The 141,373-nt window shown below is 37.5% G+C and overlaps 11 protein-coding genes and 2 long non-coding RNA genes across 28 annotated transcripts; 10 read left to right on the top strand and 3 right to left on the bottom strand.

Moving 5' to 3' along the window:
* The first annotated feature begins 210 nt into the window (after positions 1–210).
* Positions 211–5,125, top strand: LOC130733142 (probable disease resistance protein At1g61310). Of its 7 annotated transcripts, none has more exons than XM_057585239.1 (6): positions 211–348; positions 564–2,106; positions 2,471–2,587; positions 2,821–2,861; positions 2,987–3,050; positions 4,535–5,125. In XM_057585239.1, exons 2-5 carry the CDS (start codon positions 599–601, stop codon positions 3,031–3,033), a joined length of 1,713 nt encoding a protein of 570 aa, XP_057441222.1. In that variant the 5' UTR covers positions 211–348; positions 564–598; the 3' UTR covers positions 3,034–3,050; positions 4,535–5,125. The 7 variants fall into 7 exon arrangements, 6 of the variants coding, with proteins under 6 accessions (XP_057441222.1, XP_057441223.1, XP_057441226.1 ...); XM_057585240.1 differs by having other exon boundaries at positions 2,987–3,055; XR_009017388.1 differs by lacking the exon at positions 2,821–2,861 and having other exon boundaries at positions 2,987–3,055.
* Positions 5,126–38,661: 33,536 nt separating this feature from the next.
* LOC130733141 (probable disease resistance protein At5g66900) lies at positions 38,662–53,703 on the top strand. 3 transcript variants are annotated; one of them, XM_057585235.1, is made up of 7 exons: positions 38,662–38,782; positions 38,900–39,465; positions 39,867–39,929; positions 40,715–41,121; positions 51,512–51,867; positions 52,363–52,553; positions 52,640–53,703. In XM_057585235.1, exons 2-7 carry the CDS (start codon positions 38,907–38,909, stop codon positions 53,473–53,475), a joined length of 2,412 nt encoding a protein of 803 aa, XP_057441218.1. In that variant the 5' UTR covers positions 38,662–38,782; positions 38,900–38,906; the 3' UTR covers positions 53,476–53,703. The 3 variants fall into 3 exon arrangements, with proteins under 3 accessions (XP_057441218.1, XP_057441217.1, XP_057441219.1); XM_057585234.1 differs by having other exon boundaries at positions 38,878–39,465; XM_057585236.1 differs by having other exon boundaries at positions 38,708–38,782; positions 38,904–39,465.
* A 708-nt stretch (positions 53,704–54,411) lies between these two features.
* LOC130731531 (uncharacterized) lies at positions 54,412–56,331 on the top strand. Its single transcript, XR_009016717.1, has 3 exons — positions 54,412–54,735; positions 54,908–54,977; positions 56,026–56,331. It is a non-coding gene; the product is annotated as an uncharacterized LOC130731531 (long non-coding RNA).
* A 2,158-nt stretch (positions 56,332–58,489) lies between these two features.
* Positions 58,490–60,640, top strand: LOC130733005 (uncharacterized). The gene is made up of 5 exons (XM_057585040.1): positions 58,490–58,895; positions 59,001–59,098; positions 59,196–59,477; positions 60,004–60,108; positions 60,197–60,640. The coding sequence occupies exons 1-5, from the start codon at positions 58,490–58,492 to the stop codon at positions 60,638–60,640; spliced, it is 1,335 nt and encodes a 444-aa protein (XP_057441023.1).
* A 1,073-nt stretch (positions 60,641–61,713) lies between these two features.
* Positions 61,714–63,333, top strand: LOC130732944 (disease resistance protein RPV1-like). Its single transcript, XM_057584968.1, has 2 exons — positions 61,714–62,672; positions 63,013–63,333. The coding sequence occupies exons 1-2, from the start codon at positions 61,714–61,716 to the stop codon at positions 63,074–63,076; spliced, it is 1,023 nt and encodes a 340-aa protein (XP_057440951.1). The 3' UTR covers positions 63,077–63,333.
* A 743-nt stretch (positions 63,334–64,076) lies between these two features.
* On the top strand, positions 64,077–66,739 carry LOC130733140 (uncharacterized). 4 transcript variants are annotated; one of them, XM_057585233.1, is made up of 4 exons: positions 64,077–64,197; positions 64,393–64,464; positions 64,889–66,352; positions 66,490–66,739. In XM_057585233.1, exons 3-4 carry the CDS (start codon positions 64,929–64,931, stop codon positions 66,575–66,577), a joined length of 1,512 nt encoding a protein of 503 aa, XP_057441216.1. In that variant the 5' UTR covers positions 64,077–64,197; positions 64,393–64,464; positions 64,889–64,928; the 3' UTR covers positions 66,578–66,739. The 4 variants fall into 4 exon arrangements, with proteins under 4 accessions (XP_057441216.1, XP_057441214.1, XP_057441213.1 ...); XM_057585231.1 differs by having other exon boundaries at positions 64,079–64,197; positions 64,393–64,438; XM_057585230.1 differs by lacking the exon at positions 64,077–64,197 and having other exon boundaries at positions 64,217–64,438.
* A 939-nt stretch (positions 66,740–67,678) lies between these two features.
* LOC130733139 (probable disease resistance protein At1g52660) lies at positions 67,679–70,436 on the top strand. The gene is made up of 3 exons (XM_057585229.1): positions 67,679–67,848; positions 68,217–69,778; positions 70,102–70,436. Exons 2-3 carry the CDS (start codon positions 68,232–68,234, stop codon positions 70,190–70,192), a joined length of 1,638 nt encoding a protein of 545 aa, XP_057441212.1. The 5' UTR covers positions 67,679–67,848; positions 68,217–68,231; the 3' UTR covers positions 70,193–70,436.
* A 10,416-nt stretch (positions 70,437–80,852) lies between these two features.
* Positions 80,853–85,136, top strand: LOC130733138 (uncharacterized). 2 transcript variants are annotated; one of them, XM_057585225.1, is made up of 9 exons: positions 80,853–81,038; positions 81,116–81,461; positions 82,309–82,803; positions 82,906–83,058; positions 83,174–83,287; positions 83,499–83,546; positions 83,635–83,694; positions 83,786–84,231; positions 84,424–85,136. In XM_057585225.1, the coding sequence occupies exons 2-9, from the start codon at positions 81,128–81,130 to the stop codon at positions 85,036–85,038; spliced, it is 2,265 nt and encodes a 754-aa protein (XP_057441208.1). In that variant the 5' UTR covers positions 80,853–81,038; positions 81,116–81,127; the 3' UTR covers positions 85,039–85,136. The 2 variants fall into 2 exon arrangements, with proteins under 2 accessions (XP_057441208.1, XP_057441209.1); XM_057585226.1 differs by lacking the exon at positions 83,499–83,546.
* A 6,956-nt stretch (positions 85,137–92,092) lies between these two features.
* LOC130733137 (uncharacterized) lies at positions 92,093–93,992 on the top strand. The gene has a single exon (XM_057585224.1). The coding sequence runs from the start codon at positions 92,151–92,153 to the stop codon at positions 93,402–93,404; it is 1,254 nt and encodes a 417-aa protein (XP_057441207.1). The 5' UTR covers positions 92,093–92,150; the 3' UTR covers positions 93,405–93,992.
* Positions 93,993–94,164: 172 nt separating this feature from the next.
* LOC130733136 (purple acid phosphatase 18-like) lies at positions 94,165–96,756 on the bottom strand. The gene is made up of 5 exons (XM_057585223.1): positions 96,538–96,756; positions 95,624–96,295; positions 95,065–95,253; positions 94,888–94,976; positions 94,165–94,721 (listed from the first exon to the last, which is right to left on the bottom strand). Exons 1-5 carry the CDS (start codon positions 96,676–96,678, stop codon positions 94,502–94,504), a joined length of 1,311 nt encoding a protein of 436 aa, XP_057441206.1. The 5' UTR covers positions 96,679–96,756; the 3' UTR covers positions 94,165–94,501.
* A 3,478-nt stretch (positions 96,757–100,234) lies between these two features.
* LOC130733135 (uncharacterized protein At3g06530) lies at positions 100,235–121,442 on the top strand. Of its 2 annotated transcripts, XM_057585221.1 has the most exons (39): positions 100,235–100,521; positions 100,665–100,878; positions 100,998–101,093; positions 101,187–101,304; positions 101,390–101,563; positions 102,837–103,007; positions 103,156–103,211; positions 103,315–103,404; positions 103,498–103,646; positions 104,376–104,458; positions 104,545–104,673; positions 104,798–104,872; positions 106,474–106,642; positions 107,354–107,493; positions 107,570–107,662; positions 107,918–108,098; positions 108,516–108,610; positions 108,698–108,850; positions 108,983–109,139; positions 109,973–110,106; positions 110,306–110,387; positions 110,474–110,636; positions 112,125–112,200; positions 112,380–112,541; positions 112,620–112,685; positions 112,776–112,880; positions 113,074–113,163; positions 115,429–115,646; positions 115,780–115,990; positions 116,108–116,290; positions 116,688–116,783; positions 116,890–116,957; positions 117,044–117,386; positions 117,894–118,109; positions 118,348–119,010; positions 119,099–119,502; positions 119,908–120,163; positions 120,451–120,621; positions 121,067–121,442. In XM_057585221.1, exons 1-39 carry the CDS (start codon positions 100,362–100,364, stop codon positions 121,295–121,297), a joined length of 6,441 nt encoding a protein of 2,146 aa, XP_057441204.1. In that variant the 5' UTR covers positions 100,235–100,361; the 3' UTR covers positions 121,298–121,442. The 2 variants fall into 2 exon arrangements, with proteins under 2 accessions (XP_057441204.1, XP_057441205.1); XM_057585222.1 differs by lacking the exons at positions 100,235–100,521; positions 100,665–100,878; positions 100,998–101,093; positions 101,187–101,304; positions 101,390–101,563 and adding an exon at positions 102,360–102,377.
* A 1,997-nt stretch (positions 121,443–123,439) lies between these two features.
* On the bottom strand, positions 123,440–125,531 carry LOC130733134 (disease resistance protein RPV1-like). 2 transcript variants are annotated; one of them, XM_057585220.1, is made up of 3 exons: positions 124,968–125,531; positions 124,067–124,574; positions 123,440–123,848 (listed from the first exon to the last, which is right to left on the bottom strand). In XM_057585220.1, the coding sequence occupies exons 1-2, from the start codon at positions 125,489–125,491 to the stop codon at positions 124,067–124,069; spliced, it is 1,032 nt and encodes a 343-aa protein (XP_057441203.1). In that variant the 5' UTR covers positions 125,492–125,531; the 3' UTR covers positions 123,440–123,848. The 2 variants fall into 2 exon arrangements, with proteins under 2 accessions (XP_057441203.1, XP_057441201.1); XM_057585218.1 differs by having other exon boundaries at positions 124,071–124,574; positions 124,968–125,528.
* Positions 125,532–128,090: 2,559 nt separating this feature from the next.
* Positions 128,091–134,452, bottom strand: LOC130733133 (uncharacterized). 2 transcript variants are annotated; one of them, XR_009017387.1, is made up of 4 exons: positions 133,842–134,452; positions 132,379–133,677; positions 129,230–130,217; positions 128,091–128,503 (listed from the first exon to the last, which is right to left on the bottom strand). It is a non-coding gene; the product is annotated as an uncharacterized LOC130733133 (long non-coding RNA). The 2 variants fall into 2 exon arrangements; XR_009017386.1 differs by having other exon boundaries at positions 132,379–134,452.
* Positions 134,453–141,373: the final 6,921 nt, after the last annotated feature.

The following is a 141,373-nucleotide window of genomic DNA, read 5'->3' as shown; positions in this document are numbered from 1 at the left end:
TTTTCATTAAAAACCAAAATGCCATCGTGCCACATCATCACTCAAATGGATAGAGGGACTAAAACCTCACATGCCAACAAGTTAAGGGGTGAATTTTAATGAAAACTTAATTCAGGGACCAATACCAACAATTCGCTATAATTCAAGGACAAAAACATATTTATTCCTATATATATTTAGCTATTAAGTTAAGGCAAACTCTTCTGTTGTGCAGTTAGTTCCCACCTACATCATCTATTATTTTCTATCTGTGCAAGTTTGGTTCAAAGCTTTTGACATTCAGGTCCGTCTCACAAAGAGAAGAGGACTATCCGTCGTTTAGTTTGACCCTGCAACATTAATTTTTCAGTGAGTTAAAATTCCATTCACTTCACTGCTTTTCTAAATCAAATATCTATGCCATCCTTTTTTATTGTCACTGCTACTGGATCGGATCTGTGAATTAATGAAGACATAGTTGCATTTTCCTTTTCAATTTAAATTTACGTTTTTACCTGCCTCACCTTATATTGATTAGCTAGTAGTTATTAAAGTGATTATGTATGTATGTATGTATTTTCCAGGTTAGGAGGAAAACTGTTGTGTTGGCAGTGGAAAAATGTTAATGTTTTTTGTTGGCAGAATCACTAATGAAATCGACAGTGAAATGGAGAAACTGATTTCAAATCGAGATCTCGTGCTTGAAAAATTTGAAGCAACTAGTAAAACAGGAGGAGGAGCAGTTAATTATGTTGTCAGGTGGCTCAGTGATGCGGAGGAACACATGATTAAGGTGGAGGGGATGTTAAGAAGAGAAGAAATGATATCAGTTTTAGGAATTCCTATCTATTATTGTTTGCCGAGGTTTTTGTTTAATGAGCAGAACACGTATAGGTTCTTTTGTGGAATTCTAGAGAGAATCAAGACGCTGAATGCCAAATGTGAAATTGAGCTGTTTTTCAACTCAGTTCCTGATTCAGACTACTCTTCACCTCCATATAATTTTGTATGTTTTGAGTCTCAAAAAGTGGCCTCAGATCAAATTTTGGAGACACTAAAATATTCTACAACCCGTGTTATTGGATTACATGGGAACCGAGGCTCAGGTAAGACACAATTGGTGAAAGCTGTGGCCGCGAAAGCCAAGTATTTAAAGATTTTTCGTAAAGTTGTATTTGCCACTGTGTCCCAAAATCCAAATGTTCAGAGGATTCAGAATGAAATTTCTCTCTCATGCTTTGGTTATGATTGCTACGGGGATAAAAATGAAGAAGAAAGGGCAAAATATTTGTCTGGCAGGTTAAGTTACGGCCCAACTCTTATAATCTTGGATGATGTTCCGGAAAAGTTTGACTACCAGTCTATAGGTTTTCCTACTACCGGTGAGAGTAAGATCCTTTTCACTACATGGAGCCAACGAGAATTTATCTGGGTGAATCATGAAAGGAAGATTCCTCTGCATCCCATTTCTGAAGAGGAAGGTTGGATGTTTTTCAAAAAACATTCAGGCATAAATGAGGAGGAGTCCCCATCTGACTTACTAAACGTGGCACGAGAAGTTTTTTCTGAATGTGAAGGGTTGCCTGGTAAAATTATAAAGGTGGGATCTTCCTTGAAAAGTCAACCCATTCAAGAGTGGAAAGCATCCTTATATAGTTTGAGACATTCAACGGCCCGCTACCATATTTTCCTCAGTTTTAGAGGAGAGGATACGCGTCATTCTTTTACGGGTTTTCTCTATCGTGCCTTGTGTCGGGAGGGATTTAAGACCTTCATGGATGATGGGATAGAGGGGCTACATGGTGGGGACCTAATTTCACCTGCTCTTATTGAAGCAATAGAAGCATCAAGGCTTTCAATTGTTGTTTTATCTGAAAATTATGCACATTCCTCTTGGTGTCTTAGTGAACTGGTCAAGATTCTAGAGTGTATGAAAGTGAAGAATCAACTTGTTTTGCCAATCTTTTACAAGGTTGAGCCATCAGATGTAAGGTATCAAAATAACAGTTATGGCAATGCCATGGCTAAGCATGAAAAAAGATTTGGAACTGATCCTGAGGAGGTACAAAAGTGGAAGTCAGCTTTGTTTGAAGTTTCCAACTTACCTGGGAAGACTTACAAAACTGGGTATGTAGTTTACTTTGAAATGCTTTTTAGTTAAACTCCATAGCTAAGATCTAGTCTGATATATGCTGCCTGTAGTTTATTATGTCATTAACTAACTTGTTTTGAAGGTCTATGAAATGTTAAAAAGGAAATCTAATCTTCTAAGTATCATTTCAAATGTGATTTTGTGAACAATGAATGTCTTCAAATATGCGATACTAGTCTAGATTTATTTAATGTAACAGTGACATTATGCTTTTGTGAAGATTTATTAACTAGTAAACTAGGCAACTTATTCTTATATGTCTCATGTGAAAAATACAGTAATAGAACCAAAATGAAAATTATATGCATAAATGAATTGACAAGCCATGTACTTTTGCAGGTATGAATATGAATATATCAAGAAGACTGTGGATGATGTCAATAGTATTAAAAGGGGCTTGCATTTACAGAGCATGGATACAGACGAGAAGGAAGTCTTCAGTTTCTCTTACAATAAGTACTTTCTCTTACAATAAGAACTGCACCAAACAAAACACATTCCATACTATTATTAGCTCTAGAATTGTTTAGTGTTGAGATGTGCATATTCAGTTGCTGGAAGTTGTTTTGGAAGAGTGGGCGTTTTTACTTTTGTACTTTAATCTAAATGCAAATTACCAATTCTGTGCAAGTTTCAAAAACTTTTACTAATACATTTGCAAGTGAACTGAATTGTCATTTTGATCTCAGGAAGATTTGGAATCACCCCGACTATAGAAAATTAGAAATAGGTGAACGTCTCTTACTAATGTCAGTCACATTAGTCTCTCTATTCCCTACCGATACCATTGGTTAGTTAATTAACTTGCTTATGTGATTGTTAACTAACTTGCTTATGTGATTGTTAACTGCGTAGTATGCATCTTGGATGACATTGTTAAGGGTCCAGCTCCTCTAAAGTGAGAGATTTACTTTAGAAGGTAAAGTAAGTCATCACAACCATTGACTGAATTGTTTAAGAGTTTTATAAATTCAAGCAGATTCACAATATAAGCACAAAAGAACGAATAAGTCTGATATGAAAAGTGCATATGTGGAGGTTTTTTTTTTTGGAAGGCTGCTGAACAGTTACTGTGAATCAATGAGAAAATCAAGAACACTGAGGAAGAAGATGAACTCTGTAGAATCTGTGTATTGAAACTGAGAAGAAGAACAGTTACAAGATAGAAAACGGTTACAGAGATGCCAACTGAATTGCCCTATAACCAATCAATACTCTATAACTGCCTAACTAGTGAAGACTAAGCTTCACTTATTTATACTAGGAATTACAGCTGGCACACTAGGAATTACATCCGGCACACTCTAGCAAAACATAATTAACTATCAAGAGCTAAGTAGCTCGGTTCCTTCTCTCATAAACTTTCCTAACAAGAGGCCTAACTTGACTAGCAATCCTATCAATACTCCCCCCTAACAGAACCACTTTGTCCTCAAGGGGAAAAGAAGGAAAAACCTCCAACATCTTTGAAGCGCGCTCCCAAGAATTGTTGTTGGATGGAAAATCAACCCATTTCACCAAAACTTCCATGTCGCCTCCAACATCAGTCCTCCACTGCAGAATATCCTTTGGTTGGACAACCAATTCTAACTCCTCAGTCAGCATAGGAGGCAAGGTCTGAGGGGAAAGCTGAGGAGTCACAACCTTCTTAAGCAAAGAAACGTTAAACGCCGGGTGAACCTTAGATTCAAGAGGCAGATCCAACTTGTAAGCCACCTCCCCAACTCAACTCAAAATCTGATAAGGGCCATAATACTTAGGAGCCAATTTAGCATATGGTCTATCAGCCAGAGACTTCAGCTTATAAGGCTGAAGTTTCAAGAAAACTCATTCCCCCATTTAAAATAGCACCAACCGTCTGTGCTTATTTGCTTGTACCCGCATCTGATCTTTAGCTTTCAAAAGATTCTGTCTCAGGTTAGCAAGTAAAGCATCACTTTGTTCGGTCAATTGGTTGACATCTTCCAGCTTGGATGGAATAGTGCATCCCTTAATCAACAAGGGTGGATCTCTACCATATAAGGCTTTAAAAGGAGTCATACCCGCAGACACATTATAATTGCTATTAAATCAAAACTTAGCCCAATGCAACCAATAACCATGTCTTAGGTTTAGGGCCAACGAAACAGTGAAGATAGGTCTCCAAGCACCTATTGGTCACTTCGGGTTTACCATCTGTTTGAGGATGATAAGTTGTGCTATGCTGTAATTTAGTGCCAGCCAATTGATAAGTGCTCATTTTACGTATGTTTGGATATCATTTTAAGCACTTATTTGACTTGTATGCTTGCATTTTTTATCATTATACTCCCCAAACAAGTTAACTTAGTACGTATTTAGCTTTAACATAAATATAGTGAAAATATCATTAATTTCATGTTCTAACTTGGAGTTTTGATGTAGGGAAGAAATTCAAGGAAGAGCCAAGTTGGAATTAAGAAAATGAAGATTTGAAGGCTTGATGCTTAGCGCCATTCTGGCAAAAAGACCATGGCGCTTAGCGCCAGAAAGTGGCGCTTAGCACCAAAGGCGGTGGAGAAAACCCAAGGGGGAGGTAACAGGGGTGCTTAGCACCAGAAAATGGCGCTTAGCACCATTCTGACTAATTCAACTTTTATTTAAGGGCCAGAACACGTTTTTGTGGGTATCTCTCCTATTCTCTTCGAAATTCTCTCAATTTTGGCACCATAACAGAGCAAGGGAGCTGGGCTTCATGGAGGAGGGGTCCTTGGGCTAGGATTGGAGCTTCAAGATAGTGATGGCAGCCATGGGTGGACGGGGACAACCTCCCGAAAGCCATGGAAAGCTTGGGAAAGCTTCCATGGTCGTGGTTACGTCGTCTTCTCTTGGGTTTCGGTTCTTTCTTCCCTTTCTCTTGTAGTTTTTGTTTCTATTTTTGTATTCAGGATGTTATAACTTGATGCTTTGATTGTTGTAAGCTCTTTCATCAATGTAAATGATAATCTTTCATGTATTGTGTTTCTCTTTGCACTTCATGCTTCTAACCAATCAATTGATAATCAAAAGAGCTTCACTAATTCATAGATAGATCGGGAGATTATTGTGAGTTTGTGTATGCCTAGTTCAATGAAAGTGGACACCTATGTCTTAGGTTTTCGCTTTCTGTGCTTCAAGTATCGATTGATCCATGTAAGATTTCAGGGGACTAGCATTAGATCGAGAGATTGGTGTGGGTCCGGTCAAAGAGAGAAACTGCTTAGTGCATCAATTTTCTTAGGGTGAGAATATCTTGGGTAGGAACAATAGTGAATTTCTACGTGACAGGTGGAGTTCTGAGTTCTAACAGGAGTTTCCGGAGTGACAACGGAGACTTGCAAGCCTAGGGTACCTTGTCTTAGGATGAACTGGCCATTGGGAATGTCTTTGAGAGAGAACTTGAGCTATATTATTCCTTTTGGGTTTTCTAGATGGTAAGGGATTACGTCTAGGAATTTTAATTGATAGATTCACCTAGGCTAGGGATAGTTAGGTGGATAACTCTCGGCATCATAAATGAAATGAACCATTACAAAAGTGTTTGAGTTGAAAGCAATTAGAGGAATAGGTGAAAATGCATTTTAAATATGTTTTCTTCTTTGTTACCTCAGTAAATATTCTTTTACTGTTTTCTTTTATATTCAAAAACCACAAAAACAATTTATCAAACATATTTTTATCCGCTCAGATCAATATTTAACTGGTGGAACTGATGTTCACACAATCCCTGAGGATGATAAACCCGTATCTACTTTACTATGATTGAATCTTAAAGGTTTAAGCCAAAAGCAGTACAAATAACGAGGAAAAAACCTTTATCAAATTTGGTGCTGTTGAGTTTTGAAGAATATAGGATTGAGCACGACAAATCCTCATGAGGGAGTATTTTTTTTCCTTTCTTTCTTTTCATTTGTTTTTAGTTTCTTTAGTATAGTAGTTTGTGAGTAATTAACACTTTGTGATGAATTTCATGGAGAATATAACTGATTTCATTGGGCATGGTTGATGAAGCATTAATATAATTGCATGATATGTTTTTAAATGAGATTTGAATTGTTTGAGCCCATGATTTAACTGGTGTCAGCACTCAAAGATTGCATAACATGATATGATTGTATGATTCACATCGAATTGATATGCATAACATGAAATTTTTGAAAATCAGGGAATGCTTTGAACCTAAGCCATGTGAGGGAGTGTGCCTATACAATTGTGAGCTGAGAGAATCATCACTGTTTTGCATCATTGGTTTTGTTTGAGTCTCCGATTGTCATTGTTGTATAGAACTTCTTGGAAATGATCAAGGTATGTTCTTTCTTTAGTGCTTACACACTCACTTTGCCAAATGACCATATACCCTTTTATTAGGAAATCCATTGGTCAACCCCATTGAGCTTGAAAAGGAAAGAATTTGTGATTTATTTCTTGTTTATAACCTTGATCCTAAAAGGAAAACAATGATCTCACCTAAGCTGAATAGGTTAAGAGAGCATTTGCAAGATATGGTTGTATTCAAGTCGGGGGGAGCTATTGTTGTGTTCAAGTTGGGGTGAAAGGCATGTTGGTTAAAAAAAAAAGTTGAATTCTCAATCTCTTGTGTATATGTATATAGTGTGAATAGTTGTAAAAAATGTTGTCTCTTCTTAAAGAAAAAGACCAAAAAAAGAATGGAAGAGAGATTGAGAAAGAAAGAAAGAAAGAAATAAAAAGTAAAGAAAAGAATGGTGAATGAGATAGTTCGTAAAAGCATGAGAGTGATTTATCATTTATGATTGGTTTAAAGTGTGATTGCTCTCTTAGCTTGTTGAGTTTCTTTGCATATCTAGAAAAATCAACTTTCTTTGAAACCCGACCTCATTACAACCCTCAAAGACCTTAGAGATCCTTGATTGAACATGCAAATTTGACAATTGTAAAGACAGGTAACAAAATTGATTTTTGTGATTCAGTGTGTGAATGGAGTGAAACACTTACCTTACTTTATACATAATGAGATACTGATATGTTAAGCGAATAAGTATTTCCTGGTTGGAAAGGAATATATTGTATGCTTATTGATTTTAATGATGAATATGCATTTGTGTTACTGTTGTGTTATCTTTTGTGGTCTTCACATTTTGATTTTGGATCATTCAGTTTGAGATTTTGAGAAATCATGCAATTTAAGCTTTATAGAATTCAGATTACATGCCTCTTGAATGAAAGCCAATACCTTTTGTTTGAGGACAAACAAAGTGTTAAGTTGAGGGGAGTTGATAAGTGCTCATTTTACGTATGTTTGGATATCATTTTAAGCATTTATTTGACTTGTATGCTTGCATTTTTTATCATTATACTCCCCAAACGAGTTAACTTAGTACGTATTTAGCTTTAACATAAATATAGTGAAAATATCATTAATTTCATGTTCTAACTTGGAGTTTTGATGTAGGGATGAAATTCAAGGAAGAGCCAAGTTGGAATTAAGAAAAGGAAGATTTGAAGGCTTGATGCTTAGCACCATTCTGGCAAAAAGACCATGGCGCTTAGCGCCAGAAAGTGGCGCTTAGCACCAAAGGCGGTGGAGAAAACCCAAGGGGGAGGTAACAGGGGCGCTTAGAACCAGAAAATGGCGCTTAGCACCATTCTGACTGATTCAACTTTTATTTAAGGGCCAGAACACGTTTTTGTGGGTATCTCTCCTATTCTCTTCGAAATTCTCTCAATTTTGGCACCATAACAGAGCAAGGGAGCTGGGCTTCATGGAGGAGGGGTCCTTGGGCTAGGATTGGAGCTTCAAGATAGTGATGGCAGCCATGGGAGGACGAGGACAACCTCCCGGAAGCCATGGAAAGCTTCCATGGTCGTGGTTACGTCGTCTTTTCTTGGGTTTCGGTTCTTTCTTCCCTTTCCCTTGTAGTTTTTGTTTCTATTTTTGTATTTAGGATGTTATAACTTGATGCTTTGATTGCTGTAAGCTATTTCATCAATGTAAATGATAATCTTTCATGTATTGTGTTTCTCTTTGCACTTCATGCTTCTAACCAATCAATTGATAATCAAAAGAGCTTCACTAATTCATAGATAGATCAGGAGATTATTGTGAGTTTGTGTATGCTTAGTTCAATGAAAGTAGACACCTATGTCTTAGGTTTTCGCTTTCTGTGCTTCAAGTATCGATTGATCCATGTAAGATTTCAGGGGACTAGCATTAGATCGAGAGATTGGTGTGGGTCCGGTTAAAGAGAGAAACTGCTTGGTACATCAATTTTCTTAGGGTGAGAATATCTTGGGAAGGAACAATAGTGAATTTCTACGTGACAAGTGGAGTTCTGAGTTCTGACAGGAGTTTTCGGAGTAACAACGGAGACTTGCAAGCCTAGGGTACCTTGTCTTAGGATGAACTGGCCATTGGGAATGTCTTTGAGAGAGAACTTGAGCTATATTATTCTTTTTGGGTTTTCTAGATGGTAAGGGATTACGTCTAGGAATTCTAATTGATAGATTCAACTAGGCTAGGGATAGTTAGGTGGATAACTCTCGGCATCATAAATGAAATGAACCATTACAAAAGTATTTGAGTTGAAAGCAATTAGAGGATTAGGTGAAAATGCATTTTAAATATGTTTTCTTCTTTGTTACCTCAGTAAATATTCTTTTACTGTTTTCTTTTATATTCAAAAACCAGAAAAACAATTTATCAAACATATTTTTATCCGCTCAGATCAATATTTAACTGGTGGAACTGATGTTCACACAATCCCTGAGGACGATAAACCCGTATCTGCTTTACTATGATTGAATCTTAAAGGTTTAAGCCAAAAGCAGTACAAATAACGAGGAAAAAACCTTTATCACCAATTTAAACATCTCTTTCCAGAAACTACTGAGAAAAATTGCATCTCTATCTGATACAATTGTTGAAGGGAAGCCATGGATCTTCACCACCTCTTTCACAATCAAGGCTGCCACCTCCTTAGCTGTGTAAGGATGCCCAAGCGCAAAAGAATGAGCATACTTTGTGAGTCTATCAATGACGGCAAAGATTGTGTCCTTACTTCTAACCCGACGAAGCCCTCCCACAAAATCCATAGCAATATCTTGCCACACTTGGCAAGCAATATGCAAAGGCTGAAGTAGTCCAGCCGGAGAGAATCTGGAATATTTATTCCGTTGACGCACATCACGCTCTTCAATAAATTTCTTAATATCACCCCACATTCCTTCCCAAAACAAAAAGCTTGAAATCCGCTTTAAACTTCTGAACACACCTGAATGCCCACCCCAAGGAGAATCATGACATTCAGCCAAGATGAGAGGTATCTTATTAGATCTCTTAGGCAAAACCAGCGTGCCTTTATACAAAAGCCTCCCCTTTGTGAACTCATAACCAGCATGAGAAGTAGAAGAAAGAATTAAATCCTGCACCAATTGTTGTAGTTTAGGATCGTGCTGCAATTCCTCAACCCAAGAACCATCATCTTCTACATTTATAACTGAGAGGGCAGCATACATGGACAAGATGTCAGCGGACGTGTTCTCCCGTCACGGCTTATATTAGATCTCAAAATCCAATCCAATGAGCTTAAATTGCTCAACACTGAACAAACGCTGGTCGGTCAAAAACTTGAGGCTTCGCTGATCAGTTTTCACCACAAAATGGTTTCCCAAAAGGTACTGTCGCCACTTGGTCACGGCCTGAACCAACGCTCATAGGAAGACCTTTGTTAAGCTCTAAGAGATAAGCCTTGACTCCAAAAAGCAAGAGGCTTACCATCTTGCATCAAGACAGCCCCCAAACCCTTACTAGAGGCATTCGTTTCCATCACAAACACCTTATTAAAATCTGGAACAGCCAATAAAGGAAGATCCACCATGGCAGATTTCAAAGACTGAAATGCAGTTGTAGCTTCCTTAGTCCAACAAAACTTGTCTTTCTTCAAAAGTTCAGTCAATGGTTTTGCCAATTTGTCATATCCTTTGACAAAGTGTCTATAATACCCTGTTAATCCAAGGAAACCTCTAAGGCCCTTCACATCCGTAGGGACAAGCCAAGATGTAATAGCTGCAGTTTTAGAGGACAAGCTGCCACCCGGCCTGCTCCATAAATTACATGCCCCAAATATTCAAGACTAGACTGCCCAAAGCTGCACTTCTTCTTATTTGTCCTTAACCCATTCTTTGACAACTCAACTAGCACTTGTTGAACATGAACAATGTGATCATCCAAATCCTTGCTAAACACCAAAATGTCATCGAAAAATACAAGGAAAAACTTCCGGAGAAAAGGTTTCAAAACCTCATTCATGAGGGCTTGAAATGTGGATAGAGCATTGGTGAGGCCAAAAGGCATCACTAAGAACTCATAATGCCCCTCATGAGTTCGGAAATCTCCTTCATCCGAATTTGATGATAGCCCGACTTCAAATCAAGTTTAGTGAATATAGTTGCACCATCAAGTTCATCATGTAGCTCCTCTATGATAGGAATGAGGAAATTGTTAGGAATAGTGATTTTGTTGAGGGCCCTATAATCTACGTAAAACGCCAACCACCATCTTTCTTCTTGACCAAAATAATAGGACTAGAGTAAGGACTAATGCTTGGTCTTATGATTCTAGCCTCAAGCATTTCAGAAACTAGCCTCTCTATCTCTGTTTATTGGTAGTATGGATACTTATAGGGTCGAAGGTTAGGTATCTCAGCCCCCTCCTTCAAATGAATAGCATGGTCTAACCTCCTATTAGGTGGAAGACCTTGACTCCTTGAGGATCCTCAAAAACCACAGAGTAGTGCTGCAACACCTCTGAAATAGCTTCCGGAATGACTGAAATCTCATAGTAGGCCAAATAATTGATATTAATAAAAAAGGGCACAATGGGTGCCCCAAACCAGTACAATAAAACTGAAAGATAGAAAAAGAAACAAAACAAGCCAGAGGAAGCCCCAATGGCAAGAAAAGGAAAAGAAAACAGGAACACGCAGCTAACTCTAGCAAAACCACAAGGGGAAATCATTACGCTGCATCTGCTAATTAAAAGGCTGCAACTTAACTAAGCATAAAATAGACACAACACCTAACAGATGCGCACTATCAAACCAAAAAAACAGAGAAGACACACAGCTAGCAGGTCTCAAACGGTGCCCCCCAAAACTATCAGCAAAACTACAGTAGTAACAGATCTCTCCCCTTTCTAATCTAGAGAAACACCAGTCCAAGAGAAACGCCACCTACTGATACCAAGCGCTACCCTCCTCTAAGCAAATAGCAGGGTTGCAAGACCAATCATAGAAATTAGAAATGAAATCCTTCTTCTTGCATCTAAGCCATTTTCACAATCTGAATTTAAATAGATCTAAAGTATTTTCACCGCAAGCTGACCCTGAATTGAACATAACTTCATTCCTTTGGATCCAAATGAACCATATAGTAGTGATCTAAACTGACCACCAAGCTTTGAGCCAAAAGACAGATTATGCACATGTTGTAAGAAGTGGGATCTAGGTTCCTCTTGGAATGTAGAGCTCACTCCTAACCATTTATAAACCTTTCCCCTAATACCCCAAGCGAACTTGCATGAGAACAAAAGGTGGTTCAAGTTTTCCTCCTGTTCTTGAAAGGGAGCTCACATACATTGTGTCCCCGACTGAATGATGCTTCTTTTTTTAAGATTTCCCCTAGTTTGAATCCTATCTAGCATTACCCTCCATGAGAAAGAATGGACATTCGAAGGTGCTGGTATTGACCATAACTGTTTAAACACTTCAGAATTAACCTGGTGCTCTAACTTGTTTTGAGCCTCATAAGCAGATTTTGTTAGAGTCTCACATTGGCTAGAGATGTGGTCAATTCAACACTTACAAATGATAGTGCAAACCTCAACTCTTGAGCTAGCTTTTTGGTTGAGTTGGGTCTCCCTAATTCTAATATGATATCAGAGTCTATCCTAGATCCATTTGTTGACTCCTCATATTTGGGTCACCCGTTTCATTCCACGCTCTAAATGTCCAACCCTAGGCATGAGGGGGTGTGTTAGAGTCCCACATTGGTTAGAGATGTGACCAATCAAGAACTTATAAATGGTATTGCAAACCTCAACTCTTGAGCTAGTTTTTGAGTTGAGTTAGGTCTCCCTTATTCTAATAATTTAACACTAAAAGTTCCATCTGTAGAAGCCTTCCAAGTTCCAGATCCAGAAATCCTTTGCTCCCCTGCTTTAGTTGCACCTGACTGAGGTCTTGCATAATATGATTGAGATTTGTTCTTGTCATTCTTACTCTTCTATTTATAACTAGGTGGAGTGTATCACTTGAGAGCTTCCTTTTCTTCTCTTCTCTTGCGAATCCTCTCTTTCGGCTAGATTTTGAGTAGACATTAAATGAAGATAACCGTTCAGACTTCTCACAAAGGAGTTGGTGTGACACTTTGCTAAAGGTGATGGTACCATAAATAATAAACAATTTTGCTAAGTGTATCGTTCCTTCCAAGAACTTGAAAATATATCGCTGCGCGCTCTTTTCCTTCAATCGTCTGCTAGCATAGATCTGAGTCATTGATAGGTTCACTGTAGTTTTAGACTCTTGTGCTTGTGTTTCTTTCTTTAATTAGACGATATCTTCCTTTATCATATGAAAGCTTGTAGCTTGAATGTTCGATCACATTTGAAAAAAAATGAGATTTAAGATATGTTCATAATATCATTTGAATGGTTTCAAGCCATTAAGCCATTAAGATTCCATTTAACCATAGCTTACACTATTCAAAGTATATATATCATGTGATTTTTAATATCCATTGGTCACAAGATGAATATTTGGGAAAATATTAAGATACTACTCAACCAATGTTAATAAATCAATAGAAAATAAAAGTTGTAAAACAAAACTTTCTCACATTACAATTGTTGGGGGAGACAGGGGAGCCCAAAGGCTGAGACGCAAGACATCAAGAGATATCGATGTCACATCTCAACCCAAAACCTTAAGATATTAGGTTTATGAGTCATATCTCGTATAAAGGCTTCTCTTTACCCATACATAACCAATGTGGGACTCCAACTCACACTTGAATTCTCAACAATCTCCCCCTCAAGTGCGAGTCACCACCATATTATCATGACCCCCTCCACAGAAGCTATCTACCCTTGTACCGCCGTTGCAGGGTCAACGAAATCCACCGCCTAGACACACTACTAGGAAGACTTTCGACACAATGAGTCGTTAGTCCGTTACCATGGTCCCACGAACCATCGGCTCTGATTCCCCTTGTTTGATATCTGAAAAAAAAAGTAACACAAGAAATGGGGGTTTGAATTGTGTTCAGTGAAAGCTTGAGTTTTCAAACGATTATAATTTTCTAAATATTTTCGCAATCGTTTGATGCAACGTATATAAAAGCAGTAAAGAAACATACGATAATCACACAACGATATATCCTAGTTCACCCACAAACGATGGGGCTAAGTCCAGTCCTTGGCTTAACCAAGATTTTAACTAACAAGTATCAAGGACTTCTCCGATAACAAGTATTCGACACGACTTATCCCACAACAAGTATTAGACAAGACTTCTCCCACAAGTATTTTTCAGGACTTCCCCTAACAAGTATTCCACAGGACTTCTCCCAACAACAAGTATTATGCAGGACTTATCCTAGGATCTTTTGCAAGATTGGTTGGTTCTACTGGGTTCTATTCTTATAAGAGGGATTGTAGACTTTTACAGTGCAATGAACTACGAAGTGTTTGAAAGGATTTGACTCTTAGAGAATCTTGAGAACTAATTGTTGGATCAAACAGTCTTCTTGTCTTGTGAATTTAATGTCTTGTACTTTTTTATGGAGACTTGTTGCTACAATGTGTATCTTTGTCAGCGGTTGATAGCATTTGGAGCCTCGATCCAGTCCTTGTGTGCGAGAAAGAGGAAAGTGATTTTGACAACGTTGTAGTTGTTTCCTTGGACAAAGTGCTTTGTGAGATATCACGTGATTGCTTGCACTTGCTTTCTCTTCTTGAATGTCTGAGGGTTCAAATTGAATGTGCCGCTCCTACGCTTATCCTGACGCTTTGACTCTTCTCATCTTTGTGATCTTCTAGTCTGATCTTGATCAGACAGTGTAGCATGTTATACTTCCTTTTTCTTAGGTAGTCTTCATTGAAGCTTTAATCTTTTCTCTTTCTTTGCTTGGTCAGACGATCCACATATTTGTCTTTTCTCAGCTTGTGTAGTCTTCTGTATCGCTTTGCCTTCTTCGTACGTTGATTGGATTGATCTTTGATTGTAGTCTTATACTTTGTCATTGGACGAAATGAGTGTGATTCAGGAAAGATATTTCCTGAAAAGACGATGTATGCAGCGTTTGAACTTAACATTGTTGGGGGAGACAAGAGAGTCCACGGGACGAGGAGCAAGACACCAAGAAGTATCGACGCCACATCTCAACCCAAAACCTTAAGACATTAGGTTTATGAGTCATATCTTGTTCCGTACTAGGGTCTATGAGGCAAGAAGAAATCTCAAGGTAAATCCTAGCAGAGCACTAAACAAGGAAATATCATGTAAGAAAAATATTATTTCATTAAGTGAGTAAAAAGATCCTTAGTACAATGGAGGACTCCCATTTTATAGTGGGTGGAACTCCTTCAAGAAGGCTTAAGGGAATCGGGCCTTACAACCAAGACCCAATTCCCAATATAAAAGAGTATGCTAGGCCCTAATCCAGATTCCGGGACAGCTCACCGGGCGCTTGTCTTGCTCGCCTAACCATGTGTGGCGGGTCCCAGGGCTTGTGCAGGACCCGCTCAGCCCACTAGCTAAAGATGCAGATGGTCGCCCTTGGAAAGCCTCGCCAAGCTCTAACTCTGGGCGGGTCCTATCATGGGCAGGTCCCGTCTAGTCCATATCTCTTATAAAGTCTTCTCTTCAACCATACTTAACCAATGTGGGACTCCAACTCACACTTGAATTCTGAACAATAATCATACAGGTTTCAATTACGTTTTACAGTATCATCACCTTGCTTCCTTAATGTAACCGAATTCAACAAGTTTAGCAATTTTCTTCCCAATTATGGAAGCTAGGGATCTTCCCTGAATTTTGTAATACTATTATACAGCCTACACCAACAAGACAGCAGTGGTTAACCTTAGTATGTTAACCTTACTTTCAATTTTGGAGTTAATATTTTAAAAATCTTAGTTTTATTTCATTTTTTTTCATCCTTAATATAATGCATGTTAACCTTAGTATGTTTTATTTTGGCCTTAATTTAGGTGTTTATTCAAAGTGTTGTAGTCGTTTTTGTTTTTTTCTTTTAGCAGCTCTGTACCAAAAAAAAATGGTAGACATATATGAAGGATCAAAACAAGACAACTATCTTGAGATTAAATAGGGTTATGAATGAGGACTTGACTTGAGAAGGATAGCTAAAGTCTCCGTAGAATTATATTATTTCGTGACATAAACATTTGTTAAAAGAATGCAAACCATGTTACCAACTAAGGTTTAGTTATAGAATAAGGGAATAACGCCTTCCATGCATGTTTTCATAATTTTCTAAGTTTTGGTCAAGTCATCATCCTTTTGTTTAAAAAGGATTAATTAATAATTGAAAGAGTGGCTTCCTATAAAACAAAGGCTTCAATAATATTGTTTTTTTTTAATTATATAAACGCATATTTGTTTGTTCCAAAACAATGATCCGTTAATTAATACCAACTAGGTAGTTGCAATCAGTTCATACTTCATACTGTTTATGAAGTGAACCGAGAGGACCTAAAACTGAGGTCAAGAACTGTTGAAAGAATCCTTATCCAAGAAAGAGTAGAGAGGGACTTCCATTGTTCCTACCTAGCTACAACATCTTCGAGTGAGTTAAAATTCCATTTATTTCTCTTCTTTGCCCATCCTTTTTACTTCCCTTATCTCCCTTTCATTGTGTTATAAAGTGAACTTAATTTAACAATGAAGTATCATACAATATCCACTATAGTAATTAAATGATTGATTTTGATATAAATTTTAGTTTTATAACCCTTTCAAATATATGTGTGTTTTTTGGTTTTATGATCTAATTAGTCTTGTGACGTATTGACTATATATAATAATATTCTGGTTTATGAAAATATTGAACGCAGTATTATGAATGATGATTGAAGTTATTTATTTTTTATTTTTTGAAAAGCTATATGATTGAAGTTATTTTTAATCCAAAAGATAGGCGCGCAGGCAGTTTGTTATTGTGAAGATTAATTAGTTAAACTAATTAATTTTATATAATATTATGTTGTTTAAATTCTAGCTCAGAAATAAAATGAAAATAGTGTCCGTAAATGAATCAAAAGACCTCGTACTTCTGCAAAATATAAATCTAACCAAATGATTGTGTAAAAAGCTGATAATATTAAAATTTGCTAAGTATGAATGGATATATGAATTATGAAGATGGTCTTCAATAGTTTCCATCAAGTTCATCTAAAACATGTTTTCAGAGAGGCAAACTCGGCAGCGGATACCTTTACAAAGAATGACATGGTTTATTATTACTTTTTAGGGTTTATGATTTTGTCCCTGACTTTATCTCTATTCATTTGCTTTTTAACTCTTATAATACCATTCATATAAAGGGGATATTCCTTAGTTTTGGGCATTAGCCGTAATGAATAAAAAAAAATGAATTATGAAATAAGAAAGAGACTTTATTAATTTATATCATCATCTTTCTCCCATATAATCCAGCTCATCATCTTCTTCCAAAATCGCTAACATTTCTACTTGTTTGTATTTCCCTTTATTTTATTATTAAGTCCCATGTGAACGTACCCCATAAATTGTACGAATTTAATTTCCCTCAGTGTGAACATCCAAAAACATGTGAATTTTAAGTTGTGTCATCACTCTACAATCACAACCAATCTCTTTCTAGACAGTAATTTTTAAACAATTCATCGTTGACTGTCGTTGTCGTCGATCACACCCAGGAAGCAAATTAAATGAAAGATGCTTTTATTAAATCAAATTAAAGGAAATTCCTATTTTACTTAGCCAGTTTTGCACAAGTGCACCTAGAAAAAACACTAGTCAAACAAAAAAATGTCAGTTCTCTGATCGAAGAAAATACTCATTTTCCAGAGAAGCAGGCAGCTCTATGTAGTTTCTACGTCATTCGTGTGTTGCCTCATGGTGTCATCAAATACACTTGGAACTGGATTTACTTTGTCGAAAGGAATCTTTACAGCATATTTAAAAGGTCCTCTACTATTTATAATTTATTAGAAAAATGTATTACATTTTTGTTCGTATATACCCTTGCATTTTTTTTATGCTTCGAAAAACTAAAGAACCGTAAGAAATCTTTCAACAAGAAGGTGTCCAGCTCAACACTAGATTTTTAAATTTAATTATCACTAGTAATTATCTCTCTCTTCAACATTATATTACGTACTCAATACATTAATTAAAGTAGTGTTTGGTAGACAAATATGAAGGGATCAAAACAAGACAACATATATAACATGATATTAGTCTCCTAGAACAGAACACTTTGATTCCATGAAAATGGTGGAATGAAAAAAAATGAAACATAACACTCTTTTAAAACTTTTACAATGTAAAAAATTGCCCTATTTTATATTTGAAACTTTTACACTCTTTAAAAAAAAAATCACTTCTTAGAGTGAAAACACTTATTATATTTTTAGAAAAACATAAGTAAATTTTTCCTTTTCAAAAAATCACTTAAAATAAAATCAATAATTTTTTAAAAAGTAAAATGATTTTTTTAAGTAATGACAAACGAGCTCATTAGAGTGTGCTTGTTTCAGCTTATTTTTAGAAAAAACTTTTTTTTTATTAATAATCTTTTTTATGTTTGTTTCAGCTGTTTAAAAAATCTTTATTTTAAAAAATCTGAAAACATATTATTTGGAGAAGCAACTTCAGGCTGTGTTTGTTTCAGCTTAATTTAAAAAAAAAAATCACTTTTTTAATTAAAAACTATTTTTTCTAAATTTTAAGATGTTAGTTTTAGCATTTTAAAAATTATTACTAAAAAAAGCTAAAAAATAGATTATTTAGAAAATATATTTTTATTAGCTTATCCGGAAAATTTATTCCGATTGAGGAGAGGTTCGTTGAGGTTAAATATTGTCTTTGTGATATGGAGCCAAGGGTTTCAATGGAGGCTCTCTTCCCGGAGTTAGCTTTTTGGGACCGTAGAGATCTTGTGCAAGTGGACGTAGGTTATTCTGAAGACGCCAACTTGGCAGAGGTGGAGCCTGATTCACACGTCAGTGGTGGTGGAGAGAAGCTCACATGACTTTGGGTTTTTTTGCACATTCTTTGGGTAATTTTGAGAGTAGTCATTCATTTCAGTTTGGTTCGTCCTCTAGTGCGGTAGAAGCGTCTGATCTTGAGGGATGTTTGACTATCCTATCTTAGAGAAGACTCATGGTGGTTGTTTGGTGGTCGGTTGGGCCTTTGGAGGCGTTGATCACCAGAGAGAAGGAGAAGAAGTGAGGGAGATGCAAGTGAGGGGGAGAGCCCGACGAAGGCTTTTAAGATGCAGGTGAGGGAGAGAGGCCGCGTGAGTGAGGGAGATGCGGGTGGGGGAGAGAGGCCGACGAAGAAGAAGGTTAGGGAGATGCAGGTGAAGAATTGAGATGCAGGTGAGGGAGAAGAGAGGAAGAAGAAGAGAGAAGAGTGAAGGTGTTCTGGGAATGAACATTGAAGAGAGGTATAGTACCTAGAGGTAGAGGGATTGTGCTAAGAGAGAATGAGAATGAGAGAGAGTGCTGAATTTCGAGTGTTATTTCATCAAATGAGCCAAAAGTCCTCTACACTTGATAACTACCTCCTATTTATAGAGCTTGGGTACTACCTATTGGGCCAATTGGGCCTCCGAGGTCAAGGCCCATCTGAAGGCCAGGGCCCCGCCTCAGGGCGGGATACATGCTGGGCGTTGCCCCTCTAGGGGCTCGCCCAGTCCACTAGTCCACAAGACACCGAGCTCGAGGTACGAGAGCTAAGTGTGTCTTTTAAATGCTTTTACATATGTCTTACAGTACACCGGAATCTGCACTGCCAACATGGCTTGAGAAAAGAGAAGTAAACTATATCGCCAACATGGCGTGAGCAAAAGGAAACTAGCATTTTCAGTTACCCAGTCCACTGACTTGACGAGCAACCCGAGCTGGCAAGTCCACAAGTCCACAAGCGGCGAGAACGATTACTTCGTATTGGCGATAAGTTGGAGCAGGTGTATGATCGTTCGCCGGCGGGAAAGGTGGCAGGCATGGGTCATGTGCTGATCATTCAATCATTGACTGGCGGTAACCCCGGCGAGCGACTGAACTTTGTTGTTGGTGTCACCTGTCAGGCGATGGTGTTTGATCTTTATTGTGGCGAGGCTTTTCGCGCTTTCCCTTATTTTAAAACCCTTTCAAATCCCTATCTGCCCCACGTGACTGCCCCACGTGATGCGTCGGTTACATCAATTTCCCTCTTTCTCCGGAACCGTCACTTCACCTTTCATAACCGTCCCATCGTGCGCAGTAACTCCCCATTGCACGCGACCCACCTCCCCAAAACCATCATAACTTCCAACCTTCCACACGCGTCCAACACGCGTCACCCTTCCAACTTCCCCCCTTCTCCTATAAAAACCCTTCTTCCCCACAGTCATCCCTTTCCGAGACCCCTCTTTACTTCCCTAATCGCTTACCAAACTCCCTCTGCCCACTTCCGCTCCGGAGCCGTCGCTTATCACCCTTTCCGTTACCCACTCTTCACATCCTACTCCGGTGAGTCCCACTGTCCTTATCTTTGCATTTGTTCTGTACTAGGGCAAGCTTATGTAAAAGAATGACAGAAAGTAAACCCTAGCAGAGCACTAAAATAGCAAAACTACCATAAAAGGAATATTCTCATTAATGCTGAAAAAGTTGGTTTCGTACAAGTGGATGACCTCCCCTTTTATAGAGGGGGTGATCATGATATGGATCTTTCCTATATTTGGGTCTGACAATCAGGGCCCAAATCCCCGTACATATAAGACAAATCCAAAGGAATCTTCCAGCTGGCTTGTGGGTCCATCACCTAAGGGAGGGCAATGAAGCTCGTCATGTTGCCTTTCCCGCCATGGCTATCTTCATTGGTTTATTGTTCATTTTGGGCGGGACATAATCTTCTTTATGTCCCGCCCAGTCCACATGCCCCCAAGACATGAGACTCGAGTAATTGAGTCGAAATGTCTTTATCATGTTACCCAGTAGTTCGCCTCTATTGTTTATTCGTTCATCGCCATTTTACTTTCGTTGTTACATCGCCATTTTCACGCCTCGCCACCTTTGTTGTCGTTTCAAAGATATGTCGCCATTAGTTATAACCGTCAATCACGTCTTTTCAACTGACGCACGTATCCTTATTTTCCGGGATTTCGTCATCATTTGTTATAAATGCAATTTTCAGTTGTGCGTCTCGAGGAGTAACGTCTTTTCGCTTCCTACCTTTTCGAATTTCAAATCCCAAAATCCCACGATCTTCCCCCATTCATTCTCTCTCCTCCTTTCTCTCTATAAAAACCCCTTTTCACTTTTCATTTTTCACTTTCTAAAAACTTTTGTCCTGAAAACCTTTTCACCGCAGCTTTCATTCTCTTCTTTGAACTCCGGTGAACCTTTTCTTCCTCCGGCCGTCGTCATTGCGCGGTGCTCCCCTATCGCCGACGTTCTCCTTTCTCAAATCCACAGCTCTTCCCCTGGTTAGTTTTTCTCTTTCCTGAGATTCTTCGTTTACTTCTTTTTTCTCTGACTGTTCATCTTCTTTCTTCTTGACTCTGTTCATCTTCTTTTTACTTTTAGTTTGTTCATCTTCTTTCTTCTTTTTATGAAACTGCCTCGCATGTCTTTACCAAACGCTAGCCTTTCTTCCCTAGAACTTTCTTCGCCCTCTACGGAGGAGGAAGTTGTCGCCCCCTCTATAATTGAAATTCACTCCTCGCCTTCTACCCATGATGATTCCGGTCCCGCCGGCTCTGTAGACTCAATTCTCTCCTCTAATGGAGATTTGTCTTCACCTGAATGGCGCTCTGACGTGCATTTAGTTGAAGATAAATGTCTGTTGCATTCTATCTGGGGCAGCGTTGGGAGCATTAATTCGCTTCGAATATCTGCTCAAGGGTTTACGAAGATAAGTCCCGCCACCTCGAATAATGAAGATCATCTCTTGAATGTCCTCCCATGTGGCGAAGATGACTGTGTTCTGTTGCGTAAAGAACCAGCCGATGAATCGCCCGATTTCTTCTTTGTTTATGGCTATTTCTTCTTAGACTTGAACATCAAACTTCCTTTCTCGCCGTTTATATGTCACGTTCTTTCTTTTCTGAATGTGGCGCCCTGCCAACTCCAGCCCAACGCCTGGGGTTTTCTCCGCTGCTTTGAAATTCTTTGTGAACACTTGAGTTTCACTCCGACCTATCCTTTGTTCTTCCTGTTCTATAAATCAGTCACCACTAAACCTACTTCTGTGAAATGGGTTCCACTATTAGCCCGTAAGAACATGAGTCGGTTCACCGCCCTTAAAAGCCATTACAAAGTATGGCAGAAGAAATATTTTAAAGTTATGGAGTCGCCCGAAATAAAGAACCTGTTCCGAGATTCCGACAATAACCCTCTCTTCCCTTTTTACTGGACAAAGAACCCTCGCCGAAAAATATCCGTTTCATACGACGCCTTGGATGAATCTGAACAAGGCGTCGCCGATTACCTCCGCACACTACCAGTAATTTCTGGTCACGACTTAATTGAGGCGTCGAAATCCGGCACTTTAAATCAATTTTTTAGTAAGTTTATAATCTTTGTACGTAACTTCTTTTTCTTTTTGTTCATGTATCTCGTCTAATTGGTGTTTTCCATACAGCTACAATGGGAAAAGGCAAGGTTGATGCGAACCCAATCAAGATGAAGGAATACCTCGCCCAGTCTGCTGCGGCGGCGAAGAAGAGGGCCGCCGAAACTGAGCAGAAGAAGAAGAATGAAGGTACTTCGGGTTCTGACAACGTCAGGGACCCTAAACGTCAAAAAACTTCAGGTGCTGCTGGTGGTAAGCCTCTCCACCAATCGACTCTTGATTCAAAAAGTCGTCCAGCTGAGAAAAAGAAGGGACATGACAATGTCCCGCCCCCTCAACAAGATTCAAGCACGCTGATCAACCGCCCATCAACTCCATTTGGCCAGGCTGGCCCTAGTTCAGCCATTGGTGGCGAAGCTCCTCCCCCCTTGCTGAACTTGTCGGATCCTCACTTCAATGGGCTGGAATTCATGACCCGTACTTTTGACAACCGGATTCACAAGGACATTTCCGGTCAGGGTCCCCCCAACATTGCTTCCATGGCGATCCATCACGCGCTTTCTGCCGCCAGTACTGTGGCGGGAATGGCTCAGTGCGTGAAAGAGTTGATCTCAGCCAAGAACCGTTTTGAGAAGAAGGCAGCTGATTACAAGACAGCCTATGAGCGGGCTAAAACTGATGCTGAGACGGCCAACAACAAGCTGAAATCTGCTGAGGAGAAGTGTGCTAAGTTAACTGAAGACTTGGCTGCTTCGGACCTGCTTCTTCAAAAGACCAAGTCTCTTAAAGAAGCCATAAATGACAAGCACACTGCCGTTCAAGCCAAATATCAGAAGTTGGAAAAGAAATATGATCGCCTGAATGCTTCCATCCTAGGGCGTGCTTCTCTCCAATATGCTCAAGGCTTTCTGGCGGCCAAAGAGCAGATCAGTGTAGTTGAGCCGGGCTTTGATCTTTCCCGCATTGGGTGGCTGAAGGAGATCAAGGATGGTCAAGTAGTTGGTGATGATGACATTAGCCTCGACCTCCTTCCCCAATTCAATGATGAGAGTGAGCCTGAAGAAGATGGCGAGGATGGGAATGAGCAGCACAGGAATGAGGATCAAGGGAAGGAAGATCCTCAAGCTGGGACAAGCCAGGGCAACAACGCCAACAACGAGAACCTGGCTTGAATTTGTTTTTATTTTATGAAGTTGAAATTTTTCTTTGGGCATTGCCCTGTCTTTTATTTTCATTCCAAATCATGTATGGGCATCGCCCCCTTTTCTCTACTTTAAATGGATATCATCTTAAGTTCATTCGTTTTTTTAGTTGTTTCCAACTTTCGTTGTTACATACCTTAGCCGATTTTTCGACGAGGCTTGGTTTCTAGTGGCCACTAGAATTGCCAAGGCTTTTAACTTTTGAAGGCGATACTCTCTTATTCCGAAAGGTTTACTCGCGGTATTGCATACCTTGATACGATTTGCATTGCATGAACTCGTAATATAAATTAAAAAATATACGCGATTCTGTTGAAATGATCTTTTCATTAATTTTCTTTCGTATGGGAACAATTGTCCCTTCCTTACAAATGTCGCCTCATTAAAAACCTTTCCAAAGAAAGGGAAAAAGAGTGCGACTTCATTTACATTTGTTGTTTCTACTAACTAAAATACTGCTTCAGATGAGAGGCGTTCCATGTTCGTGGAACCTTTTGACCGCTTAGTTGTTCCAACTTATAAGCTCCTCCTCCAACGTCGCCTATAATCCTGTAATGCCCGCCCCAGTTGGGTGAAAGTTTGTTGTGTTTATCAGGTATTGTATTTTTTCGGAGCACTAAGTCTCCTACCCTCATTTTTCTTGGCACTACTTTCGTTGAGAACTTTCTTGCCACCTTTACTTTTCCCGCCTCATTTCTTATGTGAGCCTCTCGTTGTTCCTCGGGCAGCATGATTAGATTTGCTATTAAGTTTTCTCCGTTGTCATTTTCATTAAACCGAGCCACTCGCCAACTTTGGTTTTCAATTTCCACTGGGAGCATGGCGTCAGCTCCATAAGTTAGACGATACGGGGTTTCCTTTGTGCTTGACTGTTCCGTGGTGTTGTATGCCCAAAGAACGCCTGGTAGTTCCTCCGCCCAAAGCCCTTTTGCTTCATCCAGTTTCTTTTTTAAACCTTTCAGGATAACTTTGTTAGCCGACTCAGCCTGCCCGTTGGTTTGTGGATGTTCTACAGAGGCAAATCGCATCTCGATTCCCATTTCATCACAAAATTCCCGGGTAACACTACTTGTGAATTGGGTTCCATTATCCATTACTAACGCCATGGGGACCCCAAATCTACAAACAATCCTTCGCCACAGGAAGTTCCTGACCTTGGCGGCTGTGATAGTCGCCACCGCCTCGGCTTCTATCCACTTAGTGAAGTAATCAACCGCCACGATGATGTACTTCATTTGTGCCTTCGCTACAGGGAATGGTCCTAAGATATCAGTCCCCCACATGGCGAACGGCCAGGGCGCCATCATGGTTGTTAATTCTTCTGGTGGAGCCTTGTGCAAATCAGAAAAGACTTGACATTTTTCACATTTCTTCACATACTCCAAACAATCCTTCTTCATGGTTGGCCAATAGAATCCTGCTCTTATCACTTTTATTGCCAAGGATCGCCCGCCGATATGACTAGAACACACACCTTCGTGGACTTCCGCCATTATTCCGAGGGCGTCCTTGGTATCGACACATTTGAGCATAGGAGACATGATTCCCCGCCGATACAACTCACCATCCACCAGTGTGTAGAAATTGGCTTCCCTGCGTTTTGTTCTCGTGTTCAAATCATCCTCCTTTGGTGGATTCTCTAAGAAGGTCTTAATCGATTCCATCCAAGGTAGCTCGCCCTCACTGACTGACTTTACAGCTTTCAACTTTATTTCTACCAAATCAATGCTCGGGCGAGGCAGGGTTTCTTGAATGACTGTTTGGTAGTTGCCCAATCTCCCTGTGCTTGCCAACTTCGCCAACACATCAGCCCTCTCATTTTGTCCCCTCGGGACATGTTCTATTTTGATTTCTTTGACCTCCATCATCAATCTGCGCACCACTTCCAAATATTTGGACAGTTGCGGATCCTTCACCTAGTACTCGCCTTTCACTTGCTTAACCACTAACTGCGAATCTCCTTTGATAAATAACTTCTGGACTCCCAACTCAATGGCCAACCTTAAGCCGGCAATCAGAGCCTCGTACTCAGATTGATTATTGCTCGCCTTGAACTCGAACTTGAGAGACTGTTCAATGATCATTTTATCTGGACTTTCGATTGTTATTCCCGCCCCACTTCCAGTGTTATTAGAGGATCCATCCACGGACAGGACCCATTCTCCTTGAGTCTTCTCTCCTTCAGTGGGTGTTAATTCCGCCACGAAGTCAATTAAACTCTGGACTGTGACTTGGCCCCTTGGCTCATATTGTATGTCATATTCTGATAGCTCAACTGACCAGCTAACCAATCGCCCTGATAAATCAGGCTTCTGAAGTACTTGCCTTAAGGGAACATCAGTTTTAACTTTGACTTGGAAACTTTGGAAGTAAGGTCTGAGGCGCCTTGCAGTTTTCAGAATCGCCAAAGCCGCCTTTTCAATTTTTTGGTACCGCAATTCTGCCCCCTGTAAAGTATGGCTCACGAAATATATAACTTTATGCTTTTTTCCTTCTTCCTGGAGCAACACCGTACTTACCGCCTTGTCAGTAACCGCTAAATAGAGCACTAATGGAACGCCTGGTGTTGGCTTGGAGAGTACTGGTAATGTGGCCAATGTTTCTTTCAATTTGGTAAAAGCTTGTTCGCATTCCTCTGTCCACTGAAACTTTGAATTCTTTTTTAAACATGTGAAGAACGGGGCCGCTTTGTCACCCGCCATTGGCAAGAAACGTGACAAGGCGGCCATTCGCCCTGTCAAACGCTGAACCTCCTTTACACTTGTTGGGCTTTTCATCTCCAAGATCGCCCTTCCCTTATCAGGGTTCACTTCTATTCCTCTTGATGTTAACATAAATCCCAAGAACTTTCCTCCCTGGATCCCAAAAGAACACTTCTCAGGATTCAACTTCATTTGATATGTTCTTAATTGAGTAAACGCTTCTTTGAGATCACCCCCATGATCACTAGCCCTGGCGGACTTTACGATCATGTCGTCCACATACACCTCCATATTCCTGCCTACTTGTTTTGAAAAAATTTTATCCATAAGCCGTTGGTACGTAGCTCCTGCATTCTTCAAACCAAAAGGCATTGTCTTGTAACAATAGTTCGCCTGATTGGTCATAAATGCTGTACTTTCTTCATCCGAGGGGTGCATCATAATCTGATTATAGCCTGAATAAGCGTCCATGAGACTTAAAAGTTCATTCCCTGAAGCTCCATCCACAAGTTTGTCAACATTGGGAAGTGGGTACGAATCTTTGGGACACACTTTGTTCAGGCTTGTGTAGTCCGTGCACATTCGCCATTTCCCATTGGCCTTCTTGACCATTACAACATTGGCGAGCCACGTTGGGTACTGTACCTCACGGATGAAGCGGGCCTTGATCAATTTTTCAGTCTCTAATTGTACAGCTTTGTTCTTTTCTTCACTCATTCTTCGCCTTGGTTGGATGACTGGGGTCGCCCCTGGTCGTATGGCTAGTTTGTGAGTGATCACCTTGGGATCGATCCCTGGCACATCATTGATGGTCCATGCGAAGAGATCTAGATTATCACCCAGAAGGGTGATTAGTCTTTCCTCTTGTTCTGCTGTCAAACTACTGCCAATCTTTAGAAGCTTGTCCTTGACTTGCACCTGCTTGGTTTCTTCCAGAGGTTGTGGGCGAAAGTCATCAGCATCGTCTCTTGGGTCCAAGCTAAATCCTTCGTGTGGGAAGATTTCTGTAATTCGATGGCTCTCCTTGGCGGCCCTTCGCCCATAGAGCGCCACGCTTCTCAAATAGCATTCCCTTGCTGCATTCTGGTCTACACGCAATATCCCGACCTTCCCATTGCAGGCGGGATATTTAACAGTTAAATGAGCAGTTGAGATGACCGCGCAGACCTTGTTAAGGGTGTCTCGCCCCAAGAGTACATTGTAATTGGCTCTACACGCCAATACTAAGTACTTTACTTGAAATTTCTTGACAAACTCTCCTTCTCCAAAGGCAGTCGGAATTTCGACGTATCCCCGCACACTGACACGGTCCCCTGTGAATCCCACCAAAGTTCCCTGCCTCTTGCGCTCTCCGTGGAGCAGTGGTTTTAAAATCTTCCAAGTTCACATATTCAAGCGGCGTTGAACGCTGCCGAACACCTGGATCTGATTTAGCGATCAGATCTGAAGGTCTTCCCGGAGCTGCATTCACCAATGACGCTGGCGACGGCGCCACTGAGTGGACCCCCTCCGAGGAAGCTTCCTGCTCCTGCTCGTCCAGTACGGGACGGTTGTTGTTTCGTCCGCCGCCGCGACCGCCATGTCGACCACCACCGCGCCGGCGATGATCGCGTCGACCCATGCCGCATGAACGAGTCTCCATGGCTCGCAATTCCTCCTGTCACCGGAAGAGCTGAGTCAGAGCCACAGACGGCGCCAATGTTCTGTACTAGGGCAAGCTTATGTAAAAGAATGACAGAAAGTAAACCCTAGCAGAGCACTAAAATAGCAAAACTACCATAAAAGGAATATTCTCATTAATGCTGAAAAAGTTGGTTTCGTACAAGTGGATGACCTCCCCTTTTATAGAGGGGGTGGTCATGATATGGATCTTTCCTATATTTGGGCCTGACAATCAGGGCCCAAATCCCCGTACATATAAGACAAATCCAAAGGAATCTTCCAGCTGGCTTGTGGGTCCATCACCTAAGGGAGGGCAATGAAGCTCGTCATGTTGCCTTTCCCGCCATGGCTATCTTCATTGGTTTATTGTTCATTTTGGGCGGGACATAATCTTCTTTATGTCCCGCCCAGTCCAGCATTTATACACATACTCATCTTTTCCTTTCTTTCACTTCACTGTCTTCTAAAAATGGCTTGAAGCCCTACCTCCCCTAACCACTCCTCTTCTTCCTCCGGAAGCGACCCTGATGCCACCGCCGCCGGCGGCCTCCGTTTAGAGGTCCCGGAGATCCCACCTTACCGACTAAAAACCTACGCCACTCTGCCCCTTCCAGTCCAAATAGCCCCCACTCACGAGGCTATAGACCAACCTTCTATTTTCCAGAATAGCGATCTCATCGTGCAGTTTGTGAACTCCCTGGGTGGTTTGTCTAATGACGATGAGTTTAAAGCCAAACTCAGGATCTGGATTTGCAGTCCTGGGGACCGCCCCTGGCTTCATAAGCCAGACGGCGACGTAAAGAGGTCCCATTTTTTCTTTGCGTATGAATACATGTTCAGCGAGCTTGGAATCAGGCTTCCTTTCTCGCCCTTTGTCCAAACCGTCCTCCGCGACATCAACGCGGCTCCCTGCCAACTCCACCCTAACGCCTGGGCCTTCATTCGATGTTTTGAAATCTTAAGCGCCGCTGTCGGCATCGCCCCATCCCCCACCAGTTTCTTCTACCTCTACGACGTCGACCCCAAGTCCATCAAAAACAAAGGATGGATTTCCTTGAAGGCCCGAGCCGGCCGGAAGTGCTTGCATCCCCACAAAAGTAACGCGAAGTCCTCCTTCGCACGGAAGTACTTCCGTGTGGCGGTTCATCCCGCCTACCCAGAGGCATTCACCCTTAGAGACGGGACCGCCCTTTTTCCTCTTTACTGGACGGAGAAGCCCAATGGGATTACCGATCCTTCAGAGGAATCTTTGTCCGCCAACGACAAAGCCTTTCTTAATCTCCTTGCCCCACTTCCCATCCTTGACTGCACAACAGTCCTTGAGGGAGCTGACCTCTCAAGAACTCCCAAATACTTAGGTTGCCCATAGCTCACTTTTATTATTGACATTTCCTTTCTCGTCTCCTATGTTGTCACTGATCGTATTTTTTATTGTTACAGAAGATATGAATTTCACGAACGCCGAGCTCCTGAAGGCCCGCGAGAGGAGAATGGCTCGCTTTTCCCCAAAATTCAACACTGAGGGCGACGTGAAAAAACGGGGCGGTGCTGAGAACCAAGCCGAGAGCACCAAAGCTCCCAAGAGGAGAAGATTGGTCAAAGCCTCCTCCGGCGCCGGCACATCCAACCCTGGCGCTCAGCCCACCACTGCTGCTGCGCCTAAAGGCAAAAATGTCACTGAAGCCTCCGTCGCCGCGGCTATCGAGCCAACCACCGTACCAGCTTCTACTCCTGCCACCGCCGGTGCGACCGCTGCTGTTGCCGCTGAGTCCTCTGCTGGCGCCACAGCCGCCTCCGTCGGTGCCACAACCACCAACATTTCTCAATCCTCAGCTGCCGAGAAACTCGCCGGCGTCAACGCCACAAAAGATGCTGCGTCTTCCGACACTCCTGTTGGAGAGAAGGAAAAAGAAAATGAAACCCCGAAGTCTCCCTCTCGCCAAGATGCGCCTCCTAGCCCGCCCTCAACACATGATGCGGGCTCCATGCCTTCCCCGCCTCATCAAGGGGAAAAATCCTGTCCTGGCGCTGCCACTACCTCTGAAGCGGCTCAAATTGAACAAGCCCCTGCTCCCGAGGTCGGTTCTTCAAGCTATTATAATATGCTCCCCAACGCCATTGAACCCTCAGAATTCTTACTTACTGGTCTTAACCGTGACGCCATAGAAAAAGAAGTTTTGAGTCGGGGCCTTAATGACACCAAGGAGGAGACTCTTGCTTGCCTCCTACGCGCTGGGTGCATCTTTGCCCACGCGTTTGAGAAGTTCAATGCCGCCACCGTTGAAGCTGAGCGGTTGAAGGCCGAAAGTGCTAAGCATCAAGAAGCCGCCGCTGCTTGGGAAAAGCGTTTCGACAAACTGGCGACGCAGGCAGGAAAAGACAAAGTCTATGCCGACAAGATGATTGGCACGGCGGGGATTAAAATCGGCGAGCTGGAGGATCAGCTGGCGCTGATGAAGGAAGAAGCAGATGAGCTTGATGCAAGCCTTCAAGCTTGCAAAAAGGAAAAAGAGCAAGCTGAGAAGGACTTGATCGCCCGAGGCGAGGCGCTGATTGCTAAGGAGTCAGAGCTTGCCATACTGCGCGCTGAGCTGGAGTTAGTGAAGAAGGCGTTGGCGGAGCAAGAGAAAAAGTCTGCGGAGTCCTTGGCCTTGGCGAAGTCTGACATGGAGGCGGTGATGCAGGCTACGTCCGAGGAGATCAAGAAAGCGACCGAAACTCATGCCGAGGCCCTCGCCACGAAAGATGCTGAGATTGCTTCCCAACTGGCAAAGATCAAAAGACTAGAGGACGAGCTGGCGACGGAGAAGGCCAAAGCCACTGAGGCGAGGGAACAAGCCGCTGACATCGCCCTTGACAACCGCGAGCGCGGTTTCTACCTCGCCAAAGATCAGGCCCAACATTTGTACCCGAACTTTGACTTTAGCGCCATGGGAGTAATGAAAGAGATAACCGCCGAAGGACTGGTTGGTCCCGACGATCCTCCCCTGATTAACCAACACCTCTGGACAGCGACTGAAGAAGAAGAGGAAGAAGAAGAACAGGAGAAAGAAAACAATGAATAATGTAATTTTAACATTACTTTAGCTTTTACTGTCACCTTGTAGTGTACTTTTCCGCCATTCGTCTATGTTTAAGCAACCCTTCGCCATAGCTTTTTATATCGCCGTTGGATATTTTGTAAATCATGTTGGAATGCTTCCGCCGTACATTTTTTAGTCGCCGCCTTCTTATGGCTTAAAAAATTTAAGAATAAGTTTCATAGTTTAACCCCTCAACACGCCAGAGTAGTAAAATACTCAACATCCTGAGTGACCAAGCACTCGCCTTCCACCTTATTCATTCGCCGACCTTATATCTTGCGCTATTTTTCACGCGTCATATGATTGAATTACGCCTAACGATTTCGTGCCTTAATTTTAACTAGGACTTGTTGCTTGGTATTCCACCACCAAGACTTTAGACGTTTTCCCCAAAGGAAGAAACGACCTCCATTCTCGAGGACTTCGCCCGGGGCTTTGCCCGCTCGGGGCTTTCAATGCTTGGATCCCAATGGCCATTTGGGGGTCCCAAGACTTTTGCCTAGTTAACGGCGCTCGTCGTATTCTGGCGAGACTTACCCAGCACATCGTTTACGGGACCGGCGATCACGTCAGACTTTCCGGAGGGTGATTCCCAGGCGTCAAAGGCCATTTGTGGAATCGCCGCAACCTTCAGGGTTCCAGCAAGCCCCTTTGGGGATCAAGCTTGTCCCACTTAGTGATCGCCGTAATTCTTTATGTCGATCGGCAATTCCGATCGTCAGGGAATCCCTGGAATTTTTTGACACGAATTTCGTGAATTTTCGTTTTATTTTATTGATGGAGCGCCTCATTAAAAAACTCCTTTCGGAGAAAAAGAGCACGCTTTGTTATTGTAATACATTGGAGAATTTGAAAACACTTCGGAAAATTTTAAAGATATCTGGCTCCGGCGACTCCGCCTTGTTCACTTTCTCGCCTGCGATCAACTATAATAGTAGCGCAAGCTCAAACCATTGAACGACCGAGGTAACCGCCTTCCATCAAGCTCTTCTAAGTGATAGGCCCCATTACCAAGAACTTTAATAATGCGGTAGGGCCCTTCCCAGTTAGGAGTAAGCTTGTTCCCCGGGGCTCCCGATCGCCACTTGAGGACCAGGTCGCCGACCTGCATATCTCGGACGCGAACCCTGCTGTTGAACTTTGCCGCCACGCGCTGCTTCATCGCTGTTTCCCGAATGTGCGCCTCGTCGCGCGTTTCCGACAAAAGGTCCAGCTCCATCGCCATGTTGGCCTGATTTTCCCCTTCAAAACCTGGTTGAGTCCGCCATGTAAAGTTGTCAATCTCCACCGGCAACATGGCATCTACCCCATAGGTCATTCTAAAGGGGGTTTCCCTTGTAGTAGATTGCTCGGTGGTGTTGTACGACCACAGCACCGCCGGAAGTTCATCCAACCAAGCTCCCTTAGCCTCCGCAAGCCGTCGTCTTAGTCCTCGTAGGATTACCCTGTTTGCAGATTCCACCTGCTCGTTCGTCTGCGGATGCTCAATAGAGGCGAACCTCATCTGTATGCCCATTTCCCTGCAGAACTCCCTTGTTTGGCTGCTTGAAAACTGGGTCCCGTTGTCAGATACGATCGCCCTTGGGATCCCGAACCTGCAAACAATACGCTTCCAGTAGAAATTGACTATCTTTGCAGAAGTAATCTTGGCCAGGGGTTCAGCCTCAATCCACTTAGTGAAGTGGTCCACCGCCACTAATATAAACTTTATTTGTGCCCTGGCTGTCGGAAAAGGTCCGACTAAGTCCACACCCCACATGGCAAAAGGCCACGGGGCGCTCATCGTTACCAACTCTTTTGGCGGTGCCTTAGACAAATCCGCGAACACTTGACATTTCTTGCACTGCTTCACGAAGTCCATACAATCTTTCCTGAGGGTGGGCCAGTAAAAACCCGCCCTCAACACCTTGCAAGCCAAAGACCTTCCCCCGATGTGGCTCGCGCACACTCCTTCATGTACCTCAGACATTATCGCTTCGTACTTCTCTGGCGGTACGCATTTCAACAATGGCGTTGAGAAACCACGGCGATACAAGTGTCCGTCAATGAGAGTATAGTGACTCGCCTCCCGCCGTTGTTCCTTCGTGCATTGCTCCACTTCTGCCGGGTCCCCCGCCAAGATAGATATTATGGGACCCATCCATGTTCCCCCTCTGTTCACGCAGGCCATGAGCTCGCCTTCGATGCTTGGGTACGCCAGCGTTTCCTGAATCACACTTTTGTTATTGCCAGGCTTCCGCGTGCTCGCCAATTTGGCCAGCGCGTCCGCCCGCTGATTTTCTGCCCGAGGAACGTACTCCACCACGACCTCTTGAAAAAGTGTCATCAAATACCGTACCCGCTCAAGGTACTTGATCAGATTAGGATCTTTGACCTGGAAAGTTCCCTTCACTTGATTCTCCACCAATTGTGAGTCCGTTCTTATCAACAAACTCCCGATCTTCACTTCCCGCGCCAACTTCAATCCGGCGATGAGAGCTTCATATTCTGCCTGGTTGTTCGTTGCTTTGAACTCGAATTTCAGGGATTGCTCCAACACTAGTTCCCCCGGCCCTTCTAACGTTACTCCCGCGCCGCTGCCACTACTATTGGAGGATCCATCCACGAAGAGAGTCCACTGAGTGTCCACTCTTTCAAACCGATCTGGAGTCAACTCGACCACAAAGTCAGCTAGTGACTGCGCACCAACCGCGCCCCGCTTATCATATTGCAAACCATACTCTGACAATTCAACCGACCAGGCGACCAATCTACCTGATAAATCCGGTTTTTGTAATACTTGTCTCAAGGGCAAATCCGTCCGCACCTTCACGGGAAAACTCTGAAAATAAGGTCTCAACCGCCGGGCGGTGACGAGGACCGCCAGCGCCGCCTTCTCAATTTTCTGATATCTGACCTCCGCGCCCTGGAGTGTGTGACTAACAAAATAAACAATTCGATGCTCGCCATCTATCTCCTGCAACATCACAGAACTCAGAGCACTATCGCTCACAGCAAAATACAAATGCAGCGGGTGTCCCTGTATTGGTTTCGACAAGATTGGCGGTGACGATAGGAGTTCCTTGAGGCGAACAAAAGCTTCCTCACACTCCGCCGTCCACTCAAATGCGACATTCTTGCGAAGACACTTGAAAAAAGGGAAAGATCTGTCACCAGACTTGGGAAGAAACCGAGATAATGCTGCTATTCGCCCCGTTAAATGTTGGACCTCTTTCACATTAGAAGGGCTTTTCATCTGCTGAATCGCCTTGCATTTTTCTGGGTTTATCTCGATTCCTCTGGATGTGATCATGAATCCCAAAAACTTGCCACCCTGAACACCAAAAGAGCATTTCTCCGGGTTGAGGCGCATATTGTGCTTCCTTATTTCGCCAAATGCTTCCTCCAGATCTTGATGATGGTCTAAACCACGTACTGATTTAACAATCATGTCATCAACGTAAACCTCCATGTTTCTTCCCACCTGCCCAGCAAAAACCCTATCCATCAATCTTTGGTAGGTCGCCCCAGCGTTCTTTAGTCCAAACGGCATGGTGCGATAGCAATAATTGACTCTGGCGGTCATAAAAGCCGTTTTGTCCTCGTCTGCCGGGTGCATGCGGATTTGATGATAGCCAGAATAAGCATCCATCAAGCTAAGCAGTTCGTTGCCCGAGGCACCATCAACAAGGCTATCGATGCTGGGAAGGGGATACGAATCTTTTGGACATGCTTTGTTTAAGTCTGTGTAATCTACACACATTCGCCATTTCCCGTTCGCCTTCTTCACCATTACGACGTTCGCCAACCACGTCGGATACTTCACTTCCCTGATGAACTCTGCCGCCAGCAACTTGTCGACTTCCTGTTGCACCGCCTTCCCTTTGTCGCCACCCAAGCGCCTCCTGAGTTGTGAAACTGGCTTGACACTTGGATTCAATGCTAACCGATGGCATATGAAGTTTGGATCAATTCCAGGCATGTCTTTGCAGCTCCAAGCAAACAAGTCTAAGTTCTCCCCAAGCAGTTTTGTCAGGCGCGTCTCCTGCTCTTCCGTCAGTCTGGTCCCAATCTTCAAAGTGCGATCGCCAAACTTTAGCGCCTTCGTTTCCTCAATTGGCGTGGGCCTATTTACTCGCCCCTCGCCCCGGGGATCAAGATTTTCATCCGAAGCTTCGATTTCATAACATCTATGACCAACCAACGCACTCTTCTTGCCATACAAGTTAAGGCAATTATTGTAACACTCCCTCGCCATCTTCTGGTCCACCTTCAGCTTTCCCACCTTTCCACTGCTTAGCGGATACTTGACCGCCAAGTGGGCTGTTGAAATTACAGCACAAAGGCGATTCAATGTATTTCGCCCAATGATGACATTGTAAGATGCCACCACCTGGAGAACCAGATACCTTACCTTCAAAACCCTGACACACTCATCTTCCCCAAATATTGTGTCTAGATCAATGTATCCCCGCACCATTACTTGCTCCCCCGCGAAACCTACCAAGGTTCCCGTATATGGAGTTAGATCATTGTCAGTTAGTCCCAACTTGTCAAATGCATCACCATAGATAATATCAGCCGAACTGCCCTGATCCAGGAGTACCCTTCTAACGTTGAAACTGTTCATCCTTAACTGCACCACAATCGGGTCGTCCTTGTGAGGCTTTATCCCCTCAAAGTCCGCCATCGAGATTGTTATGTCAGGGTGTACGAATCCAAAAGCGACCTCATGAACGGAATTAACGGCACGAACATGGCGCTTACGCGCCGCATGAGTGTCGCCACCGCCGCCAAATCCCCCGGCGATGGTGTTGATGGTCCCGACGGGCGGTCCTGAGTGTTGAGCGAACGTGTCATCAGCCTCTTTTGTGGCGATAGCCGCTGATTCTTGCTTTTTCTTGCCCTTAGTGTCCGCTCGCTCCTCCTCCCGCTTGTGCGCTTTGTTTTGATCGCCACCGTTGCGCCACAGACCTTGACGATTTCCTTGATATCCCGCCCGAATCAACTTATCAATCTCCCGCTGCAAAGTCCAACAGTCATCCGTATCATGCCCGGCGGACCGGTGGAACTCACACCACTTCTTGGGATTGGCGTCCCGTGGCTGATACTTTGGGGCCTCCGGTTCATCCACTAGATTTGCGTCCCTCGCCCCTCGGAGCATATCCGATAAATCTGTGTTCATCACCATATCAGTTTCCTCCCGCTGGCGATGAGACTTAGATTGCCAAGGCCGACGTTGTTCATAATCATCGCGCCGTGGATACAATTGTTCCTTGGTCGGTTTGAATACCGACTTCCCCTTACCTGGTCTCTGCTGCTTGCCATCCCCCTTATCTTCGCCGCTCCTATCTTTTTTCGCGCGCTTGGGCGACGTGTCACCCTTTTCCAACTTCGCGCGCTTTCTTTTGAAAGCGTCGTCCTCCTCGTCGAGAATATAAGTGCTGGCACGAGCACGCATCTCTTCCATTGAGCGCGCCGGCTTACGTGTCAATTTGTTGTTCAACCCTCCCGGCAGCAAACCGTTTTAAATGCTAAAGCACAAGCTCGAGGCTCCTCGTCCTCTACCTTTACCGACGCCGCGCTGTACCTTGCCATGTACTCTTTCAGTGACTCCCCTTCTTGCTGGCGAATATTGTATAGGTCATTGATCGTCACCGGCTGATTCTTATTTGCCGAGAATTGCACTAGAAACTTGGATGAGAAGTCTCTGAAATTTGAAATCGATCCTCGCGGCAAAGTTGTGAACCACGCCATCGCCGTCGATTTGAACGTCGATGGAAACATCCTGCACTTCACCGCATCTGACGCCGCAATTATCACCATCTTCGTATTAAAATACAGAAGATGATCTTTCGGATCGGAATCTCCGCTGTAAGAATCCAGAACTAACGTTTTCATGTTATCCGGAATCGCCACACTCTCAACATCTTCCGAGAACGGACGGAACTCAGCCACGGAATCTGCTTCTCTGCTTCCATCATCTCGCTGCTCGCGACGGTAGAAATCTAACTGAGCCTGTAGATGCTCATTCCGCTGCTGGATGTTGTCAATGCTGCGCATCAAATGGCGCCATTGCTCATGTGTCACCGCCGGTTGTTGTTCCGGAGCAGGTGAATGCTCTGGTGAGCGCTCCAGAGATCCCACCTGTGAAGGCGATGGAGGAGGTGGTGGTGATGGAGGAGGAGAAGGCGACTGTACTCCTGCCATTCGTACCGGAGAATCCAGGACCACACGATGAGGCCGCCGAGGCGGCGAAATCCGCTGTCGCATTGGTGAATGATGCGGCCTCCTGCGTCGAGTCTCCATCCAAACCAGAAATGATGCAAACTCGATCGGAAAACCAACACTAGACACAGAATCAAAATCAGAAAACCAGAGAATTGCCTAATCACAATCAGAGGTAACTTCATGCACAATCAATCCACGTGAATGGGAGTAGAAAGTTTACGGTCCCCACAGACGGCGCCAAATGTTCTGGGAATGAACATTGAAGAGAGGTATAGTACCTAGAGGTAGAGGGATTGTGCTAAGAGAGAATGAGAATGAGAGAGATAGTGCTGAATTTCGAGTGTTATTTCATCAAATGAGCCAAAAGTCCTCTACACTTGATAACTACCTCCTATTTATAGAGCTTGGGTACTACCTATTGGGCCAATTGGGCCTCCGAGGTCAAGGCCCATTTGAAGGCCAGGGCCCCGCCTCAGGGCGGGATACATGCTGGGCGTTGCCCCTCTAGGGGCTCGCCCAGTCCAGAAGGAGATGCGGTTAGGGTTTGATGAAGAGAGAGAGAGAGAGAGAGAGAGAGAGAGAGGAAAAGTTGAATATATAAGTGGTGATCGGCTGTGCCGGGCTAAGCCGGTCATCCCACCGTTAATGACCAGTCCATACCGGTTTTGACAGGCTGGAACCGGTTTTCTGCCTGTTTGGGCTATGTTTGACCGATTTTCTGACCGTTTTGGCATCCCATTTTGAATTTTTCAGCTCGTATACATTATAATATATATAGTGCACTAGACTATTTGACACACCAATATTTACTCCCACAATTTCTTTCTTGTCCAACGATTCACAAATTTCTCAAAACAATTAATAAATCTTATGAGCAATACTATGGAGTGTTGGAAAATCAAACACCTCCTACAAGTGAAAGTTCGCAACCTCCACCGATGTTTCCACAAAACCAACCTCTGCAAATGTTTCAACCAGAAAACCAACCTCCGCCGGTGTTCCAACCTACGTCGTCATTTCACCCTTAAAACCAACCTCCTCACACTAGTGGCAATTTTCAAAATCCTTCATATCTAATGTTTCCACAATCATTCCACCATCAAAACCAGCCTCCGTATTAAATGGGACCATATTCACCAAAAATACCTTTTGAAAACCATCCACAATATTGCATGTATCCACCACAGTACCAATTTCAAAACCAAGCACCACATATCGATAGTAGCGGTTCAAAAGTTTCTAATACACAATGTGAGGCTACGCTTGATGAGCCTGGTTTTTCTACTCAACAGGGTCTAGATTATATTGATCTTGCATAAGGAAATTCATCTTCTAGAAAGAAACGCATTGCATAGAGTGATAAAAACGATATACTTCTTCTTCAATCATGGCTCAACATTCTAAGGATGTGATGGTGGGAAATGATCAAAAGACAACATTGTTTTAGGATAGGATCTGCAACCAATATGAGCAGTTCTGCAATGTTGACTCTTCTTCGACGATAGTTAAGATGCTGAAAATAAGTATTGATTTAGTATTAAATTTTAAATCTAAATTGGGTGAAAATAAACATTATAAATTAAAGTTTTATGGTGGGATACGGGTGAGACCCTTGTAATAGTAATGTAAGGAATCATGGGTTAAAACAAAATTTGTTTCAGTTCCTTAAGTCTGTTGTAGTAGTATGGACCCACGAGAATAATGCTGAATAGTGTGTAAGGAACCAAATAAGGAACCCAGCCATTGGAGTTGCTCTAAATAACTTCATTATATATTTTCTGATTTTTCTAAATATGTCTTATCATTAAGAATGGAGAGAGTAATTCACTATATTTTTTTTATCAACAACAACTTGTGTTTGACTTTTTTTATTTATTAATGTTGTTCACCAATATATCCCATGTTTGTTTAACGCAGCTCTCTCACCCGGATTGGATCAAAGTTTCTTCAAAAGATCCCTGGAGCAAATTTGGTTAGTACTAACTAATACATACATATGCTTATTTTTTCCTATAAAAACATGGTGTTGACTTTCTATTTATGATCATCTTTCTGATTAACGTACAGTGTGTTTGGTTTGTTGGTCCAGGCAGATCATGGCTATGATTGCAGATGCAGTTGTGGGTGAACTGGTTTCGCAACTTCTGAGTAAGGTTTTAGAAATGAAGGACAGGGCTAAAAACTTCAAACCCACTCTGCTGAAGTTGGAGAACACCCTGAAATTATTACAACCAGATGCGGATGAGATAGAAGCAGAATACGCGAAACTGGATCGGGCATCGGAAACCGAGGGGTTGAAGAAACTTATGAAGAATGGAACGAAACTTGTTCAGGATTGCTCTAAGAAATTCCCGTGGTTGAAGCGTTTTTGGACTAAGGCTAAATATCAAAAGGAACTTGATGAGCTGCATAAGTCAATTGAAACCTACTATAGCCTAAAGATCCAAGGTCAGACGTTGGCGACTGTGTTGCGGGTCGAGAATAAGGTTGATAGGCTTGGTTTACCCTCAAACGATAGGATTGAATTCAGGGCTGTTTGCACGCCTCTCGACCCCCCTTCATTCACTGTTGGCTTGGATAAGCCTTTGGATGTGTTGAAGGGGATTCTGCTCTCCAAAAAGGCTAATGTCACGGTCACAGTCCACACAATAACAGGTTCGGAGTTTTGATATATTCATACTTTACTTTTCTTTCATTTCATTTTCACTCGTTTTTCCTTCTACATTTCTTTACATTTTTAATTCAATCACATCATCATCTAGGAAAATGTTTTCTTCACACCTCATTTTGAGGTCATTTTGAGGTGGAAGGAGGTGGAGGAGGAGAGAGATAAGAAGAAAAGGAAAAGTAAGAGAGAGAAAGTATTAGATATGATAGATGATAAGAGGAGATAGATAAAAACAAAAATAGGTGAAAATGAAGTATTTAAAAGATAAGGTGTGTATATATCATTACTCATGATCATCTATTATATTACTCATTTATCTCTATTTTCGTCATATTTGATTAAGGTGCGTGGAGGTGTTTTTCATATGTGAACTACTCTTTTTCCACAGGTTTATCGGGTGTGGGGAAGACTACATTAGCCCGCAAGTTTTGTTCCGATAAGGAGGTTAAAGGTTTTGAACTTTCACTTTAAACTTTTTGCTCAACCAACTTTCTCTTATGGATATGGTGAAGTAATAGTTATTTCAAAAAGTTAAAGTATATACGTAAAGTATAAGAATTAATCTTGAATAGTTTTATATTATATTTTTATAAGTTATTAGAATTTGAATCTACCAAAAATTGGTATCCTAAATTATAATATGGTATAAGAGTCTATCATCGGTCTGTTTATTAATGGAGATGACCCATATAAAAACCATGTAGCTAGATAAGGTCCTACTTCACATTTCTGACCTTGGGATGTGAGTTGAGTTAAGGTTCCACATTATATGAGAAGACAACCTTCACTTCTAAACAATCTTTTGAGGTAGAGTACTCGTCTCGAATTCTAATAATTGTCACATCTTAATAATATAAATCACTCGCTTGAGAGTAAACACTCGGCGAGAGAAGAAAATAAGAGAGGAGTAATATATATATATAAGGTATTCCTGGTTGTTTATATTATTAATTTAGATATACCATGCATATGCCTTTTCGTTTGTTTCGTCTGGGACTAAATATGATTTATTTTAATCATTATTGTTTTTTGAATTTCCTTCTTGCTTTTCTTTTGATTCTTTAGTTGCTTAATGCATTTTCAATCCATATATCATTTCACGTTTTAGGCCATCTAGCACCTATGGGCAGACATCTTTCTTCTGGTTTAAGAAATTAAAGTCATACTAATTGAAACTCTACCAAAGGCTTGTCCTTGAGTTTGCTGACATTTACTCGCGTTTGATGATTTCATTAGATGAATTCAAGGAGAATATCTTCTTCCTCACCTTGGGCAAAATAAGCAACTTGAATACAATAGTGGAAAAACTGTTTAAACACAATAATTACAAGGCGACTGAGGTTGAAAGTGATGAAGATCTTGTAAACCAATTGGCAATTTTCTTTAAACAGATTCGGCAAATTAAAGGCCCAATATTGTTGGTACTGGACAATATTATCCCTGGATCAGAATCTCTTGTTGATAATTTTGTGTTCGAGATCCCAGACTACAAAATTTTAGTGACATCAAGATCCGCAAAAACAAGGTTTGGCTCTCGTCAACTCTTGAAACCACTTGATTCAGATTTTGATATGGATCTATTTTGCCACTCAGCATCCCTAGATCAATTGAGCTCTAAAATTGCTCATGATGATGTGAAAAAGGTACACTCTACTCTATTATCCTATTATTATATTAAAAAAATATTTTGCATACTTCAATAATTAACTCGATAATCATTTTTATTTAATAGTAGAGTGCACTTTAATTATCTTCGAATGTAAATAAATAAATATATATAATATCTTGGAACGCCATCCTGATAATTAAATTGATAGAGTGTTAGTTCGCTTTTTGTTGTACTAATCACCATTTCTCCTTGTATTCTTTGAGATGTGTTTTCATTATATATATAATATATCTATCATTTTGCTTTAAGAAAAAATGAAAACATATATATGAATAAATCATGTCTCTTAGATATGATTTTTAATGGTTAAGATTAAAACAATTGAAAATTCATATGGTAGTCACGTGACCACTTAAAAATGTCATGTGACTTTTTAATTAAAGCTGCATGATTTAATGTTTTAACTTTTAATCTTAACAATTCATAATTAGATCGAACGGTCATTATTTATTCTTATGTTCTCATGTAAAAATATCGTTCTCATATGATACACTCTAAAATGATTTTAAAATTATATACTTAATCAAATACTTATTTAAATGTTAAGCATAATCTTCAACAAAATATTAGTCTAGTGGTAGACAAGCTAAATCCTCCATAACGATGATGTCATAAGATCGAACTCTGAAAAAATCAATTATTACAAGGGGTCATCATCATATCTCGAACAAATTAACACCTGGGCAAAAAGGGGTTGTCTAAATGACCCATGGTGAAATTTGGGTTAAATAACCCATTGTTTAGGTGCACCAATCACATTTAAGATAAATTAGTTAAAATTTTTATATTTTATTTATCATTTATTTAGAGTTAAATATGTTTTTGGTCCCTCACTCATACACATAAATATAAAATGGTACCTGAAAAAAACCACAAAAGTTTTAGTCCTTGAAATTTTTCATTTAATCTAAAATGGTCCTTATAATATCATAAAACATACGTGACAATTGCGGTCCCTTTAAAATCTCTTCCATCAAATTTAGCCCTCTTTCGTCCATTATTATTTCATACTGTAAATGAATAACTCCACGTTTCCATTTTTGTATATGGTACAGGAAGCCATTTTTTGGTCCTTGTCATACGCAGGTTATAAGAATTCAATTTTTTTACAAGTCAAATATTATTCAAATAAAGAACAGAAAACATCAAACAGTGGCCTGAGAATCTAATTATTCATTATTAATTGGTTTCATGAGATGAAACGGTGGCATGAGAATCCAATTATTCATTATTCATTATGAAATTTTCAGCCATGAGATAAAACGGTGGCCTGAGAATCAAATATTATTTATTATTCTGTATATTTAAATTTGAAGAACACAACAACATGATACCAATTGACCTAAGAATCTCATGGCTGCGTTCTTTGAGTTTTGGGATATATAAAATTTTAGGTTTGAAATAATTATGAGAGAAGAAGGACTAAATTTAGTGGAAGAAATTTTGGAGGACTGAAATAGATGTGAAAAATAATTTTAAGGACTAAAACCGTTGTGTTTTATTTTTCAGGTAGCATTTTAGATTCATTTGTATAAATTAGGGATCAAAAACATATTTAATCCTGAATAAATTAATAAATAAAACATTAAAACTCAATCAATTATCTTAAATGTGATTGGTACACCTAAACAATGGGTTATTTAACCCAAATTTCAACATGGGTCATTTAGACAACCCCGGGCAAAAATAATTCTTATGTTTATTCACTTACTTTAAATAAATCTATAATTTTTGAAGCTTAATAAGTTAACTATTTGAGTGTCATAATTATACAACATAATTATGTATTCTAAAGAAAATATGATAAGTTAATAATACTCCCTCCGTTCCTAATTATAAGACCTAGTTTCAAATTTTTCATGTTCCTAAATATAAAACCTCTTACAATAATCTAGCATAAGGTTTTGTATTCTTCCATATTTACCCCTCACATTAATTGTATGTTTTCAATTCCAAAGTTACCACCTACCATTAATTACTACTAATGCAACTAACTATGACTTTTGATATAAATGCAATGATTATTAGTGAGAGAAAATGACAAAGGGTAAATATGAAAGAATGTATGCATTTTTAAAAAATCAATACACTAATTAGTCACATTAAATGTTTTCTTAATAAGAGCAATTTTTTGGAATAGGTCTTATATTTAGGAACGGAGGGAGTATTATATTAAAGAATAAAATCATTTTTTCTCATTGATTCTTTATGTTATAAAATATATTTTCTTATAGCTTTTATCAGGTTGGTCCAACACTAAATGGGGTCTAAAGCAAACTTTAAGATTGAGTTTTTTTACCTAAAAAAATATTTCTTTATTAAAAAAAATTAGGTAAAAATAATTTTTATTAAAATTTTATTTTTCGAGCTTTTTGAGATGCAAAATAATTTATTAAATTATCATAATCAATTTGATTGAACGTGACTTTTTCACTTGATAATAAAGCCAATCTATTTGATCTCTGCTGAGACATGATTGATCTAAGATAATATTTTATTAATTTTAATTTTGAAAAAACATCTATTCGCCGAAGCAATGGTTACAACAATTGTTAACATTATTCTATAAATAATAAGAGCATTTGAAAAAGAATCAAGTCTAATAATATAATTAAGTATGTCAACTCGAGTATCATTTTCAACTTGTATGAGAGTATATTTTGTGTTTGGTGTCTAGAAGGCTAGAACCTTTGCGGCCAGCACCTTATATAATATAGCAAATCGAGAATGGAAATTAGAAATCAAATACTTTTTTTTAAATTATAATATAGTTATAAGTCATCAAATATACTGTCAATGCATGACTTTTTTTTTTAAATAGTGCATAACGTCTATATCATTAATGAACATGGAAATTGAAAATCAGACAATTAAGGGATCAACAAATTGTGTTTGTGGAGTGGCTGAAAAAGGAAATAAGCATAATTCTGATTAATATACTACTAATGCTTAGCTTTTTGGGGTCTTTTTGACTTAGTAAAAAAAATTAGGAGTAAAAAATATATTTTTGGGGGCCTAAAACCCTTGCATGGGTGACTTTGTTCCTTGGACCGATCCTGACTCTTATCACCTTATCTTAAAATTTTATCAAACCATTCTACATCTTAAAATATAAATATGGTTTAAAATAAGTTGGAAAGAAATTGGCCTCGTTGAAACCCTCTCTCTCTCTAAACGTCCTCTCTCGCACTCTCTCTCGTTGAAAATGGATTTGGGTGGCCACCGCGCCTCTCTTTCGATGCGGTGGCAATTGCTTCGCCCTCTTCTCCTCTCTCTTTTTGTAAAAACTCTTTGCCTCTTACCAGATCTTGTTTCTATGGACACGTTTTAATGCGTCTCTGTTTCTTTTTCCCCTGGTCGTCGGCCACTTTCCTGGCGGTTTGCTAGTTGTTGGCTCTAAGTGGTGGTGGTTGCGGCGGTGCTGCTCGGTCACTGATAGAGGAGTTGCTACAGGTTCCACTGTCACTGTTGTGTTTGTAAAAAGTTTTGCTTTCGAGATCGTATTTGGTCTTCATCCATGAGTTTTGACGGTGGATTTTGCCTCACCCTCCTCCCTGTGCACTAGATCGGCTGTCTTTTCGGATATGGCTCTGGTGCCTTCAATGTGTTTACCGTTGTTATTCTTCTTCATCCTTCTGCAACTTTGGTGTCGACAACAGGTCTGACGCTCGTCCGATTTTGTTTGCGAGGTGTTGCTAAGTGGAGTAATGGCTAAAGGTGTGATGCAGTCAGTGTGCTTGTCATGGTTTTTGTGCTTGTGGCGTGATCGGCGTCAACGGTGGCGAATACCAACGGTGTGCATTTGGGGTCGTTGGCAATTGACACAACGGAACGCACAAGGGTTTGCAAACACAAAACCCTAAGTAACAGAAAACCGGAATCCATCAGGATTTGAGAAAATTCTCGTTTTTTGATTGTCAATAATAATCTGAAATAGGTTATGCCTTACAGGTGCTTAAATAGGAAAAGAAAATATCCTAACAGAAAAATAAATAATATCCTAATTAAAAATAAAAGATCCTAATTGAAAATAAATAAGTTCCTAACAAAAAATAAGTAAGATCATAAAGATTCTAACTTAATTAAAAAAACATAATAAATCCTAAATTTATTTAGAAATACTAAAAATAATAACTTCCTAATTACTTGCTCCTGCATCAGACGGAAACACACGCAACATCTTCATCAAAACGTGCAGCAAGCTTGTCTGCGTCAGTCTCCTCCACCTGTAAAGAACTCGACCCCGAGTTATCTTCTTGATAAAGAGCCTTGTCTGCCTGGTACTCGTGAATATCAGCCACTTTGAAAGTTTTAGAGATATTCATATGATCCGGGAAATCCACCACATAAGCATATTATCATTGATCTTCCGAGTCACCTTGAATGGCCCGTACTTGCGCGCCTGCAGCTTGTTGTAAGTACCTATTGGGAACCGCTCTTTGCGCAAAAACACCATAACATCATCTCCCTCATTGAAGACCTTAGCCCTCCGGTGTTTATCAGCAGCAGCCTTGTTCCTCTTCCCAGCAGCCTTCACAGATTCCTTAACAGCAACAACCTCCTTGGCCATGGTCTCGGCTGATGCACTAACGCCTGGTGCCTTAGGAAGCTTTAGTAAATCCACCACATGCCTTGGAACAACAGTATAAACTACAGAAAAAGGGGACCTTCCGATAACTGAGTGTACAACACTGTTATAAGCGAACTCCACCTGAGAAAGTGCCACATCCCACTGTTTTGGCTTATCACCACATATGCTCCGAATCATATTCCCCAAGGTCCTGTTGGTGACTTCAGTTTGGCCATCAGTCTGCGGATGAGCAGTAGAACTGCGATTTAACTGCGTGCCAAACATCCTCCAAAGAGTGATCCAAAAGTGGCTGAGAAATTTGGTATCCCTGTCTGAAGTAATCGTCAGGGGAACTCCATGAAGGCGCACAACCTCCTTGAAAAACAATTTGGCTATGTTGCTTGCATCAGCAGTCTTCTTGCAGGCAATGAAATGTGTCATCTTGGAGAATCTGTCCACCACCACAAAAACAGAATCCACCCCGCGCTGTGTGCGAGGCAAACCCAGCACAAAATCCATGGCCAGATCTTGCCAGATATCATCAGGGGCAGGTAAAGGCATATAAAGACCAGTATTTTGTGACTGACCTTTGGAAGTCTGACAAATGTAGCACCTCTTAACTATAGTCCCAGTGTCCCTCCTCAAGTGAGGCCAGAAATACCTTCCCTCTAGGCTGGCAATGGTCTTGTCTCTCCCCAAATGACCGCTGAGACCTCCACCATGTAAATCACGAATCAGCTTCTCCCTCAAAGAAGAATGAGGGATACACAATAGATCACCTTTAAAAAGGTAGCCATCACGGATATGAAAATCAGCAGAGGGATGCATACAAAGCTTGGAAATCAGCACCACCCTCATACAGCTCATTTAGGCACTCAAAGCCTACAATCTCCTGCGATAAAGTAATAAGCAAAGAAGCTCTCCTACTCAATGCATCTGCCACTTTGTTGAGGACACCCGATTTGTGCTGAATAATGAAAGGGAATTTCTGCAAGAAACTCACCCATCGAGCATGCATCTTGTTGATAAATTTCTGGCTGTGCAGGAACTTCAAAGCTTGGTGATCAGTGCACAAAATGAACTCTCTCTGAATCAGGTAATGTTCCCATTGACGAAAGGCTCTAAAAACTGCATAGAATTCCTGATCATAAGTGCTCCACTTCTGGCGTGCATCACTCAATTTTTCGCTGAAAAATGCAACAGGCCTCTTCTCTTGGGACAGAACAGCCCCAATGCCAACACCACTAGCGTCACATTCAACCTGGAACACCTTGTCAAAATCAGGGAGGGCCAGCACTGGTGCGGTGCATAACTTCTCCTTGATTCGAATAAAACTCTGCTCTTGCTCATAACCCCAATGAAACTTTCCTTTCTTCAAACATTCAGTGATAGGGGCAGTGATGGTGCTGAAATCTCTGATGAACCTCCTGTAGAAGGTAGCCAATCCATGAAAGCTGCGGACTTCAGTCACTGACTTGGGTGTGGGCCAATCTCTGATTGCATGAATTTTCTCTTCATCAACATGGATCCCCTCAGCACCAACAATGAAGCCTAGAAAAAGCAATTTGTCGCTGCTGAATGTACATTTTTTTAGATTAATGTACAGCTGGTTCTCCTGTAAGACTTGCAAAACCTGCTTCACATGCTCTAAATGCTATTTCTTTGTTTTACTGTAAATCAGAATATCATCAAAATAAACTACAACGAAAGAACCAATGAAGGGACGAAGAACCTGGTTCATCAGCCGCATAAAAGTGCTAGGGGCGTTTGACAACCCGAAAGGCATCACCAGCCATTCATAAAGACCATCTTTGCTCTTGAAAGTTGTCTTCAACTCATCTCCAGGTCTGATTCTGATCTGATGGTAGCCACTGCGCAGATCTATTTTGGTAAACACCTTAGAACCAGCCAGCTCATCAAGCATGTCTTCCAAGCGGGGGATTGGGAAGCGATACTTGGTGGTGATCTTGTTGATGGCTCTACTATCCACACACATTCGCCACTGACCTCCTTTCTTAGGGACAAGGAGCACAGGTACAGCACATGGGCTCATGCTGGCACGAATAAAGCCTTTCTTCAACAAATCTTCAATCTGCTCCCTCAAGATCTCATTCTCCTTGGGACTCATGCGGTAATGGGGAAGGTTTGGCAGGATAGCACCTGGAATCAGGTCTATTTGGTGCTGGATGTCGCGCATGGGAGGCAGCTCATTAGGCAGCTCCTCTGCAGTTAGCTCCTTGAACTCTTCCAACACTTCTAGTACCTCTGCTGGGATTGTCTCCTCCTCCTTCACAGCATTCAGCACGCCTTTTATCACAACTGGGCAGAAATATTTAATTTCTTTCACAGCGCCATCAAAATCCTTCCCATTCAGCACTAGGAAGTTAGTCTTTTTCTCTTCTGAACTCTGATTGAAATGCAGAACAGAAGCTATGGCAATCTTGTGATCACCCCAATTGAACAGCGTCACATTAGCCTTTCCTCTGTAGGTAATGTCTTTGTCATACTGCCAGGGACGTCCTAGTAACACGTGACAAACATCCATGCTCACGACATCACACAACACCTCCTCTTGGTAATGCTTTCCCATGGAGATTGGTACCTTGCACATCCTGGAAACCTTCACTTATGTGCCTTTGTTCACCCATCCCAGGGTGTATGGTTTGTCATGAGGTTCAGTTTGCAGATTCAAGTAATCCACCAGTTTTTGAGAAACCAGATTTTCAGTGCTGCCATTATCCAGGATCAGGTTACATACTTTGTTCTTGATAGAACAGTGAACACGGAATAAATTCTTCCTTTGGCTGTGGTCCTTGGATGACAGTAAAATTCGTTAGAGCACAAAGTTGACTCTATCTCCGGACTCCTCTTCAGCAAATTCAGCCCCTGCAAACTCATTATCTTCCTCTTCCCCGTCAGTGTCATCATACATAATGGCGGCAGTAGTCCTCCTCGAAGGACAAACATTGGAGCGATGACCCTGTCCACCACATCGGTAACACTTGTCCCCGGTTGGCTTCGTATAGGGGTTTGCTGATTTCTGGTTTGGCGCTTTGTTGGGCTGCACGCCGCTTGAGTTGCCAGAATCTTTCGCGGCTGGACTCTTCTCTTTATCACCTGCATCTGCTGTATCAAAATTTCTCGGAGGAGAAAATCTGTTGCGAAAAGAGGAGAAATTCCTGGGGGATTTCTCCAGCAACTCAGCCTTCTGTGCCAAATTAGAGGCTTCAGCCACAGTCCACACTTTCTGCAGACCCATCTTGGCCTGCAAGGAACCTTTCAACCCGCTCATGAAACGCGCCACCTTCTGGGGTTCAGACTCGGTCAATTCGTTACGCTGAGAGAGGCGTACGAAATCAGTGGTGTATTCTGCTACACTTTGCTTGCCCTGCTCGCAATCAATGTATTTTTTGTACAGAATTTGCTCATAATCTTCTGGCAAAAAACGCTCTGTCATTAATTGCTTCATCCTGCGCCATGATCTAACTGCTGATTTCCCCTGTCGCTGCCTCCGAGCAACCAATCTATCCCACCATACAGCAGCAGTGCTCTTCAATTTGATGGCCACCATCTTCACCTGTTTGTTCTCAGGGATATCCATGATGTCGAAGAAACGATCGACGCTAATCTGCCAATCCATGAACTCCTCTACGGTCATGTTTCCATAAAAGAATGGAATATCTGCTTTAATACGATAATCATGGTTGTTTTTGCCTCCCTGTTCGCCGGCTTCTTCCTCTTCGAATACATCTTCGTCAGAACTAGAATCCTCTGCGGCGGCAGTATGGTTATTGTTGCCTCGACGTGGGATTCTCCTCTGAGGTTCGTCCTGTACTCGTGTCGTCATAAGGTTCACCAAGGTATTCATCGAATTACCCAGCGCCCCCATCTGTTGCGTGAGTGCTTCTATGGAGGTTGCGACCCTCTCCATATCGCCCTTACTTGTTGGTTGTTCGTCTGCCATTGATCAGGTTGCAAAAAGACAGGATATGGCCTGCTCTGATTACCACTTGACACAGCGGAACGCACAAGGGTTTGCAAACACAAAACCCTAAGTAACAGAAAACCGGAATCCACCAGGATTTGAGAAAATTCTCGTTTTTTGATTGTCAATAATAATCTGAAATAGGCTATGCCTTACAAGTGCTTAAATAGGAAAAGAAAATATCCTAACAAAAAAATAAATAATATCCTAAAAGATCCTAATTAAAAATAAAATATTCTAATTGAAAAATAAATAAGTTCATAACAAAAAATAAGTAAGATCATAAAGATTCTAACTTAATTAAAAAAACATAATAAATCCTAAATTTATTTAGAAATACTAAAAATAATAACTTCCTAATTACTTGCTCCTGCATCAAACGGAAACCCGCGCAACATCTTCATCAAAACGTGCAGCAAGCCTGTCTGCGTCAGCAGTAGATCTAGGCTTTTGATTTAGGTGGTTGTGCCTTCGCTCTGATCTCGTTGTCTGGTATGCTAATCCGGCCGAATCAGAGCGTGCGACGCGTCCGTTACCTTGGGCAGGTCTTTATGCTTTCTCTTTCTGGTCGATAGTCTGTGCTGATTTGTGTCCTATCCCATGGTGAGATGGACTCTATTTTTGTTGGGTTATGTGGCTTTTTTTTTCACCGCATTTAGGTTTCCGACGGATGCCCCTTTTAGTTGGTCGTTTGGTGCTTCATCTGGGTATTGATCCATGTGGATGTTGCTTGAGATTTATCCTGCAATTTGTGCAGTGAAGGTGTTTTAAAGTTGCTGGGTTTCTTTTTTATCGTTGAGTGCATCTATGCAATTTGACTCCAAGGTCTTTTACTCAAAGAATCATCAGGTGGCAATTTAGCTCGTCTTATATTACTTTTTTTAGGTTTTTCTATGTTTTATTGGGGGTTATGCTCACTTTATTGAGTGTTGTTTGTTAACAACACAAGAATATAATGTGGAAACTCCAAAACTGGAGAAAAACTACGACTGTTGTCAAAACCGACAACCAGAGAATAAACACTATGTGAAAATTGTTACAACACATAGACTTCACTCTCAACCACCCCATGACCCCAGTACACCCACGCTCTCCAAAGTGAATATTTGAACTACATCTCACAATGCTCTAAAACAAGAGCATAAGAGAAAAAGAAAACACAGATATAAACTTAAAGTGTTTTCAGGTGCTACTACTTGGTGTTTTTGGTGTGTTGAAACAAGGAGCTTGAGATCTTTATATATAACCTTGGACTCCCTCATTCTTCACTATTATAAGCGATGTGGGACTTCTCCAAGACACATTCCTTGATCTTTTTCTCCTTCATTAGCAATGTGAGACTTACATTGCAATCAACCCCAACAGTTTGTACTATCGATCATTCCATCTAATAAAGGTTTTCGCTTTCTAAAAAAATTATGGTTTAAAATTTTTTGAAAGCAATATAATTTACTGAATTGTGCTAATTTTTAGGTGAAAATTTGAGAATTGAAGAGAGAAATTTTGTCAAAAGATATAAATGGCTCATGAAGAAGAAAAAAATTGTGTCAAACTAGAACAAAGTGCATGAGAGGCACTAATAAGGTGTAACACAACTGGTAGATAGTTGAGCTCCTTAAGTATCTAGTCCAGGATTCGATCTCTCAGTGGTGTGTGTATGGAGAAATATTTGTTGGAAAAAACCTAACCCTTTAATGTGACATCCGAACCTCGAAGAATTGGTCTCATGGCTGACGATAACGATAAGTATTTTAAAATATGATGATGTGCCTACATGAGAAGTTTTATGTATATATGTTTAAATTGCAGATAGTGAGAAGTTGTCGTGGTTCTCCCTCAGCACTTATAGTGACTGCCTCATCACTAAGGGGTCAAGAGGATCCGCTGGTTTGGAACAACAGAGCGAATGCATTGTCCAATGGTCACCAACCAAAACTAGATTCTAACAATGATGTGCTTAATTGTCTTCATAAGAGCTTAGATGTCTTGAATCCTAAGGCCATGGAGTGTTTTAAGGACCTAGGCTTATTTCCTGAAAATCAGAAGATTCCTGTTGCTGCCCTTGTGGATATGTGGGCAGAACTGCATACTGGAAATGATGCGAGTGCACTGGAAAATATTTATCAACTGGTCCACATGAACTTGGCTGATATTATTGTGACAAGGTATGTTGTGTTTGTCTTAGATAATTTGATATGATGTGCATGTACAATATTCTTCTTAGGCCACTAATTTCCACTTAGAATAGGATAAATTAGAACTATAAAATATCCTGCATGGCATCAAGAGACAAATTATCTTCTTGTGCCTATGGTTAAGTACATAAATTTCGTCTTTGATATTTCCCATCATGCAATTTTTTTTTGCTTAATTAAGTTTTTGGTCCCTAACCTTTGTCATAAATATGGTTTTAGTCTCTCGTCGGCGTAAAAGTGGGATTTTTTTTTCTTGAAGTGTGAACCCTGTACATTAGGTTCGATATCTTACAACCCCATATTTGTCAATAAAAATAAAAGTATATATGACCTGAAAATTCGCAATATATAATGTGAAATCCAGCATTTGAGAAACAAAAGCTCTTGTGCTTGGTAGAAATAATATTGTTTGTGCTATTTGTATTTTATCGATTTATGAGCATTTTTTTTTTTTTCATTGATCAGGAAACTTGACATAGTTGACTATAATTACCGCTATGTTACTCAGTATGGTCTTCTTCGAGATTTAGCCATTTACCAAACTATCCATGAGGCAGAGGACAAGGGGAGTAGACTAATTATTGAAAAAAATGGAAATAATCTTCTCAGATGGTGGGGTGTTGAGATTGCAACTCGAATATTATCCATCTCAACTGGTTTGTTCATTTTTCTGCCTTAATGCACCCTACTGACACAGAAATTGATAGATTACTTTCAAGTTTATATTGAATATATTTTGCAGATGAAGCATTCCCTTCAGAATGGTGTAATAACTTGCAGACAACTGAAGTTGAAGCTCTGGTGTTGAACCTTCGAGGAAAGAAGTGCACGTTGCCAATGTTCATGAAAAATATGAATAAACTAAAAGTCTTGATATTGTCAAATTATGACTTCCCTCCTGTTGAGTTAGAGAATTTCGAGTTGCTTGAACATCTGCCTAGTCTTAAACGACTCAGGTTAGATAATGTTTCGATTCCTCTCCTCATCAAGGCCGAAGTGCAATTGAAGAATCTTCGAAAGTGTTCCTTTTTCATGTGCAATGTGAATGAAACATTTAAAAATTCCAACACCCAAGTTTCAGATATGCTGCCAAATTTGGTGGAGATGGACTTCGACTATTGCACTATGGTTGAACTGCCAGTTGTGGTCTCTAATAGTGTTTCTTTAACCAAGCTCAGGATTACAAACTGTTATATGCTTACTAAACTTCCTGAAGAAATTGGGAAGTTGGTAAATTTGGAAACACTAAGCCTTAGTTCTTGCATTGATCTAGTAGAGTTGCCCCAATCAATCACTAGCCTTGAGAAACTAACATTCCTTGATATCTCTGATTGCATAAGCTTCACTAAGTTACCTGAGGACATAGGCAAGTTGAGAAATTTACAAAAGCTCAATATGAGAGGCTGCTCGAGATTATCTGAGTTACCCAGCTCAATTATGGACATTGAAGCGTTAAAGGATGTGGTATGTGATGAAGAGGTGGCTGAATTATGGGAAGATTTCAGAATGGTCCGTGAAGATATAAGGCTACAGGTCATTAAAACGGACTTCAGTTTAGATTTCCTTCATCTGCGCTGATGATTGGTGGGATGGCATCACAATCAAGAGGGGACGAAATATCAAGAATTAAATTTCTGTGTTTTGTCATGATAGAATAAAAAAAAGTTGGTGATAGAATAAAAATATTATTGCATTTCCTGAAATTTGTAATGGAATAATATAGCATAGTATGAAACTATGAATTATGATTTATGAGTGTATTATTTTCATTCCATAAATTATTATTTTCATTTTCATTTGTAGCCCTCTCCAAAATCTTTGTAATATATATTAAAACTTAATTGGAAGTTTTGAGGTGTTGATATTTTAGTGTTTCAATTAACAAACATGATGTCATCTAAGAGCTAGTTGGAATAGAACTCAAAAGGTGGGTGACATTGCTGTGTGGCTTGCTGTGGAGTGGTTGGTGTGGCTTCATCACATTCACAATGAAATTATATTTAGTGCTGCTGAGTTCGACAGGGATAATTTAATTGCTGGACTAAATTCAGTTTCGGTTTTGGAATTGGATTCGCAATAAGGTGAAGGGGTTGGGTTCTCGCTCTTTGAATGGAAAACCGATGCGTGCATTCACTCCTTGTAGGGACGTGGGAGGCTGCTGTCATAGTTTTTTGAAACGCACCGTTTCAATTACATTAGGAAAAAAAAACAGAACTTAAAAGAAAAAAAAAAAGACGCACCCACCCACTTTTTCCCTTTCTCCTTTCACTTTACCCTCCATTCGACAGCATCTTCATCTTTTTTTTTTTGATGGGAAATGCAACTTCATTAGATGATAACTGAAAATACATCTGCTAAAAGCGCAGCTTGAATTTGAGAAGGGAAATTATCCCACCAACAATGGCTAGGATACTTTGCCCCAATTGAAGCTAGAATATGAGCTACTTTATTGGCATCCCTCTTTACATGTTGAAACTTAAAAACAGAAAATTGTGTTGCAAGCATCCGACAATCTTGTAGAATTGGTTCCAGCTCTGCCCTTCCCTGGCCACTATTAAAGTTATTGACCACATTCAAAGCATCAGATTCAAAGATTATAGTGTCCAACTCCAAAGCCTGAGCACCAAAGAACCTTCATCTTCTATCCTCTTCTTCATCAATTACTTTTTCTTCACCAAAGAACCACACTAATACCCACCATAAACTACAAATATTTGAAGAAGAAGCTTGATGGTTCACGTAGGAAGCTTTTGGGTTAGTTTTGGGTGCTAGGGATTTTGCTCTAAGAGAGGAAAAGAGTACCCACCCAGTGAAGAGTACTCACTTGAGCTCAATGAGGTATATTCACAACCCAAAATTTCAAAGAATTGTATTCTAGTCTATGTTAGTTTTGGGTAAATTAATTTTAGGGATTTGAGCTCACAATTAGGGATTTCATGGTTGCTTTTGGATAATAGATATCTAATTAAATTAAGTTCCTAAAGAGTTGAAATCTGTTGTTGGTGTTCAGATTTGCCGACCACGGACTCATCCGGACATCTTGAAGTTGTTGGGAGCGCTTCTCTTGATCCTTCATAGTTGTGAGTGGTTTATGACCATTGTGGCATATTTTTAATTACTCTATGTTTATGGTTTTGACTATTTTATTATAACTTGAAGTATCTATTTATTTAAAATTGGGGGAAACATCCTTTCATTCACATGACTATCTTTTATTGAGTTATTCAAGGTTATGTAATGAAATAAATGAATTTGAGAATGATTGTAGTTTGTTTTAAGTTATGAAGTTACAAACTTTATGTATTGAATCATGTTGGGTTGGGAATGACATCTTGATGAGCTTTGATAATTATTGAGAGCATTCATATTTGAAACTTTGATATGAGATTGCTTATGATTTTGAAAAGATGATTGTGGGAATACATGTTAGAACCCCGTAGCCGTTAACGGAGGTAACGACCTAGGTGCACCTAGTTATTTGATTCCGGGTGGAGAGGGCTATCCGTTAGATGGAGCCGCCAGTGCACGGAAAGGGCTATCAACGAGATGTAGCTTCCCCCGATGAGATTGATGAGATATGACATGATTCTGGGTGGAGAGGGCTATCCGTTAGATGGAGCCGCCTCTTGGATAAGATAATCCTTTTGAGGAAAGGGCTATCAACGAGATGTAGCTTCCCCCGATGACACGATGTGACTTGAGAAAGGAAAGGGCTATCCGTTAGATGGAGCCGCCCCTAGGGGAAAGGCCACCCCGTAGGAGGAAAGGGCTATCAACGAGATGGAGCCGCCTTATGACTATGGTTCTCTCATGTGTATTTCCTATTGTATTTGGATTATCGGATTTTGAGTGATTTTATAAATTGAAAATGCTTTAACCGCATTATGATTCTTTAAGTTTTCTCTATGTCAAAGTGACAGTGATTTGAGTTAGTAAAGCATGAAGCTTTTACCATGCCATATATGTTTTATGAAAGTGATTTGAGCTACTTGACTTGAATCAAATGTCATATTTATCCTGAGTTTTAAAGAGAAAAATCGTGCCTATGATGTTCCCCTTCTAGTTCATGGTGGTTTATAGGCCCTCACTAAGTCTTTGTGACTTACCCCCTCCTTATTTCCATTTCAGATTCACAGGTAGCTGAGTAGGAGGTTGTTTCAGTTGCAGCTTGTACAGTTACTTCTTTTTGGTAGGCCTCCTACGGTTGGTGGTCGTGTTGATGTCTTTTGTTGATCTTTTTGGTATTCTGCAGCTATAGGGAATATGTAATAGTCATTTTTTGTAAGTGTAAAAGTTCTACGATGTATTTGATGATGTGACTTCTTGGAAAATGGATATGTGTATATTTGGATCTCTGGCTGAATGATATACCTCTCTAGCAGGTCTTGTTATTTTGTAAAAATGTAGAAATACAAAGGAAACTCTGTCCAATTATCGTTTGAGCTTCGTAAGCATGTTTCTTTCTTTATATGAGGTATTGCGGAAACGAATCATGTGAAAGCAGGCTTGCTAGGCTATGGTAATAGCTTATGCGCCGGTTACGACTTAGGTTTGGTTCGTGAATTGGAGCTTGTTGACTTGGGAAATGGTAATGAAGTAAAGCCTAAGGCACAATACACTTTGAATGCAGCCCAAAAGAAAGCGGTGTGTGAATGGATATCACAACTAAAACTCCCAGATGGTTATGCTTCAAATATTCGAAAGTGTGTGGACTTGAGAACGAAAAAGTTATTGGGGATGAAGAGTCATGATTGTCATATTTTCATGGAACGTTTGCTTCCCACAGCATTTAGCTCATTGCCAGAGCATATTTGGAATCCTTTGGTGGAGTTGAGTCAATTCTTTAGAGATTTTTGCTCAACAAAAATAGAGCTTGATCACTTGAAACAAATGGAAAAAAATATCCCAATCATATTGTGCAAGTTAGAACGTATATTTCCCCCAGGTTTTTTTGACTCAATGGAGCATTTACCAATTCACTTAGCATGGGAAGCGAAAATGGGTGGGCCTGTGCAATATCGTTGGATGTACCCATTTGAAAGGTATAAATTATTATCTATCACAATATACTTTGAAAATTTTCATAACTTGTTTTCTAAAAACTCACATAACTTTGTTGTTAAGGTTCCTTCATTCCTTGAAAGAAAAAGTTGGAAATAGAGCACGTCCAGAAGGTAGTATTTATGAAGCTTATATTGTACAAGAGACAACAACATTTGCTTCATATTATTTTGAGTCTCATGTGCACACAAGAAGAAATAGAGCACCAAGAAATGATGATGGTTTTGAAGACCAATTATTTCAACCTTTATCCCTTTTCAATCAACCTGGTCGGGCAGCGGGAAAGAAGAGACATAGATTCATTGAACGAAAAGAAAAGGATGCAGCTCATTTGTGTGTAATTTTAAATTGTGAAGAAGTTGAACCATATCAAGCGTAAGTCAAAATAAATCATAGTCTATTCATTATATCCAATATTTTATACATATAATGAAGACATATGGTTGAACTTGCAGTTTATATGTGGAAAGCTTACGAGCTGCTAGGCCAAACATTAGTGACATTGATGTTGATCGTTGTATTGATAATGATTTTCCACAATGGTTCAAAGATCATTTAAGTATTTGTTGATTCCAAAGTAATTGTGTTGAGATCATAAATGAACCTAAAGTTACTTTTTACTGAATAGGTGCATCAATCAAGCAATGAAACTCACAGTCAGTTTATCAATGACATTGCTTGGGGACCATTGGCTACAGTTCACACATGGCCTATCTATTTTGTCAATGGATTTAAGTTTCACACAACACCATGGAGTGAAGGAAAAACTACTTCTAATAATGGTGTTTGTGTTAGAGGAGCTGATTCCGGACAATGTGAAAATGATTACTATGGCACACTTGATGAAATTGTAGAATTGGAGTATCCAGGGGAACCAATTAAGAGAGTTGTGTTGTTCAAGTGCACATGGTTTGATCCAACCCCTAATGTCGGAACAAGAGTACATAAGCGCTTTGGAATTATTGAAGTTCATTCACAAAGGCGTTATCCAAAATATGAACCATTTGTCATTGCTCAAAAGGCAACTCAAGTGTATTACACACCATATCCTGAAAGACGACGTGATAATTCAAATTGGTGGGTTGTTATCAAGACAAAAGCAAGAAGCATTGTTGAGGAAAGCGGTTATGAAAGAAGCCCAGCACATGCTTACCAAGAAAATGAGAATGCTGGGGTGCTACCAGTCATACACGAAATTGAAGAAATTAATAACTTGCGAGACGATGATAATGATTATGAAGAAAAAGATGAAATACTCATGGATGAAAGAGATGAAAATGAAGAAGCTGAAGAAGACTTTGATGATAGCGATTCAACTCGTGAAGAAGTTCCAGAAGACTATGTTGAATCTGATGATGATTGGCTAGACTAGTTGTTTTTATTTCTTTCTTTTATTTCATAAATTGAACGTCTTTTAGTTTTTTTATGAATTCTTATTATATGTAGTATCGTATCTTTGTTGAATGGTATGTTATTGCATACATATATTTACAAACATGACATGGTTAAACAATTTATATTGTTATTTTAGATGTCTGGTACTAGTCGACCTAGAGGACGACCTCTTGGTTCTGGAGGTAAAAGTAAAAGTAGGGTTACATCTGATCATTCAAGTTTACAACAAAGGAATGTTACTCAATATATGACTCAGTCACCTTCGAATACATCAGCTCCATCATCTAGTAATGCACAGGGTCCTATCAATACTTCACCCATGCCATCTCCTACTGTAGAAAGGACGCCGACTCCAGAGTATCATCAGCAACCACCAAATGATGAGTCTGAGACTGTACCACTTACACAAGTTGGTAATGATCATACCAACCAACCCCAAGAAACAATTCCATTTGCAGATCCCACCTTACCCGGTCCTCATAACACACATCTACCATGGGGCAAGGATCCTTCAGATAACAAAGTTTGGACGTATCCTCTACGTTAGTAAGTGAAGTTATTTAATTGTAAAGTTATTAAGCTTAACATGCTTTCATACTTGATTTTTTTAATATATTTCATCTTCTCTGATGATAATGCTACTAAAGACATATCAAAGGCAATTAAGTCTGTGTTTGATGGCCCTTACAACAATTGGAAACATTGCAACGATGAAATCAAACTATTGTGGTTTAATGAGTGGGCGGTAATTTGAATATGTTACTTGTTATATTGTAGTGTATACTATTATAATTGAAAATTGTTGTTAAATTTATGTTTTTATTGTAATTTAACAATTTCAGAAAAAATACAAATGGATTGGTGAACATGAATCAACTATCAAGGCTATGTGGGAATCCAAGGCAAAAGATTTGCTCAGAAAGATAATGGCAAGAGCATGTGAAAATATTTCATCAAGACCTTCATGGATTCCTGATAATGTGTGGCTTTTGTTGCTTGCTATATGGGAAGATGAGGATTATCAAACATTACGATGTGTGGCATCTGCAAATCGTCATTCAGATACTGGTGGTTCATTACATACTCAAGGATCTATGAATCAATTTAAGCATGAACTTGAATTGGTGAGTTATATTCTTAATAGTTCTTTCATGAACCTTCATGGATTCCTGATTCTGTTAGATTTATTATCATATATTTGACTTCTTTGTGAATTGATAGAGGTCTTGATGTTACCATTATATGCAACATTAATAGTGTCCAAGTAGTACCTTTGATTTTTTAAGACTGTGGAGTACTAATATGTAGCAAGCACTTAGAGTCATAAGTAGATTTATATATAATTCTTGAAAGCTTAGGTTTAAGTGTATATATTTATGTGCTCTTTATTTTTGGACGTCGTGTATTTAGTTTGTGACATGAATTTTGATTAATGCTTTGCAACGAGTAGGATGTCCAATTTTATAACTGATTTTTATGTGATTGAGCTTATTTGCTAGTTATTATAATGGACTACACTGTTTTACTGCTTGTGTTGAATTTTTTGGTGAACAGACTCATAATGATATTGAAATTGAAACCTTGTTTTTTTGCATTTGAACATTGTTTTTAATATTTTTAACATATGTCTATATGTTTAAACAAGTACAGGCTAAGAGCTTGGGAAGAATGCCAAATAAGGGTGAAATATTCCAAAAGTGTCATCTTAGGAAGGGGACACAGACTTTTGTTGATAAAAGATCAAGTGATTCTTATGTAAGTACTACTGCATTTATAATGTAAGCGTTATCTAATTCAAGCATATCAATTGATTCTATATTAAGGAATCTTTCATTTTCGTCAGGACAACTATCTAAATCTTTGTTCACAAGCCGAGTCTCAATCACAAGCCGGTGATGGTGAGAGTTCTAGTCAACCAAAACCAATTGATTATGATGCCCTTATGATTGAAGCAGTTGGGGGAAGAAATGCAAAGGGATTGGTATATGGACTTAGTTTGGATGGAAGGATGCGTGCTAAAGCATTAACTTCCAAATCACAATATGCTAACTATAGTGATATTGTCCGAGGTATGAGTGCTGAGGTTGAGGAAAAACTAAAACAGAAGATTACAGAGCAGCAACAAACAATTGATAATATAAGTGCTACCATTGCTCGACAAAATAAAATGATAGCTCTCTTTGCAAGACATGCAAACATTGATTTGGATGCAATGGATTTGGATGAAGATAATCCTCATGATGTTCCAGGAAGTGATGCTTCAAATAACAATATGAGTGATGAATAAATTTAATGGCTGGATGGATACATTTTAGTATAAATCATGGTTGTTTATGTTTTGACGGAACCTCTATGTTTTTCATCTTTGAGATACTTAATTATACTTATAACAGGATAATTATGTTTAAGTTTGGATATATTTATGGATGAAATTGTTTGAATATGATTGTTGTTTTATAGTTTGTTTTTATTTTAAAAATTTATAATATTTATTATAAATAAACAGAAAAGAGTAATAAATACATTAATCTCAAATGAGATATTCTGTCCCAAAATTTTACATTTGCGACAGAACTATTTCGTCCCAACTATTGCCGTGAAAATTGTTTCAAATCGTCACAATGTAGTGACAGAATATATCCGTCACAACATTTGGGACGGACTTTATTATTTTGATTTCCGTCGTAACAATTATTAGTATTTCTGTAACCAACGCCGTCGCAAAATTTGGGACGAATTGTGTTAGTTCTAATTCCATCACAATAAAAATCACTATTTCCGTCATCAACTCCGTCCCAAAATTAATATTTTAAAAAACATCAATAATTATATTCCGTCTCAAACTTGGGACGGAGTAATAGGATCCGTCCCAAAAAGTTTATTTCTTCCGTCGCCAATTCCATCACGCATTAATTAATTAAATGAATACAATTTAATATATTCTGTCCTTAATTCCGTCCCAAACGCGCGACGGAATAATAAATTCCGTCCCAACAGCTTTGCGACGAGCGAAATCGCGACAAAATATTTTAGACGCACATTCCGTCCCAAATTTATTTAAGGACGGAAATTTCAACTGTTGTGCGACAGATTTGTCCGTCCCAAAACAGTGTTTTTGTAGTAACTAAACTTCGTTATAATTCCTTTAAATGCAAGGAGGCATTATCAACAATAAGGAAGCTACGTATCGAACGTGGCCCAAATTTTAGTGTCAGCAGAGTACGCTCAGTACGCTCATCAAGATGTGGGGTCTTCCTCAATAAACATGTCCACCATGGCACCACTTTCTTTGTGTGAAGAACTCATATGTGAAATATCACCGCTGGACAGGCGCTGGTTGCCATAAAGATTTGTGTTAAGATGTTTTTTACCCCAAATGATCTTGAAGAAGATATTAAGCAGGCAGAAGGCTTCTTTACAGAGATCACTCAGCAATTAGAAGACAAAAATCTTGAGAAGAATTCCGATTGGTACCGTAACAAGATAGCTGAAACAAGGACGTTAAGTGACAAATGTGAACCAACATTTTCTCTCCAATCTCAAGATGTGGGATCTTTCTCAAAGACACTACTTTCATTACATGAAGAACTCCGTTGTGAAATAAGGTCGTTGGTTAGATTCAGATGCGCTGACCTGATGATACTGGACCACGAAGATATGCTGAATGATGAATTCAAGACAGAACTTGAAGAAGATATAAATGAAGTGGAGAAATTCTTAACAGAAATCAACTTGCAATTAGAAGGAAAAGTTCATGACAAGAATTCCCATTGGTACAATAAGAAGATAGAAGAAACAAGAGCGTTAATTGCCAAACGTTTTTCAGCATTTCCCCTTCTACCTCAAGATGTGGGATATATAAAGGGGGCTTGCCAGATTTTTCTCAGTTTTAGAGGAGAAGATACTAGATACAACTTTACTGGTTATTTGTATCATGCTTTGCGTCAAGCTGGATTCCAGGTCTTCATGGATGATCGAGAGTTGCATAGAGGGGAGCTTGTTGCACAAGTTCTCAAGAATGCAATTGAAAACACAAAACTTTCGATTATTGTTTTCTCTGAAAACTTTGCAGACTCCACCTGGTGTCTCGATGAAGTTGTTCAGATTCTTGATTGCAAGCAGAGGAATGATATACTAGTTTGGCCAATTTTTTATAAAGTGGAGCCTTCGGACGTGAGGCATCAGAGAAACAGCTACGAGAAGGCCATAGTCAAACAGCAAGCAAGATTTGGAAAAGATTCTGATATAGTGAACAATTGGAAGTTAGCTTTGACTCAAGCTTGCAGTTTGAATGCTTTCCATTACAAGGAAAATAGTGGGTACGTGAAATGCTTATTAATTTCAATTACTTTTATTTAATTTATTAATGATATGATAAATTACCTTGTTTTAGTCTTGAAACGTTAAAAATGAATTTTGGTATGCTAATTATCATTTTATATGTGACTTTGTTAACAATGAATTTTGCCATGCATTGTTGTATTTTGTGTTGTTCGTACATCAAGTTCTGTTTTAAGTTGCAATGCAATTTTATATTTTGTGAGACATACTATTTTTATGAACATAACTTATTAATCAAGCATGATTTTATGGTATCTTGTTCTATGAAAAAATTGTGCACATAAGTGAATTGAAAGGCTCTGTATGCACTTTTTGTAGGTACGAATATGAGTTTATTCAAGGTATCCTAGAAGATGTCATCAAGAATAAAGATCGCTTGTAAGCATGGATAGAGATCCTAGAAGGATGATTTCACCTTTGCAATATTGCACAAGAGAATAGAAAACAGTTACGGGCTCAGAAATGGACTGTGACACTCTGCCTAGCTATAAGTCTCTACTTGCAGTGTTTTTTTTTCTTGCATTCTTCATTTCAATCACTAGGGTATATGGATTGTTTAACATAAAATCCGGTTTAACATAAAATCCGGTTTGTTAATTATCATTGTAAATGTTGACAAACATTGATATTATGTATTGTTAAAACTTTGCTTTTAGTTTCAGACTAGTTTTGTATTTGTTTGGAAATTTGTTGTGAAGATGAATTTTATAGATCATATTATTTTTATTAAAGTTCTAATAGAAAGAAAAAGATAATGGTGTGTGTAGAGTTAAAGGCTTTGTACTTTTGCAAGTAGAATATGAATCTATCCAAATGATTGTACAAAAAGCCTATAATATTCAAATTTGCTAATTAAGTATGGATAATTGGATATGAAGTATGTGAAAGACTTCCATTAGTTTGTCTTATGACGAGTGTTCCACGAGACAACTAGACCTAGTCGGCAATCAAGTTCAGCACAGTTTAAAAGTGGTTTCTGGTTTATAAGGGTGTGTTTGGACTTCGGATTGAAGTTTGCAAATTTGAGTTTAGTTAAAAAAAATAGGATTTGGATACTTTTGAGACAAACTGAACTTTATTTGGATGATACTAATGAAGAGCACTTTTAGTGAAACTAATGGAAAGAGGGTACCAATTTACTGAAAATAGCATTTACGTACATAAATAATATTGAAATAGAAGTGTTTTAAGTTAACAGAAATACAAACACGAATTTGTTCTATGGTGACCCTAAGGTCAACTTTAACATATGGTAAGCTGGCTTCATGTTAATAACATGGGCTTCAGAGTTGACTTCAGGCTGGTTCTTGAAAGTCTATAAAACTTAATTGAAAATTTGCAAACCACTTTATAAAACTTGGTAAGATGGTTCAGTTATATAAAATAATATCTTCAGCTTTCAATGTATTTATTTCCTCCATCTTTTATATTTTGCTGAGATGTGTTTTTAAGTTCAGCATCTTGTTTTCCAAAGTTAAGGATGCTTCCTGTCAATTATTGAAGGTATGGGAAGCTCCTAGAAAATAGTACCTTCATTACTATTACTCATTATATATTTTTAGAATATTTTTTGAACCAGATAACCTCTTCGATCTAAGCAGTTCCTAGAAATATATTATATTGTCTGAAACTCTGCATATGGATTATGAAGTTTGGTTTGATCTTTGACTTGCTAACTGCATGTCATTCCATTTCCAGGAAAGAGTAGAGGGACCTCCATCTTTTAAGCCTGCAGCATCTTCGAGTGAGTCAAAATTTCATTCCTTACAGGTCTTTAATTTCATATCTTTTTCACATCAAACATTTCTTCTTTTTTTGGTTAGAGATCTTCCTTTGTTTCTATGATTCTAATCTAATGACCTCAGCATGCTTTCTTTCCTTTTCTACTGATACAGAGGAAATAGATCAGTTTACTGAAGCTATATAGATGAAACATAATTAATATGATCATTTTAAGTGTCATGCATTTTCTCTGCTTTGTTCCATTTCTGGTTAACATTCTAGATCAAACATGTTAACTCAAGGCATGATTGCATTGGATTTCCATGGAAATTCACTTTTTTCATCTTGTCTCACTTCATTTTGATTTGTAGAATTGTAGCATGAGTAACAAATAACAATATAATATAGAGATGTGTTTAGATAAGTGCTGAATTGATTATATTCCTGTTTGCCTTTGCTTAAATGATTACAGGCACTAGCTAGCTAGAGAAAGGTTGTAACATCAATTTCAGATGGAGAAACCAGAAGGTGAAATTCCATTGCAAGCCACATTTGATCTTGAAAAGAGGTGGCTGATTGCTACACGAAACAACGTCCGGAAAAGAGCTGAAGCAGCCTATAAAACAGAAAAGGCCAATGATGCTGTTTGGGAGTGGCTAAATGATGCAGAGAAACTCATACAAGAGATCAATATTGCAACAAGGGATACTAGTAAGCAGCACGGTGAAATGATAAACAAGATAAAGATGTTGAAGGATGAGTGTAAACTTGAGAGATTCTTCAGCCCTATTCCAGATTTAGGGTACTTCTCTTCTGAAAGTCTAGTGTGTTTCAAGTCTACAGAAAAGGCTTCACATGAACTTTTGGAGGCACTAAAATCTGATAGCATCTATGTTATTGCATTGTATGGGGATAAAGGCTCTGGTAAAACAGAACTAGTGAAAGCAGTGGGTGAGAAAGCCAAGTATCTAAAGTTTTTTGATGCAATCATATTTGCCACTGTGTCACAAAATCCACTTAGGAAGATTCAAGAACAAATTGCACAATCCTTGAATGTGAAATTTGACAAACACAGTGAACTTGGAAGAGCAAGAAAAATATACTCCACATTATCAGAAAGTAAGGATCAAATTCTTGTGATCTTGGATGATGTTAAGGAAAAGCTGGACCCTGAGGACATAGGCATTCCATGTCAAAGTAACCAGTGCAAGGTCCTTTTAACCACGCGTCACAAACAAGAGTGTGCTTCGAATTGTCAAAGGGTGATTCCTCTACGTCCCTTGTTGGAAGAAGAAGCTTGGGGGTTGCTCGCCGGACATTCAGGCATAGATGATGACTCCCCATACAAGTTAACCCTTGCGGCATCTGAAATTGTTGGAGCTTGTAAAATGTTTCCTGGTTTAATTAAAGATATAGGACCTTCCCTAAAAAATAAACCCATTGAGGAGTGGGATGCAACAGTATCTAGTCTGAGAAATTCAAAGGCGCGCTACCAGATTTTCATCAGCTTTAGAGGAGAAGATACGCGCGAGTCTTTTACCGGTTTTCTATATGAGGCTCTATGCCGGGAAGGATTCAAGACCTTCTTAGATGATGGAGGATTGAAGGGCGGGGACCAGATTTCTGAAACACTTGTTGAAGCAATTGAAGATTCGAGGCTTTCGATCGTTGTTTTCTCCGAAAATTATGCAGAATCTCGTTGGTGCCTAGAGGAACTTGTTACTATAGTTGAATGTAAGAAATATAAGAAGCAACTTGTTTGGCCAATCTTTTACAAAGTGTCTCGGTCAGATGTGAGGCTTCAGAAGAATAGTTATGGAAAAGCCATGGCTAAACATGAAGAAAGATTTCAAAAGGACCCTGAGAAGGTGCAAAAATGGAGATCAGTGTTATCTGAAGTTGCCAAATTAAAGACTGGAATGCAATACAGCACCGGGTACATAGTATCTTTTTTATATACTTTTATTCAAGCTTAATTTTGATATGTTTTTTTGTGAAATATATTCTGAATAATGGAAAGTAAATTATTATTGTGTATATATAAACTAATTAAAAGGCCATTTATTTTTGCAGATATGAATACAAGTTTATTGAAAGGATTGTGGAAGCTGCCAATAATGTTAGAAATCGCTTGTATATACGAAGTATGGGCATGGACTAGAAGAAAGACATCAATTTCTGAGTTGTGGTTTTATCAGATGCTGCTGTCTTGGAAATGAATCATTGTTGTAATGTGCATGTTAAAGTACTAGTTTTGTATGTGTGTCATGTTCATAAATTGACTTTCTTATATCAAAACTTCACATGATATCTTTGGGTGAAATTGTTGTATAGTGTTATAAATTTTGATAACACTCCACTGACCACTCATGTTCTTGAAATAACAGCATTTTCAAGTTAGTTATATATATATATATATATATATATATATATATATATAAAAAAAACAGGGGCCTGTTTACTCATAAATTAGTTGGAGGACAATATTCCTTTAGAACATGTTCATTTAACTATGTCTGATTTTAGAACCCCAAGCGTATAGATCAGCTAGCACGAGATTGTTCTAGCTTAAGCAGAGATCTCGAGGAGTTTGAGTCCCTGTGGATGCAAACGCGTTGAATACGTGATAGGGAGAACTTTGTTGTATGTAATGCTCCTGCCCGGTTCAAACAAGATTACCTATGTGAAGGATAATTGTGGTTAAAAAAATCAACCCATTGAAATCCTAGGATCACATGCTGGTCTGAAAGCTCGAATCATTTTAGAGAATTTTTTTTTCAAACTAGTCTGTGTAATGTATGTGCATATTTGGGACTACATCTTAAACAATTCTTTAAACAAATTATGACAAAAATTTAGGGTGAAGGAATTGAGGCCTAGTCCAAGGCAGAGAATGGAGACATGTGGGAGCTCGAATCGGTCTGTCAGATGTCATGCTCCCATCTGCCAACCCTATGGGATACAAATCCTTAAAATTTGGAACTACATCCAAACACCTTAAGTAGACTTCTCTCCATGATAACCCCAAGGTCAACCTTTTACTCTGTTAGCTCCTAGAAAAATACGGGTGTGGACTTAATGATAGGGATGGTAAGCTTCTTTGAATGTGTGAGGTTTATAAAATAAATAAATAATGCAAACCATGTTATCAACTTGGTATGGTAGGTTGGTTTAGTTATTATACATCATGCCATATATATTTCCTCAATAATTAAATGCTTCCCAGAAAACAATACCTTCATTATTGTTATTTATTATATTTGACTTTCTTTTTGGAACCAAAACTCCTATACTTACAATCTTACATCTTCTCAGTTCCTAGCAACATTGAACTATTCTCTCTGTAAGAAGATTGGTCTAAGCACTGAGCAAATTAGCAATCACACTGATTTTTAAACTTTCTGCAGGAAATAGCACCTGCAACATCTTGAGGTAAGTTTTGATTCTATTCATTCACTTTTATTTCCATAACTCTTTCGCATCAAATATAGTGTGTTTCTATACCAGTTGAGCGCAATGTGAATAGACTTTCATCCTAATCTTTAAGAAGAGTTATATTCACTTTTTATCTTTGATCTTTTGGACCTTCCATTCAATGCCATGATCATTTTAGTTATGCATTTTCTCTAATTTGTTGAGTTTCTGGTCAAGATCTAGATCAAACATTAAAACTGAAGACATGATTGCATCTGATTTCTTTGTAAATTCATTTTATATTTATGACTTCATTTTGATTTGCTTCACTAAAAATTCAACATTAAGATGTATCTAGCTTGAGATTTAAACTGATTATTTCACAGGTTACTTTTGTTTTAATGGAAGACCACCATATCTTAAGAAGAAACCTTCAGGAGGAGATACTAACATACAAATACATAAATGGATATCCAATGTTCCAAATCATGGAATATTTCAAGAGTGAAAAGGAGAAGCTGATTTCAAATCTTGATCACGTGCAGAAAAAGGTTGAAGCAACGAGAAAAACAACAAAACTCAATGATGCTATTTCAGAGTGGCTAAATGATGCAGTGAAACTCACAGAGGAGGTGGAGAATCAAGAAATTGAAATAGAATCAGAGATGGGAACTCCAACCCCAGATGAGTATTCTTTCACTCATATAATTGGGACCATCTATGAGCTACACTGTGACATAATAAAGAAAATGAAGAAGTTGAATGCCAAATGTGAATTTGAATCATTTTCAAGCCCAATTCCAGGTTTAGTGTACTTCTCTTCTGGAAACTTCATGTGTTTCAAGTCTACAGAAAAAGCTTCAAATGAAATTTTGGAAGCACTTCAAGATGATAGTAACTTGATAGTTGGATTGTATGGAAGGAAAGGCTCAGGGAAAACAACACTAGTGAAAACATTGGCTGAGAAAGCCAAGTATTTGAAGATTTTCAATGTTGTTATATTTGTCATTGTACCTCCAAATCCAAACATCAAGAGGATTCAGGACCAAATTGCTGACTCATTGAATCTGAAGTTAGACAAAGGTACTGAATTTGAAAGAGCAAGACAAATTTACCTAACATTATCAAATATGGATAGAATGCTTGTGATACTGGATGATGTTAGAACAAAGCTTGAGCTAGAGGATATAGGTATTCCTTGTGATAACAGTGAAGGGAACAAGATCCTTTTGACCACTCGTCGCAAAACTCAGTGTAACTTAATAGGGTGTCAAAGGAAGATTCATTTAGGTTCAATATCGAAAAGAGAAGCTTGGAAGTTGTTCAAGAAACATTCAAGTATAGATAATGAGACTCCATCTAATATATCAAAAGTGGGACATGAAGTTGCTGTTGAATGTCAAGGATTACCTGGTAGAATCAAAGATGTGGGAACTTCCTTAAAAAGTGAACCGATTGAGCATTGGAATGAGTTACTAAACAGTTTGAGGCATTCAATGGCGCGCTACCAGATTTATATCAGCTTTAGAGGAGAGGATACCGGCTGCTCTTTTGCCGGCTATCTCTACCGGGCGTTGTGCCGGGAGGGATTCAAGACCTTTATGGATGACGGGAGACTGGAAGGTGGAGACGAAATTTCACCTTCTCTTGTTAAAATGATTGAAGCCTCGAGGCTCTCGATTGTTGTTTTCTCTCAAAACTATGCGAAATCATGCTTGTGTCTTGATGAACTTGCTACAATTCTCAAGTTTAAGGAGACAAAGAACCAGGTGGTTTGGCCAATTTTTTACAAAGTGGAACCGACTGATATAAGACATCAGAAAAATAATTATGAAAAAGCATTGGCTGAGCATGATGAAAAATTTGCGAATGATCCTGAGAAAGTGCAAAGATGGAGGTCAACTTTGTCTAAAATTGTTGACATGTCTGGATTTTCCTATACTGCCGGGTATGTAGTATACTTTTAGCTAAGTTTTATAGTTAATGTCTACAATGCTAGTACTAGCTGTCAATAATATGTTGATTATTTACTTCATTTTTTAGGTATACCAAATGGTTGATGGGAAAAATGTCTTCTAATTAAATGTGACCATGTTGATAGGAATGTGTTTAGTTTAGGTGTAGTATATTTTGAGTGATAATCTGTTTTTGTGTAAGATTGATTACTAGAACTAGAAGTTTTTATTTTTTTCTTTATTTTGAGTGATAATATGTTTTTGTCTTCTAATCATTGTGTGCATAAGTGAATGAAAAGTTCTTATATTTTTGCAGGTATGAATATAAATTTATCCAAGACATGGTGGAAAGGGCCAATAATATCAAAAAATATGACTTGTATTTACAAAGCTGGGATATGGACTAGAAGGAAGACTTGGGCACATAACACGAGTCATTGCTGGCTATGGAATGGAGTGTGGCTGTAATGTGCATGTTCATTTGTGGAAGTTGCTCGGGACTCATTCTATATTCATGAATAAACTCAAAAATTTAGGTTTTGACAAAAATAAAAAGACCAAAAATTTTTAGGTGATTTTGTTTTGGGAAGAATCTTTTGCTTACCATTATCTTTGTATCATAAGTTTTTACAAAGCTATATCTATTCAATATCTATAAAGAGAAATATGAAATTTTAACATAAAATGGCTACAATTGTATTAGTTTGTTACAAATCAGAGTAGTGATGCAGTGATGATGGTAGTGGCGAAGGTGGATGTGACGGCGGTAGTGACGATTGTGGCGGTGATGATGGTGGTGATGGTGGCAGCGGAGGTAGAGGCGACAATGGTGGTGTTGGTGGTGGTGGTGGCGACGGTGACGGCGGTGGTGAAGGCGGTGATGGTTGCGGCAGTGACGACGATGGTGGAGGTGGTGGTGGTGATGTCTGCGATGGTGGCGGTGAAGGTGGTGGTGGCGGTGACGGTGGTGGTGAAGACAGTGATGGTTGCGACAGTGACGACAATGGTGGTTGTGGTGGTGGCGGCGGTGGTGGTGACGACTGTGATGGTGGCGGTGAAGGTAATGGTGGCAATGGTGGTGGCAGTGGTGAAGGTGAAGGTGGTGGCAATTCGTTTTCATTTTCAATAAATGAATTTTTTTTGTTTTTTTCTGTCATATTTTAGAAAAAAAATTCAAAGAAAATATTTTCTAAATATCAACCAAACGTGTTTTTAGCTATATTTTCTATTTTCTTTGACAATGAAAACAGGAAATGGGCAAACTAACATACCCTTAGGTTTCCCGACCTCTCCATTAAAACATTCGCTTAGGAAGCCAAGTGTGTCACTCCATCTCTGCCCTCATCCGTCTCTTCCCCGTCCATATCGCCTTCGTTGTCTCGCTCCCTGTGCCTCAGTTAGGCCATGCATATCAACCTCTACGTTTTGATGTATAAGAGAAAAAGGCCCATTCTCCTCTCGGTACTTTCTTCACTTCAGCCTTCCCCGCCTCCTTCATCCAAAAATATAGTAGGGGACACCAACCTTTGCAAACCACTAAGGTTGTGTTTGGTTTTCAACTTAAAATTCTGTTTAGGGCATTGGAATTCAAGAACACGCATTCCAATGCCCCAAACGTGAAAGAGGCTTTGGACCTCCGTTAGGTGAAAGCGTTTTTAAACTGAAAACCAAACAAGCACTAAGGTGCTAAGGTATAAAGCGAAAATGATGTGTCCTTGATCTCTTAACTTTTTTTAAGGACTTGATCACTAAACTATGGGTTTACCTAATATAAAATTAATTAATGATGTGTTCTTGATCTCTAAACTTTTTTTAGGACTTGATCTCTAAACTATTGGAGTTTATTTTATATTATGGAAGTTTTTAGAACAAATATGATGTGTTTGACCTCGTTTTTTTTTTGGCTTAAAAGTTACTTTTAAGCTAAATCTCAAAATAAAAGCTTAGGAAATAATATGTTTTTTTGATAATTTGAACTTTTTTTTAACTTAAAAGCTTATTTTAAGCTAGAAGTCGTTTGGTAAAATATTTTATAAAAAAAAACTTATTTTTTTTTTTGAAAGTAAAAATGTATTAATAAAATGATGAGGAGATATACATGATATTCAGCCTCCTCAAAAGGGATCCAAAAAACAAACAAAACCAACCAAAAAACCATGAGAGCCCAACCAAAACTAGCCAAAAGAAGCCCCCACGGCCACCCCTCGCCCACCAAAGCTACAAACAGACGAACAATAATTTACAACTAATACTTTTCTTCACTATCCCCATAAGATAGCTCCAGTGGTAAAAGCTGAGTGGCATATGGGTTGGAGAGGGTCCTCGAAGGATAGCTCAAGGTAAGAGCTAGGGAAATAAGGGTTGGGTGGGATTAATGATGAAGGGTCCAGGGTTCGAACCCTGAGGATGACTAATTTACTAACATTACTAACAACTAACATTTGCCTATAAAAAACATCTAGGTTCACTACAACAAACTTTGCATCTTGCAGCGCTTCTAGGAGCAATTTGCTGCGGTTTTAACCGCCGCTAAATGCATCTTATGGCGGTTGCCAAACCGCCTCCATTACAGGCGTTGCAGCGCTTCTTGCGGCGGTTTTAAAACCGCTGGAACAACCGCAAAACACCATTTTGAATTTTAAGGCGGTTGAAACCGCCGCAAATACAGATAGCTAAACAAAATTGATTTTGTATTCAGCGGCGGTTTAAACCGCTGCAAATGAGACATATTGAATTCAGTTTATTTCACATATAGCGACGGTTAAAACCGCCCGGTTAAAGCCGTCGCAATAAAAAAATTGAAAACGAAAAGTATATTATTAATATAAGAAACTTGAGCCAATAGCAACTCAAGACAAGAACCAGGTACAATCTGATCTGAACTTGAACGACCAAAGAACAGCATGATCTGAACAAAATAAACCCTCCACCATCCCACAGAAAGACAGTAAACGAAATCCCAAGAAAGAGCCTCATTAAAAGCTTGCGAGGCAAAACCCAGTGGGAAAAAATCAAGTAGGGAAAAAGAGTACCACAATCTTGAGATAGCCAACAGGACATAACAAAATTAAAAAAAATCAAAAATTCAAAACAGGGACATCCTCCCACAGCAAAAACACCAACAAGGTAATCTCCAGCAATCACTTACAGCCCCACTCTTAATAACCAGCAACAGCAACAGAAGGACCCTTCAATTTTCGCACCAGCAGCAAACAGCAACATCACCTTATTTTGACAGCAACAACACATTTAGTTAGACAGCAACAACAAACAGAAACAACAACAAACAATAACAGCTTCAGCAACAACAAGACAGCAAACGCAGCCAACAGCAACATTTCTGCAATAAGTTTTTTTTATTCCGAACTTTCCCCATTAAAAAATTATTCCTGTAATTATATATATAAATTACCCTGCTTTCTAAACAAAATTCAATCATTGAATTTTCATGGCAACAAAATAGATAATCATATCAAAATATTGCTAATGGGAACAAACTCTCCCAAGTGAGGGTCCAAGGCTTGAAACAGCCAACACGTACAATGCTAAACATCAATACTAGTTTTATAACGAAAGCAACAACAACCTGTCTAAGTCGGGAAGTAACAAAATGCGACCCTAACACAAAACCCATCACTACACAAAAAAAAACTAAACAAAGCATGAATTAAACAACCATGAATGAAAGTAGCATGGACTCCAAGGACAGCACCGAATGCAACAAACCACACACTAAGCCTTGAGATTCAATCAAGTACCACAAAATCAAGACAGCATCAAACCACAAGCTGCTGCCTCCCAGTAGAACATGTTCACCTGGTGAAAATTCATTCATCGAAAACAAACTAAATTAACTTAAATCAAAACATAGGTACAATGACATAAATCAAAACTGTAAGCAACATAGTTCAAAAATTTAGATCTAAATGATAAAGTGACATATTCAATACAATAAACCAATTAAGTTTCATCATTTTAAATCATTTCACAAATCTTATATAAAACTAAGTAGATGGTCAATTGTTTTCAGGTTGACAGTTGGCAGACGAAGATCGCCTTACTTCATTCGGGGAGTCTACATCGCTAACCTGCAAATACCAAAGTCATCCGTAAGGTACCTCCAACAAATTCACAAGCAACAATCATCAGAGGTCAAAACCAAACTTCCAAGATACAATACAAAGTTTAGACAACTTTTCATTCATACCACATCAAAGGTGGATTCCAAGCAACTCCAGAATAGGTTAATTTCTTGAAACAAAGCTAATGTGAATAAAAATTGTCTATCAAATTCAATCCTTACCTTTTTAAATCCATGGCCAATGACATGCTGCATAAGAAATGCATGTTTTTCCCCATACCCTTAAACTTTGTGACTTCTTTTCTCAAAGCATTTTCCAAAGCATCAACTCTAGCGTGTTCTGCTTCCAACTCTGATTGCAGCTGAGAGGGGGAAGGTCAAGGGATCAATTCTTGGCTGGTGTAATCTATCTTTCAAGTGTACCAGAAAAATAATTTTCTTCACTATAATGAGGTTTTTCTATATGACACTAAACTTTAAACTTACTCAAATATTACACTCTACTACATTCACTACTTATTACCTGCGAATTTTGTTACAAGATTTTTCACTCATAGTTCATGTGAACTTTGATTCAAGAAAAATTCCTACAAATCTATATCAACTAGGGATGGCAATGGGGCAAAAAAAAATCCAAACCCGCGGGTACCCGCGGATAAAAATCCGTAACGGGTCTAATGACCCGCGGGTTTGGGTACCCGCGGGTTTGGAGAACGGATATTTTAAATATCCGTCTGAAAACGGGGCGGGGCGGATATCCGCGTCCCGTACCCGTGGGTACCCGTTAGAGTGAAATCACATAATTGCCCTTACTATTTACTTTATCCCATAGGGTTTTATTCTTCTCCTCCACTCTTTCCTTCAGCGGTTCAGCACTTCTTCAGCGCCGTCAGCGCCGCTCACCGTCAACGACGGCCATCCTTCTTCCCTTCCTGGCGCTCGCACCCCTTTGCCCCGACGTCCGCCGTCAGCAGCCATCCCTCTCCACCTCTCACTGGTATGATGCCCCAATTTTTCATTCTCTTGCTCTGTCCTTGAGGCCCCTATTTGCTATTTCAGTGTTTTTGTTTCTCAAATGTCTATTGAATTGGCAGCTTGCATACAAGTTTGCTTCTTCCTCTGAATCAAGTGTTTGTGTTGTTCGAGACTTCGAGTGCTTGTACTGTTCTTTCGGTAATTTTCTTTGCAACTATTGAATCAATTGGGAATCAATTGCTGTTATAAGCCACTAATTAATGGGAATCTTATCTGCCAACTATTGTAGTAAGATAGAGCCATCAAGCCACATAATAAGCAACGTGTTAACGACGAGCTATTGTTTAATTTATAATTTCATTACACGTTTCAAGTCTTTTTTTCTTGGGTTAGGAAGCTAACAAACTAAGAAAGTGGTATGGGATTGGTGCCACTCTATTTGTAAAATGGTTTTTTTCTAGCTGAAAGGCTCTCCTTATAGGTGAGTTTGATAAAATTATCGGCTGTTTATGGGATAATCCAGTGGAAAGGAAACATTCTTGCATTCCATCATAAAATAATTATATGCATGTGGATGATTTTGGAAGAGAATTCATTTGTCACTCTACTTGGAGAACTGTGGTTTTATGCATACAACTGATTGGCTTATTGGTTGTGTTTACATGATAGAGGTTATTTGATAGCATTTGCCTTATTGTTTAACCCATCAGCTCAATGTTGATGCATACTGTTTTGTTTAAAAGTAAACTGCATAATTGTTCACATTATATGATGATTTTTATATCTCTGATTATGCATACTGTTTTATTTTTTTTGTAGAATGTCTACGGAACAATCATTCAGTTCGACTATTCCATTGGGTGATGGCCAAGAAGGAGAAGAAGATTCGCCATATACTATGAGTGGTTCAGATTTTGGTGCAGTCCCTGAAACTGTTTTGGAAGAAGAAGTTACAATTGAAGTTGTGGGTGATAAAAGGAAGACAAGATCTGAAGTCTGGGGCCATTTTGAGCATAAAATAATTGATGGCAAGCAGAGAGCAATTTGTGTACATTGTGGAAAAAGTTTGTTAGGTGATCCAAAGCAAGGTACAACACACTTGCGCAATCACTTGAACAGGTGCAAGGAATATCAAAAAAAGTGTGGTTGATTTTCTTACTGCAGAATTTTATCCGGAGCTATTGACCTATTTTGGGCACAACTGAAATTTATTTCCTCTGGATTACATTGTTTAATGGAAATCTTAATGTACCAGAGCGGTTTTTTGGGTAGTTGTTATCAGTTTGTGGATTCTTGGTATTGTAGACATGTTTTTAAATTGCTGCTACCATTTTGGTATTGTAGACATGTTTTTAAATTGCTGCTACCATTTGAGAATATTTATAATCTTGGATTGTTTTGATGAACTTGATATTTCAAACTAATTGAAATTAATTCATATTTATTTGCTTCATCCGCTCAATTAATGTTCAATTATATGGGTGTTATTTAAGATCTGAAATCAATTTAAATTTCCAACAAAAAAAAGTTAATTTGCAGTAATTTAGGAAAATTAAAAATTGTAAACGGGTACCCGTTTGGCGCTTAACGGGTACCCGCGGGTATCCAAACCCGTTTAAGGCCCGTAAACGGGTACCCGTTTGACGCTTAACGGGTACGGATACGGGTCGACTACCCGCGGGTAGTGTTGCGGGTTCGGGTACGGGTTCGGATACCCGCCCCGTTGCCATCCCTATCAACAGGTAATTTCGCAGATAAGTAATTAATTTCCTTCGAGTTTACCTTTTATCATTTATTGTCATCTTTCTTTCTTTCCCTTTTAACATATGATCCTTCTATATCTCTTAAAAGAAAATTGAATATGTGTGTATATGCCTGAGGCATAAAAAAAAGCGACATATATACCACTTGTATAAGAACCTTCAATTTGGCCCATCAACCCTAACCCACGTGGGTTAGGGCTAAAACGCACCCAGGGCCGAAAGTTCTATGGGTTAGGGCCAGCCCAGGGCTCTTTAATTTTTAAAAATTCTCTTTCTCCCTAAACCCTAAAATATGAACTAACAAGTTAGGTCGATCGAAAATCGACCCCAAAACCTAGAATCGGTCACAAGCCCTAAAGTCGACCATAAACCCTAAAATTCAACTCAAATCCTAAAATCGGCACGAAACACAAAAGTCGGTCACAAACCCAAAAATCGGCCTTAAACCCTAAAATTAGCCCCAAGCACGAAAATAATCCAAAATCGACCGAAAACCCTAAAATTAGCCCAAAACACTAAATCAGCCTAAAAACCAAAAAGTCAGCCCAAAAATCGTCCTAAAAACCAAAAATCAGCCCGAAAACCTAAAACTCGGCTCAAAACCCTAAAATCAACCTCGAACACAAAACTCAGCCCTAACCCTAAAAATTGACTCGAAACCCTAAAATCAACCCTAAATACTAAAATCGGCCCCATACCCTAAGATCAACCTTAAACCCTAAAATCGAGCCCTACTCAACATAGATGTTCTCTCCACGAAGCTGATGTTGCCTGAACCATCTGGGTCGAGCTAAACCCAAATTCACCCATAAACCTATAACATGATGAGTCCGACTAACCAATTTTATGATTTATTTCATTTTAGTCTTTAGTGTCAATTTTTGGGTTTGAGGTCAATTTTAGGGATTAAGGTAGGGTCTATTTTAGGGTTCATGGATGATTTTAGTATTTAGGATCATTTTTAGGGTTCAGGTTCAATTTAGGGTTTGGGGCAGACTTTAGGGTTTGGGGTCGAATTTAGGGTTTAGGATTGTTTTTTTGGTTTGGAGTCGATTTTAGAGTTTGTGGTCGAGTTTTGTGTTTAGGGTTGATTTTTGGGTTTTCGGGTCGAGTTAATGGTTTCGGGACGGTTAAAGAGTTTTTGGGCTGATTTTTGGGTTTTGGGGCTGATTTGATGGGTTGGGGCTAATTTGGGTTTTCAACCGAGTTTTGGGTTTCAAGTTAATTTTCAGTTAAGGGGCGATTTTTGGGTTTCAGGCCAACTTTGGGAATGGCAAACATTTTGAAAAAGATAAATGAAAAGGGTTAAATAAGTTTTTGATGCTCATAAAATACGCCTAATATGATTTTAGTCCTCGTTGGAGTTAAGTTTTGAAAACATTCCTCCATTTTAGGAAATACTCTTGTTTTATAGGCCTCACCAAAGTTTGAGCAGCGACGACTTTGTCAAGTGGCCTCACCAGTCTAGTGTGACATTAATGACACATGTTTAATGAAATTGAGGTTAGATTCAGTCGATGACTAAGTGGAATATTTTCTAAAACAGATGATGTTTTCAAACTTCACTCCACCTAAAATCAAACTGAGGCTATTTAGTTTTAAAATAAACGCTTTAAAAAAGTGATTTTCAATTAGTAACGGAAAACTCCCTTATTAGCTACGCCGACAAATTATGATTCTATGACGGAATTAGTGATAGAAATATTTATTGAAGAAAAGTCTCGTCACAAAATTCATAACTAAATAAATACTCCAAATTTGGTTATGCAATTAATCACAGATGTATTAGTGATGGACATTAATTTCCGTCACTAAATCTGTTGCTAAGATTAAAAGTTAATATATGACATTTTCGCATAGGCTTAATTGCAGTTTTCGTCCCTGATGTTTACCTCTTGTGCAATTTTGGCCCCCTTTGTTCTGATTGCGCGATTTAGACCATCTATGTTTCAAATTGTTAAAATTGGGCCCCTCCGTTAGTCAACCGTCTAATTGCTAACGACAATGCTATTTTCACCTCCTTCATTTACTATTTGCACCCCTCCTTCAGAGATAAAAAAAATAAAAAATTATTATTTCTATTTTATCATTAAATGTAAATCATAAATTTTTTATTTTACCCTCACCCCTTCATCTTCTTCCCCCTCTCTCTCACACTCAAAACTCCACCAACCACCAACCACCAACCACCCACCACTAACCCCACCCACAACCCCTTCTTCAACTTCACCTCCCCCACCTTCTACCAGCCACCACCGCCACCACCCACCCCACCACCACGGCCCCCACCCCCCTTCATCTTCCCCAACGCACCCCACAGCTACCAGCAGCCACCCCACCTTCATCTTCCCCAATCCACCCCGCCACCCACAGCCACCAGCCGCCGCCACCCACCTTCATCTTCTCCAACCCAACCCACTCTACCCACCGCCCCCAACCCACTCAGTCTTCTCACCCACCTTTTCACCTTCTTTCAACCCAGAGATCGATTCAACCCTCCCACCTCTTCATCTTCGTTGCAACATCATCTCCCATCTTCAGAGATTGAATCTAAATCAGACCTTCTCTTCTTCGTTCCTCTGAAATCTTGGTGGTCATGGGTTTTCTCAATCTGGATTTTTTGGGTTCTAATCTAGGTTTTCTGGATTGGGGTTTTATGGGTTTTCTTTGTTTGATTTATTGATTTGTTCTGGATATTTTGTTGTTGTTGTTTGCTTGTAGATGGGGATGAAGATCAAAGATGTTGGGGTTTTGGGTTTGCAATTTGTGGGTTGGGTTGGGGGGTTGTCGGTGGGGAGGAGAAGAAGAGTGGTGGTGGTGGTCGGTGGCAGTGATGTGGTTCTGGGTGGTGGTTGGGGTCGAGTCAGTGGTGGGGGAAGGGGAGAAGAGGACGAATGACAGTGGTGGTTGGGTGGTGGGGTTGTCGGTGGGGAGAAGAAGAGTGGTGGTGGTGGTTGGGTGGTGAGGAGAATGGTGGTGGTGGTTGGGTGAGGAGGAGAAAAGAAGAAGATGATGAAGGTTGAGGAGAAGAGAAGAAGATGAACCTTCTGATTTCTTTTTATTTTTTATACTCCCTCCGTCCCTAATTATAAGCTAAAGTTGTAAAAATCACGCTTATTAAGAAATGTTTAATTGATGTATTGGTTTTTGAAAAAAAGGTACAACTTTTCATGTTTACCCCTATTTAAAATAGAACTTTTTAATTAATATATTATGAATAGTGCTCCACTACCAATAAATGCAAGGGTAAATATGGAAAGAAATATTAGCTTTTACAACTTTAGCTTATATTTAGTGACAAAACATAAGTCTCAACTTTAGCTTATAATTAGGGACGGAGGGAGTAATTTTTTAATTATGTGTGGATGGTGTAATTAGTAAAAATAGGGGTGAGAATAGTAGTCCCGTTAAAAATTGGACGGCAATGTGACGGAGGGGCCCAATTTTAACAATTTGAAACATAGATGGTCTAAATCGCGCAATCAGAACAAAGGGGGCCAAAATTGCACAAGAGGTAAACATCAAGGACGAAAACTGCAATTAAGCCTTCGCATATAAATTTGCTAGTAACAGTAACGAATTGAATATCCATCACAAAAATTGTATTTTTTTAGCAGGGGGTATTCCACCACCAATTAATAATTATGAGACTAATTCTTCATCTTTCTATTATTAACGCATTAAACGGTACTGTGAAAAACTTAATTAATCCAAATAAAAAAAAAAAGTAAGACAACAAACATTTTTAGTAATAAAGTATACAACCTTGGAAGAATCTTTCCATATATAAGTCAGCATAATAATATAACTAATTGTTCATCAAGTTGCATTAATTAATATTTATACGTATCATTGACTTCTATCCACGAAAACAAGATCATATGATTTTTTTAAAAAAAAATGCATAGTTAAAAAACAAGTAATAATTCATGCACACTTCACTTTTTATTTCATCTCATTTTTATACTTTTTTTTTCTTACATTTATCACATTATCTATGATATCATTTATTTCTCCCTCTTTTCTTCCTATTTCATCAAAGTTGAACTGGAAAAATTACGTGAATAAAGTATTATGGTTAAAAAACTGCTAGCTGAACGTGACAAGTTATTTTTAAAAAACTAAACTACCTTCACCTTGGCAGCTAGGGAAGAAACGTAAGTCAACCATGGATAAACGTCGTCGAAGCTAGCAGATTATATTACATCATATTATTCATTTCTCCCTCTCTTTTTTTCAATCTCATTGAGTGAAAATTATTGAGTGTGAACGAAGTATTAGGAAAGTCAAATATACAGCAATATGTACATATTTGGAGTTCATATTCTTTTCTAATTTATACACCGCGTATAAATTAAATACTGATCATCACGAGCTCTGTACCAAGTTAATGTGCAAGCTTTTCTCGATCGAGTTAGACCTGACCTGTAACTTGTAAGTGCCTAACTTTTCGATTAAGCTTTTATAATTTTTTTGTCGATGCATCATTTATTCTCTGATTTGCCCTGCAGATTGTTAGTACGATGGCAGCCACAAGCAGCAGTGCATCAGCCAGTGGAATAGTTCTTGAACCACTCACAATAGACAACTACGACAACTGGAGTCGTCTTGTGAGAAACTACCTAATGGGGCAAGATCTCTGGAAGATTGCCATGTTTCCTAACATGGATGTGAAGTCTAAAGAAGAGTATGAGAATTGGGAGAGGATTAATGCCATGGCTTTACACATCATTCAGCTAGCATGTGGATCACAGAATCTGACTCATATTAGAGATGTTGAAACGGCCAAAATGGCCTGGAGTAAATTAAATGTGTTATACACCTCAAAATTGAAAGCCGACTCAGATATTCCGCAAGGTATTCAATTCTCATTTTTTTTCTTTTAATAATAAGTTTCTGATTATGTAAGCGAGTTTGATTTAGTAATGGGGGAAAATAATGTTTAGTGGCGGTCATTTTTATAATTCTTGCTGCTTTTTACCGTCACTAAATGTCATTTTTTCGTCGAAGACTAAAATCAAACTCACTTACAAAATCAGGAACTAATTTGATCATTGAACTTTAAAATTACTATCTTTCACTTTTAAAGTTTCGGATAACATTAATTATATTCGATTATCTAGTTTTGTTCTTGAAACTTTACTGTTCTGATCTTTTACTGTTTTTTAATTTAAATTGTATTAGAAATCTAAGATTTTTTTTTACCTATACTTTCATTGAATGATGAAATAAGGAGATGAACATGACAGATTTTCAGGGTTTTTTTAATTAAATTTTCACCCGAGAAACGTTAGTTTATGGATGAAATCTTGATAGAAAATTAAAATTGCAAACTACAGTGAATGTGAGGGATTAAAATTGAAATTTTTAAAATCTAGGGACCTCATTTGTATAAACGGTATAAGTGAAGGGCTAAAAGTATAATTAAGCCTAAAATAGTAAACCAGTAAGAGTATTCTTGATGGTGTAAAATTTCCAGAAATTTTATACACACATTGGATTTGGATTTGTAAGGGTAGAAATTAATGGTAAGAAAATTAATTAATGAGATAAATATTGGATTTATAAAAGATCAAAAAGGTTTGGGAAGGGAAAAAGCTAAAATAATAATAGTAAACATTTTGGAATGCAACTGTGTATTATTAAATAATAAATATTTGGTAAGAAGAAGTTTATTCACACGACTCAAACACATCCATGACAGGTATAGCGGAAGATAATCTGGGTGACTATAAAAAGCTGCACATGCATGTTCTTAGTGGCGAGTGGGAAGATGCAGAATCATTCATCTATACAAAACGCCAAGCTATATATTCCAAATCCTCATGGGATAGGACTGTTCTTCACACTGCAGTAATTGCGGGGCATGGAAAAATTGTGAAGGAATTAGTAAAGATAGGGAAAGACAGATTGGTAAATATTCAAGACAAAAATGGCTACACTGCTCTTGCACTTGCTGCAGAACAAGCGGGAAACATTGAAATAGCCAAGTATATTATCAGGGGAGCAATAGACCAACCCCGCCTGCTAACTGTAAAAACTGAAGCCGGTGAAATCCCTGTTCTTCGTGCTGCTGCTAAGTCACACCAAAAAATGACCACATATCTTTATACCAGAACTCCGTTTCAACAGTTCCAAGATGCAAATTCCCACAATGGCTCTTTGCTTCTTACACGATGCATCACCGCAGAAGTATTTGGTAATTAGTTATGCAATTCCTCTTCTTCTTCCTGCTTTTTGCTTGCTTTTCGTTAGAAATTAAGTCGATTCTTGAAATTTCTGTTACTGTTATATATGTTAGATGTGGCTTTAGATTTACTCCTGCGTACAAAAGTGCCTCTTGCCCTTGATGCTGAATCCCAGGACCTACAGCCCCTATACGCACTGGCATGTGTGCCTTCTGCATTCAAAAGTGGTTGCGGATACGGACTCCTTCAACGAGGCATTTATAATAGTAAGTTTTTCCTATATATGTTGCATTTAAGTGTTTCTGTTGGATCTGTTTGATCAATTTAAGTCTTGTATTTAAAGTTAATGGAGAGCTCAAGCTATTCTACTTCCATTTTCAGTTTTGATAGTCCAATTTAACCACGAGGAGGACGACGACGCTGATGCTACTATAAAAGTGGTGGTGTCCCAAGTTGCTCCAGAGGAAGAAGACCAGCGTAAATCTTCTTTTACGGGTATGGATTGTACCATTTCTCTCACACTTTGCAAATGGTCTTAATATATTTATTTTTTATGCTGTTTTGCACACAAAGATACACGTACACTTAATATTTAATGAGATGCATGTAAGAGAAAATTTGTGTGAATATATCAAAAATGACAAAATGTAATTCTATACATGAATGAGTTATGTCTTAAAGGTTAATTTTCCGTGTTTCTTCTTAGGAAGGTTCTGTAGACGGGTGTTGAATTTTGGGCCAGTAAAGCTTTTAGGTAGGTTGATCAGAGTACTATATTTCTTTGAGTGATCCTCTGCCATCATATTGCTTTGATCAGCGTTTTTTATGGATTTAATTTTCAGGTCGAATACTCCTACCAGTTTACATGTTAGTTCAAAAATCACTTTTGATTATGCTCCCTGGTATGTCAACCGAAAGTGATTTTTTTTTATGAATTTCTCCTGCAACGATCAACTTCAGCACTAAGTCCCTAAAAATATAAAATTCTTTCAGGAATGAGGAAAATATATGATCAGAAAAAGAACCACCTCATAGTCCGTGAAATATTGAGGATATTGCAGAAAAGAATTCGGGATCCAGAGGAATTCAACAATACACAGCTGCAAGACGCATCGGGATACGATGCCATGTTGCAGGCAGCCAAGCTTGGAATTATTGAGTTCATAGATATAATGAGCAAGGCTAATCCTAACCTTTTATGGGCCATTGACCAAAACAAGATAGGCATATTTACGCATGCAGTCATGAATCGTAAAAAAGAAGTCTTCTATCGCATACAAGATGCAAAAGTAAATGGACGAAAGGATATAATTAATGGTCGTCCAGATGCTTCTGGCAATACCATCTTGCACATGGCAGCATATCTAGGGCCTTCTTCTGATCTTGATAACATACTTGGTCCTGCTCTCCAGATGCAAAGAGAAATTCAATGGTTCAAGGTTAAAATGGCCTTCTCTAGCTTCATCATATTAATTTTAACACATAAGGAACATATTATAAATAACACGTCTGAATGACAGTAGTAACAACATAGTTCGTGAGTAGATCTTTTTTTTTAACATGATCCACGATCATCGTGTAATACTAGTTTTAATTTGACACATAACATTTCTTAATTACAATGCATGCAGGAGGTGGAGAGAAATGTGAATCCCAGGTGTAAGGAAGCCAAAAATGCAGAAGATAAGAAGCCTATTGAGGTATTCAATGAAAACCACAAGGAGTTGGTGAAAGCTGGAGAGAAATGGGCAAAAGAAATAGCTGGTCATTTTACAATTGTGGGCACTCTCATAATGACTATTATGTTTGCTGCAGCCTTCACTATCCCAGGAGGGAACAATCACAATGACAAGATACTTACTGCTTTCATTATATCAGATGCTGTATCTCTTTTCACTTCTTCAGCTTCAGTCTTGCTTTTCATTGGGATTCTCACCTCGCGTTATGCGGTAAATGATTTCCACAAGAGCTTGCCATGGAAGTTGTTTTTCGGGCTCCTTTTCCTTTTCTTGTCTGTCTTCTCTATGATTGTTGCCTTTTGTTCTTCGCTTGCTATGTACCGGAAGGGACACCAACTAGTCAAAATTGCAGCCATCTCAGTCAGCTGTGTTCCGGTCTACGTCCTTCTACAATCACTGGGCCTCTTCATTGAGATTTTCAAATCTACAATAAGATCCGAACTTGTTCACCTCTTTTCTCCACCTCCACTTTGGAAGAATAAGAAGAGAGATGAAAAAAATGACTAATGTAATATGTGATAAGATAGAAAGAACGTGTGAAAATAATGATATGAGAGAAAATGTAAATAAATCATTATTCATAAGATCCTTGTTATATTCTTCAACTTGATCGGTAGTTAATTCATCAAGTGATGAAATGATGGAATATGCTCACTTTCTACTACTCCCTCCCTCCGTTCCTAATTATAAAACTTAATACAAAAAAATGTGCTAATTAAGAAAGTATTAAATGTGCCTAATTAGTTTATTGGTTTTTTAAAAATGCATACATTCTTTCATATTTATCTTTTGTCATTTTCTCTCACTAGTTAATGGTAGGTGGTAATTAAAACTTTGAAATTGAAAACGCACAATTAATGTCAGGGGTATATATGAAAGAATTGAATACTTTTTGCTAGATTATTGTAAAATGTCTTATGTTTAGGAACATGAAAAATTTAAAACTAGGTCATATAATTAGGAACGGAGGGAATATGTTGTAAGTTGTAACAAATGTGTATTCTTTTCCTTCAATGTTTTTAGGTTTAATTGCACATTTGGTTTCCATATACTATTTACCATTTTCACGATTTCAATCCCCCACAACAATCAATTTCATAGCGCACCCCTAACGAATACCTCGCCGTCCATCAACCGTGAAAATCCCAACGTTTCTCCCTCCTAGTAACTTCTCATTTATCATGACGTGGTACTCAAATTGGAGAGAGAAGGATGACTTAGCACTCAAATTTAAATTTTATTTAAAATTATTAATGCTTTTGATATTTTTTGTACTAAGTTCTGGGGTTTCAAGTCAGCATCCTGTTGTTTAGATGTTTCCTACCAATAATTGAAGGAATTGGAGCCTTCAATATTATTTATTATATACTCCTATTAATCTTAGGTTATGTTTGGCACGTTTAGCTGATAAGCTAGCTGAAAGCTGAAAAGCTAGCTGATAGCTGAAAAGCTAGCTGAAAGCTGAAAGCTGATAGCTGAAAAGCTACATAATTTGAACAAAAGTGTTTGGTAAAACTAGTTGTTGAACAAGCTGAAATTGTAAAATGACATAAAAAGACATACTTGTATAATTTTTTTTATATTTAACATTACTTTATTTTCACATTAATACCTATATGATATTAATATTAAAATTATTATAAATATTTTAATTTCACTCAAATTATTTATCATCTTAAAAATATAATATTAATTTTTACTTATTTAATTTTCTATATTTTTATTAAATTAAATAGAATAAAATAAATAATTTGTAATTTGTAATATAAAATTATTTATTTTATTCTGAAGTAGTAATTATTTCTGTGCAGGAACGATGTACATATGAGACAAATGTGATAACTGATAAATAAATAAGTTTTTTTCTTAGTACATCGGAAAATGAGTAGGTAAATAGGTTTAGTAAAAACGTATAAGGCTAAAGGTGAAATTTTGATAAAATAATAACGATAAAAATGAGAATATATTTAATAAGCTATAAGCTTTAAGCTTTAAGCTACCTGAGATAGCTTATAACTTAAAGCTTTAAGCTATTGAAATAAGCTCATTCACCAAACATTTTTATAGAGCTTTTAAGCTAGTCAAATAAGCTTTAAGCTAGTCAAATAAGCTATAAGCTAGCTGAAATGACATGTCAAACATAGCCTTATACTCCATAATCCACAAGAGGACTAAGTCAAAGTACCAACTCAAAGCATCTGGCTATAGCTGTATCAGCAAAAACAAATTAAAGGTTGGTGGAAATGAAGTGAATCTCCCAAGATGTTTTCTTTTGGTAAGATATTTGTTAAAAGGAATATCTTAATTAGGTTTTGTTGGGTTTTAGCTAGTTTTTGTTCTTTTGTGATTTTTTCAATGTATCGAAAAAAAAAAGGTTTTGTAAGGGTAAGTAGAATTGAATATATACCACATACCCACATGGTCTTCTTAAATCTCATGCTGAACGAACTTTCAAATATTCTTATGCTTGCCACTTGCTCTTTTTAATTGCCTCACTCTTTGGAATAAAATATGCTTAATGATGAACATAGTCATAGATATGTTAAACCTGAGATTGCTTTTATTTATTCTATTTCTATGCTACAGACTTGTTACATGATGGTACAGAGTTCATTATTCATGCTGCATTATTTGCTGCTCAGTAATTACTTGTTGAATATATATATATATATATATATATATATATATATTTGCTGCATTATATGGTACAGAGTTCATATATATATATATATATATATATATATATTCCTTTTTTTTTGGACAGCAATATATCTATATTCCTGCTCCTAGAGTCCTAAGTTGTTGAACAAAATTTATGCAATATTTTCTGATGTATAAATTAAATACTTCTAGTCTTGCTTAGAACTATTGACAACTTTTTAATTTGTCACCCATATGTGTACGCAAACTATAATACATAAAAAGACCAGACTAGAAATAACATTAAAAAAGAAGACCATGCGGCTATGCAGGGGAAAATTGACACCAATTAAAAGATCGAGTAGAAAGTTTTGGTTAAGAGATATATGCTTTTTGATATATTTCTCTTTTCTTTTCCTATTAAATCATCTACCAAAACAAAAATGATTGTTAAACATATGAATTATTGAATAGTGCAAGATACCAAACACCTTCAGTTTATATATGCAGTATAAAACCGCAACAAAATCACAAACTTTGCAACTTGTGACCGTTCATGGCCGCCACAAACTGAAAGCATTGTATGCAACTCTTCATATATTCACCAATTATTACTCGTAAAGGTAGATTTATCCACAAGTATATAAGAAGAGCATGATGCTTTCGTTTTCCGGTTACAGTTCTGATCCGCGTCCCCTCCAATAGCGAGAGGAGCTATGTTTTTGTTGGGTTATTTCGTTGGTGGAGTTATGGCCGAAGTCACGGTACAACCGGTGTGGTGCTGTTTTTTGTCATGAATCTGTTTTGGGCGCTATGGTTCTGGGCTCCGAAGTGTTGTTCGAGATCGGTGGTGAAGGTGGTGAAGATTCGGGCTGACCGTGTGCTGTTCGGGGTCGTTGTCGAGCTTGTCCCGCTTAGGTTTTGATGCTTTCATTTTCCGATTGCAGTCCTGTGCTGATCCGCGTCCCCTCCAATAGCGAGAGGAGCTCTGTTTTTGTTGGGTTATGTGGGTTCCTTTGCCATATCTCGGTCCCCGATAGATGCTCCTTCAATTTGGACCTTGTCAATATCGCTCGCGGTTTTTCCTACTCTTTGTGCAGGGTAGGTGTTCTTTAGGTGCTTGATTTCTAAAGTTATATCTTTGGGGGCCTTTTAGCAATTTAATTATTAGGCAATTTTGTGTAACTTTGGAGGGGATTAAACTCACTTTGTTGAGTACTGATTGTTTTTTTATAAGCCAAAAGATAAATTGAAATAGTATAAGAGGTACTTTAACCCAATACAAAGAGAAAGAGGAGAAGCAAAAAGAAAGAAATACATATCAAATGGACCCAAAAGATACTAACCTTCTTGGAAGCAAGAAAATACCAATAATGCCTCATTAAAACCTTCTAAGAAAACCCCCTTAAAAAAAACCTAGAGAGAAAAAAGAGTACAAAATTGATAAAGACTTAAAGCCACCTCCAAGAAGCCTAACAGAAATAACAAAAAAGACCAGGACCCAGAAACTCATATTCTGAGCCCACCCCAACAAACCCAACGTCCAAATGAGTTTTGAATTCAATACATGAATATCAAAAGCAAGCCCCTCCACATCCACTGTAACAGAACCAAGATTGTCCAAATAGACTATGATATTATCCTCGTGGCCCGCCAGCACCAAGCAAGCACACAAACACACCAAACAATGCAGGAAGAAACGCACCCCCACCAATACACAGGATATATCATACCATATCATCACCATATGTTGAGTACTGATTGTACCATCTATCATTCCATTTACTAGAACTTTTGCTTTAAAAAAGAAAAATATAAGAAGAGCATGAACTTACCAAAGTTTTATATTGTTATATTTTCGTAATTTTAATATTATAATTCTTAATTTTTTTTAAGTTAAATTTAGTATTTGTTAATTAGTTCTATAATTATATTATTTGTTTTAGAGTAAAATACACTTACCCCCTCAAGGTTTGCTAGAAAAACACTCCACCCCATTCTTATTCAAAATATACACTCCACCCCACTCATTTTATCATGTTAACTCCATCCAAAAGATGCTAACGGAATATTCCATTCAAATCAAAATTATTTAATGTAAACATATTTTTTCATTTCTTTTTTTTTTCTGGTTATTTTTTATTTTATTTTTTTCAAAAAAAAACTTCACTTTCAAATAAAAATCGTTTAACGTCAGTTCCATTTAAAAAAAAAACGTTAGTTTCAACAAAAAAGAATATAACATCACAGTTACTAGTAATACCCAGATTATAAAGATTTTTATAAATAGTGAATTATATAAAAATATTTCGAAATTAATTTCATACTAATTAAAATTTCACCAAATAAATACTAATTAAATTTCTTTTTCCTAGATTTATAAAAAAATGTTGCTTATGAATTCATTGAGTAATGTATGGATATTATTTAATAAAATTCTCTTATCATATATCAATAACATCCCTCATTTTCAATTACTAAAAGTAATATATACTTTAACATTTAACATGTTATAACCAACGCTATCCAAATTAATTAATTAATTAAAATAATAATATAACTTTATATTCTTTTATGGAGTGGAAGTTTAACGTACTTTTACCATAAGTTTTAATTTAAAACTATTTCATACATATTTATTCTTGAATTATTTTATAAAATGGTTACTTTATATACCAGCTCCAACAGTATGTAAGCATTGAGAATATTTGTTTGGTCAAATATTAGAAAGTGACGTTTTTTTCTAAAAAAAAAGAAAAAAAAGGAAAAATAAGTTTACATTAAATAATTTTGATTTGAATGGAATATTCCGTTAGCATCTTTTTGAATGAGGTTAACTTGATAAAATGAGTGGGGTGGAGTGTATATTTTGAATAAGAATGGGGTGGAGTGTTTTTCTAGCAAACCTTGAGGGGGGTAAGTGTATTTTACTCTTTGTTTTATTATTATTAATTGTAACTATGGTAATGACTTTAGTCTGATCTTGTTGTTTGGTATGCTCGTTTGACCGAATTAGAGCATGCGCGTGGTTCTCTTGTGTGTTACGTAGTTGTTGTCGCGCCTGAAATGGCAATCAAGGTCGCATTGATATATAAGGCTTTTCGTTTTTTTGGTGTTTTTTTGTTATCGTTGTTTTCGTTGGTAGGATCGGTACTTTTCTGCCGTAGAGTTGTATTTCATTTTTGCTTTCTTTGTACTTATCCTTTTTCGAGAGGATTTATATCTCGACTCCTTATAAATTTGATGAACTTTTTTGCTTTCGAAAAAAATTATAACAACAAATTGATGAAGGTATCGGGCCAATAATCTGATTCCAGCAAATTTGTTTTCAGTATAGCATTTCACTTGTAGAGTTTTTTAGAGGTGAGGATAAAATGGGGAACTCAAAAAACGGAGATGCTCAGCCAACTTTCTTCTCAAATAAGAAAGACTAGAAAAAGTAGGTGTGACCCACCAAAATTCATCTCCCTCTTCATGCCGGCTTCAAACCAAACAGAGGTAGGTTAGGTCTCTCTTCTCTATTTCTCTCACTTCCTCTTCTCTCTTTGCTAACTCTCTATTACCAAACAAAGTGTAAGGGGCGATAGCTCCTTTTTTGTTTTATGAAATTTCCACTGTCAATGCCACTGGATGGCCCAGTGGTGACACATTTTTTTCACTTTCTCTACTAGTGATGAAAACATATCCATCACAAAATCCTAGCATATAAAAGGAATTAGTGACGGAATATGGAGAGGGAAGTTCTCCGTCACAACTTCTTAGGTTCCATGCCTCACTCTAGGCCTTTTTCCAAACCTTCGCTACCTTTTGTTTGGTAGAGAAGAGAGAGTAAAGAAGAGAGAAATTGAGTCGAGAGAAAGATGTGAGAAATGAAGTAGATTTAGATGTTGTTTGGTATGAAAGAAAGATAAGAGCGATAGAAAGAAAGAATGGGGTGGAGGAAAGAGAAAAAAATCATTTTTATTCTAAATATGAAATTTACCCAAATTGACAATTTTGTGGTGGTTTATGTTAATTTTCCGGCGGTTTACAACCATCAAAAAAATGAATAAATGACAGAAAGAAAATAAAATTGATGCACATGTTGTTTACTATTCCTTTTCTCCCCAAATTGAAGAGACTCAATAAAGGCGTGAGATCAACGGTTTAATCTCTCTCTTCTCTTTTCTCTCCAACAACCAAACACACATGCTTCCTCCTTCCTCCCCTAACTCTCTCTTTTCCATCTTCCTACCCAAATCTCCTTCTTCGACCAAACACAGTTTTAGGAAGCCGAGTGCCATTGTCTCCGCCCTCATCTGTCACTTCCCGTTGACACCTCCCTCCACCTTAATTAGGCCTTGTAAATCAACATCTACATCCCTCTACGCAGACCCTTCATCCTCGATGGGTGCCACCACCTGCTTTAATCCTTAAATGTGTTGAGGACTCCACCAAACGCAATCTCATTGAGTAAAGTAGACGACTCTCATTGTTCTCAGTTCTCACATCGTCTTCGCCTTCCCCTCCTATCCCAACCCACCAATTAGGAAAAATATCAAATTCAAAACCAAGTATTTATACTAGTATTATATTACTTAAATAGAGAAAGAAAGAAAAAATATTACTTAAATAGAGAGTAATTTTTTTCGGTTTAAAGTTCAAACATTCAAATGTTTGAGTCACTTTTATTCACTTCGAATAAACGACGTCGTATACATAACCTCTCTAAGGCTTATTTGTTGAAATTGTTCCATTATTACACCATTAGTGTAAGAATGGCTTTTCTTGGGACCAAGATTCAAAAAAATGAATCCTCGTGCTCGCACAGGTAAAAAGTACTAGTTATTATTACATAAATAGAGAGTAATCATATTTTCAATCTAAATTTCAAACACTTCAAATGTGGCATTGATCTCTAAACGACATCGTATACACAACCATTTTAGGGCTAATTTGTTGAAATTGTTCCATATTACATTACACCATTAGAGTAGGAAATGGCTTTTCTTGGGACCAAGATTCAAACCACCACTTTCACATGGTTCAGTTCACTCCTTCACAGAGACAAGCACAAGCTCCTTCTGCATCGAAAATCCCTGAAGAAGACGATGATGACAACAACACAGTGCAAATCCAAGAGACCCATTTGCCCATCTTGTTCCAAACCCACCCGAACCTGTCTCTGCTCTCGAATCCTCACCCCTCGTATCCCAAACTCGGTGAACGTGACCATTCTGCAGCACGCGTTGGAGTGCAACCACCCGCTCAACTCTGCCAGAATCGCCAGGCTTGGCCTCAAGAATCTCACGCTGGCCACTGTCTCTGATGTTCACGACGAAGCTCGGTTCCTGATTCAGTTGCTGAATCCCAATCCCAAATCGAATTCGGTTGGAAACTCCTCAAATGGTTTGTTTTCTTGTGAAATTGGAGTGACCCACGATTTGTTTCCTCAGAAAGATTCAAACTTTATTGATAGTCCTGGTTTCAGAAATGATGTTGGGGATGTTCCAAATTCTCATGTTCCGGCTGAAAATGTGAACCTGATAAGTAGCAATGAAGGTGTAGATGTGAATGATGATGTTGAGAAAAATTCAGTTTATACTAATTGTGATCTAGCTAGTGGTGTTGGTGTCAATGCAGATAATGGTTATGGAGGGTCTGATATTGCTGTTACAATTGGCAAATTTGGTGCCATTAGCTCTTTATCTCATGTTTGGATGGCAGCAGAATGTGAATGTGAATCATCTAGTTTAGGCTTTGACAAGATTTTGACTTGTCCTGAAGCTTGTGAAGCACTCTCAAAAGGGTTTTTGGTGAAGAAATTGAGTGAAGATGTTAACTTGGAAGAATGTGAAGAATTTGAGCTTGAGATTTGTCCTGGATCAGTTCTGCTATTTCCCTCTGATAAGGCTGTTACTGTTAGTGACCTAGTTGATGTTGGTTTTGAGGTGAAGAACTTGATTGTTCTGGATGGAACATGGTCTAAGGCAAAGAGAATTTATTGTGAAAACCCCTGGTTGAACATTTTGCCGCATTTGAAGTTGGAAGTGAATGAGGCGAGCTTGTATAGTGAAGTGAGGCGCCAGCCCAAAGCTGGTTATTTGTCCACCATTGAGAGCATTGTATTTGCTTTGAAGGCAGTTGGGGAGAGTCATGAGGGCTTGGATAATCTCTTGGATACTTTTGAATCCATGGTTGGAGATCAAAGACGGTGTAAAGATGATAGAATGAGCAAACTCTCTCCTAGTTGAGGCCCTTTCTTCTTTTTGCAATAAATTTTGAACCATGAAACTTCAAGAGTTTTTGACTCACATGTCCTTTCTTTGCATTCAATTGTTGTCCGCAACTGCAATAATGGCAACAACCGCAACGGACTTGAAGTCCCCACAGCGGCATCATGACCGCAATTGTGGCCATTTCAACTTTCAACCCACATTTATCCGCAACACGGCCACGGCTGCAATTTGTCAACATGGAGCCAAGGGACATTGGAAGAATCAAGCTGGAACTTAGATGATTATGGAAACCTCGGCAGAAAGGAATGTCAAAGATTTTGGCGGCTTAATGATGTAAAAAGAAGTTGATTATTAACAAACATGGAGAAACAGAATCTAAAAGAGGGGGAGGAAGTACAATGATTTCTGGAATTCAACACACAAATATCTGTTATTAAAACTCTTTTTGTCTTGACATCTTTATCAAATTGCTGTGATGATATAAATGTAATTGGATTCTCAAACCTGATTTTATGTGTTGATCCTCACTGGATGAAATCAATTTTATTGCTTTGTGACAGAATACGCTAACCCAAAAGTTTACAGTCAATGCTTAGTAAACCTACTTTGCGGTTACTCCAGTTCTATCCAAAGATTGTGTTTATATTCTACTTTCACCCTGCTACCAGTAAACAGTGGTTTCAGATTAAATGAGTTTTTTAATTTTGTGCATCCTCATAGCACAGCTTTAGAATCAAATCTAAACTTCAGTCAAATATATAAAATAATGCATCAGTAAGCAACAAAGTTTTAGTTTTCCTATATAGAATGTTAGAAACCAATCTAACAAAGTTCAGACAATAGCAGCAGCATCGATGCAAAGAGACAACTAGCCTTACACTTCACAGAATAAAAATCACTACAAGTCCTTGAGTAGTAAAATACATGGACAACCGGCAGCTATGTACTGAAACACCCCAATTTACTCATTCTGCTGAAAGAAGCCTTGCACAATCAAGCTACTAGTAGTGATATATAAATAATTTGAGGAATTGTCTCATTGTTTATATATACATGAACCAAACACTTGCCATTTCACCTAGTTAAGGAATGACAATTGCAGGCCTGGGCTTTTAGGGTTTCATGAGCATACTCCTGAGTTCATGACTCTTCTGATTAACACATCCTGAGCTGACCAAAGAGGTTATCCAGATATCATCAGCTTGTACTGACTGGTCATCATCGTTCCTGTGCCAACTCCAGAAGGCATGAGTGGAATTTACAATCCTCAGCTCACCATGACCAAAACTCGCTTCACGGAATTCTGACCACTTTGGCTGGGGATTTATATACCTATCAATTAATAAATGATGTAAGTACACATCTAGCAACAATGAAAAAGAACAAAGAGATTTCAGGCCACATTCATGCTGATGAACAACCTCAAAATAGCTTTTCTCACATAACAAGCAATTCAGAGAACATATTTCTATGGTATGTTTTCTGGCAGTGAACTTACCTATGAGCTAAGCCTTCTCTGTTTCCTCCATCCCCAATAGTTATATGTACTGGACCACAGGGATCTAGTCTTCCATTATACACACGTTTCTGTCAATCAGACAAGGTACCACTTAAGATCCAATTTCCATTAAATCACGCTCACGAAGAAAATAAATGCCAAACCATGAAGGCGTACCGAACGTTCATAAGCATGAACATGACCAGCAATAACTAAATCAACACCAGCAGCATAAAGCAATGGCTCCATGGCTGCCATCATATCATCCCCAGCACCTTGATGAGCCTTGTTGCTATTATACCATGGCACATGAAACAACACAAGCAGCCAGGGTGTCTTTTTCCTGTCCACCTTTGACAAATCTTCCTGCAGATGAGGGATGAACAAAAATTTAAAAAGAGAAAAAAGAGACAAATAACACTAATATAATAATAACAATAATAAATGGAAAAAGAGGATTTCTTTTCAGAATTTATTATCTAGTCTGAAGGGGAGCCATGACACAACGGTAAAAAGTTGTTGCCATGTGATTGAGTTCACTGGTTCAAGTCCTGGAAACAACCTCTTGTGTAAAAAACATGGTAAGACTGCGTAAAATAGACCAAGTGGTCGGGGACCCTGAATCCCGAGCTGCCCTTTATATATTATCTAGTCCAACCACATGGCTGACTATGGATTCTATTGCACACATCCAAGTATAGTAACTACTGGTCAAATAGGAATCAAATCAACTGACCTTTAGCCATCTATATTGTTCTGAGTAAACATCATAATCTGCATAAGAGCCAAGCATGATAACATGGACACCCGCAACTTCAAAAGAGTAATAGAGATTTGAAGTTGATCCACTTTCCTCAAATGGCATTTTCCATCTTGAATTATAGGAAACAAACCCATCCATCAACGATAACATGCTCTCCTCTTCATGATTTCCTTCTGTGACCATCCATGGCCTTGTACTAGCAAGTGGCTCCACTAGCTTACCAAACGTGTCCCATAGATGCTGCATACAATCAGCATATGAAAGATCTCCCGGAAGCAGGTATACATCATATTTACATCGGTCGATATGATCCAATGTCGATTCAGTCCAACCGGTTTGACCTAGATCCCCGGCCACGGCAAAAGTGATCGGAAATTGAGCCGGAGGAGTTTTAAGCTGAAACTCATGACCTTGCCCACCACACCTGTAGAAATACACAGTGTTGTCTTCCAAAGGCCCAATTACAGTATGGTGTATTTTCCCTGAGCTATATAACAGATAGTTATAAGAGGTGGACTCTCCTTCAGCAATTGAGTCATATTTCCCAGGTAATATTCCATATTGTACAAATGAAGGTGAATTGTGCTTATCATCAGTAATCCATGTAATTCTCATGTGCTTGTCTCCTGCCAGAGAAATATGTACCTGGAATATACATTTATGCTTCTAAGAATCTGAGTTGGTACCACAAATAAAACAAGCATAAAGAGGTTGATATGATATTATTGGCTATTTCATTTGCTTAGTAAAGGAAGCATGGTTCACAGTTCAAGAATAGAAACTACTTTTGAACAGATAATAACCCTACATCAACAATGAATCAAACATGAAAGCAAAATAATTCAAGTGCTGTAAGATTGATCATGAAGAGAATAGCACAAATTAACCTGATGAGGGTAAGATTGGGATTTGGAATTTGAATCCAATGGCCATGGGATGTGTAAGGTTTTTCGAGGTTGGGGGCGAATGTATTCTGCTGTGACAGTTGCAGAGATAAGCGTTAGAATCAGAACTAGTTTGAGTTCCATGTGATGTATGGTGTCGAAGTACCCTGGAACTAGTTTGAGGGACGACAACGTTGTACTTGTTCTTCAATCTTCTTTTTTATCATCAACCTCCAAGTCCTTGATGTCACCAAACTTGTCCTTATCCTACATTTTGATGTGTGAACTAAAAAAATTTCCAAATTACAAGTTACAAGCAATAATATTTTTGAAGTGGTGATTAATTTGAGTTTTGAATTTAAAATAATTTAATTTTAAATCAGAGTTAATTAAAATAATATTTGAAAATAATGGAAATTGCATTTATTGGAACAGACATACAATTATTTCTCGAACAAGTGACGTTATCTCTCAAATATAAAAAATACTCTAATTTTATCACTAAATGAAGAAAATATAACATAACTTGTTTGTTTGAAGGTTTCAAATAAAAGTAATTATATTTGATATCAACACAATTTTAAATGTTTTAAAATAATTATGTCAATTTTTTTTAAACATAAACCATCATGAAATTAGTATAAATGTTTTGGTGACCAATGAGGTGCTTTTTGAGACTAAATGGATATGTAAGATTGAGAACATAACTATGGAGAACCCCATGTGAATATATGAAAGAGTATCAATATGTAGGAAATTACAATTTCTCAATTATAATAGTGGTAAAGGTGAGCGACGTGAAAGTGTAAATGCATTGATGGATCCTTGTAAAAGATAAAATCTCCCATAAAAGTTATCAATTATAAAAGTGTATAAGATTCTAAAAATTGGAATATGAGAGGTGATCTCGAAAGAAAACAAGATTATGTTATCAACCTCTTAGAAACATAAACTTACAGAGTGAGTGAGAGTAGGGAGAGAAAATAAAGTTAAGAGTTTTTTTAAAGGTAAATTAATTAATAGGGGCCTAAAAGCCAAAACATCAGAGTGAATAATAGAAAATAGGCTAAAAAGCCCTTTTGGTCCCTGATGTTTCAAGTTTGTGCAAATTTTGCCCTTACTCTATTTTTGTTGATCTTTCTACCCCTAATATTTTCAAACAGTGCACTGTCTACCCCTCTGTCAGTCAGACGTTAAAAAACTAACGGAATGAGTTGATTTGACTTTTTTTTTAGATGTTTTTTGGACCTGTCACTTGGAAATTACAAGTGAAATTGGAAAAAGGGGGCATGAGAGATTCAAACTCAAGACTTATAAGTAGTAAAATATGCATTTAACTTGTTCAGTTACATACATAATTGATATATACGTCAAGAAAAATTAATTTATATCATTTCCTTGATCATCACCAACTTCATATACTCTTCTGGGTAAATAGTCAAGTTCGTCCCTGAAAGTGTCCACCGCCTTCAACTTCGTCCCTAAACTTCCAAAATGACACTCGTGGTCCCTAGATGTGTCAAATCTCCCTCATATGCAGTCCCTGAGTTAAAATTAGCTCACGCCGTTAACGGAAAACTGAGTTGGGATTTTTTTTAAAAGCCAGCAGCTGATGTGGCATTTAATTTCAACCCAGAAAATAATAAAATAAAATAGTTAAATAAATAAAGAACAACTTCAGGATATAAAAAAACTCACCCTAAATTAGTCTTCATCATCTCACCGTCTTCATCATCACATCAACACCACACCAGAACCTCCTTCCATTCTGCTTCCAAATCCATGTAAGATCCTCACTCTTCCAACCCATGAAGAACCCCACCACCGCTAGAAGAGGAGTCAGTGAAGGAGGTCCTCTCTGAAACACCCATTTCCAAACCCAACCAAGTTCCGATTTTGATAGCAGAATCGAAGACCCAAATGCCTCTACTTCAACACCCATATCCGGTTTGATGGCAGAAACAAAGACCTAAATTCCTCTACTTCAAAACCCACCAGAGAAATTCGAAACAAAGGATGTTATAGAGGAGACGAAGCTTTTTTGCCGCCACCACTGCTACCGTTACAGAGAACAGAGAAGACGAAGCAGACAGAGGGAACGGGGACACAAAAATGGAGTCGATCTGTTCCATATTACCCATGATATCCAAATTGAATCTTCATCTAATTTGTTTTTAGATTTGTATTATGCTGGTTTCAATAGCTTAGTGTGTGGTCTTTTTTTGGGGAATTTACGGTTTTTAACCCTATTTCACTTTATTCTGATTCTGGATCGTGGGTTCACTATAAAGTTTGTAACTTTATGTTAATTTCGGATTTTGGTAGACTTGTGGTTGCTAGTTTTGGGGCTTGTGTAATTGGTGTGTGATAGCTGTGAACTGTGTGATAATTACTCACAAATCATGATGTGGGTGCACCTTGGTGCTGGATTGAAAGGGTGTGATATATTGCAGTAGAATGTGGTGCGCGTTATTTGTGGGAAAAACTTTGGTTCAGATTCTGCTCTTGCCCCTTAAGCCTATTTCTTTTGTCTGCTGTGATTAGCTTGCTTTACTTCACTAGTTTTCTATCTAAGTCTGTTGCATTTTAATCTCTATGTTTTTTTACTGATTACTTCTTTTATAATGGGTGCTAGATTTGGGGTGAGGGGGTGAGGGACAGTGTGAGAGGGAGGGGATGAGGGTGGGAAGAAGAAGAAGATGAAGATGGAGGAGGGTGATGGTGGTGGACTGGTGGGGAGAGGTAGAGGAAGATGGGGGAGAGAAAGAATTTCTTTTCAACCATAGGGACTAAATTGAAGCCTTTAAAATTTTCACAACATTCAAGGACTAAATTGAACCCTTCCCAAACATTCTTAACGTTCACATGCCACGTCCCACTTCCGTTAACGGCGTGAGCTAATTTTAACTCAGGGACTGCATATGAGGGAGATTTGGCACATTCAGGGACCACGAGTGTCATTTTGAAAGTTTAGGGACGAAGTTGAAGGTGGTGGACACTTTCAGGGACGAACTTGGTTATTTACCCACCCATACTCTTCTTCATCTCTCCAATCTACTCAGGAACCTCTCGTGAGAAAGCCTGACTGACGGAGGGGTAGACGGTGCACTGTTTGAAAACGTCAGGGGTATAAACATCGACAAAAATAGAGTAGGGACAGAATTTGCACAAACTTGAAACATCAGGGACCAAAAATGCTTTTTAGCCTATAAAATAAGTTGTGAGGGAACACCTCAACTAAAATCAATTGACAAAAGTATAGACATCTTTAGGCATGAAGTCTGTAGAACTATTACCATCTATACGATCAAATAAAAGATTAGCACGATAAAAAGATAAAGAAGTAAAATGATAATCTCGAACAATCGAAGCTAAGTAAAATGAGCATCCAGAACGGTGCCTCCACCATCGAAAAATTCGTAAGTAATTCATCTACAATAAATTTCCATCTTACTAATTTTAAAATAACTTACGTTCAACTTTCCAAAAAAAACTTACGTTCAAAAAAAATTGAAACTTAATTGAATCGATAGGTAGAAAATTATAGTTCAAGTATTTTAGTATAATATTTTATAATTGTAGCAAATAAAAATTTAGCAGATTATTGTAAGGTAACCCACCACTTGTTTTTTTATAATAGTGTAAATTATTTGTCACCAAAAATTATAATAATGTATAAATTATAGCCGTCACCAAGACATAAACCCTGAACCCAGCATTGAGAAACCCTAAAAACCAGACGCAATACAAATATATCTCCTTCTTCACGTTGCCGTGGAGTGAAGAAGAAGAAGTGAAGAACCAGAGCCACAACTCAAACCCTAACCATGGCAACCTCCATAGCTTCTCAGCTTGCAGCTGTCAGAAGCTTCGTGCAAGCTGACTCTGCGCCTCTCAAGAGACCCTTCACTCGTCCTTCCATCTTGTTCGATCCCAAAGAAGCTGCTGACATCGACATTGAATCCGTTTTCTCCCTCGCCATTCAAGGTCAGCATTTTTTTTTTCTAATTTTCTTTGTTTTTTTTCATTTTTCTGCTTTGAAGATTGAACTAAGCAAACCCAATTAGTAAATGGAGCATGTATGAAGTTTATTGCTTGTTTGAATTCAATATCTGTATGCGTTGTTTCAGGTTTGGAGGTTCTGATAAGCTCCGACGAGCGGTTCCGGAACTTCAAGAACGATTTATTCAGCATCCGGAGCAAAGAGTTGGATAGAGAGTTGATGGGTATTGAGCTGAACAACAATCTTAATGTCTCGATTGCTTCGTATTTAAAGCTACTTTCAGGATATTTTCTTATTCCTTCCGCAATCAAAACGCTCGAGTACTTGATACGTAGATTCAAGTGAGCACCCTATTTGATTGTACTTTTTTTGGTGTGTGGTTGAGGGGCTGTGGATTGTGTTTTTGCCTCGTTCGTTGTTTTTGTGGTTTTTGATGTGGTTTTTTTGTTTTGAGCTTCAGGGTTCATGTATACAACAAAGAGGATTTGATTTTGTGTGCTTTGCCGTACCATGACACGCAGACATTTGTTAGAATAGTACAGATAATTGATACGAGGTAAGGAAGATATGATTACTTGTTACTTTGTTTGGTTTTGATGTGGATTACTGGTTGGAAGGGTTTCTGATGTTTCTCTTGATTTCTGTGAAGGAATACTATATGGGGGTTTCTTGATGGTGTGAAAGTTTCTGGCGCACCACCACCTAGAACAGTCATAGTGCAGCAGTGCATTCGTGATAAGGGCATACTAGAAGTTCTATGCAACTATGTGAGTAGTAATTCCATGTTCAGTTGTGAATTTGATGGCCACCTAATGGAATCCTTTGATTAGATAACTAAGGATGTGGTTGCAGGCATCTCCGACTAAAAAGTTTCAACCTTCAAGGCAAGTAGTTGGATTCTGTACTGCTGTTTTCGTTGAAGTTTTGGGTACTGTCGTCACAGTAAATGATGATCTTGTCAAGAGAATACTTCCTTTTGTTGTCTCTGGTCTTCAGCTCGGTAGTAAGGGAGTTTCAGATCACAAGGTTAGATTCTGAGGAAATCATTTTTGTGATTAAAACCATTATAGTCGGGCATCATCTGGTAATTTTTGGTGATTACTTTTGGTTAGTAGGCATCAATTGTGAAATGAATTTGCATTTTTGCTCCATAAGATCCACTGATCCAGTATTCTTCACCTCAAATAGAATTAGTAATATAACATTTTCTTGTACTACAAGTTGGCATAAACCTTTTTGTTTAGTGAAATTCACTATAATTGCTCTCTAGATTCATTATAATTTGTGTTTCCTTAAATTTAGAATATATGCTTGGACTACTAGCTTATGTTAAGCAATTGATTGCTTGATTTTGCTCCTGATTCGTTGATTTTTAAAACCCTTAAACTCCATAATAGTAACATCACACAAGTTTACTGTAGGCAAGCCCACCTTGTAGGATAAGGCCTGGTTATTTTATTGGATTTATTTTTACATATGTTATTAAGGTTATTACATTTTTTTTTTATTATTCTTGAAAAATGAGTTGTCTTTCAACTTCTCAGCCACAAATTTCCCTTTTTCCCATTTAGGCTGTGATGCGGATGGATTGCTAACCAGTTTTAGATATCTTTATTTTTTATTCACAAAAAAAAACAATTGAGCTATAAGAGAGCCCTCCAATCTCTCTTCATATTTGTAATTTGTGAAGGAGATTCCCTTGAAAAGAACATGCATTTTGCACCAAAGAAAGATTATAAACCAACCCATTTGCAACATGGGAAATATATCTCCGTACGAGATTTCTCTCCAGTCAAATAGACCAAATAGGAGCATCCACAGTATACCACCATAAAATATGGTTCTCTATCTCTCACCTACTTTACGGATTTGGTTTCTGTTAGCAAACTTCCTTTCAGAAGGGTCTATGTTAGGTTGGCTAGTACGGGCAGTTGGGCATTACTTTCTAACTGATTTAGTTACAGAGGAGGGAACTTTGAAGGGGAATAAAAGAGGGAAGAGGGTCAGGGGAGAGTAGTAGAGAAAATGCATTTCCTTTTCGAAGTTAGTTAATTAGAGGGGACAGTCTCCATACTCGAATTCCCATTGTATAGAGGATTCTTCCCTGTTTTTTTTTCTTTTCATTTTTCTTTATAGTTCACCACTCTTGTTCTTGGATTCTGATTCGCATCTTATAGTTTCTTTTATATTCTACATATTGGTATTTGTTTTGGTGTCGTGAGTACTTCTATTGGACTTAAGTTATGTTAGTTGGCACCATGTAATGCATTGTTTCTTGTGAATTTGTCCTTACATGCAGGCTGGTTCTTTGATGATAATTGGTTTACTTGGAAATAAAGCTGTATTAGCTCCTAAACTTTTAAATAGTTTAATACGTTCAGTTGCTGAGGTTGCTCGCGAGGAGGCTAAAGAGTTGATGGATCTTCATTGGTTTCGGTTATCCCTTATTGCCTTAATCAATCTCATTCAGGTACTAGTGATGTCTGCTTTAGTTGAGTTATATATTTCGAGTTTAAACAGAGGTTTTGATCCTTTTTTGGTCAATGTTACTCATCCAATTTTTCATTGTTGTCATGGCTGTGCTTTCATTCTTACTTTGTTGTTCTGGAATTTGTCAGTCGCAAAATGTTGAAATACTCCCAATGAAGGCTTTAGAGATTTTAAAAGACATAAGGTATTTTGCCCCAAACTGCTCAACTTGTTGACTATCACTGTGGTTTTGCTTTTGTCATTTGTGCATTTATATGTACGAATTATAAAATCCTTTTTCTGCACAGGGATTTGGCAGGGGTTTTATTAGAATTATCTAAGGCATTCAACATTAAAAAGTTTCTTGTTGTGCTTTTGGATTCCCTGATTGACTGCAGGTGAGAATACTATGTTTTTCTTTTTGAGGATTTATGCTTTAAGTCATATTCTATATAAGATTGTGTAGTTTGCTGATTATAACACATTTTCAGTTCTTCTGATGAATGCTGTCAGCGGGCTTTGCAGTCCTTGATAGAAAAAGTCCCCCTACACGATTCTGTTTATCATATAGTCACCAAGATCCTATCAACCTGTGTGAAACTATCACAAAAAGTAGGTGACTCTACGTCTTTGACATCAGGTATGTATTCTGATTCTGAATCTTAAGCAGTTGGTCACATAACTTATTGTGTGATTCTGTCCCTCAGGATGTATTTGTCTAATCTGTCCTGATGAGCTTCATAAGGTTGAGCTAATAACAATTTATACTGAGTGAATAATTATGAACCTATATATTTAAAATTAAAATAAGTGATTCTATTATATTTTTTCAGATTTCTTTCTCCGAAGCTACCATTTTAGCTTTTGATAAAATTACAAAAACTGCCTAATTTTCCAAGTTTTTACTCCCCCTCCAAAAGATGTTACCTAATTATTTTTTTTAATTAAAATGACATTTTTCTTCAAAAAGCACAGAAAATGGGCTTTAAATGCATATACAAAATAATAATTAAGGAAATTCCCATTGGGTGACTAGGTGATTGTGTCTAATCGCTTTCGGAAGGATTTTTGTTCGAATATCTGTGTATGAATTCTTCTTCTAAAAGCAAGTACCATGGAGACATTATAAGTTACATAGAAAATTCTTTTGCTATCAAATTTGAATGTGGAACGGCGGCCTGCTTTAAACAGTCAAATGTTTGATTTAAAACAAAATTTAAACTTGGTCATAGTTCTTTCTCTCTCTTTATTACACACATATATAGCTTTATTTGTATTTATCATTTTCAATCCAAGTCTAGCCTAGTATATTATCATTTGATGCCTAGCTTATTATTCTCACAACCTTAGTTTGTCAAATGTCAATTAGCTGGCTGGGCAAAGAAGATTCTGATTATTGTTAATACAAAGTATCCTTCTGAACTTCGTGGAGCAGTTCCTCATTTCCTTCAGGTGTGCTGATGAATTTTCTGCTCTTCTTTGTTTGCATGTATTGTCAGAAAGTCTTTAATGGTTTGAATTTTGAACTTGTTCAACAGGATAATAAAACACATTCTAAGAAAGATGATTCATTGTATAAGATTTTATGTAAGATGTTGGATGGGAATTTGGATTCGTCATTTGATATCTCAGAGTCAAGAGTATGGTTTGCCTTGTATCATCCAAAGGTATCGCATACTGACTTTCGTATATTTGGTGTCTGTAATCTTAAAGTGTGTATTCTCTTGTTCAATGGTCATCAATTTTCTGTTATTATGCAAGAGATTTACAGTCCTTATTTTTATGATGTAGGCTGATGTTCGACGTGCCACACTGCTTGATATAAATTCTTCTGGCATCCTGAAAAGTAAGGAGGTTGTTTCAGAGGTACCTATGCTATCTTACCCTGTCCTCCTTAAACTACAAAGTTTTTCATTTTTGACATTAAAGAACATCCTTGACGTTTATCCTCTTGGGTCAAAAATCTTAAATTTATTTCTATCATTGATGGCATTTTCAATTTCTTTTATAGTGGTGGCATATCATTAAAATTCTTTCTTGCTTTATTATGTTTTAAAAAAAAAGTTTGTATCACAGAATTCTGTTATCAAACTAGGTTTGTTTGTATTTTTTTTTTAATATCTTGAGCTCCATTTTAAGTGCTTTGAACTAATTCACATTTGTGATCTGAATCATCTGATACAAAGTTACTTAGTTTGTTGATGAGAGAGCAGTTTTTAAGGCCAGTGATTTCACACACGATGGGGGCTTAGTTTAGAAGACTTCATCAGAAAGAAAAGGGTAAATGTTATAAGGGTGAAAACATGCTAGGAGTAGGATGGAACAGTCTTTTAAGGCATAATCTGACCCATTTCTCAAACTTATGTTTGGTCTTTATACCTGGTATAGGCATTTTTTTAAAGCTTGGCTGATGCAGGAGCAAATTAATTATGAATTTATTATTTTTAGTATTTTTAAATATATTTAGGATCATTCAGAATCTATTCTGTTTTTAATTAAGTTTAGGATCAATTTGTTAGGATTTGTTATTTTTAATTACTTTCTAATTGAGTTTAGGATCTTTTAGTTAGGATTTTCATTATTTTTAGTTTCATTAGGGTTTTCCTATTTCTCTATTTAAGCACGTGTAAGGCAATAGCCTATTCAGTTTATTATTGATAATCAAATTTAAGAGTTTTCTCTTCTTCTCTGGTGGATTCCAGTGTATTTTCTAGGGTTTTAGCGCTTGCTAATTTCCTTTCTGGTGGATTCCAGAAACCTTTTCCTTAGGATTTGCGCTTGCAATCCTAGTACGACTTCCGCTGCATCATTGGCCGTCTTAGAAGCCTTACTTGGACTGAAAGTCTATTTAAAAGCCTATGTTACAAATAGACATTTAAATAGTCCACAAGTCTATATCTTAATAGACCACAAGCCTATTTCTAAGTAGACTCGTAGGATCAATTTGGTTGTGGAAGGAAAGCGGGAGGAAAGTAAGTGGAATGAAATGAAAAGCTAGGAAACAAATAGAGTGAAAAGTCTGATCATTTTTTAGGTTGTTTGGCAAAAGAGAGAATGGAAGGAAATAAAAAAATGGTTTATAAAATGACAAATACCTCCGAGTAAATGCAAGTAAAAAGTGCACATGCCATTGGGGCAAAAGCAAAGCTGTTTGGAGGTAGCAGTTTCTTGTTTTCTTCAGTAGGGCTTAATATGCTATAATCAATTATAAAAGTAGTAAATTAGTGGACTAACTGTAATTTATTGCTTTTTTGCCAACATAATGATTTGTGCGTATTTTATATGAAATTATGGGTTGATTTCAAGTGAATCAAAGCATTGGCTAGGATGTGTTACGGAACATGTGAAACCTCTTCTGCTATGATTTTTTTTGCTTAGTAAAACAGTACTCAAATGATTCCTATCCCATATTCAAAATGTTCAAATTTAATGACACCTGCAACATCTCGAAATGTTTTGTTGATCAGAGTCTTGTAGACATTCAAGAGGCCATATTGAGACAGCTTGATGATAAAGATCTTACAGTTGTTCAAGCAGCTTTAAATGTTGATGGCTTGCCAAATATAATAGGTTCTTATAAACTTCTTGAGGCACTACAAAATGTGCTGAAAAGATGTATTGGGAAGCTGTTGTCAGGTATGTGTGGCATATTAAAAATAATATGGTAGATATTCATCTTAATCTTTTGTTTACATGTTATGCTAAAACACTGCAGCCTTGTTTGTCTGTAAACTAAAATGCGAGGGGGTTGATTTGTTCCTTTGAGCTTATATTTTTTTCCTTTGCTTTTTGAAGGATGTGGTCATCCATTTTTATTCTTTCATAAAAATTTGCTTACACTAAAATATAGTCTTCAGCCTATACATTTCCACTGCTGTTTAATTATTACCAAATTCATGACTATGGCGCTAAACACATCTTAGATTGTACAGTTAATGATAGGAAACCTTAATTGGGTAATGCCTTCACTCGAATGGTGAACAAGGGGAGGAGAAGGTCTCACTCGTGAAAACATGTGTTGGGGAAAGCAGTGGGACTGGTGCTGGAAAATAGTGGTCCTCAGAGAAGGACTGCAAGGAGTTGTTTACTGTCAAGTAAACTCATTCCAGTTCCATTATACCTTTAGATAAGGATGAATTCACTTCCTAGAGATATTTGTGTTACGATTCTTTAAACAAACTGGCTTTGCTTGGTTCCTTTTAGTTGGGGTTCATTCAAGGACAATGTGTCTAGTTCAAGTAGTGGATGAATATTGAATAACTAATTGAATAAAATAAAATATTTTGTTTCTCTTTGTCCACTACGAGTATGGTTTATTATTTTGTGTGTCAAATTCTCTTCTTGCAGGCTCAGCTGATAATGTTAATCTAACTGCTGATGTTGCTGTCACTTGTCTAAAGAATGCCATTTCATACTTCCATGATCATACTGATTCCTTGAAGAAGGCTGCTGCCATGATTTTTCCATGCCTCCTTGTTATACCACAGGTTGTGCCTTACTTCGAATATATATATTTTTTTGTCTGGGTGATTATCACATGACCACATATCTTGCCATGTGCAGACACAGGGCTTGAATTTAAAAGCTCTGGCATTAGTCAACAAGATGAACTGGCCACTTTATCAGAATATCGCTATGTCTACATCTGGAGAAGTGGTAAATATCTACTAGGGAACTGCTCTGCTCTATATTTTTATCATTTTATATTGGATTAGCCATGATGCACTCAGGATGTGTAATCAGACATGACCTTCTGCCTACTTTGGAAAAACAAAAAACTTTGAAAATTGAAAGTTCATCTATGTTACTGACAGTACAGTAAGTTGGATTGTTGGGGGGGGCGGCTTTCTAGGACATGGATATCTTGATATGTTTATATCAAATGAAGTGACTCTTAAACCACAATTGCAGGCATCCATACCTGGAAGTTTATCTTCTATTAACTTGAAGACTATCAATAACATGGCTGAGAATTTCATGGTTCACTCTGAAGATCATGTTGCTTGGTTTGTTGAAAGTTGCAATGATTCAGAATTATCGAAGACACTCTTCTTTTTTCTTCTACTGCAGTCTCTTTTGATAAAACCAAAAGGTTTGTTTTCCCTTTCCCATGTTGAATTCCTTTTTTTTTTTCTTTCTAAAATAGTAATAACTGGATATATATCTGATTTTATTTCTTCACTAAAAATAGCATTTGAGCAAATTATTCAGAAGTTGATTATTGACAGTGTATATTATCTTCCCCCTAGTTGCACTTTCCTTTTCTGTCTATTAGATTTCTTTGCCATACTTGAATTTGATAAAATAATACTAGTATTTCATTGATAATACGTGACTAAAGACTTCAATATATATAGACTAACAAAGAGATCAAAAGAAACAAATCTAAACTATATCTCTATGAGATAAGACTAATAATAAACTAAATCTTAATAGATATTCAACAGCCATAAAGTTCAAAGAAGAGGGTTAAAGTATGATGAATGCTGACTCTCTTTTATGATCAAAGGTGATGACTTTTCAACACTCTTTGAAAGTGTATATCCAATTCTGAAGGCTGAGTGGGAATCTTTAATGAGCGCTGGTGATGTTCTTCTGGATGAGGTACAAGGGATTGACTTGCATATGGGTGCCTTGTCTTCTTTTCTGTGATGAGAAACTGATTTATTATTTTTGGCAATTTTTTTGCAGTTCAATTGTGATATGTTAGACTGGGATTGCAGTGCATTCTTTGATCATCTTTCATACGCCAATCTCAGACCTCTGAATGCCAAGGTTATGGTTTGCATATTTTGGAGGCTGCTAGCAGCACTAATATCAGCATTGCCTTCAGATATTCTGCAGGTTAGTTATTCCTTTATTGTTTGTTAAGCTTGTAATGTAATCAATTTTGTCTTATGAACTCTTGTTTTCTGCTGGTTAGTTGTTGTTGTTGTTTGCTGTTGGTTGGATGAATGAACCTTTTACGAAATGCAGGATGATGATGCTAAGTGGGTCAGCAAGATAAAGGATCTGTTTGTATTTTTTGCCTCCTCACAATTCAAGCATGTATTCCGTGAACACCTCCATTTCTTAGCGGCACAGTGCAGAATATCACCTCCACGCCTATTGTCTAAATTTTTCACAGAAGAAGGTACTAAAGTTGTTCCTTGTTATTTAGTTTTTACTCCATATGTTTGATTGACAATGCTTATTGCATTTCCTTTGAAATTTTTGCTTGTATGATAGAATCTATAGTTTATCTTGTATATGTGATGATCTCACTTCAGGGACTGAACTTCATATTTCTTTTCCTTTTCCCTTTCCCTTTTTTTTTACTCCTTTTCCACTATTGTGTATGATTCTGATAAACTTTCCCATGTAAGGGTGTCAGTCTATCCACATTGTTAGATGTCGAGTTGATTCTAGCTGGTTTGGGTTATGCTCTCTGTAAAGCTAATGTCCAACTTGTATTCAGTTGATTAGAGACAGTTAGAAGCACACTCTAAGTCTGCATGTTTTTTGAGATTTGTGAGATACTTATCAGAATATAGTTACAGATGTCAGATAAAAAATATTCTCACATTCCTCTCAGATGCTGTTTAGTTCTTGAAATATAACATAGTGTCAACTGGTTAAGTTCCCATATATCCATGCACATGCAGGCAAATCTGAATGCATTGCGTTCCCTTTACATGTTCCTTTGTGTTAGAAGTTATTACCTTCTGTAATTGGCAGTCATTTGCAAACTACTTGTATCTGTTTTGGTCTATATTTCTGTGCTTGTGTTTATGTTTGCAAATGTGACTCCAAAACAATTTATTTTTACAACATATAAGCACAATCAGAGCTAATATTTCATTCATCTGTGCTTGGTTATTTGAATTTTTATTTCTACGCTATGTGAGTGATCTATAATTAACATTTGTGGTGATGGAAAGTGCACAGAGGCTTGATTTTTTGTTGGGCCTTTCATTGCTTGCACAGGTGTACCTGCTGCAGTCCAGGTTGAAAGTCTTCAGTGCTATGCATTTCTTTGTAGTCTGTCACAAGATAGATGGCAAACTGAACTTCTAGCCGAATTTTCTTCTGTTCTTGTTCCATTGGCTGGTGATAATCAGGTATGACTCTTTCTCACCTTTACCTTGTCTTTTGTATATATTTTCTCCTTTTCGGCGCTGCAAATATATGATTATGGCCAAATGGTTTCTTGTTTATTAGCCCCTGCGATACTTTTAATTGTGTTTGCTGTTCACTTCATTTTTTAAGCACACATCATCAGCCTAAATGATATCTTTGCATCTTTTGAATTTTTTCCAGGCTATAAGGGTTGCTGCTATGAATTGTATTGATGAGTTACATGCACTGTGGTGTCGTATTGAACGTTCTGGGAAGAAAAATGGTACTTTATAGTCAGAATAGTTAGATTTCGCCCTTTAAGCCTAATTATTTTTACCTTTATTTAAGTTTCTAAACTTATATGAACAGGGAACAATGCGACATGGTTCCATTTTCTGGGTGAACTTCTATGGTTGTTGAATGAGCAAAAGACACTTATATTGTCTGACAAGAAATTTCTTCCATTGTTGTTTGCATCCACTCTGAGCTCATCCTGTCATAACATCTTAGTACCTCAAAATATAGAAAACAGGTATTTGATGTTGTTTTGTCAATTCTCACTTCAATGGGACCACTTTTATCACCATAAAACTACTTTTCATATTCATTGACTTGACTGCTGCTTATCAATGAACACATTTTTCTTTTTTCTGTTAAAATTTGCCTAATCTTCATGGAGATAGCTTAATTTGGACTGCGCCCTCCCCCCCCCCCCTTGGAAACTATTATATTTGCTGATAGGAAATTGTAGTTCTCTTAGTCTTATTTTGGAAAAAGCCCGGGGATTTTTAGGTAGACCTTTGTCAAAACTATAAAAGTTAAGCGGGATTATAGCGTTTTCCCTAATTTTTAAAATCTAAATGATATAATATCTGATGAAAATATTTGCATTTTTATGGGATTGGAGGATTAGGCATATAGATATGGTGAGATATGGTGATGCTTGACTCAAATTGAGTAGCATGGAGAAGGAAAAAGTAATTAGAGGGTAGGAGGAGAAAGAAGGGATAAACTTAGGTAGACATAGTAGATGTAGAACCATGGCATTCATTCGGTGATATACATATTAATACAATGTAGGCTTATAATTAAAATCAGAGCACACCAGTGCTTAATAGATTGCTATAGAAACCCCTAACTTGAAGCTAATAAAAATTTTAATAAATTAAATTGTTTTTGAATTTTGTAATTGTGGATATTCACATGAAAGTTGTTTGGAGCTAATCTATTGCTTTGTTTCTTTTAGTAAAAAATATTTAATGCTTCATTGATATTGTAAATGGACTTATATTTAGGAACAAAATTTTTCCATAAAAATGGACTGGACTTATATATAGGAATGGAGGGAGTATATGGTTATTCTAGAATTTGGTTATGTTCATTTATTGTTCTTAGTTCCTTTCTGCCAATGAACTCTATAATTAAAAAAGTGAATTATCAATTTATGATAAATTCAAGATATTGCAATATTACCTCAGAATCTTTATAGGTAGATATATTGTATTGGCGCAATGTGAGGTTGACATTTCTGTGGTTGAACGTGCATTTCTTTAATTTTAAGTGCTATACTGATTTGCATCCTCAGGGTTTGGTTTTGGATCCTTATTTGGCAAGACTTATCAAAGATATTTTAACTTTTACATTGTTTTATTTGCTTACGTTAGTAGTTTTCTATTTATATTTCCTTATAATGTGTATAATGTGTGTATAATGTTGAGATCAATTGTGTGGCCTGGCCTTTTTACCAGAGTTTGAGCTGATGTTTTTTGTTTTTGAGATGGACTTGAGTATTAATTAGGTTTTAGGGATATCATGTTGCAACTAGCTCTGATTATTTATGATTGTTTTATTTGATGCAGATCTATGTGATGTTTCATTTATAACTTTCTCGATGTTAATTTTAACTTGCTATTTTTATTTTCTCAAAAGAGTTCATTTTCTTCATTTAATGAGAAAATTCATTTGTACTAATTTCTAAGATTTTTAATCATGCTCTGTTTTTGCATATATATATTTTCAGGTTCGATCAGCCTACGAAACAAAGAATAATTGACTTCATTTTGGGTTCCGCTCTTAAATTCTCTAACTACGGGAAGGTTGGCCTCTTCACTCTAGCTCTCTTCGTCGATTTTTTTTTTCTTATGATTTCAGTTGTTGTAATAGTGATATTGGTTAAGGATTCATATATTCAGCCCAGATTGTTCTATGTGGGTTTTTATTCAAAGCTGAATCTGTAAGGCAGTAACTTACTTTTGGACATTGATGTTCGTCGCAGCTCATGATTCTAACCTTGCTCAAGGAAATTGGGAATGCTATTTTCCATGCCAAAGTCGAGCCATTGTTGTCCCATTTTATGAAGCAATACTTTGATAAGCGTGACAAGTCTTGTCAGAAAATTTCAAACATTGAAACTCAGATAATGTGCCTTCTGCTGGAGGTATGCGTATTCTATTGTGTTCTAGCTGATAGGGCCATCATTCTGAGGTTTGGTTGAGCTAATCCTCTTCTTTTGTAGAGCTGTGTGATGTCATCACCTTCTGGTGGAGATGAGCTTCAATATCCTCTAATGAAAGCTTTGCAGGTTACTATGGTTTGTGCGTTTTCCAATGTCATGTCCTGTTCTGTAATTTATTACTTACTGACGTACGCTCTGGACTATTACCTTTTTCAGTTGGATGCTATGACTTCAGATGACCCTGCCTATGTAGAGCCTTGTATCACTGTCTTGAACAAACTGAATAGTCAATACTACATGGGGTTGAAGAATGAATTGAAGGTCTTATTAGCAATATAGTTATTTATTTCGAGAGTTTTTTTGTTGGCATTCATCATATTAAGTAGGCCTTTACATTCTCCTGACGTCATGCCCTAAAAAGTTGTGATATTTGGTTCACTGGGCAAATGGAGAAATGAACACCAATCTAGCTTCTACTGTGACCTAAACTACTACTTTTGCTTATGTTTGTCAGGAGCATTTATTTTGTGAGCTTGTATTTTTGTGCCGTAATGCTAATGGGGACATACAAAGTGCAACTAGAGAAGCCTTAATGCGCTTAGATGTAAGTCTCTTGCTCTTTGTTTAATGTTACTAGCCATGTACTGTGTCAATTGGTGTTATTATGTTTGCATTTCACTTTGGTGTCTTTGTTGTATTTCTTTAGTGGTCGGTTGCAAAGAATTTAATCTTTTGGTAATATTCAATATAGACCAGTGTTGTCAAATCGCGATCGCGGAATATCGCGGCGAGGCCAAAATCCGCTATTTCATTTAGCGGATAGCGTCGCGGGCAAATAGCGGTATCCGCATAGCGGTTAAATTAAGTAAAAAAAATTATAGAAAACAGCTTGTTGTGCTGTTTGTGCTAGTAAAAAACAGTTGCAAAAAATAAATAAAATTAAGACATCTAATGAAATGCATAAAATGATCATGATAGAACAAATTTTAGAAACAAAACAGGGGAAAAAAAACAGAAAATAAAAAAACATTTTATGTAATGGCAAAAATAAACAAAAGATGATGTGAAGAAAGAACAAATATTAGAAACATAGGTTCACATTCACAATGGAAGAAGGAAAAACAGAACAGATCATGATGGGAGAGGAGAAAAAGGAAGAACAGATATTAGAAACAAAACAGGACGGAAAAAAACAGAAAACAGAGTGTGAAAAAAAAAAAGAGTCTGAAAATGTGCAGAAAGAAGGAAGGGAAAAAGAAAAGTAAAGAAAACAGGGTATGAAAAAAGTAAACAGAGGCTAAAAACAAAAAACGGAAGAGTACGTAAAAGAAAAAGAAAGAAATAAAAAAAAAACAAAAAAACAGAGCATGGCAGAGTGAAGCGATGGGAGCCAGAAACTCACCGGAAAAGTCATCAGAAAAGCTATTGGGGTTGCCGGAGATGAGGGTCAGAAGCTTGATGTAGAAGAAGGAAGAGAGAAGGGAAAACTCGAAAGGTTTTGAGGCTTTTATAGAGTGAAGATTTTAAGTTATAAAACTTTTATTCCATTAATTGGGTACAATTAATTCAGTCGGTGGCTGATTCCCACCTCCCAAGCGGTGCCTTTTTGAAAAAAAGTCCTAAAATCACACGTGATCTTCTCTTACGCCGCTATTTTCGCTTTGCCCGTCGCGGCGCTATTCAGTTTTGCGGCGCTATTGCGTTTATCGCGTTTGCCGCTACGTCGCGATCGCGGCACGGCGAATTTCCGCTACGTTATAGCGGCATAGCGGCGCTATAACCGCTATTTAACAACACTGATATAGACATTGGTGAGATTATGTGATGCTAGAGATATTTCCTTCCCTGTCCTTAATTCTTGTATAGAGTTTTAAGAATACTAGTTGCATCGGGTGATGTGTATTCCTTTGATAAGAAAAATAATATTATCAGAAAAAGGGGTAGTGCAACTTAAAGAAGGGTACTAAATAATCTAAAACAGACACAACAGAATGCGGCTGTTGACAATTGTAAAAGGTGTAGCACCTACCTAAACTTTTGTCTGAGCTAACAACTTTGTTGATTTGTTTGAATTAACAAGGATATAACTTTATCTCAGCATTAAATTTATACCATATTACCAAAACCTTATTCTATACCAAATTAAGCCGAGGGGAACAATTACTGCAACCAATTGTTCTAAGAACTGCAAAGACTGCTGACTACCCCAGCTTGGTTTGCCTTCTTTTGCTAAACCTTTTAAACGAAATCGCAGAAACTGTTTTGAAGGAGGACTCATGTATAATTTGCTCAGGGAAAGTAACCATGAGAAAGTAAACCACCTAACAACAATCAGTCTTTTATAAAAAATATTGTAGTTTGGAGAATGAGCAAGAAAAAGAACATATTTACGTGTAAGTTGAAAATGCACGGGAATGCTTGGGGTGACTTGTATAGATTGAGAATCATAAAGCTTGTGAATTTGTAGATCTTGTATCCATCCTTGAATATTGGAGAATGCCTGTTGTCTGTTTGTATACGTACAATTGGACATATACTTGTTTTTATCAAATTGTATTTTAAATGTGATAAATAATTACACGCTATCCTTACTTAATTGTAAACTTTTTCTAAATGAAATAGGAGGAAAAATACTTTTTAAATCCTAAAATGGTAAATATGGTTGTGACCTGAGGTGAAATTTTAGAAATAAGCTGTGTTTGATCACTGACCATAGCCTTTTGAATCAACTGGCTATTTGGCATCATGCATTTTACTTTCTGTTTATTTTTGTATCAGTGTGCTTTGGGAATTCTTCTCAGTTTTATTTTCATGGAATTTTAAAAAGAGTGAAAATTAAGAATAACTGGTGGTTTTTATGGAATTGCAGGTTAGTTTCTCAGCCTTGGGCCACATACTTGATCTCATACTTGCACCGAGAAGTTGTTTAGTTAGTTCAGCCTGTGAAAATACAGCAAAGAAACAGAAATTGATAGTCCATCAAGAAGCAAAACTTCCCAGTAATGACATATGCAGAAGAGATAACCCAATTAACATCCTTAGTTCTCTTCTTGATGTTTTGCTACTGAAGAAAGACATAACAAACAGGTTACTTGGTTACTTCTGAATCCAAATAATCACGTTGTGGGTTAAGCCAAGAAAGAACATAACATTGTTACTATGCAAGTGAAGTGGTCAACACGTTTCATTGTGCTAAATTTTTTCAGTTTGATTCTTGCAGGCATTTACTTTTAGACAGCTTATATAAGCTTCTGAACAAGGTATCTTTAGAAGACTGGGTAAATGATACCCTATTACCGGAGAAAAGATCAAGCCAACTCTCACCAAGTCCTTTTGAAGCCAACAATACTGTAATACATCATATTCAACAGACTCTGTTGACAATCCTGGAGGATATCATTATGTCCCTTAAAGGCATGGCTCTGCTAGATGTATGTTTCCTAATCATGAAGCAGGAATTTCATTTTGATGTTAAACATTTGCTAACTTTCTCCTTAGTATTTTTGGTTTTAGTGTTTACTTCTATTAAATTTCACTACTGTTGACAGGAAACAATGATCAACGAAATTAACATTAAGCTACTGATGGAGTGTGCCCGGACTACCAACAATGTTGTCACCCGCAACCATGTGCTTTCTCTACTTTCTGCTGTTACCAAAGTCTTCCCAGAAAAGGTTTTTGGGCATATACTAGATATTCTGCAAGTTGTTGGAGAATCAGCTGTCATGCAGGTTTGTTAATATAGGTTTTCCCTGTACTGAACTTTGGATATTATGCAGGTAGCATAACTGGTTATATATCCTTCATTTATATTCTTCGATCATTGCTTTTCTGTCTCCATTTGTGATTTTGTAATAGAAAGTCTGAGAAAGTATAATAAAACATTCAAAGAATTTTCCAGAAAGAGATTCTGAAACTGATAGAATTTCATTGATTAAGCAACTGAATAGAGATCTGAGTATTTATAATTTGATGCTACTGTAACTAATACCACTGAACTTGTGACAACTCCACAACTAATCTATAACCACCTATCTATGGGCTACAGTGCACAATTACATTAAACACTATGCATTCTCAAACAATTTGAGATATGGCGTCACCACTTCTGTGTTTGTTTACCTGTAGATTGACAGTCATTCAAAACATGTTTTCGAGGATATTATATCTGCAGTGGTTCCTTGTTGGCTGTCTAAGACAGATGATGTGGAGAAGTTATTGAAGGTTGGTTTTTCTTTCATGATGAGGCTTTTGGGGTTTCATGGCTCTCTAAATGATTGGAAGTAATTATTTGCAGATCAATATTCTTATATGGTTTTTTTCCCTTCAGGTTTTCATAGATATATTGCCTGAAATTGTTGAGCACAGAAGGCTATCAATTGTTTTATATCTGTTGAGGTAATGTCATTCTACATGGTGATCCTAATATCATAACTTTAGCCATCGTTTATGATTTGCATCTTATAATGGTAGATGTTTTGCAGAACATTGGGTGAGGATAAAAGCTTGGCCACGCTCCTCATCCTGCTTTTCTGTTCATTAGTTTCAAGGAAAGCCACCTGTTTCCTCAATATTGAAACTGCAGATGCTTTAGCTTTTTATACAAGAGAGTGGGAATATAAATTTGCCGTGCAGATTTGTGAACAATATACTAGTATGACTTGGCTTCCTTCTTTAGTTATGCTGCTTGAACAGAGGGGAAATAGAAATGTTGACCAGGCACTCTTACTAGAGTTGTTTCTTGCAATGCAATTTTCATTGCAAAAATTGCAAAATCCAGAGTTCTTGTTTAAGCTGGAATCAGGTGAAGATACAGTTGTTATTCAGGTATAAATCCAGACCAGATAAATGATACAAGCAGGTTTTATGCCTTTTTGAAGTCTTGCTTTATTCAATTCTATTTGGCGAAGTCTTGATGGTGTTTATATGATGATTTTTATGAAGAGCATCGATTATTGCTTGGTCAATGCCCAATAAGTGCAAAAGCCCATACAGACACAGTATCTTGTTGACATGATTAAGAGGACGGCATCTCTATATTTATGAATTAATTTGATGTGTTGCATGGTGAAATTGTTTTAATTCTTATCAATCAGACAACAGTTTGAAGTGTGCTACAAATCTTAGGCTGGTATTAAATTGAAGTAGTCTTTGGCATCATCAACTTAATTCATTATAGATGTTTGATTTTCGTTTGTAGTTTTCATGCTTACTTTTTGGTTTCTGATATCACTGGGTTGCATGCTTGCATCTGTCTGTAAACTCTTCTTTTTATTCTAACATAATATATTAATATACAAAATAGATGTGATGATGGCCTCTTCAATATTGCAGAGTGCACTAGGAGAGCTTATGGAGCAGGTGGTTTTCCTCTTGCAACATATTGATGCAAGAAAAAAACTACTAAATTTCCCTGTCATAATGATGAAAGAGTTGAAGGAAACTATGCGTGCTGTTGTGAAAAATATCACCATGGTCATGATACCTTCCGTATACTTTGAGAGCATAATTAAGTTGCTCCGCCATTCAGATAAAAATGTTGGAAAGAAGGTATGGCATTTATAAGATTACCAAATGTAGAAAGACATTATTCACATACTTCGAATATGCCTTTAGTTCTACTGCTGATTGCTGAACTTTTTTTTTTGTGTTTGTCTTGAACACACGTCTTGGTAAAGAAAATTAAGCGTGTTGGCTAGTGTTCAAGAAACTTTTATTTGATACTGCATATCTTGAGCTGCAAGACATTGAGAAACTGATAGTTGATATTGCATCTCTTGTGGTGCAGGCTCTGGGGCTGTTATGTGAGGCTGCAAGAAATCATAAAAAAGTCAGCTTAACGCCCAAGGAGAGCAAAGGTCCAAGGTCAAGTACAAGTTTTTCTTGGGTTCATATGGATGAAAGTTCTCAAGAATCCCTTAGTAAAATGTGTTTAGAAATTCTTCGAGTACTTGATGATTCATCAAATACCTCCTTGAAAGTGGCAGCAGTGTCAGCATTAGAAGTTCTGGCTGAAAGGTTCCCTTCGCATAGTTCCATCTTCAGTGCATGCCTTGGATCTGTTACAAGATGTATTACATCTCATAATTTAGCTGTGACTTCTAGTTGCCTTCGAACAACTGCTGCCTTGATCAATGTTCTAGGTCCAAAAGCACTAGCCGAGCTTCCTCAGATTATGGACAATGTGATGAAGTCATCTCGTCTTGTACTGTCTAATCTGGATATGAAACCAAAAGCTAATGATGATCTATCAACCTCAAATGAATCCCGTTTTATTTCTGTTCTTGCCACTTTGGAGGCAGTTGTGGACAAGCTTGGTGGATTTTTAAATCCATATCTCTCAAATATCATGGAGCTTCTGGTGCTTCATTCCAAATATGTCTCAGAAATGGATGTGAAGGTGGAATCTAAAGCTCATGGAGTACGAAAGCTTCTTGCTGAAAAAATTCCTGTAAGGCTTGTTTTAATATAGTATTGTTTGACTATGACATGAAATGAATGCCCATCTTTTCTTTACAAAACACATTATTTTGTCTCAGGTTCGACTTGTCCTGCCACCGTTGTTAAAATTATACCCTCTTGCCATTGAGGCTGGGGATACAAGCTTAACAGTTATGTTTGATATGTTGGCAACATTGATTGGTACAATGGACAGATCATCTATCGTGGCATTCCATGGAAAGATTTTTGACCTTTGCTTGGTTGGTCTTGATCTTCGCCGTGAAAATCCTCCTTCAGTTCGAAACATTGATATAGTGGAAAAAAGTGTGATGAATGCAATGGTTGCTCTGACCCTAAAACTTACTGAGAGCATGTTCAGGCCTCTTTTCATAAAGAGTATTGAGTGGGCAGAATCTGAAGTGGATGAAATGGCATCAACTGGAAGTATCGACCGGGCCATATCTTTCTATGGCATGGTTAATAAGCTTGCAGAGAACCATCGGTTAGTCAGAATTTAGCTACTTAGTTATTTTATATTTTAAATAATTTCTTTGAAATAAGCATGTTTTATTAATTTTCAAAATATATTTGCTTAGGTATCTCTAGTATTTTTTCTTGTATATTTTATTTCATTCTAGGAAGAAGAGTTTGGCTCAACATTTGCATGTGTGAGGGAATGCGTGTGTTAAAATACACTAATGTGAAAGTTGTTATAGAACCTTGTTTATATGTGAAGTTCTTGTGGCAGTTGAGTGAAGGGGTCAGATTATGTGAAAGTTAGTTTTCAATGGGATTTCATTAATTATTTATTATGTATACACCTTCTAGATATGGGTATATGATTATTTATTATGATGTTTTTATTTTTGAAAATAGTGATTAAGTGACGGCCCTTTCTTAATTGTAGGTCGTTGTTTGTTCCGTACTTCAAACCCCTGCTCGGTAGCTGTGTTCATCATCTTAGTGATAGTGGAGATGTGAAAGTGTCCGGTCTGAGTCGGAAGAAAAAGAAGGCTAAGATTCTGGACGACAGTGACATAAATGAAATGGACAATGTGTCTATCAAGGGATGGCATCTCCGCACACTAGTCTTGTCATCCTTACACAAGTGTTTCCTCTATGATACTGGGAACTTGAAGTTTCTTGACTCCTCGAATTTTCAGGCTAGTGAACTCTTTACCTCGTTATTTGTTTTAATTATCTAGAGTAGTTGTGAAAAATTTTCGGAGGGATTCCATTCCATTGAAAGTGTGGGTTTTTTTCTCTTGTTGATGGATTGGGAATTTTTCTAATCCGTATGAAATTGCTTTGCATGTTATCTTCATTCCATTTCATGCCATGCTAATTTCTACTAAGGAGTAAATTATCTATATAATTTGTTAGCCTTTCTATAATAACTTCCTTGCTTGTTCAACCCTTTTCACCATCTATAATATCATGCTTGTTGCAGATTTTGTTGAAACCTATTGTTGCACAACTTTTCATGGATCCGCCAGCTTCGCTAGATGAGAGCATGAATATACCGAGCGTGAAGGAAGTTGATGACCTACTTGTTGTGTGTATTGGTCAAATGGCAGTGACTGCTGGATCTGACCTTTTGTGGAAACCTTTGAACCATGAGGTAATATTTATGTCTTATATTCCTAATTTTTCATTTGACTTGAGAAATGCATGTATTCAGGTGTCTTCAGGAACTACCGTCACTTTGAAATTATGTAAAATGTAGTTTTTCTGCGTTGTAGATCAAACTTGATAAATAAGGTCCAAGCGTGAATAGATTGTAGCATAGCATTTCTGCTATTTTGATCAGATTTATTAAGTTATGATTTCAGTCTTAACATCTGTACTTCTTATATTCGTTCCTTTCTTGTCATCATGCTTCATCTATCATGTCTTGCTGAGGTTTAGCTTATTAGTTTATTCTTCTTGAGTTCTCTTTTTCTTATTCTGAAATATGTAGAGTGCTAGAATGCTATCTGGTTTGACCCTGCTATCTGATAGTCGTTGTATCTTTATGACTACCTAGCTGAATGTTTTTTCTGCCTCCTTTTTTTATTCTTTTGCAGGTGTTGATGCAGACACGAAGTGAAAAGTTGCGAGCGAGAATATTGGGCTTGAGAATAGTTAAATATCTTGTAGATAACTTGAAAGAAGAATATCTAGTATTCCTGGCTGAAACAATCCCGTTCCTCGGTGAACTGCTTGAGGATGTGGAGCTTTCAGTTAAATCTCTTGCTCAGGAAATTCTGCAGGAAATGGAGTCTATGAGTGGTGAGAGCCTGAGGCAATACCTATGATGTTAGACTAGGAGGGTGACATTCATGGTATGGTGATATGGACATGAGCTAGAAATGTATACTAAAATTTAAGGAATATGGTTTATAGGCCATTGTACATTACGTTATTTTATAGAGTTAAAAATGAAAGTTGAATTATATTCTAGTCTGATTTCTGATCATAATCATTACAAGCAGAAATGCTTTTGGAAAAAGGTCCAACAATGGTAAAAAGGAAGAGATGAGATGTGTTGGTGAAAGTCTTTTTTTCTGTTGCTTATTTCCAATTCTTTTGGAAGTGTTATTTTTTTCAAAATTTTCCAAGCTTTATTTCATGTCTTCAATTCACCATTGCAGATGATTTTCAAAGTTGGTTGCAAACTTACAACTGATCAAAAACTCGAGTAATTTATTTTAGGCTTAAAGGGTAAAATGACCTCTGAGATTACAAAGGGAATCAATTCCAGGACCTAATTTTATTTTACATTAAATGGGGTCCCTAAGAATTTTTTTTAATACAATTAAGGACAAATGTTGTCAGCCTTCAATTTTGTCCTAGTCAGCATTTCCATGTGGTTTTTTTATTTTTTTAATTAAAAAAATTATTAAAAATTATTTTTTAATTTCAACTCATGGATTAATTCCTTTTTCAATTTTTTCAAATTCTCCTCCCACCACCACCACATCAAAACTGCGCTCCCATTTTTCCACAACCTCTCCCATAACCCTTGCTCCATCGATGGAAGCTACCGCACCCACCGCCCTGGTTCCGGCGAGCTTCATCGGAGGAGATGATGTCGTGCTTCCACCGGGATCGACGAGCTTCATCATTCTTCTCCTTTCCATTCGTCGCTTTCTTTCTCCGGTTCTCCCCTACCAACGCCGTCGTCATGTCATAAGTTTGCCACCGCGTCTGCACCCACTGTAACAACCACCACACTTCGTCGCCGCCGATCCCGCCCACATGCAAAGCGCTGTTGATCTGGGCTTAAAAGAGAAGAAAGGAAGAGGTGGAGGATGTAAGGTTCTCTTGAAACGAGAGGAAAAGAAAGTGAAGTGGTGGTGAAGAAGATTTAGTGGCGGCGGCGGGGTGGGGGAGGAGGAGGGATTGGGGGAAAGAAAGAGGAATAAGTGGGGAGAGGAAGGGATTAGTCTAATTCTGTTTTGGTTTGGGTTTGCAAGTCCATGATTGTGTTTTCTTTCATCTTCATTTTCTGATTATGGAAGGTTTGATTGGGGGTGGAAGTGAAGTGGTTCTGATGGTGGAGAGGTGGCTATTTGGGTTGCTGTGGTGGCTGGGGGCATGGTGAAGGGTTGTAATTGTGGTGGTTTGAGTTGTTGGTAGGGAAGAAGAAGGTTGAGTTTATGGGAGGTGTTGTTGTTGTTGAGTGTGGGTTCTGGTGGTGGTGTGGTTGGGTTCTACTGGTAGGAGAAGAAGTGGAAGAGAAAGAAGGGGCTGGCTAAAGAACAAGGTGAATTTCTGGTTTGGATTTGGGATTATTATTGATTAGATTAGGTTTTTTTAGAGATTATATTAAAGTTATATTTTTAAGTTATGACTTGGAATAAAAAATTTAAGTTTTTGAATTAATTATTTAAAAAAAAAAATTAAAGGTCACGTGGAAAAGCTGAGTAGCCTAAAATTGAAGCCACATTACCGTCTGACACCATTTGTTCTTAATTGAATTAAATTTTTTTTCTTAGGGACCCAATTTGATGTAAAAAAATTTTAGGTCTAGAACTGATTCCCTTTGTAATTTCAGGGGCCATTTGACCCTTTAAGCCTTTATTTTAAGTTTAATTTTGATTGAATTAAAAACTGCTTTTTTGATGTGTCATATAGTATAAATAAGTTTTTGACTCCATGTACATTTTTTTTTTCGGTACAGGACTACATGTACATTTTATTTTAGAATTTTTTTTTTCACTCATTTTTAAGCGCGTTAATGGAGTGGAGAGAAGAGAGATGAGAAGAAAGGGGAAAGAATAAACCATGTAATTGGTGATATAATTGTAATATGATGATAGATAGAAAGTGAATTGTAAATGAAGTGAAAAATGATAGATGGGTAAATGATTCATAGCTCGCTTATTTGTGCAATTTCATTGTATTACTATTGGAGCTTGGGATAAAAGTGTAAATCTCTAGTTGAATTGTGCAAATTAAAGAACGAACAATTTTTCCCTTTGGACATCTTAGATGGAATTGCTTCTTGAAGATTTTCGTGGCCAAAGTAAGAAAAGATGCACTATCAATTTAAATTCATCAACAATCAAGTTATAAGGAGCTTTTGCGACAGTTTTCTATACTCTCTTGTGATGAAGGCCGATTAAGAACCGTCGCATAAAAGATCAAATCATTACAATTGCTAAGAATTTCGAAGCAGGTAATCGCTTGTAATAATACCATCACTTGTAGGCTTCATCATTTAAGGCTTGGAAGACACTTTTATTGAAAGATGGAGTCAAGTCTTCCTTCTAGTTGACATTCGAGATGGGTGCCTGGTATCACATGTTTTGTTCAATGTCAATGGCCTTTTGTACAATTTTTTTGATGAATTCAAATTCATACCTGCAGAAATACAAAAAGGCTTATTCATTCATCCACGGTTTTCACTTCCTTGCAATTAATCACATAAAAAGTTTATTTCATAAAACAATAAAATCAAGCATGACTAATCAATCTTCGTAAACATAGATTGTCATCATAAGACTGTGCCCTAAAACTAGAATTACAGAACTTTAACAAAATAAATATTAATATACGTAATTGAAAGTAGTATATCATACTTACTCATTTTCTTTGACATGCTCTCCTTCCAAGAAGCCAATTTCGGACAAAGTTGACCTCCATTTTTGCACTTTCTCAGATTCCTTTCCAAACCTATTTTCATGCGCAATCATGGCATGCCCATAGCTATTTGTTTGATTGCTTACATCTAACGGCTCTACTTTGTAAAATATCGGCAGAACTAATTGATTGTTAGTTTTCATGCATTCAATGATTTTGTCAAGTTCATCGAGACACCATGAAGAATATGCATAGTTTTCAGAGAAAACAACAATCGAAAGCCTTGATTTTTCAATTGACTCGAGAAGAGTTTTTGAAATTTGATTCCCACCCTCCAATTCCTCATCATCCATGAATATTTTAAATCCCTCTCGGTGCAAAGCATGATAAAGAACTCCTGTAAAAGAGTGACGGGTATCTTCCCCGGTGAAACTGATAAAAATATCATAGTGGGGCAGTGATTTGACGACTGATTCCACAATGTTTTGGATGAAATCATATTCACACCTATAAAACAAGAAGCCCTCATCATTGATCTTAATCAAAAGCATTTCTTCGATAAGCTTGACTGATCTCCTACTGTACAATGCAAACTATTCAAATTCCTAAATATCTAGTGGCCTACTAATCTAACTATATGCACTAGAACAAATTACGACACAAAATACAAAAAGGGTGGTGACTAATTCTATGATCGTGGGTGACCGTACTAAATGATAAACAGTTAACCATAAAATATTGTACTGTTTCATTCAAACCTTCTACTTCATGTATGGTTAAGGAACCAGGTAAATAATCACCATGCAACATGAAATGTACTCATAGTTAAATATTGAACCATGTTGAAAGCAAAATAAATAGTAATACATTTTGGTCGAAGTAATTGAAATTTGCTCTTACTCATCATCAGTTCCGCGGTAAAGCCTTCTGTTCAAGTTGCTGACTTCCCACAAAGCCTGCTTCCGTCGCTGCACCCTCTCATCAGAATCAGAACTGAATTTTGGTTTCATGTTAAAGTAAGTCCTGACTTGATCGGCCCCGTCTTCTTCAGGCCTTACATTCGAGATATCTGCTTTGTACAAGATTGGCCAAACTAGTTGGTTCTTCATCCTCATACATTCAAGGATGATCCCAAGTTCATCGGTACACCTTGATGAGGATGCATAGTATTGAGACAGAACAACAATTGAAATCTTAGATCCTTGAATTGCTTTGAGATCAGAGGGTGAAAGCTGGTCGTAGTCCTCATCACTATCATCGTTTTTATCTAGGAAGTAGGTCTTGATTTTCTTATGGCGCAAAGCATTATAGAGATTACCCGTGAAGCTGCGCTTGGCGTCATCGTTAAAGCTGAGAAAAACATCGTAGATTTTGTCAAGGGTATCACTCGACATGATGAAGATATGCAGCAGATCAAGATTCATAGGGGTGCTATATTTAAATAAGACTATAGTCAATCAACCTCCAAGACAAGTTGTTTTGGGACATTCAAGTTGTTATAGCTTTGACATATTTTAAACATAGAGACATTTGTTTAAATTACCCTTAGAGCATCTTTATTCATCACACTCACTAGAGTATCTACACTTCATTCTTTACAATTCCTCATAATGTCACATCATCTAAACCATTTTACTAACTTTTTACTCTAACCCAAAAAGTCTTAAAAGTTTCTCTAGTAGACCCCACATTCAACTACACACTTTATATGATAAAATGATAAATAAATATAATAATATTTTATAAGAACATATTTATGAGAGACACATGAGAGGGAAGTTTCTACACTACCACACTCAAATTAGACATGATGGAAGAACACTTTCTCTCCAATAGTATGAGACACTAATGTGAGAGTCTCTTTGATATAAGACACTTCCATTGAAGATGCTCTAAGATAACTTCAAATTCAATCGATTGATCCACTATGCCTTGTTGGTTTCAAATTGAGATATGAGCCGCATTAAAAAAAGTTTCATGCCGTGAATTGCGAGGTACTCCCATTTTTGCCACAAATTTATTTTTCAAGTAATGATGTAGCACATGGTTGGTTTGTTTACTATTCCATCCGTTCATATATAACTAACAATTTAAGGTTGTTGCACAAGTATTAAGAAATATCAATTAATGTTCTTACTTTATTAAAATTACAATCTAACTTCATATTATACCTTTTATCTCTCTTATTAATTCTAACTTTTCTATTTTCCCACCACCAATAAATGAAGGGTACAATTGATAAATGTATAATTAATGCTCTCTTGAACTTTTCAATACCTATAATCACAGTTACAAATGTTTCTGTCAGTAAAGAATGTTTATACCCACGGTTTGCCTTAGTGTAACTAAAAATATTCATTGGTATATGGCAAATTTCTTGTAGTGTTTGTAAAGTGGCAGATAATTAAGAATAAAATTCAGCTAGAAATAATGTCAGTTATATAGAAACAGAGGGAGTAAATTTATGGATGGGATATTCGGTGCATCATAACATCATGCTAAATTAATTAAAAAAAAACAGCATGCTAAATTATTTAATTAGCATGATCGTGAGTGTATATTTAAATATAAGTAAATTCAATTCCCAAGGCAAGTTGCATTTATTTAACTAGATTTTTTTTTCTTCATCGGATATTTAACTAGAATAAATCCAAGTCTATTCTAATCGAGATTTGATCCGCATTAGCAAAATTGTAATTCGGTCATAAAAGAGATTCAATCGATGATGCATCACATGGGGGGTTACATCTAGTGTGATTATTGGAATTTGGAAGTATGTCAGACCAGGGACATACATGATTTGGATTGGACAATTTTTTTCCTAAATACTTTATCCGTTTTAAAATAACTCTCTAGAAAGAGAAAAATAAATTGCACTTTCCAGAAATTCAGATAGTAATTCCTAGAGGACCTCCATTATCTAACACATATGTTTCTTAACTCTTACAACTTGAGCTATCATTTAAGGTGATAAAAAAATGTATACTAAGAAATGTAATTAATATTATTAATTTTTTTACAACATACTAATATTATACCCGTGTCATGCACGACTGATATTACGAAAGGTACGAATTTATAATATTAATGATAAAAAGCTAAATAGAATACATATGTATGTCATAAAAATTATCAAGCGTCAGTTAGATTTTATTAAATTTATCCTTATAAAACATCGCAGCAGTGCTCGTTTCGATCCCTTACAAGGCCAACTTAATGGTTGAATCATCGTAAAAGTTGTAGTCTTTTAAGTTAGTTTCGTTTAAAGAACCATCATCTTCTGAGTATATGAGATTTAGGATTCCTAAAATTTAGCACCACCCAAAGTCTAATGATTCTGGCTATAAGCTTCAAATCCTTTTCAGGAGTGATGTTTTTGATAATTTCACAAAGATCAAAAAATAAAATAAAAAAGTAGATACATGATGAGGTTGGAAATACAATACAATACCATATATATATAATCAATTTTTTTTGTTGTATGCGAGAGAGACTCATTCCATCTTATTAGAATATGCTGGAGTCGCTTCCTTTGTCGTCACTTTCAAAAGCGGTGATGTTGTAGATATTTTTATCCATCCTTGATTTGTCTCTTTGCATCATGTTTTGGAGAGAAGCTAATACATGTACAATAGGTTAAATCTGTCCGCTTGTTAAGTTGAATTATCTGCTCTTTACTTTGGACCGATATTTCTAGTTTTGTTTCTTTTATTTTGTTGGTTCACCAAAATATTATGAATTATATATATTGACGAATACTCAATGATAATAAATATTAAAATATGTTGTCTAATAAGGTAAGATACCCAAAGTTGAGCTAAGTGTTCACCTAATTAATCATGCAAACTGATCACATTGATTCGTTTAGCCATTACACATTTTCTAGAATTTTTTTTAGTGAATTTTTTTTGGGAAGCCAAATAACAGATGTACCTATAAAAAAACACTAGGGGTGCTGAACCCAAAGTACAAGAGAGATTGAGAGAAACAAAGAGAAGAAGAGGAAAAAGAAGGGGAAAAGAATGAAAGAAAAGGGAAAGGAGGAGAGCCATTACTTAGGCAGTACAACAGAGAAACAGAACACAAGAGCACAAGGACAATAACAATACAAAGTGACTTTGCTAAAGCCCACTCAACGTCAAAGACCAAACCCTTCACCGATCTTCTAAACTTTTATGTTTCCTAGCTCTCATCACTTGAGTTAACTTTCGAGGACATCAAGTAAGAAAATATGAATAAACACAAATAATCTAAAAGTAAATTGGCACATCGAAAGTAAAAGTAACTTGAGCACATGGTATATTTTCAGTATTGAGCATTACTATGACTATCAGTTTCTGAGCATGCTTCAATTGAATTGTTCTTGCTTTTAGTTGACCCTGGAGTAAAGTTTAATAGCCGCTGCCACAATTTTTTCTATAACCTGATAGTCATACCTGCAAAAGTACAAGGCCTAACACTGTCATTTTATTTCCAATACTGAGATTTAATTTATTTGACTCAAATTAATTAATTAAAATTAAGGCTGAATAGTAAATTTTCAGATAAATAGATTTCAAACACAATACAACTGTAAATAAAGTCACATTTGAAACAATAATTACAAAGAGTGACCTCCTATATATTTATTCAACTATTCATGGATTATTATGAAAAACATTTATTTTATGGGTTGTCTAAATGACCCATGTGGGTTACTAACTCACAACTCTGATGATAAAAATGACAATTAGTAATAATATACTCTCTCTGTTTTGAAATAATTATTCAAAAAAAGAAGAAACACATATTAAGAATTGTAATTAATATTGTTAACTTTTTAAAATATATTATTTGTCTTCTTAATTTACCCTTTGAATGTATTTTTACCTCAATTCATGGACATTAATATATATGGAAAAACATCAAGTAATGCTTTCTTGATATTTTAAGTGGACAATTATTATGAAATAAAGTTATTTTAAAATAAAGAGAGTAGTTAACAATATGTACTAGATATAATTGATTGATCACGAACAAGCCGTTGGTCTAGTTTGATCTTCAAGAAAGACATTTTTGGGAGTGACAACTAAACAAATATTTGTTGACACGTATTAAAGAAAAAAATGATTGATCATACAATTAAGTGAAATAATTGAAGTATTTGAAATTATATTGTGTACCTAGTTTTCATGTGCCATCCTTTTTGCTTTGTTTGGTTGTGGAGAGTTAGAGTAGGGAGAGATGAGAGGAAGAGAGATAGAGGGAGGAAAGGAGAACCACCCTTGTTTGGTGGGGGAGAGGAGGGAGGAGGGAGGGGGCTTTTGATGTGGGACCCACCCAAAAATGGGGTCTCTCCAAATTGGAGAGAAAAGGAACAGTAACCGGTTGATCTCTCTTTTTTTATTTTTTTTTTCGTAATTGACATTTAGTGGCGGTTTCAAACCGCTACTATTTGCACATGATATAAACTTTTTACTTTTTGTATTTAAAATTGATTTTTTTAATTCAAAGTCAACTTTTTCTCTCTCTTCCACATCATTATTTCTCATCTCTCTCTTCTTTATCTCTACCATACCAAACAACCCAATAAATCCACTCTATCTCTCACCTATTTCTCTCTACTCAACTTCTCTCTTCTCTACTCTCTCTTCTCTATCTCTCTCTTCACAACCAAACATAGTGTTTAAGTTGGCGACCTGAAGCAAAGCTGATCTCCAATTCCGTACCTTTTCAGAGTTTATTCCAAATTTACTTTCATGTTGAATCATGGCTTTCCCATAATGATTTCTTTGATGTCTTACATCTGATGGTTCCACATTATAAAAAACAGGCCAAATTTGTCGGTTTTGATTCTTCATGAGGTCAATAATCATAACAAGCTCATCTAGACATGATGAAGAATATGCATAATTTTCAGATAAAACAAGGATTAAAAGCCTTGAGTTTTCAATTGATGTAACAAGAGATTGGGAAATCTGGTCTTCCTTCTCAGATCCTTCATCCTTCAGGATGGTGTTGAATCCCTCCCCATGTAATGCATCAGAGAGAAAACCTGTAAAGGAGTAGCGAGTATCTTTCTCACTGAAACTAAGGTATATATCGTAGCGGATCAAGTGCTTCATGACCCATTTCACGATCCCTTCCGTGAGTTGAAATTCAAGATGGAACCTACAAACATTCTCATTTTCTTTCTATCAATTAGAAACAAATTTTAATAAATTGATTTGTATTTGGTTACGTTAACTAAAATCACTTTCTCATTATTGCTTTCATCAATTATAATAGATTTTTCTGATAGACTATTTAAAGTAATTTTTCGTACTTCAACTTTTTCCTTTCAAAATAATGATTTTTCATAAGATAAAACAAATATCTTAAAATTTTTAAAAATAGTTTTTAATTAAAAAAGTGATTATCTTAAAGAAAAAACTGAAACAACCGCACTCTAAGAGCATCTCCAATGCTAGTTCTTAATTCTTAGTTCTTAGCATTATTCATGTGGGCCCGTACTGCCACATATGCTTAAGCAACTCTCAAGCAATTTTGCTCCAACCATGAGTTCTTAATTCTTAACACTATTCATTTGGTCTCACCAACCACATTATTTATAGTTTTATACTTTTTATTTTCATAAAGTAATAAAACAAAACTCATAAAGTAATAAAGTAACTTGGATGAGAGAAAAAATAAATTTTTATGCTAAGAACTCAAAAAGTAAAACTCATTATATAAGAACCTAGTTCTTATTTTTAAGAACTAAGAACTCCACGTCATTCTCTACAATGGTTAAGAACTCAGTTCTTATTTCTTAGCTAAAAAATAAGAACTAAGAATCTTGCATTTGGAGATGCTCTAAGACTGCATATGTTTAAAAATTAGGCTTAATTGCACTTTTGCTCCCTGATCTTTCACCTTTGTGCGATTTACCTCCCTCATCTTTAAAATGAGCGAATTCCCTCCCTCTTCTATTAATATGTGCGATTTAGGCCCTTCCGTTAGTTAGCCGTCCAATTACTAACGGCGGTTGCTATTTTCACCCTCCCTTTTACTAACCACACCCCCATATCAGAAATAAAAATAAAAATAAAAATAAAAAAAGGAGGTAAATTGCACAAAGGTGAAAGATCAGGGGGCAAAAGTGCAATTAAGCTAAAAAATAAAAAAATAAATGAAATAAATTAAATAAATTAAATACAATTAATAGAAAATAAAAAAAAAACTGAAAAAAAATATTTTTATAAAAATCAAAGAAAAAATAATAAAATAAATGAAATAAGTTAAATACAAATAATAGAAAATGAAAAAACATTTTTATAAAATAAAAAAAAAAAGCTGAAAAAAATATTTTTATAAAAATCAAAGAAAAAATGTTTTTATAAATTCAAAGAAAATAAAATATTTTTTTTAATTGAAGATAGAAATTTAAAAATAAAATAAAAGAATAATTATTTTTAATTTAGTGTAGGTGGTGCAAATAGAAACAAATTCTTCTTTTATTTTATTTTTAAATTTCTATCTTCAATTAAAAAAAATATGTTATTTTCTTTGACTTTATAAAAACATTTTTTTCTTTGATTTTTATAAAAAAAAATTCAGTTTTTTCTTTGATTTTATAAAAATATTTTTTCATTTTCTATTAATTGTATTTAACTTATTTCATTTATTTTATTATTTTTTCTTTGATTTTTATAAAAATATTTTTTCAGTTTTTTTTAATTTATAGTTTTTTTTATTTTCTATTAATTTTATTTAATTTATTTAATTTATTTTTTATTTTTTTATTTTTATTTCTGATAAGGGGGTGTGGTTAGTAAAAGGGGGGTGAAAATAGCAACCACCGTTAGCAATTGGACGGCTAACTAACGGAAGGGCCTAAATCACACATATTAATAGAAGAGGGAGGGAATTCGCTCATTTTAAAGATGAGGGAGGTAAATCGCACAAAGACGAAAGATCAGGGAGCAAAAGTGCAATTAAGCCAATATAAAAGTTATAATTTTTAGCTGTTTAAAAAAATAATTTGAAGAAAAACATAATCTGATTTGTTTTTAGTTATATTAATAAAAGTTCCCGAAAAATAGTTCAAGTGGTAAGAGTTGATAGACATGAGTTGGGGATAGAGAGGTTCCAGGATCAACCCTTGAGGACCATAGTTTATCTTTCCATGTATTAAAAAAACTAATAAACTTAATTTTTTTTTATTCTTTTCCCTCATCTATCAAAATAGATATTTCTAATAAGTGAATCAAAATAGTCGTTCAATAAAACTGTTTTGCTTTAAAAAAAAGAGAATCAAAATAGCTTTTTAAAATAATCTGATTTGACGTACCATTTGAAATGAATTGCTGGTGATTTGGCAACTTCATTCAAGCAAAGCTGGTCTCCATTTCCGCACCTCCTCCTCCTGCTTGTACTCTATAAACCGATCTTCAAGATTTTCCAAGGTTTTGCCAAACGTACCCCTCAAACGCTTAACGTTGGACGGATCGATGGCGAAAAAGATTGTTAAAACCAGCTGGTTTTTCATCTCTTGCACTCGATGATCTTGACAAGTTCATTGAGACAACTAGCAGATGATGCAAAGTTATAAGAGAGAATAACTATTGAAATCCTTGATTCTTCCAATGCTTTAAGAACACTTGATGAGATTTCACCCTCGTTGTTCTCATAACTCTTCGATCCACCTGTACTCATGAAAGTTATGAATCTCTTGTCACGCAAAACATAGTAGAGATATTCTGTGAAGCTTCGTGTGTCTTCCCCTTGGTAACAGAGAAAGACATCGTAGCGCATCTTCATGAGTTCGGTTGCCATAAACGGGTGTTGGTGTTTTTTATGGTTGGATAGCAAGAGTAAATGAAGTGTATTGTATTAGCTGGAAAAGACTAACTAATTAACAAGGATGATCTTTCTTTTCCAATGGGATCTCGATTTATATACCACCAAACAGCAACAAAAACTTTAACATTTTTTTTCTCTCCGTTCCTTTTATATCACATCGCATATCACATTTTTTATGTTACTTTTGTCTTCATATATTTAAGTGTTTACACTTAAAAATGATAAATTTTATGGTATCTTGAATTTTGTTTTGGGTGTGGACGTGTGGTACCCACATTAAATGGACAAGTGGTGAAAATGAATTATGGTGATGGAAATGCGTGTAAAATGACCATGATTAATGGATGAACAAAGCTCAAAAAACACAACATGCAAATCTCACATCCTAAGAATGGAACGCTGCATTACTACGATATAACAATCAAAATTTTAACTAGTACATGAGTCTTTGTTATTGAACCAACTCATTTTGAGTATCACACCTTAATCTGGCTTAAAGTACCACAAAAAGCACCAAAAATAAATTGGACATGAATTTTAGTTGTTTTCGTTCTATCCACTTGCATCTATGCAGATTTGTTTTAACAATCTTTATTCATTCAGGTGCCGGTTAGGGTGAGGAATTTTCAAAATGGTCCACCGGTGGACCAAGGGTCATAGTAGTAATTTACAAAATAAAAATATAAAAAAAATTGTAAAAAATAAATCCTCTCTCCTCAGTCCTCAGTCTTCAGTGCCAAACAACTCTCACTTCAAGTTCTCCAGAACACAATCCCAATTCAAAAGCCTTCAACAATAAACACCATTGAAGACCTCAAAATTGAAACTAGCCTAACTCAGTTAATTCTAGGATTTTTAATGAACATCTGACATTACTTTTAAAATATATTTTGAATTTTTAAAAGATTTAACTTTTAAAGCACCCAGATCAGAAACAGAAAGTGGGGTTACCTGGGTGGTGATGATCAATAGAAAGTGATGATCTCGCCCCCACCATGATGATGGTGATGGCTTCACGGCCATGAAGAGAAGAACCTTGCGTGGTGATGGTGGCTCGCGTGTTTGGGGCTGCAAGACTCATTGAAGAAAGCTTGTGGCTGTCCATGGTGATGTTGTGGGTGGCCAGCGGTGGTGGTCTCATGGAGAGAGGAAGAAGAAGTGGTGGTGCTGCACAAGGAAAAGGAAAAAAAACGAGAAGATGGTGGCTCATGTGGTGCTGCGGGCACGCCGGAAATCGCCTCAGGCGGCGGCTCACGGCGGAACGACAAATTGGTTGAGGGGTTTTGTTGCGGACGATGAGGGGAGTACAATGGTGGTGTTGGTTTCTCCAAATGATGATCGTGATTCGCCGGAATTGAGAGTTGAAGGTGGCGGTGGTTAGGGTTCTGTCTTCTCTGTTTTACGTTGTCCATGGGGGGTGGTGGTGGTGCGGCAGTACTCGTCCATGGGTGGTGGTGTGGCACGTGGTGGTGGCGGCTACCATGTGAGGAAGGGAAGAAGGTGTGATGATGATGATGATGATGATGGTGATAGTGCTTTGTTGTTGCAGAGAAAAGAGAAAGAAAAAAGGAGAAGAATATAGTACTGGATCTGAAAATGTTAGAATTTTTTTTTAATAATAGGAGAAAGTGTATTACACTTTTACCCTTTTATTATCCTTTTAATCCTAACCACTCATCTATAGAATATTCTTTGATTCCAAGATCTGACGGTTTTAAAGAGTGGACCACCGGTGGACCATTTTGAAAGTTTCCCACCTTAGCTGGCACCATTCATTCAAACTCCAAAAAAAAATTCATTTGGTAATTTTATTTCTACATCTCTTTTCATTTAATTTCTTTTCATATCACATCTCATATTTTTTTCTATTTACTTTTTATCTCTCTCATTTCTCCATCTCGTTTCTACTAAAAAGTTATGTAAACAAACATTATCCTTGTTTTAATTTTTCAAGTTATCTGGATTCAAGATACAGATAGTAACAACATCTTCCACACACCATATTTTTCAGTTATCACTATTCTCTTCTTATCTCATCTATTCACAAATGGTGTATACTTAATAATTTATTATCTCTCTAATAATATTGTGTCACATCAGTTTAAAAACATTGTTGTAAGATTATAAATATCATATCATTTTAGGGGTTTTTGAGTGGGTATTGGCAGAGTGTTTATCGAGTTGTTAGAGGTTTTTTAGAGGGTTTTTGGTGTGTTGATTAGTTTTTGTCGGCCTTTTGGTTGACTAGATTATTATACCTATGTTGTTGGGAGGAGTTGTTTCTCAAAATTTCTTATATATTTCTCCTTTTGAAAAAAAAAAATGTCATATCAATATACTTTTTAATTGAGTGACATAATTTTATTGACTGAGATATAAAATGAGACATGTTTAGAGATAGAAAATATATGGGTGTTCATCAAACATTATTGTTTTCTAAAGTTCGAGGAATGAATTTTTTTAAAAAAAATATATAGTAAACTTAATAAAATGTTTTAATAAAATATTAAAACAAGTTGACATCTACAATAAATTCTTCTCACAATAAAAAGTCACTTCCCTCTCTCATGCAAGCTTGGTCAAACATATCATATTTTATGTGCAGTATAGGTTTTGGACCCGGTCATGACATGTTTGCATTCTTAAAAAAGTAGCTCGCTCACATCATTTAACAAATGAGTTTTTTATTTGTAAATTATTTTCACTTTAAACTCATTTTTACTCGCTTTCTTTTCTAATTTTTCTTAATTTCTTATCACATCTCCCAGTTATGATATATACACATATTCCACTTCTTTTTCACCGTTATTTCTATTTATTTCTCTACCAATCAAATCATCTATCACATCCTTACTTTCTCTCCCCTTTCTTTATATCTGGCTCTTTCTCCATCTCTTCACACCTCATTTTTAAGGTGTGAAGATATAATTATTTCACATCTCCTATTATATATTAAAATCAAGTTGACATCTACAATAAATTCTTCTCGCAATAAAAAGTGATCCTCCATTTCAAAAAAAAAGAAAAGTCACTTCCCTCTCATGCAAGCTTGGTTAAACATATCATATTTTAATTATGTACAATATAGGGGTCCCCGAAGGTTAGTTCAAGTGGTAAGAGCTAGGGGACATAAGGGTTGGGGAGGGGAAGATCCAGGGTTCGAATCCTGAAGAGAAATTTGAAAGGATTTTCTAACTTACTAACAACTAACCACTAACATTTACCAATAAAAAAAATATACAATATAGGGTTTGGACCCGGTCATGACATGGTTTCAATGTTAAAAAAGTAGCTCAATCGTTCACATTATTTAACAAATGGGTTTTTTATTTATTTGCAAACTATTTTCTCTTTAATCTTATTTTTACTCGCTTTCTTTTCTTATTTCTCTTGTTTTTCTATCACATCTCTTATTATGTTTTTTTCTCTCTTTTTCAATCATGTCTCTTTCTAAGTGTAGGTGTAAAAAATCTGTCAAAATAACATTTTCTTTTACAAATACAATTAGGCGTAGAGAAGAGAGAGTCGGCGAGAATTAATAAGGGAAAACAAAAGGAAGATAAGATAAAAGGTATTAAAATATAAAAGTGGTGTGTCCAAAAACTAGCATTCCCCAATGATGATAAGAACATTTTTTTTAAAGGTGAAAGTTTTATTGGATGAAAATTGGTCGATAATACAAACTGCACTCAACAAAAGTGAGTATAATCTCCTCTAATAGTACATAGGAAAACCTAAAAAGACCTTGGAATGAAATTGCTTTTGTGCCTACACAAGTAAAACTTTTGAAATACAGCACCTAAAAAACACCTGCACAAAATGCAGGATAAACCCCAAGCAATCGACAAAGATCCAACATGGATTAATCACGTAACAAACCAAGACGAGAAGAGGCAGCTGTCAGGGACCGCCAGATGAAAAACAAGCCACATAACCCAACAAAAAGAGAGGCAACTCGCCATTGGAGGGGACCCAAATCAGAACGAGATATCGGCCAAAAAGCGAAAGCATAAGAACCAGAATGACACAACACCGAAAACAAACCAAGACAAAGAGGAGCGCCGATGAGACATCCATTTTCAAAGCACAAAGCCATATGGAATCGCCAAAACCCAAGGTAAGAACCACAAAACACTGCTTAAAGCGACTTAAACCCCACAACACCTCGTAGGCCATAAGGTCAACCCAAACCCTGCTCCATGAAATACTGTCGTGACTAGCAAAGAACCCAAAAATCCAAATTGAGGAGAGAAAACTCTGCCTCCAACAACACCCCAACCACGCCATCACAGCCGCCACCGCAAGCACAAACCACATAAGAGCCACCAAGCTCAACCACCGCAAAGATACCTTGAACAAAAACCAAACTTTTGCAGAAACATCAACCCACAACCAAACAACCCCAACACTACCCCTTACCAACATAACCCACTAAACAACACCGAAGAGAACAGAACAACGACGACAAGAAGTAGAAGCGATCGACAACTACGAAGGGAGCCAGCACAGGTGATAGAAAATTTACCCGTATCCTCTGACCAAGAAGATCCTGACCCTAGAGTGCCTGAATGGCAGAAGATGCATCGAGAACTTCTCCTTAGCCAGAAAAAAGCTTCCTTTGCGGATCAAGGTCCACAAACACCTTTGCGTCGAGAACTTATCCTCGGCGAGAAAAGCTTCTCGCAGGCTTGAATAAAAAACCACCAACAGAAACCTTGACAGATGACATGGAACTTGAAAAACACAACAAGGGTTCTTCGTTGTGTGTGTTTAGAATTGGAACAGGACCATGAATTAATGGGCGAACATAGCAGAGATGGATCGACAGAGACAAGGATGAGGCGAGACAAGAAGTGCAAATTTTCTCCAACCAGTGACGAACTACTTCAGATCTACGAAAAAAATAAACCAGGTCTGAATCTTTGTTTGCAGTTTTTGAAAAACTTTGTTTTAAAAATTTAAAGGCTTAAATAAGTCTTTTGGTATATATATATATATATATACTACATCTTTTTTAGTCATTGTTATTTTCATTTTTTTCCCTCTAAAATTAACATTTTCATTTTTAGTTTCTAACGTTCAATAAGTTTTGTATCCTTGGAATGTATTCCACATTTTTGTTTTTAGTCCTTGCAAAACTTTGTATGTGTTTTCCGTCTCTCCAAAATTACCGGTTTCATTTTCATGCTTCGAAATTAAATTTTTCATGCAATGTGGAACTGACACGTGGCATTTCTTTTATTGCATTTGAATTACACATAGAAACATGGACTCACCACACACACTTTTTATCCATCATCCCTTCCCCCAACCACTCCACCCCTACCCACCTTTCTCTCCAGCTTCCCCTCACCTTCTCTAATCCCCTTCCCACATTTGCCACCATCCTTTACCATCTCGTCCCCGAATCGCACTAACCCATATCTTCTTCCCCATGCTCCCCTTCCCCTCACCCATTCCTCCACCTTCTCACCTTCTCATGCTCCTCCGAGCTCCATTTTCCTCACCTTCTCCTTTTCCCCCACATGTTGCTCCCCCCAGGGGTGGAACTACGTTGGGGCAGGGGAGGGCCTTGGCCCTCCCAAAGGTTCTGCGAAATGTTGTATATATATATATATATAATAGTTCACGTTACTTCAAATGAAATCTGCCAGCTCAGTGGTTGAGTTTTTCTGTCATTGTTAGCATGGCATGGGTTCGACCGTTCGATCCCACCCTTGCTAGTTTTTTACTTTTTTTAGTAACATTTTCACAAAAGTTCTATTTTTGACTTTTTGTTGAAAAAAAATAAATGCATTTGAAAACTCTCATTTTTATAAATAAATGCATTTGAACAGTGTGTGCTCAACTCTCTTTTTTATCACTTTTAAAGGTTGAAGGTTTTTCTTAGTAGATAATACTTTATTTATATATATTTTTTTGGTACAAACTTATATATAAGTGTAGGAAAGGCAAAAACTAATAATCAAGAGTTACAGAACATTTTCTTTTTTTTCAACAGAAAAACTTTTGAAAATGATAAATATTAAAAAAATAATTAAATGTAAATAATGTAATAAATAACCCAGCCATAAAAAAATTTAAAAATGAAAAGAAAATTCAAACATCATTGATATATCTTATAATAAATTTTTAATGAGTATAGAAATTAGTTTAATCATTATTTTGTGTGTGTATATATATTTATTGTTAATTAAAAAGTTTAGTTTATATTTAAAATTTTATTTTGGCCTCCTCATATTATTTTTCCTGGTTCCGCCACTGGCTCCCCCTTCTCAGCCCACCTTATATCCCCGGCCCAAAGCAGCTCACATCCTCTCTTCTCCTCAGCCCCCCTTAGAAATAACCTTTGGTCAAACAGTTTTGTATCTCCTTTGTCATGGTGCTGAACCACATTGCTCAAACATCTTCGAGAGAGTGAAGGGAGAGGTCGAGAGACAAAGAGGGAGCGACAGTGAAGGGAGATCGAGCTTTGATGGAGAGCAAGTTCCCCCACGCCAACTTTCTCGCTTGGGTCTAACGACGATATCAGAAGCTAGATCCTAAAAGGTTTTCAATGGGGCAAAGATCCAAAGTTGACTCTTCTTCATTTATTGGTTGATGGGTGAAGGTTTATAGATAATGGTGGTTCAAATGGTGATTTGAGTGATGCTTGAACTATGATGATTTCTTACTCCTCCTCAAACCATCACCGTAAAAGCATGTTTTACGTTTGATCTTTGATTTTCACATTTGGACGTAATCCACCGAGAAAACATTTTTGAATAGGCCTTCAACCTAACCACATTAGTTGTGAATTTTTATTCTACCCTATAATTTGACCTTCGAAATTAAATGACCTTTAATTTCTAGCCCTTTTCGCTCTCTTACCTTACAGGGTCCTTCCCTGACTCGATTGGACTTAAAATTGTAGTAGAATAATATTATGTTGACAAAGAATTTCCACCTCCACCTTACCTAATGAAGAAGGGAAAAGAGATAAATGAGTGGTATGATCTGTAATGTGATAAAAAATATAAAAAAATAGAAAAATAAATGTGTGAAAATGAGATGTAAAAGAAAATGAGAGTGTGTATGTATCATTACTCAACTGTGAAATTTTATTGTTGTTTAGAGAATTATGGACACACAGTGTTATCCGTTTGCTAGTTGACTCCTCTTTTGTCTTTCCTTGGATGATTCCTCCGCTTCATCTCTTCCTTTTATGACTATTTTTCCAGTCAATTGAAAATAAGAAATTATTTATTAGCATGATCATGAGATGAGAGTACATTCAAATAAGAGAATAGTCATTGATCAAGACAAAGCCAGTTGTTTTTGTTTAATTAGAATCAATCCAATTGCGTCCTAATTGATCAGAGCAACATTAAAAAGTTGCAAGTTGTTGTCAGATATCACTTTCATTTCGATCATGAAAATGTTCGTGACTAGCTTTATGGATAGCATATTCGAAACATCATAGCATTGTCTTAAACTTTATTCAAACTTGATAGTATTATTATGTTTTTTAAAAAATAGAACTGAGACCTCTTGATATTTATGTGTGGTGAATATATATAGGTTAAACGTACGACTGCATGTACAATATATTAATGGAGTGGAATGTATCTACAAAAAAATACGCTAACATATTTTTTTTATAAGTCAATAAAGTGTATTAAAAAGGAGAACTAGGGGTACGTGCTCCAACCCTTAGAACAAAAGGAAGAAGAAGAAAAGGAAAAAAAGTAGGAGTGTAGTAATAACAAAACTAAGCTTGAAATTGAAGACTAGCTACAGCCTAGAGGCACCAACACGCATAGGAGAAGGGGAATACAAGTCCCAATCCTAAAAAACCAAGAGACCATCATCACCCCCTCAAAGTGCTACAGGTAGCAAAATAAAAACCCAAAATAGTCATTCCGTGTGCTCCACCTCCCTTTTGCAAAGAGTCAAAGACCATTCACAACAAATACCAACCGCACAGTCGGCGACGAAGAATTCCTCGGGCCAAAAGAAATAGCAACAAAGCAGGACACGCAATATAATGCCACAAGCGTAAAATTGAATCAGTACAGAGATTATCATTGCTGCACAACATAACTCAACACAAGAAGGCACTCTTGGGGCCCAACAATACAGATGCAGATTTTTAAGAAACAGGAATAATACCATGCAGCTAAGTAACAGACTACAGGGATTCCAGACATCCATTCAAACATGGAAAAAGTGAACCCCTTTACCTTAGCCTTGAGCCATAACCAAGATTTGAATTGAATCATTTCACTATCTTAGACAGTTCTAGTTCTCCTTCCCTGAACACTACACTATTTCACTTAAGTCAACTTCTAAGATCAGAGAGAGCTAGGAACTCAAAGACTCAAAAGAATGTTTAATTAGTGAGCAAAATGAGTAATACTCATAATTAAACGATGAAACATGTATTTATAGAGTGAAGTAGGCCTTAGTGAAGCCTTTATATGGAAGACTTCTGAGATAATGGC

Source organism: Lotus japonicus, chromosome 1 (assembly GCF_012489685.1).
Source record: "Lotus japonicus ecotype B-129 chromosome 1, LjGifu_v1.2".
In the NCBI taxonomy this organism is placed as follows: domain Eukaryota; kingdom Viridiplantae; phylum Streptophyta; class Magnoliopsida; order Fabales; family Fabaceae; genus Lotus; species Lotus japonicus.
Note: the sequence above shows the minus strand (reverse complement) of the source record. Positions and strands in the feature narration are given on the sequence as shown.

What these genes read in the sequence shown, in the direction of transcription:
- LOC130733005 (XM_057585040.1), top strand. Translation starts at nt 58,490, where the DNA reads ATGTCTGGTACTAGTCGACCTAGAGGACGACCTCTTGGTTCTGGAGGT. An exon ending in TTAAGCATGAACTTGAATTG is followed by an intron (nt 59,478 to 60,003) that starts GTGAGTTATATT and finishes AAACAAGTACAG; the next exon opens with GCTAAGAGCTTGGGAAGAAT. An exon ending in AAAGATCAAGTGATTCTTAT is followed by an intron (nt 60,109 to 60,196) that starts GTAAGTACTACT and finishes CATTTTCGTCAG; the next exon opens with GACAACTATCTAAATCTTTG.
- LOC130733136 (XM_057585223.1), bottom strand. Translation starts at nt 96,678, where the DNA reads ATGGAACTCAAACTAGTTCTGATTCTAACGCTTATCTCTGCAACTGTC. An exon ending in AACAATATAGATGGCTAAAG is followed by an intron (nt 95,254 to 95,623) that starts GTCAGTTGATTT and finishes CCTCATCTGCAG; the next exon opens with GAAGATTTGTCAAAGGTGGA. An exon ending in TTCATGCTTATGAACGTTCG is followed by an intron (nt 94,977 to 95,064) that starts GTACGCCTTCAT and finishes TCTGATTGACAG; the next exon opens with AAACGTGTGTATAATGGAAG.
- LOC130733134 (XM_057585218.1), bottom strand. Translation starts at nt 125,491, where the DNA reads ATGAATCTTGATCTGCTGCATATCTTCATCATGTCGAGTGATACCCTT. An exon ending in TACCGCGGAACTGATGATGA is followed by an intron (nt 124,575 to 124,967) that starts GTAAGAGCAAAT and finishes CTTGTTTTATAG; the next exon opens with GTGTGAATATGATTTCATCC. An exon ending in GAGCATGTCAAAGAAAATGA is followed by an intron (nt 123,849 to 124,070) that starts GTAAGTATGATA and finishes GTATTTCTGCAG; the next exon opens with GTATGAATTTGAATTCATCA.
- LOC130733141 (XM_057585234.1), top strand. Translation starts at nt 38,689, where the DNA reads ATGTTGTTCACCAATATATCCCATGTTTGTTTAACGCAGCTCTCTCAC. An exon ending in AGATCCCTGGAGCAAATTTG is followed by an intron (nt 38,783 to 38,877) that starts GTTAGTACTAAC and finishes ATTAACGTACAG; the next exon opens with TGTGTTTGGTTTGTTGGTCC. An exon ending in CACAGTCCACACAATAACAG is followed by an intron (nt 39,466 to 39,866) that starts GTTCGGAGTTTT and finishes CTTTTTCCACAG; the next exon opens with GTTTATCGGGTGTGGGGAAG.
- LOC130733137 (XM_057585224.1), top strand. Translation starts at nt 92,151, where the DNA reads ATGGCTTTTCTTGGGACCAAGATTCAAACCACCACTTTCACATGGTTC.
- LOC130733142 (XM_057585237.1), top strand. Translation starts at nt 599, where the DNA reads ATGTTAATGTTTTTTGTTGGCAGAATCACTAATGAAATCGACAGTGAA. An exon ending in GGGAAGACTTACAAAACTGG is followed by an intron (nt 2,107 to 2,470) that starts GTATGTAGTTTA and finishes GTACTTTTGCAG; the next exon opens with GTATGAATATGAATATATCA. An exon ending in TTCAGTTTCTCTTACAATAA is followed by an intron (nt 2,588 to 2,820) that starts GTACTTTCTCTT and finishes TTTTGATCTCAG; the next exon opens with GAAGATTTGGAATCACCCCG.
- LOC130733140 (XM_057585233.1), top strand. Translation starts at nt 64,929, where the DNA reads ATGGAGAAACCAGAAGGTGAAATTCCATTGCAAGCCACATTTGATCTT. An exon ending in GGAATGCAATACAGCACCGG is followed by an intron (nt 66,353 to 66,489) that starts GTACATAGTATC and finishes TTATTTTTGCAG; the next exon opens with ATATGAATACAAGTTTATTG.
- LOC130733138 (XM_057585225.1), top strand. Translation starts at nt 81,128, where the DNA reads ATGGCAGCCACAAGCAGCAGTGCATCAGCCAGTGGAATAGTTCTTGAA. An exon ending in CGACTCAGATATTCCGCAAG is followed by an intron (nt 81,462 to 82,308) that starts GTATTCAATTCT and finishes CATCCATGACAG; the next exon opens with GTATAGCGGAAGATAATCTG. An exon ending in GAGAAATTCAATGGTTCAAG is followed by an intron (nt 84,232 to 84,423) that starts GTTAAAATGGCC and finishes CAATGCATGCAG; the next exon opens with GAGGTGGAGAGAAATGTGAA.
- LOC130732944 (XM_057584968.1), top strand. Translation starts at nt 61,714, where the DNA reads ATGTTTTTTACCCCAAATGATCTTGAAGAAGATATTAAGCAGGCAGAA. An exon ending in CATTACAAGGAAAATAGTGG is followed by an intron (nt 62,673 to 63,012) that starts GTACGTGAAATG and finishes CACTTTTTGTAG; the next exon opens with GTACGAATATGAGTTTATTC.
- LOC130733139 (XM_057585229.1), top strand. Translation starts at nt 68,232, where the DNA reads ATGGAAGACCACCATATCTTAAGAAGAAACCTTCAGGAGGAGATACTA. An exon ending in GGATTTTCCTATACTGCCGG is followed by an intron (nt 69,779 to 70,101) that starts GTATGTAGTATA and finishes ATATTTTTGCAG; the next exon opens with GTATGAATATAAATTTATCC.
- LOC130733135 (XM_057585221.1), top strand. Translation starts at nt 100,362, where the DNA reads ATGGCAACCTCCATAGCTTCTCAGCTTGCAGCTGTCAGAAGCTTCGTG. An exon ending in GATTCCCTGATTGACTGCAG is followed by an intron (nt 103,405 to 103,497) that starts GTGAGAATACTA and finishes ACACATTTTCAG; the next exon opens with TTCTTCTGATGAATGCTGTC. An exon ending in TGCCTTCAGATATTCTGCAG is followed by an intron (nt 108,851 to 108,982) that starts GTTAGTTATTCC and finishes TACGAAATGCAG; the next exon opens with GATGATGATGCTAAGTGGGT.